Here is a 144,179-nt window from a genome sequence, read left to right as displayed (position 1 = left end):
CGGCTGAACGCAGAAGCTGTCGGCTTTGGAACGGTTGGAGGCCCTTTAAATTGGGGAGAACCGCGAGATTGGGCGCGTCCAGACAGCCATCTCTGCTGTCTGGGGGAAATCCGGTATCCCGGTGTGTTGGCGGCAGCCCTCTTCTCTGGCAGAGTACGAGAGCGGACAGCGTTCTCGGGAGCGGGCGGTCCGCACCGCTTGGGGGGTATTTGGTGCTGTTAGGCGCACTGTCTAATGCAAATGAGCGGAATAAAATGTGTTCTCTTTTTTTTGGCGGTGTGGTGTTATGTGTTTTCCTCTGATGCTCTGCTAAATTCAAAAAGGTCGTGGTGTTTTAGTTTTTTTTTTGCTATATTTTAATTATGTCGTAGAAGATTAAGAATTCGCTATGGAAGTGGGAAATAAGAGAACGCGGGTTCCCAAAAAGATATGCTCGAGCAGAACTGGCGGCAAGTTCGAATCTTACTACTCGTATTCTTTTTTATTTAAAGAGAGAAGGAAAATGACGACACACGTGCAATCTGCGTATTTCCCGCATCTTCGCGATTGCGAGCAGATAAAGAATCATGGTTGATACGGCACACCGTACGCAAGTTATTTGTATTGTTTCTTATTCTTACTTTACCAAATGTGAAAGGGACAGACATAGTAGCAGCAGTGATGTACAGACAATCCCCGAGCGCCCCCGCCCTTTCCCCCCAAATTCCCCCAAAATTCGCTACACAAAGAATTGAATTGAATTGGTTTTATTTAGACACTAGGTCAAGGGTAGCAGAACAAAAGGCAGATTATCTCTGCCTGACGTGGTCCTATCACCCGCTTACAATGCTCAGCAGGTGAAAACAAGAGCAATAAACATTAAAGAAGTACAAGAAGATACAATAGCACATCTAAATCAATCAACACAGCAGATTTTGTACAGAGTCCATACAGTCGTTAGTGCATTTAACACTTTGGAAGTAAATGAAACAGGTAATACAACTCATACGCAATGAAAATACAATCTAAAAGTATTTACTCAACGTGAAGGGACACAAATCTACGATATATATATCCCCCGATTTACACCCTGGATGTAAACCCCTTCATAGTGAATTTTGAACCTTCCGCTCCTTGTGCGCGCGTTATTCTTTCCCTCCCGTAGTTGTCAATCCTTCCGTTTCTGCCAGGCGGAAATGTAGTAAAGGATTTTACAGACATCGAAGTCCACAGCTACTAAACACTTCCCCAGATATACTGTCAATGGTTCATAGCTCCAAACCAGTACACAAATTTAAAGCCATTAAAAAATAGATATCATGACATTAGCTTAAAATGTTTAAAGAATCTTAACATGCAAGAAGTGACTGTGCGGGTTACTTTTTTATATTTTTCTAAAAAAAATACCGGTGAAAGCCATGTTCTTGGGACGAACATTCAGCTATGCCGGGTATGTGTTTTTGTTTAAACTTAATATATTCATTTAAAAAAAGACGTAAAAGTTACACTTATGCGGTTTGTGCAGGTGAGTTATACTGCCAGAGGACAGTGTAGGGGGCTAATCGTAACGATCTGTCGGCTAATTAATTAAAATACGTTAATTAACTTCTCAATTAATAAAAATAGACGTAGGGTACCAATTAGCAACTTGCTGAGTCATCGAAAACCACCAGATCAACTATTTTTAGAAGGACATAAAGCAGGGGCAGCATTTCACGGCGTTCTAAAAAAGCGCTCCCTTTGGGTGCGTTTCTAGCTTTAGCTTTCTTATCGGAGCGCATCTTTGCACCCGCGATCCGGCCCCCGTTGGTAGCGGCGCGAAGCCAGCAAGTTGGGCGCAGGTGTGTTGCGCGTCTCAGCCACTGGGGAGCAGGACCACGGGCGCAGAGATGCGCTCTGATAAGAAATCGAAACCTGGAAACCCGTCCAAATTGAGCATTTTTATGGAACGCCGTCATATACTTCACCTGCGTTACGTCCTTCTGAATTGAGTTGATTTAGTGGTTTTTGATGAGGCTTTGCAAGTTTCTAATTGGAACCATATGTCTATTTTTATTAATTAAAGCGTTAATAGACGAATTTTAATTAGTTAGCCGATTCAGCGTTACGATTAGCCCCCTATACTATGTCCCCCTGGCCGTATAACTCACCTGCACAAACCGCACCAGTGTAACTTTCACGGCGCTTCTTAAAAAATTGGTAAGATACAAAAAACAACGTATGTGAACACCGCGGCCAGATGTTTCTTAGAAGTACAAAATTGTTGAACTCGAGGCGTGGACATTGCCGAGATTTCACTTTTTAACATCACAAAAATCTTTTTGCCATCACAAGTTAGATCAAGTTACTGCAAGGTGTTAAGGAGAGTTTAAAAAAAAAAGATAATAAATGGAGTTTTTTTCTTAATATTGATGTGCAATCTTGCTACTTTTAGAGAAATGACTTACGTTTCTGAATTAATAACAAGACTACAATGATGGCTAAGGAAATGTTTTATATATTCGTAAGCTGCATATCCGTACGCACATTTTGATATAGTTTGCGACGTTTTGCACGAAGTTGTTTGTTGATAAATAATTTGTGAAAGTGCCCCTAAAACGTGTCTTTTTACGTGTTTCGTAACTCTTTTTAGAGCGCAGCTCTTAGGCACCCGTTTCCGGGTTGAGCGGAGTCGCCATCGGCGTCGGCGTTGGCGTCGGCGTCGGTGTAACCGCGCGCATTGCATTGTGGGACGTTTCCCTGCTACAGTTAGCGGGGATATTTTCCCGCTAAATTCAGTGGGTCAGGTTTCCCCGCTAAATGTCGCGGGCAAATTGACATCACATGACCTCGACACCAATTCAGTTTCCCCGCTAAATTTAGCGGGGAAAATGACGTCACAACCTCATGTCACGTCAGCCATGAACAAATAAGCGGAAGGAAAAGAGGAGAACGAAAGAAGAAAGGAAAGAGGAGGAGGAGGAGCAGGGGAGGAGAGGAGAAGGAAGAGAAGAGGAGAAGGGAGGGTACGGAGAAAGAGGAGCATACCCTCCTCCTCGAGAGAGCTGTGTTTCATTTTCGCATTACAGAGGTTTATTAACGTCTTTAATTTTTAGAGCGCAGCTCTTAGGAGCCCGTCTCCGGCTTGACCGGCTTTGGCGTTATTGTCGGCGTAAGCGTGTTTGCATTATCGGACGTTTCCCTTAATGGCGTCACACGTCATGTGTGACGTCACGAGGGTCACTCGTGACGTCACCGCGCGTTGCATTATAGCTAAATTTCTTCGCTAAATATAGCGGGAAAATTTCCCTCTAAATTTAGCGGGAAAATATTCCCGCAAAATGTCGCGGAAAAAAAATTCCCGCTCAATTTTTCGGAAAGATTTTCTATCTAAATTTAGCTAAAAAAATTCCCCACTAAAATTAGCGGAAAAATTCCCCGTTAAATTTAGCGGAAAAATTTCTCCGCCAAATTTAGTGGAAAAAATGTTCCGCTAAATTTAGCAGAAAAAATGTTCCCATTCAATTCAGCGGAAAATATTTCACGCTAAATTTAGCGGCAAAAACTCCCCACTAAATTTAACGGAAAAATTCCCCCGCTTAATTTTACGCAAAATTCTCCCCGCCATATTTAGCGGGAAAAATTCCCCGCTAAAATTAGCAGAAAAATTTCACTACCAAATTTAGCGAAACAATTCCCTGCTAAATTTAGTGGGAGAAATTCCCCGCAAAACCTTTCGGAAAAAAATCCCTCTATATACAGCGGAAAAAAAATCCCTTGTTTGGTGAAAAAAATGTTCCCCTAAATTTAGCGGAAAAATTAACCCGCTAAATTTAGCGGAAGAATTTCCCCGCTAAATGTAGCGGAAAAAGATCCACGGCCAGATTTAGCCGAAAAAATTACCGGTTATTTTAGCGGAAAAATTCCCCGCTACATTTAGCGGAAAAAGATTTGCCGCTAAATTAAAATTCCCCGCTATATATCTAGCGGAAACTTTTTCAGCTAAATATAGCGGAAAATTTTATCGCTAAGTGGAAGGGGAGCAGGAGAGGAGGAGGGGCATACCGTCCCCTCCGTCCCCTTCCCTCCTCCTCCTCAAGAGCTGCGCTCTAAGTCGGCGTTACAGAGGATTATAAACAACTTTCTTTTTTATTTTAATTTTAATAGAACTATATAATTTTAATTTTTAAGATTTTGCATGCATGATGTAAATTGTTTTTGAAATAAATGAAAAAAAAATTAACTATACGTGCCTGCTTTGGTGTGGTGTTTGCAGCTGTGTAAATTACCATAATGAAATCTCGGCGATGCCGACATTTCACTGTGGTAATTTTACCCCGCCTTGAGGTTCACAATTTTTCATCCCTGAGAAATATTTTGCTAAGGCGTTTACAAAGAGCTGAATGTTCCTCCCAATAATTAACATGGCTTTCACATTTATTTATTACAGAATTATAAAAAATATGACCCGGACTGTCATTGTCCGATCTGACGTGGAAACACCCTGTTGTGATTTATTTTATTAAATTTTAAGTAGCATTTTCGTGCACGTTAGTGCTTATATGTAGTGAAGCTTTTATTTTGATTATTTTGTTATGCTGCTGTTCTGGGTAACTGTACGAAGGAATGGGGCCTAGTCAGGGTGACATTAGTCGCAGTTTCCCACTTCCCATTTGTCCGAATAAAACAATTACTGTATTTGAATTTCAATTTTAACACATAACGTAGTCAATAAAATAAAAAACAAAAAAAGCACAAGAGGGCTCACATTTCAGTGCAATAGGCCCTGGTTATAACCACGTATTTGTTGATGATGGAGCCTTCACAGTACGATTTGAAGTAGGGATGGGCCACCTTCACCTGCACCTGAAATGCAACGACAAAATCTCCAAGACAACAACATAAAGCCGCATCACGGCTGAGCGTGGCGCGCGTTGGCTAGAGAAATTGTATACTCCACTTGCAAAGCAGAATAGCACAATCATCTCCACTTTTTGATCCAAGATCAATGCTGCCAGAGCGGTGCGTTGGTGATTTATTTTCTTAATTTTTTTCCTCGCAAGCGCGAGCGAGCGCTGCATAGAGCCGTTGGCAAACGAGAAGGAATAATAGTCTGGCTTTGCCAAGTAGTTACTCATACATAAGAGTTTCTCTGAGCGAAGCTTGCACAGTTACTCTAACATGCAGTATCTGTAGGCCTGGATTTTTAGGTGTCAGTTGAGCTGATTGGTACATGTTCGCAGAAAGTGGGAAAACAGCTATGTGTATATCCTGCCTCCGTGTAAGTTTTTTTTTTTTTTTTTTTTCAAGCTGTTCTTCCATTTGTGAATATGTAGACCGTCGACTTGTCGGTTTTTATTTACAAGGAAAATCGACGGATGTATTTTTAGTGTACATTACTTTTTAAGATATTGGTGTATTTCGGTTGCCTGCTTCGAACGGACGCCAAAATGGTGATTTTTGTGAGAAATAGTAACTCACGACAAACTAAAAATTTTAGTCTATGAGTGGAAAAAAGAAACTGTGTTTGCTGCAGCCAAAATTGCAAGAAATGAACGTTTTTCGGCTTAAACTGATTTTGGTTTACACCTACGTTGTAAATTAGTGTTCATTGGTGTTTCTCGGTTAAAACTGGAATGTCTGCGGCCCATTGATACTATATGCTAGTGTAGTGACTGTAAAAGCTTCGCTTGCGCCATATTTAGTTATTATGGCATATGCTAAAGCTCCTCGATGTGTCTGCGTTTGTCCATTGGTTTGTCTTGCAAGTAGCGTCAAATGCGCTAGTGCACGAAATCCGTGTCTCGAGCGGCCCTTGGAGGCAAACGGCGGCGGAGCACCCACTTGAGGCATGTGTCTTGCGCGTTTCCAGAACAATGGTTGGCGGTACTTGAAAGCGTGAATTTTATCAAGGCGTGCGATCAGTGTCACCTGGAGAACGCTCTACAAAGCTGGACGCGTGTTGAGAAAGAAATGTTAAGTAACGAAGGATTTTGTTAGAAATAAGTAAGATTTGTTTTAGAAAAGTCTATCTTTCTACAGTTGCGTCGGCATCGTTTTATTTTTTTAGCTTTCTTTGTGAATGTCGGCGTTTTGGAGGGAGCATTTGCGGGGGCAGAGCGGCCGGGAGTGGGGAGCGGCTTCCCCGCGGTCGTTAAGAAACGTCTCGGGTTTCGTTAGTCTGCTCGGACAGATCCCTTCTTGCAGCTGGTTGTGGCTTTTAGCCGAATGTGCCTGTATATAGAGGGTTTCGCCGCTTAGTGTAAAATTGTCGCTTTTTGCCCGATGCAATAACTTAGCGGTTGGCGCCAGTCAGACTGGAAAAATTGCAGAGAACAACTCTACAAGGAATTTAGGTTTGACGGTTACAGCGACAGGATGACAGCTCGCCGACCATTGGACGGCAGTGTACCACGTGGGAGTGGTGAAATTTGAAGTGATTGGTCCATCTCTGGAGGGAAAGGAGGCATCTACGAGGCTAGAAAAGGGCTGCCGAGAGGGTTCTCGGGGATTCGGCTCTTGAGACTGGGGACTAAAGTACGGGGTTTTAATTTTGGAAGTTTTGTATATTACCGTTGACTTGTCGTTTTGTTTTGCAAATAAACGTGGCCACACTGGCCATCGTAAACCTACTAACGTCGTAATGTGTCCAGCGGGATCGAACAACTTTTAGTTTTTTTTTCTTATTCGACTTCCCGGGGGACTACCATCGGGCGAACACCATCATCGGTCGTCACCATCCAGACCGGGCCCCTTCCCCCTCGGAAAGTTGACTGGCGCAGTCGACAGGATCCTGCTGATTTCCTGCGACGGGCGGTGAGTGAAAACGACGGCATCAACGGAGATCGGCGGAGCGTACCTGGGCTCTATGCGACAAGTGTTTCGTCTGCTGGATTGCGGGCAAGGGTCGCGTCTGCTGGACTGCAGACAAGGGTCCCGTCTGCTCGACTGCGGACAAGGGTCGCTCCTGCCGGAGTGAGGACCGTGGCAATATCTACGTGAGAAGCCCGGGGGGGGGGGGGGGGTACAGTTACCCAAAGAAGTCGTCTGCTGGACTGCGGACAAGGCTCGCTCCTGCCGGAGTGAGGACCGTGGCAATATCTACGCGAGAAGCCCGGGGGGGTACAGTTACCCAAAAGGAGTGGTGGCAGCTGACAGGTGGTCCTGGGCGTCATCTACGTCGGAGAACAGGACGACCTGTGGCTTCACCTGCGGACCGGCGAAGCATCTTCAGCGAGCGGCGACAGGATATCGGGGCAAGCCTCAAGAGGAGAGACGAGATCGACGCTGCAGTGCTGAACTTCGTTGTGGTGCCGGAAAATCGTGCGTTTTTTGTTTCTGTGTGATTTTTTTTTTTGGTGAACGAAGAAGGAGCTGAGACTTTCAGGCGACAGGCACGATCGCCAGGTCGAGTGGGGACACTGCGGCAAGTGGGTGGCGGCGACTGGAGGAGCAGCTAATTGGATTTTGCCAAGCAACAGTGGGTGAGTCCCATTCCCGTTTTCTCCGAGGCTCACCATGACCAGAGAGACTAGATCGAAGACCCCAGGGTCTTCCCTCAGTGGCGCCAACTGGGAACCAGACGGTGGCACCAGTGGGGGAGGGCAGCCAACAGATTCGAATGACCTTAGTGCTGAGATAACACTCATGAGACTAAAGATAGAACTCGAGAAAATAAAACTAGAGCAGCTCAAAATAACGGAGCAGCCTCATGAAGAGAACACTCGGGGTAAAGGGGGAGTCGGACGGTATGCAAAGGAGCTACGTGCGGTGCTGGCGCCAATGCCCGAGACGGACACATTGGTACCTGCATGGTTTAAGGGCGCGGAAACAATGTTGGCGAGTTGTGAGATTCCACAGGACCTACACGGGGCAATCATCCTACCTTTTCTAAACAAGAAAGCTAGCGCCGTGGTGGCGAACAGAGCAGAGGGACGGGTATTGAAGTACAAGGAGCTACGAGACATTATCCTCGACGAGCTCAGGATGACTCCGGATGAGTACAAGCGGAGGTTTAATGTCGCGCGCAAACAAGAGAACGAGTCGTGGGCACAGTTCTCTACAAATCTTAATACTATGTATGGATACTACATGGAGAGCCGCAAAGTGGAGACACTAGATGATTTACGGCAGCTGACCATCTCAGATCGCCTAAAGCATGCCATGCCGGATGATGTACGCGCCTACGTCCTTCAGAACGAAACCAAAGAATGGCTAAGGCCAAAGGAAGTGGCGGGACTTGCGGAGAAATTTGAGGAGAGTAGACACAATCGAAACTGGAGGCCCCAGAGACCGACTGAGAGGCCACAGGTGAACTTGCGGGGTGGGCCTGTGAAAGTTGGGGGCGACCAGCGTAGGATTGAGAAACCCCGACCACCAGGGTGCTTCGCGTGTGGGAAGCTGGGGCATTTTAGGCAGAACTGTCCTGGATTAGCGCATAGAGCCGTGGACTCCGGGAATAAATCGGCCTCCGCGGGTCTGAGTGCAAGGGCAGCGCTTTTGCCGCAATCACGCGAGACCCTTGAGACAGCGGGGACGCGCAGGCATGGGGAAACAGGTTCAGGTATAAGCTGGGTACAGCTTACGGCAGGGGGCACACCCTTCTCTGCCTGTTTGGACTCGGGCGCTGACATAACTGTCGTGAGGCGGGAGGTGGTGCCCGAGGAGTCACGCAGGCGGGGAGGGGAAGAAATCATGCTCAGAGGTGCATTCGGCCAGACGGTGACGGCAAAGCTGAGGTATGTGCCGTTGGGGCTGTGCACCGCAGACGGCGGGACTGGCCAACATGTCGCCGTGCTGTGTGCGGTAACGGGAAGACTCGCGCAGGGGGTGGACGCGCTGCTGACGCCGGACGCATTTGAGGAGCTTACGCGAGCAAACGCTGAGTCTGCTGAGCAGGCAGAACAGGTGCAAAGGCTGGAGGCAGAAATCAGAGCGGAACAGGACCAGGTCTCCGGCGATCCCCCTTTAGAGTTCGAGGAAGTGGTAGAGGGTATTGATTCGGCCGGGAGCACGTGTGATGTAGACTTGGTCGAGACAGTTGCGGAACGGAGCGCGATCGAAACGGGGTTCGTATGCGAACAGAGAGACGACGGCTTTTTGCAGGGCTCGTGGGAACAGGCCCGAAGCGGCACGCATGGCATGTTGATTGAAGGTAATTTGTTGTATCACACGGAACAAATTGACGGGAAAGAATGCAAACAGCTTGTGCTGCCGAAGCCCCGTAGGGAAGAGGTGTTACAATTGGCGCACGACATGCCATCGGGAGGGCACTTCTCACAAAAGAAAAATCGAAACTGGGAGCCCCAGAGGGCGGCCGAGGGGCCACAGGTGAACATGCGGGGTGGGCCTGCGGAAGTTTGGGGCGACCAGCGAAGGGTTGAACGACCTCGACCGCGACGGTGCTTTTCGTGTGGGAGGCTGGGGCACCTTAAGCAGAACTGCCCTGGAATAGTGCATACAGCCGTGGACTCCGGGAACAAACCGGCCTCCGCGTGTCTGAGTGCGGGGGTAAGACCTTTGCCTCGGTCACGCGAGACATTTGAGACGACGGGGACGCGCAGGCATGGAGAAACAGTTTCGGGTATAGGCTAGGTATAGTAAACCTTTTTTTTTTTTTTTTCTGTTCGCGTTTGGATTTTCTTGCCTGTAGCCAACGTTAATTTTTTTTTTTTCTGCTTTAGGTAAATACTGGTCATGGTGGAATCTGGAACGTACGGGTTTGGGTCTCACCGGACTGTGTTTGCTTGTGCTTTTTTTTGTGTGTGTTGTTGGTTTTCCCTGTCGCCCAACAGATTATTTTTTTTTTTTGGCAGGGGGTATAGCTCCTCTGTTGTTGTTTTGTTTTTGTATGCTACGCGTCTGTCTCGAAAAGGGGGACCGATGTTGCGCGAACAGCAAGTGTACTTGCAACATTCTTGGTGGGGAGGTGTTAAGTAACGAAGGATTTTGTTAGAAATAAGTAAGATTTGTTTTAGAAAAGTCTATCTTTCTACAGTTGCGTCGGCATCGTTTTATTTTTTTAGCTTTCTTTGTGAATGTCGGCGTTTTGGAGGGAGCATTTGCGGGGGCAGAGCGGCCGGGAGTGGGGAGCGGCTTCCCCGCGGTCGTTAAGAAACGTCTCGGGTTTCGTTAGTCTGCTCGGACAGATCCCTTCTTGCAGCTGGTTGTGGCTTTTAGCCGAATGTGCCTGTATATAGAGGGTTTCGCCGCTTAGTGTAAAATTGTCGCTTTTTGCCCGATGCAATAACTTAGCGGTTGGCGCCAGTCAGACTGGAAAAATGGCAGAGAACAACTCTACAAGGAATTTAGGTTTGACGGTTACAGCGACAGGATGACAGCTCGCCGACCATTGGACGGCAGTGTACCACGTGGGAGTGGTGAAATTTGAAGTGATTGGTCCATCTCTGGAGGGAAAGGAGGCATCTACGAGGCTAGAAAAGGGCTGCCGAGAGGGTTCTCGGGGATTCGGCTCTTGAGACTGGGGACTAAAGTACGGGGTTTTAATTTTGGAAGTTTTGTATATTACCGTTGACTTGTCGTTTTGTTTTGCAAATAAACGTGGCCACACTGGCCATCGTAAACCTACCAACGTCGTAATGTGTCCAGCGGGATCGAACAACTTTTAGTTTTTTTTTTCTAAATCGACTTCCCGGGGGACTACCATCGGGCGAACACCATCATCGGTCGTCACCATCCTGACCGGGTCCCTTCCCCCTCGGAAAGTTGACTGAAACCTTCGCGTGTTTCGTCAATTAAAGCACCGAGCAACTCGTGATATTGGTCATTACAATATGCGAGAGAGCTGAAAGTACCATGCACATTAGTTGCGTGACCCCAAATGTTAATCGAGTGAGAAACTGTCTCATTTAAAGTTCAAATTACGTTTAGGGTGTCCTCTCTCATTGAGCAGAACATCGACGAATATGCATGTGGACATGCATGTGCCGCATGTTCCTGAAGTAGCCTTGGCAGACCTGCAATTCACCTTTTCTGGGTGACGGGCGCCGTCTGGGGGCTGCGACAAACCACAAATGGAGGGCAGCCCAATATGAGTCCGCCCGTCAGAACACATTGGCATCGTGCCGTTGTGTCGGTCTTCATTGCTTTTGTACGCCTTTTTCTACCGATACTCAAAGAAGAATCGTCAAAAAATCGAAATATGAACCAATTTAATGGCTGGATATGTTGGTTGCGAAAAACGGTGCCTGTCGAAAATGGCGATAGCGTAAAGTATGGAGGTGGTGGGTCAATGCTCAGAATCTAACTAAAAAACAAAAAAAGTCAACTGTACATGCTTGCTCACACGAGCAGACGCATGGATACAGCTAGGTGCCCTCCTTGAAATCGTGTGATCACCACCGCAGTGGTAGGCATCTGATTCCCGCTCTTTTGTTCCATACTTTCGCCGCCAGGCCGCAAAACGTTTCTTTGAGCATTGCGACAGGCGGCAATTTCTCTTAAAATGGCGTCTCTGCTGCTAGGTTCCGCGATATGTTGTAAAGCTCCTGGAGCCCTCACCATCCATGGCAAGTCAGCGCCCTTGAGGAAGCTGTTATTCCCCAATGTTGAACCGGCCTTGACTTTGGCGCAATCTGCAAGTTCAATTTAATAAATTCAGTATAATGGAATACAGATTCCACTATAGAGTGAAGCAGAACTCTAGGTTGTCGAAATTTCACTCTAGACTAAGAGTGAAATTTCGAAACCTGGAAGCCTTTCGGCAAGGCCTAACAGTATTGTATTTATTTATCTTTATTTTTAACGCGCCAATTAGGACTCTGTAAGGAAGCTGTGGCGGCCCACTTTCTCCTTGGCGGCAGGCGCTTGCGGTCACGCCGCCGCCGTGGCCCCAGGGGGAGGGCGTCGGGGTCTTTCTTTGCCCTCAACCGTTTTGTTTGCGGTGTTTCGGTTAGGGCCGCAGGCCCACCCGTGCTAGCGTCCTGGCGGACAGTAGGTTGTTCCCCCTGCGGGGTGTTTGTTGCTTTCGGTGCCGGGGGGTATCTGCGTTTTTGTTTGGGAGGCGTCCGCCGCATGTCGGCCTCGCCGGGCCGGGTCGGGTTCCAGCCCGAGGGACCCGCTGTCGTGGCGGCAACCCAAAGCACTTGGGAAACTGCGAGGCGTTCGGAACCGGTGCCGGTCTGTCTACGGCCGCTTGCGAGGGCGACTCTACGGAGCTGTCAGCCGAGAGTCGTTGCGAACTTGACGAATGCCCGTGACGACTTCCGGCTGATCATTGGGCAATGGACCCACGTGCCTTTCACGGGTTTTAAAACTATCGGTTAACAGATGCCCGAGAGAGAGGAGGTGAGGGTCCTCAAAGGCTGATGCCCGAGCGAGAGGAGCGGATTTTGACGGAACTTTGGGAGTTAATTGAGGCATCCTGCCCCAAAATGGCAATGCCCTGCTTTGTACATAGCCAGTGTACATAGTTTGTAACTGTAAATAAACAGTTGGAAATCTAACTCGCTGAGCTTTCATCACCTGCGGAGTACCTCATCGACCCCCGGCCATGCTGAACCATCGCAGGCCCAACTCCAAACTATCTACGAACAGTTTCTCTCCAACACGAGGGAAATTTCCTAGATTTAAGTAATATTCAGGTCTATATGGTAATAAGGAAAAACTTGCTAGTCTGAGGAAAATTTTGGGCACCATATATATCTTTAATTTTTTGGCCGATTATAATCTTATTTCGAGATACCATCGGATTTTAGCGGCTTTGGCTACATTTAGGCTACTCCCTACAGACGTTTGGCGGCTTGTTGTGCAACCATCTGGAAACACTGAGCACTCGAACAACTCTTGTTAGCAAAATCTATTTTCGTCTGACTTGTCCCGTGAAAGCTATGGAGGAAGGGATCAACAAGTGGAAGCTTCTGAGGGCGCTGCTGTGCCTTCTCGAGAAAAAAAAAACTGGGTACAAGAAGAAATACTGCCATGTCCGGAGATACGGACTTACCATGACTAATAATATATCGTGAAGTGCTGTGCACGAAATAAAAGTTACTGTGCGTCCTGTTGCCTTCCCTGTGTTCGAGTTCGAGAACTCTTACTTGTGTTACACCTTTCGTTTTGGACTGACTATTACAAAAGGCGCTATTGAAGTCACAGCAGTACAATGTTCTAATGGCGTGCATAACATCAAACGTGAAGATAGGGTTTCATTCGTCAGTTTGAATCCCCTGGTAACACTTCCCGTCGCCATATTTGCTTTGGTTGCGGTTTTGGCCCGATGAACTTATTTTTGGGAAACGTACGCGAGGCGTAAGGGCTACATAGTTTATCTCTCATCGTAAAAATGGAAATGCTGCAAGAAAAACGACACCACCAACAACAAATATTTAGTATTATGTAAACATTTAGGCAAGCGAGAAACATTTCGCCAGGAATAAGGAAATTTCGGGCGTTTGCTAGGAAAATTCTGACTTTCCGCAGTGGCAGCCCTGGTGGCAATCGATATGCTGCGAGTACTTCAGTGTTCGACGACATAGTATATTTACCGTAAACCTGTGAGAGTAGGATGAAATCGTTTTATATATAGCTCGTTATGTGAGTTATTATACGATAGGTGACTTTTACGCTTAATCATATCTTACCGCCTGGATTTATAGTGAGGTCTTGTCCCATGGCCATCTGTCAAAAGAAATACCGAATTAGAATGATACAACTGACCATCTATTACTCCAGTGACCGTGTATGACTACAACACCTGTGATAAGGCAAACAGAAGCTGAAGGGATAGCTGTGTTTTCATATCTTCGGCTTTATCGTGATCTGAAATATACAAAAAATATATAAAAGAAATGTCAGTGTAGATATAAATTATGTGTAGTCTGACGAATGTGTTGGTTGAGTTGAGGAACTCGGACAGAATAAGACACACGTGGGGCGAGGAACGACGTGGTATTTCAATGTACTCTAGGAAGGGATTGTTGAAATAAAGTATACGTCGTCTCTCGTCCCACATGTGTCCTATTGTTTCGGTGTTTCTCAAATAAATTACATCTAATTATGCTCTCACGTTTTGATAAAATATAATGACACGAATGATAAAACAGCCATATTCATGCGCGGCATTTCGCAGGCTTGTAATAACCCTTAAAAGCGCATCATACGGTTCCTGGAGTCATTTTGAGACCGCGGAGCTAATAAAAAAGACAGTTGTTGCGATAGAACAAAACTCCGAGACGCAACGCGTGAGAATAAGTTTAAAATTAAAAAGTTTGCAAATAAAAGCTTGAAAAAAAAACAAAAAAACTCAAGAAGTTAAAATTTATGTATGCCTTGAATAACCGCCCAGATATAATCTAAACGTAAATCTTGCTTGCCCAAGCTGTGCCTCTCATTGTCCACCATCCTGTTTTAAGGGACTACATGTTAGCTGAGACAGTTCACATAGCTTTATGCTAAACTCGATATAGGGACATTAAATCGGCATGATTTTGATCATTAATTTATTATGCAAAAGAACGTATATTGTATATTTTTCCCGGTTATGTATTAATATTTATTTATTTATTTATATATTTATTATTTATTTATTTATTATTTATTTATTTATTTATTGACCTTGAAAGCCCGTTCCTGGGCATTACACAAGGGAGGGTTATGAATATAATTTGAAAATTTTTTAAATTATAATTACAGTAAAAACAAAGCATAGTACGCGCATACAATAGTGACAAGAGTAAATATACACATTTTAACACAATTCTAAGTCTAATTTATACGAAGGCGCTAAATTTTTCAGGAAATCTAGTTGTGTTAGTTTCTGTGACAAACTCATTTGGCAATAAATTTCATTCTGCAATTACAAGCGGTAGAGTGGAATTACCGAAAAACGAAGATGAAGCATGGATTAATTCAAGTTGGCTCACATTGTCGACTCTTACGGAACCTCTGTCCGGGGCAATTACGAAGTGACGCGACGCTGGTATATGAAGAATACTCTGAAAAAATTTACCTTAATGCTCTGTTTTTGAATGCTCTGTATATTGTTAATAAGATAATTTGAATTGGCGGGCCTAATAATGATGCCTATTCAAGTTAATATCTTTCCAGGATTGTGTAGGCTAACCTTTTATATCCCAGATGAATTGAATTTCAGGTTGCGTCTCAGATAGCCAAGTGTGCGATTAGTCTTCGATACAACTTCTTTAATGGAACTGTTCCATGTGAGATCGGTGGTGAGGTGGTCCTAAATACTTATACGATGTACAATGGTCAATGCTAGTGCTGCCAAAATTGCAAGAAAAACTAGAGGAGATGGTACTACGATTGAATGTTAGTAACTTGCATTTTTTTATGTTAAAGATGATCTGCCAGTCATGGCACCACTGTTCGATAATATACAAGTTACTTTGCAACGTTACATGGTCACCTGGGGTTTGGATGAATCTGTAGGTTCCCAAGTCGTCTGCAAAAAGGCGCACAAAAGATGATAGCAAGTTTGTTAATTTATTTATATATATATATATATATATATATATATATATATATTAAAAATAATATTGGACCCAGTACCGTTCCCTGCGGTTACATATATGCAAAAATAACAAAATTAGCTTTTTTGATACGAAAAAAACAATGTTTGATAAATTATATTTCTGTGCTCGCTACGGGTCGAAATTGACCATCACTTTCAAACATTTTCATATACTTGAGCGTTTTTACTTCACCGCTAGTGAAAACTTCATTCCTAGACAAAATTCAACGCGCGAAGAATGTAAAAAAAGTCATTCTCTCCCCTCTTGCAGCTAGGAGAGGGAAGTCGGGACTTCTTGCCGGCCGTGCCACGCGAAGAGAGCGAAGAGGGGAGCCCTGGCGTCCCGCAAATGTTTGCGCGACGAAGGGAGGATCACCGTGTCGTCTGCTTAAAATACTTGTTTTCAAACATTTATTACTCGCGTTATGCGAAATCGCATTTTTGTAGTATCCATGTTGCTACGCGTAATGTTGGATGGTCTCAGAAACTTTCGTCGCGATTACGCATCTACATTACGGATCACCGAGCACTGGTGACGATCGTCAGTGGCATCGACGCCGCCAACCACGACGGCTGTGAGAATTAACCACGTCGCACCTCCATCCTCAGGTACCTGACGGCGCCATTCCACCTGCATTGCGCGACCAGGCTGCTGCTATCGCTTTCGTTTCTTCGCACATTGTGGGCAAAAAATACGACTTTTATTGCTTTACGAATGGCTCTCATAAAAAAAAAATATTAACATTTTGCCGAAGACATTATAGGTCGAAAAGATGATTATTTTGAAGAGTAGAAATTGTATTTAAAAAAAAAGCTTATTGCAAAACACTTTGCATACCCGCACTCCGCAATCATTCTGCTAGATACTTGGTGGAAAAAATTGAGAAAAATTAGATTATTTTTGGAACATCAGATTAGCTTATAAGTGTTGTTGTACTGCTGATAGCAACTACTGTAATTTAATTCGCAACTATTCTACAGAGCTGACACTTTGTTTTCACCCTCTACTATAAATAGCAATCAGCAATTTACCCTGCAGATTTGTCATTCGATCCCAGGGGCTCAAAAGTTGATTCTCCCAGGTAGTGTCTCTTTTTTTAATTCAGCAAACACTCTCGTGTTAATGGGCACTCAGACGGTTGTCATCTAAGTGTTTTTGTTAATTACATGATTGTTTTCCGGCCTTATGGCGTCGAGTAAAAAAGACGCATCTTGCTGCATAGGTATTACTTTTATTTATTATTTATTTGGAAATATTGCCAGACACCTAGACGGTGTTTAAGGCAAGGTGAGCACGGTACAGCAAGTACACTGTAGAATGAAGGCACACAAAGAATAATATAACAACCATAAGCTAAATCGGCAATACAACGCAAAGTGACAAGAGCATACAAATAATGAAGAAAAACCCCAGCAAAACTCGAAGATATTCAAGACACAAAAAGCAAACTTATTCTATGACAATATATGATTAGTAACTGCCGCGACAAAACAGGATGTGAGCTGATTAGTAACGGTTAGAGTTAATTTATTCCATTCATGAACAGTCCGTGGTACGAAGGAGTATTTAAAAGAGTCCTTTTTAGATTGTTGCACTCTAGTGGTTTTCTCGTGTTTGTTGCGTGCCTGTCTGGATGTATTGTATTGCATGTATTTTTCGAATGGAAGTTTAATATTGCCATTAACTATGTTATAAAGAAACTTGAGGTGATTAATTTTCCTTTGTGTTGAGAGACGTAAGTCAGCCTGTCGTAACGGTTATGAACAAAACGCAATGCTTTGGTCTGAATTCGTTTTAGTTGTATGTTTTTTGCAGTGAATGGGTTTCATTCCAAGTCAGCGTATTCTAGTATTGGCCTAATTAAATTTGTGTATCCTGTTAACTTTGTTTTGGGCGTACAGTAGGTTAATTTTATTCTTAAAAACCTCAGTTTCTACGACGCTCTGACGTTCCTAGATCTGACGCAATGACAATACCAAGGTACCTGTATTCTCTAGCAGCTTCCAAGGGAACACCATTCACGGAGTACAAAAAGGGCCTAGGTTTTTTTTTTTGTTTTTTTTGGTAATAGTCATTTGCACAAATCTTTTACAGTTCAGTGTCATTTGCCAGTTGCAACACCAGTCATAAATAGAAGGAAGAGAGTTGTTAAGTATTTCTTGGTTTTCAACACTACCTATCGCTGAGTACAGGACACAACCGTCAGCGAAAAGTCGGCGCGCCCTGAATAGGCAGACATGTTGTCAGGTCATTTATGAATACAAAAAATAGCAACGGGCCGAGTACACAACCTTGTGGCACTCTTGATAAAACTAAAACTTTGGGGGATGAAACATCGTTTATGTGAGCAAATTGTTGACATTGAGATAAGTAAGAGTCCAACCATCGTAGAATCTTTTCATTCTTAAGCAACTGCCTTAATTTGTAAAGCAGCTTTGGGTGCGAGACACCATCAAAAGCTTTCGTATGAGCGGTGAAACAAGTCTCCTTGGTGTTTCCAGCTTAGCAAATCGTTGATTTCATATCAAGCCATTCTCGTAACCAATTGTTGGTTCCATTTGTCTGAATTAACAAACTGCAGAGATCGCGAAGACTGCCAACTGCCTTGTGTTGGAACTTTCGGGAGGACGGCATCGGATTTCCTTTGCGGAGAGGACGCACGCGAGGAGCGAGCTGAACCTTACACCACGGCTTGCCTCGGCGGAGACGATTTACGATCGCGCGCGGGGTTGAGATGTAAACTTCGTACCCGCTGTGGCCGGATGCAGCCGCGAAGATCAACAACTGGGAAAGTGGAGACGGACAGAACGAAAGCTAGAACGCTACGGATCGGAGAACGAGAAAGTGGCTCGTCTGTTTCGAACGTGTGTAGTGTGTGTGGTTTAAAATAAAAGTGTTGGGGTTTGTTGAGACTCATCGATATCTCGGAACGCCAAGAAGCAACAATTCCCTCAACACCTTGAGAATCGTGACAGGGAAATCATTGCTGGACCTCGCTGCAAGCTTCATCTGGCCAGCGAAGTAATTGTCAAGCTATAAGAGCTCGAGACTCTTTTATTCTACCATTTGGTTGTTTAGTCCTGAACATCTTGTATTCAGTTGTAAATAACCCGATGAAACGCTTATGAGTTTAGACGACGGTCTTTTGAATGCTCGAGAAACGTTAAAAAACTACAGCAGCTTAATGTGATGATAGAAAAAAAGCGGCTAAGCTCTAAGTGATAAAGTTTCCCGCTGCAACGGGAACACGTCACGGATCACTCCCGTCAAATAAAATATAGGTATGTCTGGATATTTAGACAGTGAGAGCGACAAATCTCAATATTAGATATCTGACTAGTGTGGATGACTGCTCACCGGGGCCTTTGACGTGAACCACGAGGTGATGGTTACACGAGTGCAGCCTGATTGCAATGAAAAATATGTCGTAAATGATTTATGAAGGCTATTCACAGCGCCACACACTTACCTGAAATAGCTGTCGACAAATCCAACGGCGCGCAATGCTTACGGTTATCGTACAGTGTACTCTGCAAGGCTCCAAAATGGCGGCACGGATATGGATCAATTTGAGCGTCGCGGCGCGGAGCTTGAGAGTTTCGGTCAGGGTGTAAAATAGAGAGGTGGGGAAACGGCCCATAGAAGCCCACCACGCCGCCGATTTGCGACAGATGGCACTGCGACAAGAAGAAAAAAATCGGAATCGGATTTGCATGGAACTCTGTGGGAGAGTACGGAAAATAAATGGAGAGCACGACAGTCCTTTATTGAAAACCCACGAGAAACCATCTCCGTCAGTTTAGCCGGTCGCCACCGGTCGCCCACCCGGAGTGAGAGTTCGCGGTGCTCCAGATGAGTGGCGCCACACAAAAAAAAAAGAAAAAGAAAAAGAAAACCGGGGGGGGGGGGGGGGGAGGGGGGGGACACAATCCGGTCGCTCATTTGGCTCTCGTTTCCCCACCTTTCTATCTTGCACCCTTGTTTCGGTACTTTGGAAACCTACTCAGTGACCCTAGTCCACACACAGAAAAGTGTGCACGTAATGCCTCGTACAAACAAACGAACAAACCGAAAAGATTATACACACACTTTTTGGCAAATGCCTGCTATGACTAGCTTACAAAGAATCCCTCTACAATACATAAATCACCATTAACCTGCTCGGCCATTCACAAAATTCCCCACTTCCCGTCAGAATTAGCCATCCAGAAGAAATCATTGTACACAGTCTGCGCCGCTAGTCTGCACAGCGCACAATTTTGTAACTTTTAAATTTGTAAAGTTCCTTGATTATTGACCAAAAATTTGATGTACTTTGGATTCGTGTAATCTGAACCACCCTACAGCTTCCGTCCAGCGGTGAAAGGCCAAAAAGTTGATGCGGATCACCGAGGACGGACAGAGATCTAGAAAATATATTCAGAGTCCGGATCCACTCGAAAACAACCAGCGGAAACCTCTATGCTGGACCGTTCTCGAGAAAGGCTTTTCGCACGCACAGCTGCCCCTCACGCAGCGGCGAAAGCCCGAGCTATACAGAGCTCAAGTTGGCCTGCTTCAAGAAGTTGTTTGGGTGAGTTGGTTTGACATCTTATGCACTCTTGTGTGCAGCAAGGATGAGGACAAAAGTAGAGAACAAGTTGAGTAATGCAGATTCTTGGGCGAGTTGGTACTGAAACTTGGAGAACATAATAGCGCTTCACGACAAGGACGAAGAGTAGGAACGAGACCACACAATGCGCTTACTTCAACTGGTTTCATCAGAAAATCAAGGGTATAAATACTCTGCATCATCGCGCCATTCAACCAATCCCATGCCACGCCAATGCTCGCAAGAACAGTGACTCTTTGTCATCCAAATCGATCGACGCCACGCTGACACATCCATCCCCGTAGGTTTTTATCAGGTCTGCCTCTATAATTTCCCTTACCGTCTTATCTCAATGTTTTCTATAACAGTGCACAAATTAAATTCAGGTTTGCACCCACAGTCAGTGCATCGACGAATGACCGTCACGCTGTCCGCTCACTTTTTGGTTGTGTTCGCGCAATCTATCATTTAGACATCTTCCCGTCTGTCCCACGTACTTTTTACCGCACGTCAGCGGGATCTCATAGACGAATCTTTCTGCGCGTTCTACAAACGGGCTGCGATGCTTCTTCACGCAGCCAACCGGTGGTCCGCGGTAAGGGTCCGTCATTTCGCACAACTTGGCAAGTTTTTCCGGTGCAGAAAAAACCCGCCGTGCATTTACGCGGTTTGCTATATTTTTGAGATTGTGTGCGGTTTTGTGCATGTAAGGCACAAACTCCACTCTTTGTTTCTTTTGGGCCACATCCTGGTCTGGACTCGCTACTACTCGTAGCTTCTTTAAAACCTTTTCTGCAACCGACACCAGGAGCGTCCCCGGAAAACCGGCAGCCACCAAGCGTTCTGACTGCTCCTTCAGGCCTGAAGGCATCGCATGATGACACGACCTTCTGATGGCATTCACAAAGCACACATTTACAATTCCTCTCTTAACAAGTTTTATACCCTTGATTTTCTGACGATTAAACCAGTTGAAGTTAGCGCATTGTGTTGTCTCGTTCCTACTCTTCGTCCCTGTCGTGAAGCACTATTATGTTCTCCAAGTTGGAGAACAAGGACACAGCAAGGCGCAATGGTGTGTCCCTGTTCTCCACTTTTGTCCTTGTCCTTGCTGCGCACAAGATTGCATAAAATTCGCCTGCTTGTTGTGCAGGGTTTGCAGTGACGTCAGAGCGCTGCGCTCTGATTGGCTACGATTGGACGAATAGTGGGTAGACGTCAATGTTGCTAGCATTGAGGTCCACACCCAGTATCCTTCCAATCGGAGCCAATGAGAGCTCGTCGTTCTGATGTCACCGCAACCTTTCCGCAAGAAGGAGGCCCATGTCGCATCGTGTAGTTCAGCTCTCTCTCTCTCTCTCTCTCTTTCTATATATATATATATACAGTATATAATCCATGGGGCGGAAAGCAGTGTTTTTCACATCCGTCGTGGGTCGAATGTTTCGCTTGATTTCCCGCCGTGGATTTTCAGTCCACATTATGTTAACGTTTTTCAAGCACTCTGTGAGCACAGGTAAAAGCCTCTAATACCATAAAATAATTTTAGGCGTTTTGCTTTTTTTTCTGTAAAAATGGCAAAAACGCCCCCTCGGTTAATTGTTGACGAACTTTGACAATTAAATACTGGCGATCTACTTGGGTTACATCATTATTTCTATGTCTACGGAGAGCCCAAAACACGCTCTTTATATATAATATAAAATGACTCAGCTGTATAAAATATCCTTTGCCGTATGTTTACGTTAATATTATGCTAAAACCAAAAAGTGCCAATTTTGAAACCAATTTTCTCAAAACAAAAAAAACATTTTTTTTTTTCATTTTTTGCTAAACTGTAGATATGATAGTTGTCTACTCGAAAAGCAAGTCGAGAAAGTGTGCATTTTTTGTATATTATATATTGAAGCCAGAGTCAGGCGAAAACCAACGAGGTTTCACAGGCTTTTTAACCTAGCTGCCACCAACTATTACTCTCCATGACAGGACAAAAAGTGCGGAGGTCGAATAAAATTGGAAACCATTGAGGAGATGCTGCTGCTGCTTTTGTTGTTATTGTCTTTGAATAGTTGGCGCATCCACACGACAGACATTGGTCGAACGTCCGTGTAATATTAAAAAGTGAGGTAACTCAGGATCCAGTCGAATCTCGAACCTGCGCTTTATCACCCTTGTTTTGTCTTTTATCGTTTTTCTTTAAATACACTGTCTCAGAGTAGGAAAGTTCCGGCTCGCCCATATCTACTGCAATTCTGATTCATTGCTACTTTAATCGTAATATTAATCACTATCAACGTCAATGGACCTGCTGAAAGAAATAATTGTTGGGATCATATTCAGGATAATTGTTGTCTGTACAATGACCATACGTTTTGTAGATGTCGTTTATGCCTTGGTCGCCGTCGCCAACAGGAGCAAGGCCAAGAAAGGAGGAGTGGTCGGAGATCATGCGATCGTCGTCATAATCACCAGAACGATGGTTTCCAACAGTATAATGACTCCAGCCTTTGAACGACTTCTGCCTGCGCTCACTCCCGGGTAGAAAAAAGGAAGAAGTCGAATTTGCCTTGACTGCTATTGAGGTTGTCCTGCTATATTGTGTCCTTATTCAAGATTTTCCCTGCTAATTCAAGGTAAAAACAATACGATCCTCGCTTTTAAAGCAACGGTCATCGACCATGGCTGAGGCGGGCCATTCTGCCGGCCAAGGCTCACCGTCGATCGAAATGGAACTGGATGGACAGACTGAGCAGCCATCTATGGGTATGTCAAGCGCTTCAAGCACAGTCTTTTACTATGATAGCATCTCTGACGAGCTGGACGCCAACACGGCACCCTTTCAGACTGTTCAGAACCGAAAGAGACGCAAAGCCTCAACTAGTTTGAAGTCAAGCGACAAGACGGCCAAGACTATGGATCGTACTGATCCTGACCTCACGGTGATAGTCAGACCAAAGGACCCAGACAAGTGATCGCAACCATTAACCCGAAGAAAATTCAAGAAAAGCTGGGCATGACTGCTCCAGACGGGGCAGCCTGGCTAGGCAAAACCGAAGACTCAACGTGCTGGCAATTGACACCAGAAATGGAGACGCCACGAAAGTGCTCCTTACACTCACCACACTAGACGGGATCGCTGTCCTGGCCTACGATCCGCTCCCGCGAGCATCGGCGGCCGGGGTGATCTACGAAGTACCAGCAGACCTCACTGAGGTCGAACTTCAACTGGCAGTTCGCACAACTGCACCTGTTATCTCCATCCGACGGCCATGGGTAAATCCGAGACCCTCAAGCTCGTCTTCAGCACGGACACTCTACCATAGTACGCTACAATCGGATACACAAGATACAAGACGCAACCGTACGTCGAGAAACCACATCAGTGCTCCAGATGTAACCGTTTTGGGCAGATCCAAACTGCCTGTACAAGGAAATCGCGATGCGCTCGCTGCGGGGGACCCCATGATCGCACCAAGTGCGAAGCGGAAGACCCACTCTGCATAAACTGCCACAAAGCACACGGCTCGACATCTTGTTTATGCCCGGCATACAAAAGAGAGTAGAAAATATACAGGTACAAGAGCGAAGCTAAGGTTGGTTACACCTCAGCAAAAGAGGCTTTACGGTCTACAAAAGATCAGATGTCCATTGGCCATGCTAGGACAGCAGTCAACCAAGCAAGATACGCGTCGCAGCTTACCATCTTTGTGCTCAACGAGATACCCTACCAACGCAGCAATCCAGCGTAAGAAGACGCAAGACCCATTCAAAATCCACAGAGGCTACAGATCCTACTTTGCAGCACAAGGATGACAACGAATTCCCAGCACTTCCTGGATCTGCGTCAACTTCGCGTGTAGAAGATAAAGAAAATAGGCAGCCCAGGTGGGACCAGTCTAGGACATCAACCAGGGAGCAACCATCTACGTCCTGGGTCAAGCTCCAAACCATCACCCGACGTTGTCCATAATATTCTTCGTTCATGGAATTCTCCTATAGCCCAAGCACTATTAACCATATTAGGTGCTATACTTTCGCTTGTTATTATCTGGAGTCATTAGATAAGCTTCATAGAGGTGCCACCGTCCTTCAATGGAAAGCGAGAGGCCTTCAAAATCGGCTTTCGGACTTTAGAAAATTCATATTCGAATATCCTGTTTTTATTATAGCAATATCAGAGTCGCTAGTGACGCACAAGATCAGGCTATCAGGGTACAAGCTTTTTCATTCCCACAGAACAACTGGTCTTAGCAGAGTTTTGGTCGGCGTTCGAAAGGACCTGGCCATTATTCAACACGATCTTCCGTCGCACCCTACAAATGAGTGCATTGCTGCGACTGTTAAGATAGAAGACATTTCGTTCACACTTATTGCTAGCTATATACTCCCTCGATCACCTTTGGCATACAGAGGCAGGATACAAGTTCACAGCAAACCCCATCACCCCGTTTTCTGACAGGAGATTTCAATAGCCCTCACTAATTATGGGGAAGCAGAAAAAAATAATGCTCGAGGGCAAGCCTTATTAGACCTTACACTAAAATATGACCTTGCAATTCTTAACGACGGCAGTCCGACGTATTTCAGAGGTGCTTCTCCGAGTAGCTCTCTAGATTTATATTTCGTATCTTCATGTCTCGCTGAGGGAGCCAGGTGGTTCGCTGTTATTTAAACTCATGTTAGCGATCACGTGCCGACTTACACTATGATTCAAGGATTGCATTGCTTGAAGCGGCGTACTAAAATGCCTTATACTGATTGGGATATCTTCAAAACAAAAATGGAATCCGCCTGTACTACACTAACTGAGACAGAAGGATTTGTTGAGGCCATCAACTCTTCAATCTCCGAAGCGACCAAAACCGCGAATATAACCAACCCTCCGACAGCTATTGATGGAGAATACGAACAATTACGTGGTTATCCGCCGGCGAGCTGAACGCAGGGTAAGAAAAATTAAAGGTACTGAGGATGTCAGGACTTCTAGGAGAGCTCAAAAGCGCGTTATAAGACACTTGGACAAGCTTTTTAAAAAACGCTGGAGGTTTCTTAGTGCCGGCCATAATCCCAGAAAGCCAGTTACTCGCATATTGCCCATGATACGAAGTTTGCGCCTGAGGCCGCAGCAAGTTTGTCTATCCCGGGCAATCGCTTTGAGCCGCCAAGTACGTCTCAGAAGCAACCATAGCCGAAGAATCCTGTATCAAGATCACCTCCTGCTCTACTATTATCGACTGCAGAGTGAATACGACAGATGACCACCCATCCGTAAGTGTACGCAATGCACTCGAAGCATATTTTACCTTTAAAGAACTTGATATGGCACTCTTTGCCTCTAACGTCAAGGCGTCCCCAGGCACGGATGGAATACGATACTCAGCCTTAGGTCACCTGGGGGAAGCGGCTAGAACCTTTTTGTTCAAGGCATTTAACTCCTTACATACTGTAAGAAATAGGGGGTGTACAGGGGTACTCCCCTTGTCCCATATGTAACTCCCCAAAACTACATCTCGTCGTTCTGTCCACTGACGTCGAGCTGGCGATACCAAATTTTACGAGCGGCTTGATAGTCGAGCGATACAACTTATTAAAATAGCTAATGTACTCATTAAAGGCTACATTAAAAGGGCACTGACACTCCACAGGTCGTATTCTTTTTTATTGTCTAAAACGATGCAAACAAGTTCTCACGCGCGCGCGCGCCTTTTTATTTTTGGCGCTTTCCTCTCTTGCTTTTCGCCTCCTCGCTTCGTTTGATTCGTGACGTCAAGAAACATGAAATTTAGAAGCTTTTTAGGCAACAATTCTATAACATTTAATAGCGGCAATCGTAAAACATGTTTTTTAACGCAATTGCGAACGCACTACGGCCCATCTTTTTGAAATACCAAAAATCAGAGTCCGTTGTGATGTCGCCTTCTGGATTTTTATCTTCCCTCGGAAAGCATGGCGGCGCTTGACGCATGTAGCAGAGGGTTATCGGTGAGTCGGGGAATCGGACGAAGTGGTGTTTTTAATGTCCGACGACGTCTCAGATTTCGACAAGGAAATCGTCAAACGATCAAAACAACTAGGTTTGGTGTCTGTGTATCGTAGTTTCGGTTGTGACACCGCCGGGGCACCGTCGTCTGCTCGAAGCGATAGGCAGCACGGCACTCACGCAGGAAACCGGTTTCCCGGTACGCCGGCGCCCTGCTCCCGCTCTCACCTCCTCACTTCGGGTCGCGAAGACACGTTTCGGAGCGGAGGCGCCAAAGAAACTTGACTCTCAGGAGCCCTCAAAATTTGACGCCACTCGACTGGCGCGGATCGCGCGGGAACTTCAAGTTCGGCCATTTGGAAATTGTTTTTTTACTTCACAAATACGAAATTCCCAAGTTTCGAATTTTTAGAATAATGTCCAGGCATCGTTTTCAATCCTTTCAAACAATAAAACAAAATATGATTTTGATGTGCCAGTGCCTCTTTAAGAAAATGAAGATTTTTTTGGCCCTGCTGCAAAACATCAGTAATTGTTTTTTGTAGTCTTTAACACGTACATTAGCTATTTAATACGTTATATTCAAGAGCTATCAAGCCGATTTTAAAAGTTAGTATCGCCAGCTTGACGTCAGTGGACACAACGACGAAATACAGTTTTGGGGAGTTATATATGAGACAAGTTATATATGGGACCTACACCCTATTTCTTAGGGTGTAGGAAACAGGAATTATACCGAGGGAATGGAAAATTGCTCGTGTGTTGCCAATCCTCAAACCTCGAAAGCTTCCCCTAGATATTAATTCGGATCGTCCAATTGCATTAACAAGTTGCATGAGCAAAGTAATGGAACGAATGTTGCCAGCCCGTATGGAATGGGGTATAGAAAATAGAGGATTATATCCGTCATTCATGAATGGATTTCGACGCGGAAGAAGCAGCATTGACAATGTTACTGATTTAATGACTAGCATTGAACAAACGAAGACTATCAACAAGATAACAACAGCTATATTTGTGGGCATAAAATCGGCATTCGATACTGTAGAAAGTGGAGCCATTCTTCACCACCTGGCGGCCATTGGCTATCGAGGACGCTTATATACGTGAATGGCAAGTTACCTTAAAGGAAGACAAGTGTACATATCGACGCCGGAGGGCAACACTGGTTTTCACAAAGTCAAGAGGAGAGTACCGCAAGGCTGTTCCTTAGCCCCATGCTTTTTAGCATTTCTCTAATAAACCTTCTTAAAATACTTTTTAAAACCGTTCACGCATCCATATACGCTGATGATATTTGTTTCTGGGCGTGCAGTAGGCAACTCTACATAAACAAAGCGAGACAACAGAGAGCAATAAACATCACAGAGCGCTAATTCCACGAGCGGGTTCTGCATATATCACCGGACAAATCAGCGGTGGTGGCATTCAGCAGAAAACACACGGACAAATACCCGATCGTGATTGATGGAAAAGCAATTCCATACGTCACTGAGCACAAATGTCTGGGTGTTACTATCGACAGGCAACTGACATGAAACCCCCCAGGGCCGTACCCAGAAAAAAATTTCGGGGGGGGGGGGGGGGGGGTTTCGGGGACAACGGCGGCCATTTTGAAAGTGTCTATTGTCTTATTTTCGCCTATGAATCATGTGCATCAGCGGCATACAATGGAGACTTGCAGCAAACCGGAGAACCGGTCCCGGTTTGGTACCCGGTAGCCGACCGGCGCCACTGCGCGTGCGCAGAGGTGGAGATTAAAATCGGCTGGCTGCAAGTATACCGACCAGGGCCGTACCCAGAAAAAAAATTTCGGGGGGGGGGGGGGGGGGGTCAGAACCCCCTAACAACTCCCCTGGTTACGGCCCTGAAACCCCCACATAAAGCGCCCAAAAAAAAAAGCTGTCATGATCTCGTTTATCCATAAAATCAGAATGATTAGTGGGACCAAATGGGGGTGTCCTTTTTTTGCACGAATGGCCCTATACAATGCTTTGTTTCTCGGCCTTATGTGCTACAGTCTTCCTGTTGTGCATTATGTATTATGGTCTCTTCTTAAAAAATTAGAAAGCTTAAGCACAAGCTCTTCGAGCTTTTACTGCCGAAATGCACATCGAATGTGGGAACTCTGGCTGAAGCACGAGCAGTTTTTCCCGCCATTTTAAGGACACAAGAAACGTTGCGATCTCATCTTCGTCGCAAAACTCGAATACATAAACATCATCTAGAAAATATCTCAACAGAGAGACCATCTTCAGGATTTGCCCAATTAATCACGCTTTTGGAGGATCATTTGAAGCGGCAACAATTCCAAGATATCCACCGTGGAAGCAGTGTTGTATACGTTCCTCAAAAAAAAAAAGGGTCGTTCCTCGTTCCTTCTGATTTTTGGAACGCGTTCCCGTTACAAGTTCCATCTGTGAGAAAGAAACTCGTTCCCGTTACAGTTAAAAAAATGGAACGTATCGTTACATATACGTTACATTTGTATTTTTCTGATTACCATAAGTAGTTAGATCCAGCAAGTTGTTTTTTTTTATCTATCTCATTAAATGCCAACATATGAATTTGAATGCAGTGATGGCAGTGCAACAGGAGAAGTTTGTTGATATATTCACCTTTCAAAATCTCAGCGTTTTACCATATTCCTGTTTGGGATGGGCGATTCAGACGAGCCAAATGCACTGTTACCCCACATTGCACGAGCTTTTTACAACAACTTCACACGTTTCAATCTAACAAAGTACCTTGTTCAAACTTAACAACGGTTGCTTCTCGATGTTGGCGTCCGCAAAACGAGCAAGTAAAGAAGAGGGTACGGCTTTTGAAGGTCAGTCTTGAAAAATACAAGTCCTTCTCTGTTCGTTGTTCTGTTCGAAGGTTCAGAACAAGGGGAGAAGTAAAAATTAATTTTTTGTATAATTTGAGTGACCAATATTCGGGACACAAGGGTGCGTCCGATGTCAGGTAACCTGTCCTTTTATTGTAACTGTAGGTCTGTTTGTGGAAGCTCAGTGATGGCTGTAGTCGGCCTTAGATTTCTGGGTGTACGAGTATTCGTGGAAGAAAAGAAAGTGGCTAAGTTTGAAACGTCCCTCTTTCTGTGTCTTTCCTTTCGACTAAACGTTTTGCGTTTCGTACCGCACTATTGGGCACTGCAAAAAAAATTAAATGTCCACTAGCTCTCCTGCACCCGACTGTTACCAAGCAAGGACTACACAAAATTTACCGAGACCCTGCTGTTTGTAAAGATATGGTTTTTATACTTTTAGAATTTCATTCTTAGAAATAAAATACAAATTACCCCGTTGGACGAAAAAAAGGAACCCCGTTCCTTTTTCCGTTCCAGTAAAAATGTAACGAGTTTCCGTTTCAGTTCCATCGATGAAAAATAAAGCGGCGGCATTCCTTCGTTCCTCCTAAAAGGAACGGGTTCCAGGATCGCCGTTCCTTGGAACGCCGTTCCGTACAACATTGCGTGGAAGTACCCCCACTTAGAAATCAGAAGAAGTATCCCAGGGATCACTTCGAAAACAAAGATGCCTGCGCCGGTGATCACGCAAATCGCTCTTGATTACATTAATCAATCATACAACCTATTCCGCCACATCTTCACTGACGGCTGTACAATGACGTCGTCATCGGCTCTGGGAGTCTACATTCCTTCTATGAGAACATCCATAAAAGCAAAGCTGAGCCACGTCACCTCATCAACGGTGACAAAGCTCACGGCAATTCGAGCAGCAGTGACACAAGTGGGAACTGAAAAACCTTAATTTTGAGCCATATTTGTTGACTCGAAGCCCGCTCTTTACACCCCCTCCTCGATGAAAAAAATGTAGCCCATATCTACAACTTGCACAAGATATTTTAGAATCAGCTCGCCGAGCTTCGTGCCAGGGACACCATTTTATTTTACACTGGGTTCCTGCCAACTCCGGTGTAGGCGGAAATGTTCTCGCCGACAGAGCTGCTAGAGATGCCCACGAAAGCAATATTATTGTCTAATTTATTCTCGAGGCCAGATGCAAATAGCATGATCAGAAACATTGGCCAAGAAATAACATCCTCTATTTGGGAAAACCCTCAATACCACTACAGATATCTTTACAATATTGATCCTAAGCTATAGTTTTGGGCTCCACGAGGTATGCCAAGACCAACGGAGATCGTGCTGCACCGTTTGTGGCTTAAAGCTGCGTACACCAGCAGCTACCCTCACAAAATCGGAAAATCTCAGTCTCCTGAATGTGCATCGTGCGGCGGCGATCATAACGTCCAACATGTAGTCTGCGAATGCGAGGAGTACAGCCATGAAAGAGAGTTAATGAAGAAACACCTCAACATCAAAGAGGAAGAACAAATAAGCATCGACATCGTGTTTTGTTCCTTGATGACATCTTCTGACGGTTATAAGGCCACAGAACCTCTTCTGAACTTTTTGAAGAATACTCGTTTACAGCATAGGCTGTAGTGTTCTAAAGCGAACTGAAGTGGTAAATGACGCTTGCCATTGAAACACTCATATCAACATTTATTTTTAATTTTCTCTTGTATCACTTTTTTTATATTCTCTTATACTTCCTTTATATAAATTTTTTATGTTACCTTTCTCTACTCCCTTCTATTCTTTGTTCTTCCGTTCATTACACAGTGTAGCAGACCAGCACAATGCGCTGGATGACATCACTGTTTTAACAGACGCCTACTTCCTTTGACACTCCCGAGTATCGGGTCCATTTCTTACTTTTCCTTCTGAGATTTTTCGTCTTCCTCTGATTGAACTTTCTCCGTTTGGTTAACCATCTCAACTTTGTACCGGCAGATGCTTGGGTCTTCCGGAGGGGAGCATTCTCTCTGTGAAAACTTCGCTGTCTCTGTTCCGTTAGTGGCGTTGGCGGTCGCTCTGAATTTTGCGTAACAATAGTGAACCACCTGCGATAATGAAACCAAACAAAACAAATCAGAGGGTGACTCTCGTACTCTCTTTTTAGCGAACGGTTAGTCTGTGGTAACGTATATGGAGCATTCACTGGCGGCCATAGCTGTGTGCGCGACTGCTGAGCGCGCGCTAACGTCGAGCGTCCACAGTTTTTTTTTAATAATAAAAATAATATTAATATTATAATAATAATGTTTATTTTTTCATCAAACAAATGATGGAGGGAGACCGAGAAAAAAAGCCGTATCGTGTAGCTTGACGAGTGCCCGGCCCCCCTCCTGCACAAACAGCAGTGGCAAAAGAAAAAATAAACAAGATAGGACACAATAGCGTTCAAAAAGTAGTCAGGCGGCAATATTCACGTTTTTCGAAGTAACACAAAATACATATACAAAAAACATCATATATATATATATATATATATATATTTATTTATTTATTTATTTATTTATTTATTTATTTATTTAGAAATATACACACGAAACACAAAGTATTACACGGGAAAAAAATCTTGAATATCTTTTCTCGATGACGTAATAGGATAAATATTAAGTTACGTAAGTTTGGAAACGTATTAGATAACATCTGCTCAGCATAGGTCGTTCTAAGATTAGGCAACTTCCAATTTTGTAAGCTTCGAGTTGGGTAAGTTGGCACTTTCGGAGCAAGAGAAGCCAGGTCAATCAGATTAAGATAATTTCTTTTGTACTTCAGATTTATAACGTGCACACACACACTATATTTATATATAATATTAACATTCATCAATTTTAAACTTTTAAATATGGGCTTATTCGGGTGGTCGTATTAGACATTGGAAATGTTTCTTAGCATTTTTTTGCAAGAAAGAAAATTGCATTTAAGTTTGCACTTGCATTATGACCCCAAACTAAGTGACAGTAGTTTGTATGAAAGAAAAATAAACAATTCTAGATTAGAAGTTTAACACGGGTTGGCAAAATATGGCGGTGTCGATACATCAAGCAAACGACACGCAATTTGAAGCGAAATATAATTAATATGATCGTCCCATCGGTTTTGATCCGTGAATACAACACCAAGGGCCTTAAAGCTAATGAGGAAATAAATTTTGCTCGGATTTAAAACGATATCACAAGTAAAGGTAACATTTTTGTTGTTTGGGTGAAATAAGACCGCTATTGTTTTATTTTTATTGATTTTTAGAACACTACACTTAACAGGGTCTTCAAGAGTTTTATTTCCGCTATTTATTATTTCATTACCGTTATTACCTTCAAATAGTAAACTAGTATTATCAGTAAATTACACATTTCATATTTTATTTAAATTCACGATATCAATGACGTATAAATTAAAGAAAAAAAAAGACCTACAATACTTGCTTAAAGAACTCCACACTCAATTCGTTTTATATTTATTTATTTACTCATTTATTTATTTATTGTACACTCAGATCCGGGGGAATTACAGAGGATAGTGGGTCACAAAAGGAAAATCATACTTTAAGAACAAAATGTCAACCTAAGAAAATATAAACATGAACATAGTAACCATTACCTTGGAGAATTGGATAAACAACACCTAAGCATAATGACGTCTGTTACACACACAACTGACGATGGAAAGTGTTTCCACGTAATTGTTGTTGTGGGGATGAACGAATTACAAATAGTAGCGGTTATACAAACAAGTAGACCAACTTTATGTTGGTGATCGACGCGTGGTGAGACGTATGAAGGAGGAGTTAGTAATTTATGATGCAAGGAAGGATGTGAGAATAAATTTTATGAAACAGACAAACAGACTAAGACGCAATAGCTCACGACGTGGGGAAAGAGATTTCATAGGTGTTACGTTTGCAGTACGGTGATCATTAGTAAGAATATAGTGAACAGATCTATTTTGAATACTTTCGACTGCTATTGTAAGTAAGTCAGCACCAGCATCCCATATAAAAGAGGCGTATTTCAAATTAGAGCGGATAAGGGTTTTATAGAGTAATAGCTTGTGAGACAGAGGGACAGATAGAAAATTACGTTTGAGGAAGCCAAGCATAGGGTTAGCATTGCTAGTTACGTAGCGAATATGAGGCTCCCAAGATAAGTTCGAGGAAATATAGATTACCAAATACTTATACGATGATGCACACTGCAACAACACCCTGTTAAGATAGTAGGAAGAAGAGTGCGAGTTAAGTCGAGAAACAGTCATTACTTTGCATTTATTACATTTAAGCCGCATATTCCATTTGTTACACCAATTAGAAACACAATCAAGGTCAGACTAAAGGATAGCAACACAGACAGAGGTGTTAGTCATTTCACGGTAAAGAACGCGATCATATGCAAATAAGCTAATAGAGGACGAAACGCATAAAGGGAAGTCGTTGGTAAAAATAAGGAAGAGCGGGGGACCTAAAACTAAGCCTTGAAGGACACCTGACGTCACGTGAACTAGACTTGAAGAATTATTATTCGCAGAGACAAATTATAACCGGTTATTAAGCAAAGTACATCCTGATCGATATTAAGTTCGCTGATTTTATGAAGTAGTAGATTATATGACACTCTGCCGAAAGCTTTAGCGAAATCAAGGAAAATACAATCCACCTGATAACCACGATAGAGAATAAGGTGAAGGTCATGATTGAAAGTAAGTAGCTGAGTTTCACGCGAAAATGATTTACGGAAGCCATGTGGAGCAGGAGCAAAGAATAGGTTAGTTCCTATAGGTGTTGCACTAGGCGAGAAAAAAAATTTTAAACTCAAGGATTTCGCACGGAATGCTTGTTATAAAAATGGGATGGTAATTGAAGGAAGAATGATGATCACCAGTTTCATGTACAGACACCACTTTACACGCCTTCCAATCGTCAACTAAATAGCTTAGAGTAAGTGATTGTTCAAATAATTTATATAGTATTATCAAAAAATACTCTTTTGTGCTTAGTAAAATTTAGAATTAATTTCGTCGACTCCTGCGGTGCAGGATATTTTTAACTGTTCAATTATATTTAAAATTCCACTTGTTTGCATTAAGATATGGCACATGGGCAGAAAAACACGTTGAAGTTGAAATAAAGTTGAAAGAAAAACTGTTTGAAAATGATTCAACGAAAGTAGAATTTAAAACATTTACACAATCATCGGAGGAAACAAGTTCACCCGATAAACTAAACAGAATCAGTGTGGGGTTTTCGTTGCCGTTAATCGCACTGCAGTACTGTTTGGCATTGTTGGTTAATAGTGATGGCAAAGTGATAGAAAAATGAATTGACTTGGCATCCGCGATTGAGCCTTTGTAAGCATTGACTGCTTCGTGATACTACGCGCAAGCGTTTTCGCCTGGATTATCTCTTGCCGAATTTACAAAGTGATCATTAAAGCAATCTGCTAGTAATATTTCTGTAAGTTCTACATTGAGCAGGCGGATTTTCTCAATTTGCTTTATTTCGTGTGAACAACTCATAACATTGTTAAGCTTTTTTTACGTGACGTCTGTTCATATTGATGTGCACACAAAGTATCTATTGAAGTACCTTGCTCTAGCACTTCTTAATTCCCTCGTAAGTATGTGACGGTATGATTTAAATGCTTTCAGATGCTCTGGGTTCTTAGTGTTTACGAATATATTGTTCAAAACGTTTTTCCTATTTATTTCAAACGAAAGTTCTGGGGTTGTTCATGGTTTACGATTCCTTTCCAACAATTCTATAGATCTATATGGAAAGCACGTTTTGTATATTTTCTTAAATTTGTTCAAAAACACGTTGTATACTTCGTTCTCGTCTACATCTTCATAGACCTGACTCCAGTCCATCTCCAAAAGTTTCTATCAAAATTCATAAAAGCTATTCGCTGCAATATTTTGAAAAGGTGCACCAAGCAGATTTATTGTAGGTTTAGCTATTAGCGGCGAGATGTTTTGGTGGCGCCCTCCTATGTTTCCCCCTTGTGACGTCATTACCTTGCGAACAACAAGTTCCATGGTGTTTGTAAATAGCATGGTGGAAGCCTGAAATCTTTGCACTCTCAAAGTAACACTGCCAACACCGTCGAAATTAAAGTTCTTTCATTCCTTTTATTTCCGTCGATGGTATACCCTTTCCGACGTCATAGTCAGGTTTTGGGCCAATCGTGGAAGGCCGACCACAGCGACGCTTTCGGTCGCGCACGTCGCCAATTTCTTTCCGCATAAACAGGCCCAGATGTCGCTGATATATGTACACAACGTGCATTCCATGCCATCAAGATTGCCCATCTTCGTAGCCTGTTAATGTGAGCTCGTTCTGAGCATGCGCTCTAAACGGTGCCCTCAGATATGGCGTCCAGACCACGGCCTCCAGCGTCCGCTCGTTGCCTTGCGGCGTGTTGGGCACGCGCGTGTGCGGCGGAGCGTTATCGAAGGGCCCACGCAGGAGGTGGAGGCTGATCGTACGTTGCATCGGAGGAAACCAGCGATCGCTCGGTCGCGCTGATAGTGTCGTGCAGTGTACCCTTTAGGCCACGATCGTCCTGCTAATGTATCGTGCAAAAGACGGCCTGAAGACACTAAGTTTCTTGCTTGTATACGACGGCCCCGCCATTGGTCGCACAAAAGCTGTTTGCAGACATTCTGACATCATGTGTGCTGCGAACACCGCGCCTTTTGCGCGATCTATGATCAGTGCATGTGATCGTGGCTTTGAAGAGAGTAGTTCAAATGCAGCGTGCCGGCGCTTGCCCTCTTTCGAAAACCCGCACGAGCAATATCTTCTCATAACTCGTACTCTTCTTCCGAAGCCCGCATGGCGGCCCGGTAGAGAGCTCAGGCACACGTTTGTATACGAACAAAGGATCGTCGCAAGCCTGTCGCAGTGGTTACCTCCGAGTCCGTCGTATACGGCAAATACATCCAGTAGTCTTAAAACATGCACGGGGCAAGAAAAAAATATTACGTTAGTACAGGTGTTCTGAAAACTATAGACGTACAGGGTCAAATGCCTACGGAACGTGCATTATGTTCGGGGAGAGAGTTCAAACGCTAGAATATGTCATTATTGAATGTAAAAGGATTGGCCGCCAGTGGACATCGCGCGAATAGGCCGACTTCATCAGGGCACTGGGTTTCGAGCAGAACAGTGAAACAAAACATGTTGATGAAGTAGAACCCAGTAACGTAAAATGACAGGAATGGCGGCTAAAAGCAATAGACGGATAGACGTTAAATAGAATTATTTTGGCTCATACATTATTTAATATAAACTTATAAAGAAAAAAAAAACATTGGGCTGGGTGGCGCAAGTCACCGCCTGATTCAAAAGAAACAGCCATTAACCATCCATTCATCCATCCAGTATATGTACATATAAAGGTGTCAATAGTCACACCGGAAATGTTATGGGTGTGGCCTGAATGGTTGCGCCCAACGTTACTAGAACACTCAGTTGGGAAACTCGCCGTCGAAACTTGGGCGGCTGGCGTCCACCGAGACCAAGCTAAATACGACAACAGCGCCACTCTTTATCATTTGTCTGTTCTGTGGTCACATTGAGCTTTTACATAGCATGTTTTTGCGTAAAAACAAACAGAAAAGACTCTTTGTATGAATTTTTGGAGATTATTACAAAATGAAGGGCGCGTGACGTTTTTAAAATCTTTAGTTTGCAAGGTTTTGCGGAACAATTAATATTGTTTTTATACAACCATGCCTCAGCGGTCCTTTCAGGTGGCGCGTACCGACCTAAGTGCATTTTAACTTCGGTAGAAATTTGCGGCGCGTCCGCAGGGGAGGCGGGGGTGGCAATCCTGTAACCTCTTCCGCTGTATCTGTTTCGGCGCTAAAAGGGCCGATTAAAACCCAAATAGAAGTAACGTGCAGCTCCTCGAGTGGCCGCTGCGGGAGAAATGGCGGCGTTGTGTTCGCCATTAGCTCGGTTCTGGTGGACAGATTGGGAATACTTTCTTTAGAGCAGTCTCTATGGCAGTTTTTCAACTGAGTGGTTTTAATAACGTTGGTTTCGCCCTACTCCGTAATGGGCCGTCCAAACAGGACACGGAAGATGGCGTAACCCGACATAGCATCGGTATATGCCGTGAAAGTTGCTGTGCGTTCATCTTTTTTTTTTTATTATTATTATTCTTTTTCAATTTGGACATTAACCACGCAAACAGCAAGGCTTTTCTCACCGCCTCCCCAATGTCGTTTCTTCCCCTTTTGTGAAGAAGACGGTGGAAAATGATGAGGACACACAATTTCCAAAAGCGGTGTATATGAAACAAGAGGAACATGACTCGCTCGCAAGAAGAACATTATACATATATTTACAGAGCCCTTTTGGGCGCAGCCGTCATGTCCATGATTTTAGTGGTGTCCCGGTGGTAGCGACGGCGATCTTGGCCTGCCTGGGTGTCGTCGCCACGGGCCTTTACACCTGTCCGGAATCGTGAATCAACAGGCCGATCCGCTGGTGTCGTTCCATTGACTCCTTGTCTCGGGCCTTTCCTTCCGCAACTTTTTTTTCGTTCATTTGCAGTTTACCGATTTCTCTCTACTTCGTGGTCGGTCCCCGAAATCCACATCTTCCCACCTTTCTAGTTTTCGGAAGATTGGGGACCAATAACAAGAATGGAGGCCTTGACGGCTGCCAGCAGCTAGCTCGTGTGAGTGGCTCTTTACACCCACGTGATGCGCACGTTCTCAGCCTCTTTCCAAAGAAGCAAACGGAGGGAAGTTTTTCCCCAGGCAAGAAAAGCGTACCAAAGTGGACCGAAGTACTGTGTATGGCATATGCAATGAACTTTGAAAAGGGTTATTTTGTTGTGAGGAAACACAACAAACACAGCATAACAGGGTGTGTTCAGATAAGATCGAACAAGCGAGTCCGGTTCGCATTTTTTTTTCTTCATATTTTTATATGTTACTCCCCAATATGTGGAAGGAACGAAATCACAAATGTTTTCTAAAAAAAAACAAATATATTTTAAGGAAAAAAAGATATGACTGCCCCAAGACGGAAACGCCGTTTTCGGGCTTTGTCTGTTCTGTCAAGTTTGACTTCGTGTAATAGGCAAACTAAATATACCAAAAAAACTTAATATTTTTCAGAAAGCAGGGGATTATTGTTGCTGCATTTTTGAACGTTTACAGTATTCTCAAAATTATATATCGCGCGTGCCAAATTCACAAATGTGGCTGCTTTAACGTTTTGACCCCATTTTTGTGACTCGTTATGTCGTTATATGTTAAGAATATTAAACTGAAACTTTTTTGATATGTCCTTTCTAAACTTGTCCTTTCCCAAAAAATGAATTGCTGCTCTAGTGTATAATGCAAAATATATACAGCGCTTCAAACATATTCGAAATTGAAAAGTTCCGCAACTTCAACGTGCAATTAAAAAAAAAAACCACCTTCGATCTTTTTAAAATTTGGAGGAATCACTCTCCTCTACATCCTCATTAAATTCCGTTAAAAACATGTTGCATCATTTTGTTTGCGTCAAAAGTACAGCGCTTTGAAATGTACCTCCACACGTGGACATCTTCGCCCAAGGTCACGGCCGCAGTGTGGCCGCCTTCCATTTTTTTGTTTAGAACTTCTCATAATGTCCCGTTTTTTTATTTGTGCACGAGTTCGAATCATACACGTGGACCGCTCTAAATGCATGTATAAAGTACACGTAGCTCAGGACAGCAGCTCGAAGCATCGAAGATGCGAACTAAGACGAGCCCACCCTTCGTGCTTAATTGTTGCATATGCCGCTGCACAGTCGCGCGAACTGAAACACAACCATCCGCACGAGACACTAGTGTCGATAGAAAGAAAGAACATATATAACCTGCCGCGTATTACGTCCGTGTTCGCCTTGTATAGTGAACACGACATATTGAGCCCAAACAACGTCGGATGCAACCGGAGACGCCGGGTCACGCGACCACCCGGTCGCGCGAACGTAAATGCCTAGAACGAAACGATATACAACACCTGGGTTCGCGAAGTAAACCTAAGAACTGAACATAACACCTCGGTGGGATAGAGGATCAGCGCTTTTACTACATCTTTATGTGACTGTTTTAATAAATCGCTGACACCTTGGCTTGTCCACTCGTTCCGGCTGTCTCTTGATGCGTCGTCTGTCATTGTTGTAAAATAAATAAAAATGCATAGACACTCAACATGTTCAAGCAGCGGTTTTGAAATAGTGATCGTCGTTGCGCTTTCTGCGGTCCGAAAAACAGTTCCGAGTTCTGCCCCGTTCTGCGACTTCGCCATACGTGCCACTTCTGAATTCCACGGACGGCTCGCACATTGCTCCACTCTTCCTTCTTCCGGTTCCGGAACTCTACAAGTTCAGTTTCATCCAAGTAGAGCAGCTTGACCCCTTTGAGATGCTGAGACAGTATTCTTGACATGTCTTGTCCATTTTGGATTGCCATGCTTGCCGGCTGTCGCAGGTTGTGTAGAGTAGCCTGATGCTTCACAAGCCCTCCAACGCCATCGCATGCATTTTTGCCGTGCCCAGTGGCGGAAAATAGCCATTTGGCTGCAGGGTACTCTAATTTTCTAAACTCGTGTAGCTGATACTTGTTCTTGAAGTGGCTCGCTGCTCCATCGCTTACAAAAGTCACTTGCGAGTGCACGGGAGCGTTGTCATCAAGCCAGTCTGTTATCTTTCCGATTGCGCAGCAGGCGTGGGCGGAGTCGTGGCACACATCGTCGCTGATGACAGCGAAGCTACGCGTGGATTTTCTTGTTGTAGCAACGCATGTAAAAACCGAAACTTGCTTCTTTTGCCAGTGGTAGGCTTGGACCTCATCGGGAAAAACAACGGTCCAATTCTCCGCAAAATCAAAATGCAGCACGAGGCTTCCTTTTTCTTCGCACAGTTTTTCTGTGTATATGGTCTTTCCTTGAATTGACCTGATCTGATTATGAGGAATCCATCTTCCTACCAGTGTCTGAAGTTCGTTCATGAATGTCATTGAATCCAAAGATTTTTTTATCAGGTTGCCGGACTCCCAGGCAGCTACCAGAATTTCTGCTTCTTCTGGGATTCCAAGCCGCTCGAGCGTAAAATGGCTGTCCTTGGGGCATCGTCCACAATCGCCAAGCCGGCATTCATTGGTCGGCGGGGAGCACATGCACAATAATTCCAAGTCCAATATGTTGACGTCCCTACCGCTTACGCTTTCAAGAGCCGCAACGCAAAGCTTAAAGGGGCACTGACACATCAAAATCATATTTTATTTTACTATCCGAAACGATTGAAAACGATGCCTGGACATTACCCTCAAAATTTGAAACTTGGGAATTCAGTACTTCTGAATTAAAAAAACAATTTCCAAATGCCGAATTTGAAGTTCCCGCGCGATCCGCGCCAGTGCAGCGAGTCAAATTTTGCGGTCTCCTGCGACTTGACTTTCTTTCGGACCTCCGCTCCATACTGTGAAGCTAAGCGCCGTTGCTACCGCGGTCCGAAGCGAGGAGGAGGTGAGCAGGCGGGATAGAAGGGTGCCGGCGCGGGAAAAAAACCGGTTTCGTCCCCGACTAGTCGCCGATAATCCTCTGCTCGAGCGCCGCCAAGTTTTCCGAGGGAGCATACAAATCCAGGAAGCGACATCACACCGAAATCTTATTTTCGGTATTTCAAAAAGAAAGGCCGTAGTGCGTTCGCAATTGCGTTAAAAAACATGTTTTACCGTTGCCGTTAGTAAATGTTATAGAAATGTCGCCTACAAAGCTTCTAAATTTCCTGATTTTTGACGTCACCGATCAAAAGAAGCAAGGAGGTGAGCGCGGGAAATATAAACGCCAAAAATAAAAAGGCGCGCGCGCGCGCGGGGAAATTTTTTTTCGCAATGCGTTTTTTTTTTTTTGCGTGTTTATGACTACAATTTGCATCGTTTTAGACAATAAAAAAGTGAAAGCCGTTTACAACTTCCTGCAACGCCGAATTGGAGCGCAGCTCTTGAGGAGGAGGAGTGGAGGGTATATTCCTCCTCCTCCCTCGTGATCATGCCTGCTAGTCCTCCTCCCCTCCTGCTCCCCCTCCCTCTCCTTTACCCCTCCCCCCGAGGTCACGTGACCCCCCCGGACCATACTGGACAATGAGGGGAGGAGGAGGGGGAGGAGGAGGAGGGCAGAGGTCCGGGGGGTCACGTGACCTCGAGGGGACGGGATTACATGACCTTGGGCGGGCCGTCACGTGACTTCGGCGGGGGGAGGGGAGTCACCCCCCGGAGTCACGTGACCTTGGCGGAGGAGGAGGGGGAGGAGGGGGGAGGAGGAGGAGCGGAGGGGCAGGAGGATGAGGGGGAGGGGCGACGCCGACGCCGACGCCGCACAGGCTGGAAACGGGTCATGTGACCCCCTCCCCCCCGAGGTCACGTGACCCGCCTGGACCATACTACACAATGAGGGGAGGAGGAGGAGAAGGAGGGGGAGGAGGAGGGGGAGGAGGAGGAGGGGAGGAGGAGGAGAGGGAGGGGCGCGGTTACGCCGACGGCGACGGCGACGCCAACGGCGACGCCAACGGTGACGCCGACGCCGCTCAGGCTGGAAACGGGCCCCTAAGAGCTGCGCTCTAAAAAGAATACGACCTTTGGGGTGTCAGCGCCCCTTTAAAATTTGCGCAATATATGCATACACAAACTTCTCTCTGGGGGGCACACTTGACCCACCGGGGTCGCAAGGAATGAAACTTTGTGAGGCCAATCTTGGTTTCGGGGTGTGCATTTTTAAACACACGAAATGACTCGCGGATTGACCTCGTCATAAAGCGCTTGGAGATGTACTGTTTTTTGTCATTTAGTAAGACACAAATTACATCTCTCTGGTTTGGGCTTTGTCTTGAGCAGCCCAGTTCGTCCTTAGTAAAGTACTTAAGCGCCACCGACAATTCCTCTTCGCTCACCTTGCATCACGAGTAGGGATCCGGCGTCGACCACACACCGTAGTCATCTCTCAGTTTGCGAGATTTGTTGATGAGGTACCTCGTTGCCTCCGGCACGGCACGTTCGATCTCTTTCCTCGTCAGGGATGGGGGAAGGAGCGTCAGTAGACGGCAGCGTTCTTGGTGGGAAGGACACGCAGCGTATGCCAGGCGAAAGTTGGTCATCCACTCGCTGCACGTGTTGCACTTATCTTGGGACGGTCCTGAAACGTCTGATGTCCCGTAGGCTGTTTGAATCCCCGTACGAACATCGGAAACCACGGCCTCTTCTATTTCCGCTTGTTTCCTCTTCCCATAGAACTCTCTGCAGCGGCTTGCTACTTGACCTGGTGGCTTGAGCGGTGAAACTTTTGTGGGCAGTACGTAGCGATTCAGCTTGTCAACGGCCTCACTTTCTGGGATAAATGCATCCCCACCACTGTCGGAGCTCTCTGGTGCACTTTGTATTTCAGCTTTGAAGTACAGGAAACAATGCTGGCACAGGTAATCTGCTTCTTTCAATTCACCGGATGTCTCCTGGGGCAAAATCTTCTTCAAAGAGTTAACACCGATATCTCGCACGCTGCGAAAATTTCTCTGCATTGTGACTTTCTTTTTGTGTTTGCTGAGATAGTCAGCACAAAAAACTCTGCTGGCGCTGTAAGTCCCTGCCATAGCTGAGGACTCCGCTCTGACAAGGCGTGTATTAGCAAAGCATATGCCACGCAGATACTGGACTCGCTCCCTTCTGCCCGACGCCGAAACAAAGAAAGAGAGAGACAATGGTTCATACTTTATTGGTATTGAAGTCACGAGGTGTGAAATGAGTGCGTGCGTGCGCAGTCCGACCAAGACACGCAAGCGTAAACATGTGAAGTGTAGAGCGGCGCACGTTTACTTTGACTTGCTATTTGATGCCGCGCGACAGATGGTGATAAAACCCGAGACTCAAGAACACACAAAGGGACGAACAGAACACAACGTCTCAAACACAGCTGAAGGTTTATTTGCCAGACACTCGTTTAAAAAAGGCGAGCCCCCACGGTGCCCCAACCGACATCCACAGTCCCGAAGGTCAAGCCGCTTCTTCCCGCCCAGTACACGTCAGCAGCACTCCTCGCACAAACATACATGCACACACGCTAGGCGCCACAGCGTCCATGAGAATGTCCACGCAGTTGACTTGTCACCCGCCACCGCCACCACTGCTAATCCCCCACTTCCTCGCAACGCTTCCTTGCCCCCCGCTGTCGAATCGTGCACAAGCACACCACTCAGATATGCCCCCTTCCCGTCCCCCCCCCCCCCCCCCCCCCCTCCTTTTACAGTTGCCGACGTAAACACAAACCTCGAAAACACATGTGGAAGCCCGCCCGCTGAGCCAAAAATGCGCCACCAAGTAATCTCAAAGCCTTAAAGTTTGTGCCGCTATCCGTCCGTCCCCCCTTCTATGTACATACTTCCTCAAGACGAGCGTGTTGGTACATACTGTTACCAACACGCTCGTCTTGTACTTACTTATCCCCGACCTTGCCAAAAACCTTCCTCCCCCCCCCCCCCCCCCTTCCCTTTATTTATTTATGTCTCCTTCCGTTCGAGTTCGTTTTTGGCTATAGTTTTGTTCTTTCGCAGTTAAGGTTCGTCAGTATAAAGTCTATATTATATTCCTACTCCTCCTTTTTGTGTGTTTAAGGTTGGGAGCTCCTTAGTTATGTGATGTGCCAGTTAATTTGGGATAGTGCGAGGATGTATCAATATAAATGTTTAGGTTACAATCGGTTGGTGTTACGAAAGCGTCTGTTATGGCCTGCGATCGCGCCCAGTCTGTTGCTTCCAGGCGTCCCGTGGCTCGCCGTCCGGCTGTTCCCTCCCGGCGTCTCCGGTTGCATCCGCCGTTGTTTGGGCTCAAAAGGTCGTGTTCGCTATACACGGCGAACGCGCACGTAATACACGGCAGGTTTTCTATGTGCTTTCTTTCTATCGACCCTAGAGTCTCGTGTGGGTGGTTGTGTTTCAGTTCGCGCGACCGTGCAGCGGCATATGCAACAATTAAGCACGAAGGGCGGGCTCGTCTTAGTTCGCATCTTCGATGCTTCGGGCTGCTGTCCTGAGCTACGTGTACTTTATACATGCATTTAGAGCGGTCCAGGTGTATGATTCGAACGTGCACAAGTAAAAAAACAGGACGTTATGAGAAGTTCTAAACAAAAAAATGGAAGGCGGCCACACTGCGGCCGTGACCTTGGGCGAAGATGTCCACGTGTGGAGGTACATTTCAAAGCGCTGTACTTTTGACGCAAACAAAATGATGCAACATGTTTTTAACGGAATTTAATGAGGATGTAGAGGAGAGTGATTCCTCCAAATTTTAAAAATATTGAAGATGGTTTTTTTTTTTTTTAATTGCACGTTGAAGTTGCGGAACTTTTCAATTTCGAATATGTTTGAAGCGCTGTATATATTTTGCATTATACACTAGAGCAGCAATTTATTTTTTGGTAAAGGACAAGTCTAGGAAAGACATATAAAAAAGTTTCAGTTTAATATCCTTAACATATAACGACATAACGAGTCACAAAAATGGGGTCAAAACGTTAAAGCAGCCAGATTTGTGAACTTGGCACGCGCGATATATAATTTTGAGAATACTGTAAACGTTAAAAAATGTAGCAACTATAATCTCCTGCTTTCTGAAAAATATTCAGTTTTTGGGTATATTTAGTTTGCCTATTACATGAAGTCAAACTTGACAGAACAGACAAAGCCCGAAAACGGCGTTTCCGTCTTGGGGCAGTCATGTCTTTTTTTCCTTAAGATATATTTGTTTTTTTTTAGAAAACATTTGTGATTTCGTTCCTTCCACATATTGGGGAGTAACATATAAAAATATGAAGAAAAACAAAAATGCGAACCGGACTCGCGCGTTCGATCTTATCTGAACTAGAGTGCCTTCATACACACGCGGACATGTAGGCACCCTATTATCTGAACACACCCAACAACAAAGCGCAACTGGGACAAGGACATACAGAGGAGAAAACACAGGACAAGCGCTGAACTAGCAACTGATTCTATTGCAAAGAAAAAACATATGATGCTGTTGCTGCTCTTGCAGGCATGCCCCTCCGTGGTCCTGGGAGATGTACCCCATAACACAAATCGGATCCTTGTGTGTGAGCCAGCCCACAGTGGCTTTGACGAAGAGTGAGATCGGCTTTTTGGATCTCAGATAACTTGGCCGGTTTCGTGTTGAGTGGAAGAGGAAGCACCAGGGCCACGGAGGGGCATGCCTGCACGAGCAGCACCAGCATTATATGTTTTTTTTAAAAATAAAATCAGTTGCTAGTTCAGCGCTTGTCCTGTGTTTTCTCCTCTGTCTGTCCTTGTCCCAGTTGCACTGTAAGCTAAAATGAGCTATAGAATTAAATCCCAGTAAAAAATACAGGCGAACGCGAGTGTCGTTGTCGCAGTGGAGTCTCAAGAAGTCTAAGCTGGCGGGTTGCCGAAGATTACGTGGACTGCCAAGCTGGAGAGCGACATGCAGCAGAAGGGGCGTCCGCCTAGAGTGCCTTCATACACACTCGCGCTTTTGCTTGAGTGGTAACATCACGGCCATTTTTCCTCCCAATCGTTCTTTTTTTTTTTTAGTCCTTTGAAGTGCGCGCAATTCGATGTGACTCAGCTGATGCCCCTTCGAGTCTTTGGCTGATGCTTAGACGCCATTATACCGCCTAAGTCACGCACTGAATGCGCGAGCGCGTCACGCGCTGGCCCATTCAGTACAACAAAGAATGTCCTCACCCTGAGACAAGCAGACATGTGGGCACCTATTAGCCGCGAGAGGTTTCTGTGGCGCCCTCGCTCGGCTACCTTTCGTGACGTCATTACCTTGTGAACAATAAGTTCGATAGTGTTTGTAATGGGCATGGTGGAAGCCTGAAATCATAGCGCTCTCAAAGCAACACTGCCAACACCGTCAAAATTGAAGTCCTTACATTCCTCTTATTTCTGTCGATGAGAAATCCTTTGCTGACGTCATTGTCAGCATTCGGCCAATCGTGGCAGGCCGACCACAGCGACGCTTTCGATCGCTCACGTCGCCAATTTACTGGACGCCATATTTGAGGGCCATGTTTAGAGCACATGCTCAGGGCGAGCTCATATTAATAGCCTGCTAAGGCCGGCAATTTTGATGGTGCTAAATGCACGCTCCAAAAGGAGTGCGGAAGCTAGTCGCCAGCACGCGCTCAGTAGCAGCGCACACGGATATGGCCGCCAGTGAATACTCCCCACTGATCTTTATGACAATTGCTGGATCGCGCTTCCCCGCACCGCAAATGAGGCCACCGTCGGCCATCTTACGAGATATTCTCTAGCGCAGTCAAGCCTAGACAGGTACCATGGTTACCGTGTGTAGGTCACGTGAAAAGAGAGGCAAAGGTCACGTGACCGCCGCCTTGACAACGCTTCAGCGGCCCTCGTAAGATGGCCGACCGGTGGCCTCAATCGCGCAGTGGGCTCGAAGCGGGGAAGCGCGATCCAGCAATTGTCATAGAGATCAGTGATACTCCCTATACGTCCATCACATCGCTTGCGATCCCGGCGTCTGTAGACTGCGTCTGTGGCAGAACGTGCGTCTGCCACACGCCCGCGATCCTGATACCGCCAGAATTTCGGGCGGCGACAACGTGATACTTTTACGACGTCTTGGTAAATCGAGGGATCACTTTTTAGGACGCGGTAAACACAGCAATCGGAGATTCATCATAGTGACGCCGTGATCTGGAGGAGCGGCGTTGGCCACGAGCGTCATTGGTAGTCGACGTCAATGGCGGTTGTATAGTTACGCCACTCGACGGAGCGAGGCGACGCATTTTTTGTTCACATCTGTTTCGCGCATCTATACTTAGTGTCCCCTCAAGTTCATTCGCTCAACGACATCTCTACCTCGACCCGAGCGAACGAAAGTCAGTTCGTTTGTCGCCACATTCTGACAGTGACCTCTGACGTTCATGACTTACCGTTTCGTCTTTAGGGGGGCACGGTGCATCTACATTTGTTGAATTTCGAGGACATTCCGTTGCCACCATTGAAAACTTCACTCCATATACCCAAGAGCCATTTTCGTTCTGGCGTGAGAAAGATAAAATAAGCTCCGCAGGATAAACCCTTTTCAATAGTGTGCACAATCCACACTCACTGTCACATCAAGAAGAAAAGAATTACAGGAAGAAGCTTAAGCTTTGCCTTAAAGAGTGTTGTATGGCTCGTGGCACCGATGTTCCGCTTAGTCCCCTGTCACAGCCTTCCTTATACTCACCAAGCCGGACAGTTCGACGACGGAGCCATAGAGTGCCCGGTCGCAGACTTGGAGCTCGAGGATCTGGTAGCACAGAGCATTTCTCGGGGAAGCTGAACGTCAGTGCAACGCTTTTGCAGTGGCGAGAACCCGAAACATGGTTTGCAACCCCGACGAGAAAAGAAGTAGTAGCGCGAGGAACGCGAGGAGCACCAGCGGACATTTCATCGCTCGGGAGAAGTGCGTTTCGGCGTCTCGCCGCAGCGGGGTGCCCTTCACGTGGCTCTCCTTTTATCCGCGTTGCCTGCCGCTCTACCTTTTCAATTTTGGCGGCCACTTCTCGTGGCGATCTGCCAAGCTTTGTCAGTACAAAGGAGGCTATGTCCCGTGCACGTTTCATGTTCACCGCGTGCTCTTGCCCGCGTCACGCGGTGCCAGCGCTGCACAGTTTGCTTGGCTGCTAAGCAAAACAAGCTAGCCCAGCCAGCTGATCTATTGGAGGATACCAAGCTGGCTGAATTTTATTCTCTGATATCAGCTTCTGATCCGCGGTGCAGTAATTTCTACATGCTTCTTTGCACGAGATCGCGAAGTGAGAAAACGTTCTTCCGGCTTGACTTCTTAATTTTTTGTAAATTAAAAAAAAAAAAAAAAAGTTTCGGCATAAACGCTCAGCAGGCCCCCTCTTTCAAGATAGGTTGACGAAGACGTCGCCTAGAAAAGTAGCGACGTTTGGCGATTGATCTGACTCATGAATAGGATAAAATTTTAAAAGGGACTCGAAGTTGCAAAATACTACTTTAACAATAAGTTAGGGTTCAAACTAGCTAATGGTGATTGAACATATTTTAAGACAACACTCCGAGACAGGAGCGAAAAAAAAAACTAATGAGTGTTGTGTCGTCCTTATGTCTTTTTTTTTTTCTTTTTTTTAACTGACTCAAAATTTTGGTTTGAAATACTGTTTCACAAGAAGGCACTGCATATTTGTTAAATTGAAGTGCCTAGATAAAAGCTGCGCATACAGAGAACGGTGTTTCTTGTGGTGCCAACTAAGTTAGGTTTAGTAGATTGTTTCGATAACTACTCGATACTTTGGCGTGCCTTCGTGCATGCATACCATATCGCTATCAAAATATATAAAGTATTTGAGTGTTTTCATTTCATTCAGGAACGGTTTTGGGGTCGATATTTTGATTTTTACCAAAATCTATTTTTGTAAAAATATGTCGTAGAATAGTGATTAGCCCTCAAGGCAAGCTGCCTTGAGGTCTACCCACTATCCTTTCAATCAGAGCCAACCAGCGCCCGGCGTTCTGACGTCACCACAACCCCTGCAAAAGAAGCAGACGAACTTGTCCTCCGCACATAGCTAGCAGTGGTGCTGCACTGGCTACATTTTTCCTCTGCAACGGAACATGAACAAGACGCTCACTGTTGTTGACTAAGTGTCCACTGTCTAAATATCGACGCAACGCAATTGTTTATCCCCTATAAATAATTTAAAAGTCCACTGAGGACAGTTCCCACAAGTCATCAAGTAACATTTCTCTTCGCCATATTTTTTTCTCACTCAGCTATTCAAATGCTCTCGTATTCCCTTTACGCAAAATAAACATGAGTCAATTTCGAATTTCTATGTTCCTGCGATATACGGCATGTTATAGAAAAAAAAAGAAAAGAACCCTGATTTTGTTAAATAAACTACGCGTCGCAGTACACTGATTTTTGTGCCCAGCCCTAGAGCTAGCGGTTGGGACCATATTTAGAAGAGCTACATTTTCGTTATATGATTCAAGCGTTAATTGCAATCGTTTTACGAAAATTTTTAACAAAAAAATTAAGCCCGTTTTTTTGGTAGCAGACGTCATTCTTCTCCACGCATTCATGGCTTTCGTTGGCCACCATTTCCTCTTTCGAATTAAAAAGGTTCCGAAACTTTGACATTTGGTCCCGATAACTGGGCGCTAGGCGGGCGCTGCGTGGGGTGGATAGATGAATGAATGCTAATGGCGGCTCTTTTTATAACGGGCGGTATCTTGCACCGCCTAGCACTTGGTGGCCAGGCTGACCCCTCCTAAGAGCCGCAAACGAACGCACGAAACTTCCAAGAGCCGCGGGGGAAAGAGGGGGGGGGGGGGGCGAGGGCAAACTTTTGTCGAGAGCAATAAACGCAACTCGAACTACATTCAATCTATTCGAGCCAAAAGCAGTCAGTCTGTACGTAAGGTAGTAGTAGCACAAGACTACCAACCCGCAACCTGTCTTTCGGTTTAAAACACGTTCCATTTCTCTTTTTGGTAAGGGCTCGTGTGACCGGAAGGGAGGCGGGGTAGGAGGGGGGGGGGGGGTAGGGGAGGGAGCCGCGAGCCGCACTTTCATACGCGAAGAGCCGCAGCTTGGCCACCCCTGCCCTAGCCTATAGATACCAAAAGTATGATTCATCCCCTCGCCTCTCTAAGCCAATTTGCCACCCCTCTGCAATTTTCTATCACCAGGCCCGCAACAACGTATAGTTGACTGGTGTAGTTAAAACACATTTTTTGTTGTTGTTTTTTTATCTAAAAAAAAATCGTAATTCGACTTACTGCAGCGAACAAAAAAACAAAGGTCGAAGACGAGGGAGCTTTACCCATTTGGTCGCATGCGTGATGTCTTTTCTCAAGACAAGGTAATCACACTCCTTAGTCTCAATGGCGGCTGGAAACGCCATGGATGCCAAGTTCTTGTAGAACTCGGACTCGAAGTCCTTCTTGTCAACAACCTTGCACAGCGCATCGGTCGGCATGTCATCGCAATTAGTGTGAAAGATGAGGCTGTCGTTCTTCTGGGCGGCTGCGGCCGTCAGCAAGAACACGGTGACGCGCCACATGTCCTCGAGCGACCTGCAATGAACAGAAACGAGCATTCCTTCATACACCTTTTCCATAAGGGCGCAGCCATCTTGAATCGCATCACTTCTGGTATGCGTTAAAACATCGTTTTGATCTCTCCGCGCCGCTGGAAGGTGTTCACGAAAAATGCGCGATTGCCACACATTCTTGTTTTGCCTCACCTATGTTTCCTAGCATATTCCAGGTTGAAATGCTTTATTATCCTTCGTCCGGTACACCATATACGAAACCCACGTAACTGAGAACGAAAGGAAGCAAAGAACCTCAATGACCAACTACACTCTCTAACGTCACGCACCTGCGGAGGTGGCGCTGCCGTCTTCACTTCTTCGCCTCAGGCAAATCTGTTTTTTGCGCAGGCGCAGATGCCCACACTTCGTGAGGGCAAAAGCGGCCTGGCTTGTAAACAGTGCGTTGGTCGACAATCCGCCTCACAGGAACATGGCAAACACTCCGTGCGGGAACTGTAGGGGGCGCTTTGAAAGACGCGCGCAGCGCCGCTATCGGAGGAGCTGGCGTTCGACATTGAGGCGCGCTCAGCAGCCTGCGGCGCCTTTTCGCATGCCAAGCTGTGGCGGCGGAAGCGCGCACGGACGAAACTTTCGCTTTTTGTGCCGATACGTTGATGGTGGCGTTGCATGAGTGCTGGGGCAGATCTAAGAAGAGATCTATCTGTTCTCCACTTCTTATATATTGAGTTTGGGTCGTTCTTAGGGGTAATTTCTCTAGTTGCGGCCGAAAAAAGGAGCTGGAGCAATTTCCCGAAAAGCAAGACTGCCGCCACCATAATTGCTCTGAGTAGGAAATTTCTTTCGCTCGTCGCTGTAAACGTAGGACTGCTGGGACAATAATATTTGGAGGCGAGTGAGATGTTCACTAAGTTTCTGCACGAAGTGTGCCAAGTTTCATTAAGACAGCTGGTGTGAAAGTTAGGTTTCTAATGAATAAAGAAATAAAGCTGTACGGGATATCCAATATTGGACCCAAATTGTTGTGTTATAGCGGACTGTGCAAAGTGCAGATTTGGGCACGCAGGTGCTTTGACTTGACAGTAACGTGACACAGCACTTATTGTACAAAAAAAGGGGGCATAGGGAAACCAGGTGAACATTCGGTTTGGTCGGCGTAACTCAATGGGAACCGGTTTTGACCATGAAAAGGCTGTCAAGAGAATACCACTGGTCGTGGGAGGTGGAGACTTTAGAGGTAGGAAGGGACTAGTAGACTGTATTTCCAATTGAAACCACTTGACGAAAGGTGGTTACGAAGCCGAGAAAACAAAGTTGTCGGCCAACACACGGTTTGGTTGTCAAGGGCTTTTGCGGTCAGCTGTTGTGTATAACCTGCTGTGCGAGGTGCTAATTTTCGGCGCACAGGTATTTTGACATGACCGTAACTTGACACAACACTTATTATACCAAAAAGAGTTGGCATAGCGAAACCAGGTGGAAATTTAGTTTGGGCGGCGTAACTAAATGGGAACAGGCTTTAATCGTGAAAGGCTTTCAAGATAATACCACTCATCGTGGGAGGTGCACGCTGTACAGTTAGCAAGGGACCAGCGGACGGTACTTCAAGTTCGAACCAGTTTGCAATAGGTGGCTCTAAAGCCGAGAAAAAAAATGTTGTCGACAGAACTCGGGGTGTCAGCGTTTCCACATCCAAAAGGAGGCTGATCAAGAAAGAAAGCTCACCACATGAACTTCCATACTCAAACATCGATTCTTTAGTGATTTCGAGTTTCATTGTTGTTTTCTTTAGATTTATATTTGTCACTTTTTTACCGTTCGAATCTTTCTCCATGAAGTAGAGATTGCGTGCCATACTTGTCCGAAAATATCGACACGTACGAGGGGGACGAAACTTCTTTGGAGGGCATTCCTCCAACGAAATTGGCACTGCATAACCGCGAGTGTGCGATGGCATTTCAGTTCTTCCCATCGGTGCTGACACATGTAGGCGTTACTCGTACGAAAACAAACGCAAAGCTCAAAGCGGCAGTGTAGAATATGTCAGCCGTGCCGACACAGAGGCAGACATGATCGGGTGACCAAATTTCTCGCGTCGTACGGCACGGCTCCATCGTTGTCGCTGTCCCACAAAACATCGCCGAGGTGAAAAACTGTGAAACTTTGTCCGCACGAGTTACGACGCATAACTATTGAAGCACTTAATGGCGCAGCACAGGCAGCACTTCATGATGTGAACCCAGCACAACCGCACCGCTCCGACTTCAATGCGTGCCAAACTACGCGGCGTGGTTTCGGTTTCGTTTTCTCTGGGGTTCTCACTGCCTACTTTCAGTACCGGCCGCGCGGCGGCGCGCCAGTCCCGTTGCACGGAGTGTTCAGCACGTCGCAGGGAGACACGTGACTGTACAGAATGTTTGCTTCTAATTCGAACATGTTTATTACAGAAGATATAGAGTAGAAGATAGGCTAAGGCGGTTCTTGCAGGTGAGTTATACAGTGAAAGCGACATTGCGGCCAAAAGCGGCCAAAGCGGCCAAAACGGCCAAGGTGGCTAATCTTCGCGATATGTCCAATATTTAACTAATTCTTTTTTCATTAACTTTTTGAAGACTGAAAAGTGACACGGGCTTTCAATTAGAAACGTGCCGAGCACCTATGAAAACCACTAAATTAGTCAATTTTAGTACGACTGGAAGCGCGTGTGAAATGCCTGGGTGCACCAAAGTTACCTGTCGTGAAGCAGGCGAAAGGCTAGCTGCGTCAGGAAACGCGGACGAGAATCTAATCATCCGCTTTCCCCCACCGCCATGCTTTGCGCCCGCCGCGCGAGTTGCAGCTCTGGTGCACCCCGTTTCCCGCGCGCTTCCAGTCGCTCAATAAAAAAAATTGACCGACTAAAAGTGGTTTTCGACGATAATCAGCACGTCTCTCATTCAAAACCAAAAGCTTATTTTCTATACTCTAAAGCGTTAATTAAAAAAGTATTATCGGAATTGTCGAAAAAAAAAAAAAAAAAAAACTAGCCGCCTATTACTTGTTTTCCTAACCGTATACCTGCACGAACTGCGTTGGTCCATATTTTACGGAACTTTTGTAATAAATTTCTTCGATTTAAAAATCAAACAACCCGTATATGCATTCGCACAGTGTTTCGAAAGAAGCCCACTTTGCGCACACCATGTGTGGGCACTGCGCTTGCGCGGAAAACAAATTCGGGAGGAGTGAAGCGTTTACGCATGCGCAGTACCGACAGCAGCGCCACCCCAGTGGCGTGACGTCAGTGAGTAGAGTTGGTCTATACTCCGTCTATTTTACTTCAAGTCCGAAAGATGGCGCCAATTCGGTGGAGAAAATCAAACAGAGCCAAAAATGCATCGTCATACGGTGCTCTTCGTCGTTATGAGCTTGCCACCGGACCAATCACGCGGAGAAAGAGACGCAGGATCAGGCCGCGTTCGCTGTGCGTGGCTGGTCATGCCGTTGGTAGCAAACGCGCAGAGTCGACGACCTCCATGACTCGATCGGATCGCAGCGTCGTTGCTCGCAGTGCTATCGAAGCCACGGGGGAGCGAGAGAGGAAACTGGCTCTTGTGGTACGAATCTATAGATTGAGAGGCTATACTTCGTTTCACCTTATGCTGTACCGCAGCGAAGGCTAGAAGCGCGAGCTCACAGCGTTGGCAGCCGCTCTTAGGTCACGAGAGCTTTGTGCCGCCGAGATGTGCCCCAGAGCAAGGAGCTCGCGCTTGTAGCCTTTGCTGCGGTACATCATAAGGTGAAACAGAGTATAGTCATACTTGGGTCCTGGTAAGAGTTCCTCCTTCCCTTCTTTTTTTTTTTTTTTAACTGCTCGGTTTACGCTTTTGCCCCCATACCTTTGGCTACGCCTGCCTCGCCTCCGCTGGTTTGATTGGCACGAGGGGGCCGTAGCATTCGCTCTTTGCCACGTTAAGGACTGGTTCACAGGACCCCGTTCTCTTACGTTACGTCACTCGCAACTTTTGTTTCTTTTGAAAGTACGTACCTAAGGTAGGCATGCACTTTCCGAATGTGTGCTTTGGGTCGTATATCTCCGACTTAGTCCTCGTCCTTTTTCGGCGCTTTTACATTTCAAAACTGTGATCCTACTGGCCCAACTACCCACTTTGCCGTAGTACATTTTTATTACAACGGGCTCTATTATCTGTTCCCCTACCCATCGTCAGTAACTGTACGTTCTAATTAACCTCATTGTTGTCTCGTGCTGCCAGTCCAAGATACATGCGTATGCCACTCGACGAGGATGCTACCCAGAGGACGTTTTTGCACTATTCCATGGAATACAGTCATCCACCGGTTACGGCAAAAAAAAAAAAAAGAAGTGTTTCCCAAATTCTACGATCTGTATCTTGGAAGCAAATGGAAACAAGGGCTGCTTGGGGAAGCGTTGCTACCATGGTTGTGTTGCGACCCAAGCAGAGGAGAGGACCTAGAGGGATCACCTGCGGACTGATGCATAGTACACTGAAGCGTAGTGGCAAGAGCCCAAAAACAAGGGGACACAGGACATCAACAGGTGTCTGTTAACTGGGGAGGGGGGGAAGAGTGCTGTCCTACCGCCGAACATGAAAAAATGACCTAAATTCTGCTATGAACCCAAACAGCGTCCGCCGTTCACACACTTGCAACCGAGAGGGACGGAGAGAGACAAGACCGGTTTTTAAGCCTCTTGAGACGTCGTAGGACCAGCTCTACAGCAGCGCATTCGGTCCTAAGACGTTGCAAGAGGCTTAAAAACAGGTCTTGTCTCTCTCTGTCGTACTCGGTTGCAAGTGTGTGAACGGGGCAGTTCCCGGAAGAGGGTTGGTTGAAAAAGCATTTCCTGAGGACAAGGAGAGGTGTGCGGCGGATGGCGTCCACGTCCTGCTGCGCTGGCCGGGCGAATCTACGAAGGGATGCAAGACCACGCCCATCGTCGACTACTTGAAGGACAACGATCTGAAGCTGCTAATTCTTGACAAGGAGGGTGACTTCGTTGTGCTGCTGATGCGGGACATGTTTGGTGAGATGTCACAACAAGCAATCATCAAGAACTTCAAAAGAGTAAGTCCGGGACCCTTGTTCAAGATTAATACTCGGGCAAAGGTGCTATGTGGTGAATTGAATTTGGCGGGGTTGCATAAAAAGCGTGCAATCTGCTATTGGACTACATCTGAACATTTCCTTTTCTGTCAAGACGCTCAAAATTGGGAATCCCTTTAGAGTGATATTAACGGATAAGGGCTCCTGGCAGGTACATGTGTCCAGCTTCCTTAGCAAGCACTTGTCAACAGTGAAGGTGTATGATACATTTTTAGGTCGAAATTTGTAGTGCGTTATAGAATTCCTGGAGGAAGGCGCGCACAGATTTCACAGTGCTTTTTCGCTAGATGCTGAAATTGTTTATTCAGTACCGCATGAATCCACTTTTTTGTGCGGTTAGGAAATGCATCGATAAATACGAAGAGGTGGCGTTTCGGTCCTTTAGTGGTGTGGTGTATATATAGTTTTCTGGAACTTTTAAATTTTTATCTTCGCACACGCATGTTGCGTTTGAAGGCAACTTGTTCGTTCAGAAGAAAGGCGTTTGTATTGGATCTTGCTTTGACGCCAGTTGTGTGCGATACTTTCTAAGTAGCTGTGACAACGCCATCTTAGAGAAGCTGGGAGAGGACGACGAGACCATAAGTTTTGGATACGTAGATGATTTTTTTTTTATTTTTAGTGGGGCAGCTGAGGTATCTCTGGAAGATACTTCAGTGAGTCGGCTAATTACAAATTTTTCAATATCACTCTTCAATCGTTCATCCAAACTTCACCCGTCAAATTCTGGAACTATGTGAACCCAAAAAACAAATAAAATCTTGAAACGCTCTCTGGTGACGAAGCAAATCTTGCAAAAGCCTTCAATGATTATTTTCTTTCGGTCTTTACAACAGATAATGATAATGCCCCCTCATTCACGTTCAACTCTTCAGTCTTGGCTGTGAATGACGTCGTAGTTACCAAACAGGTTGTTTTACTACTTCTACTCAACTTGAACGCAAAACAGAAATGCTGGGCCGGACGATATACCAAATGAATTTCTAAAAAGATACGCCGAATGGGTGATAAAATATCTTGTTATAATATTTACACAATCACTTAACAAAGGACAACTTCCAAAAGACTAGAAGTTAGCGAAAGCCATCCCCATCTATAAAACTGGAAACAAAAACGAATTCACAAACTACAGGCCATATCCCTTACCTCAACTTGCTGTAAATTGCTCCAACACATTGTTCTGAAGTATGTCTCCACCCATATTAAGATTAACCACATACTTACTCCATATCAGCATGGTTTCAGACATCACCTTTCAAGAGTGACGCAACTTGTTGAAAGCATTCACGATTTTTCCACTGTCATAAACAATATAGGACAGGTTAACACCATATTCAACGATCTGTCAAAAGCATTTGACAAGGTATCTCACCCGAAGCTATTGTTTAAGCTAGAATCTGTACTAGGAACAGGAAAAATTCTCAAATTGATTGAAAACTACCTTTCAGATCGTTACCAGTACGTAGCACTTAATCTGAACTCATCATTCAAAGGCCAAGTTTCATCGGGAGTCCCACAGGGATGAATACTGGCACCTTTTTTGTTCCTAATATACATAAATGACTTGGTCAAAGATGCGAACGTAAAAATTCGCCTTTTTGCTGATGATTGCATACTTCATTCACAAATAAATAACCCAAACGACCAGATTAACCTAAATAATGCGCTTCAACACATCATAAATTGGTGCCATGATTGGCAGATGGAAATAAATTTGAATAAAACTGTATTTATGACCATAACCAATAAAAGGCAACACTACTCCTTTCCTTACCAGATAGGCAACAACCTCTTAGAACAAGTCGGTGAATGCAAATACCTCGGCCTCCTCATAAGTCAAAATTTGCGTTGGGACTCATACATTCACTTCACAACTAATAAAGCTTTAAACAAACTGAGTTTCCTTAAACTAGTTTTAAAATGTGCATCTGCTGACACTAAATTACTCGCCAACAAAATTTTCGTACGTCCTACGCTCGAGTACGCCAACGTCGTCTAGTTCCCCACACAGTCTCCGGCATTATTAAGATAGAAAGAGTTCAAAGAATGGCAGCGAGGTTTATTTGCAATAAATATAGTAGGCACGTGTCTCCCTCTGAACTTTGCAGGCAACTGGGTCTCTTCTCTATATAAAAAAGAGCGAAAATGGCTAGACTTACATTTCTATACGAATTAGCGAACAATCACTTTAACCTACCAAAAGAAAATTATCTTATTCATACAAGCGAACGACTAACACGGTACAACCACGGCAAGCTTTACGAGGAAGACGTCGCTCAAAATAACTGCTTTAAATTCTCTTTTTTTTTTCCCCCGAACCATTAACGAATGGAACCACCTGCCTAAAAATGTTGTTCATTCCTCTTCTTTTGAAATTTTCTTCGATTGCGTAGATGCCCACATTTCATCATAAACTAATAATTTATGCTGTTTTTAAAAGTGCAATGTTTCTATTGTATTGAAGTTGTTTACTATTTTTTTTTTCATTCTTGACTTGTATATTTCCGTTGAATATAGACCTACAAATTGTGTGTTGAATATTTTTTTCCGCTTGTAATATTTCAAACTTTACCACCCTATAGCAACCCCGAATGGGGTTAGTTGTATTGAAAAAAAAAAAAGATGCTTTACCTGGGATGTTGCTTGTCTTCGGTGCGTGCGCGAACGGTGTGACTTTTACTTATGAGGTTCCCACTGAGGAGAAGGTACGATTTATAGGCATTACATTTAATTTTTTGGAAGGCCACACCTGTTGCGCTCATGAGCCGAGACCCAAAAAGGCTATCCTGCCATACAGGTCGTCTCACTGTAAAGGAGCAACGCCAAAACGTTCTTATGGGCTGCTCTCAAAAGATCTTGCGAGCATTCAATTCAAGAACATTTTGCGCGATAGGTTGTAAAACTCGAAGAGGCAGTCTTTCCGCAATGGTGTTTAACCAAGGGGGCAGAAAGTTTGTTAAGAGGGCTGAGAGGAACAGGCAAACCCGCTCGCGATTGACCCAATGTGAGGCCCGTGGTTATTCCTTACAGTTGGTTTTACACAATTGAAAGATAGCGACCCAGCATTTCAACGTTCCTGTGATTTTCTCAACGCCCAATCGGATGGTTGGACTTCGCCAAAATATCAACAGCCCTCGACGGCAGTCTGATCCTTACAGAAAAAAAACGGAACTAAATTTGGTGAGTGTGCCTCAGGAGTTGTTTACAAAATACCCCTTTCTTGCGGCGCTGTGTACATCGGCCAAACGGGCAGATCCGTTAAAGGGACACAGACAGGGTATATATGCTTGCCAAGTTTTTATGCGTACATGACGTATGAGAGCCCAAGTACCGAGAACACAATTTTCGGATCGAAAATCGTTTTTTTTTTTTTCGTCCGAGAACAGTCGATCGTGAACTGGCCGGTGGGAGTCGCGCTCACTCCCTTCTACGTAGTCGCGTGCCGTTTTCTATGGTTTAGGCACAACCACAAAGGTAATCAAAGCGTCATCAAAGGCACACAATCAATACTAAAAATGGACAAAAAATATGATACCCATGTTTTGTGACTTCTAAGAAACTGCAAATACGTTGACTGAAGAAAAAAAAAAAAAAAAAACGTTGCACCGTTACGTGATTTCCAGTAAATTTCTCCTCTATATTTCTCCTTCCTCCCAAGTCCAGTTTCGGTTTCGATTTCGAGCAGTTGCGTTTTTTGTATTTTACTTTAAAAAAATATAAGCGGCACTGTAGCAACATATTGACTGGGTAGTTTTCTGACACCGTAATAAATTACCTGGCAAAACATGCACATATTTTTTTAGGGTGTCAGTGTTCCTTTAATGATCGTCCCCGCGAGCATGCGGCACCTAAGCGAGATAGCTCGTCTGGTAATCTCTCCCTCCATCGTAAAAGATGCGCTTGCACGCCTTGTGTGGCATGACATTAAGATTTTAGCTCGATACCAAGATAAAAGAGCGGAGTGGTGCGCAAGACATATGAAATTCGGTATGAGGCTGTTTATCGCATTAGCGTGGGCGAAATTCATTGAACGCACCTTAAACTGATCGCATAAATCGGTTTCTTTACTTGTCGTGCTGTGATTTACTACAGAGGTGCCTGAAATAAGTGGAAGCTTTCGCTAAAATTGTGGAATGATTGGCTCGACTAAGTAAATCAATAAAAATAAAAATATTTGTTTTCTTTATATGTTGTCTGTACAGAAAAAAAAAGTGTTACTGTAGCGCTTATCTGGGTCAAATGAAGTAAAGAAGAGGAATGCCAAATCTATGTTCTTTTCATTTCACAATTTTCTAATTCTAGTAGACGCCAGAATAGCCCACAACGATTTTCTGACGATGTCTAGATAAAAGGCGTAGCGATGATGTTTTCAGAGACGAAAAACAGTTTTTATTTTCTGTCATTCGACTCCAAAGGTTTCATATATTCATACTCGCAATTAATGAATGCACGAGCTTCGAACACCTCTGTAGTAAATCCTAGCGCGATAAGTTAAAAAAACCAATTTATGCGGTCAGTTTAAAGTGCCTTCAATCCATTTCGCCCACGCGGTATAGTTAGGTGTCATTCTCCCTATCAAAGGAAGAATTGGAATATATTCGACAGGTATCGCACGGACACGTTGATGACTGACAGGTTGTTGGGGGCCTATATTAGGTACGTGCTTTTCAAATAAACAGCAGTTTTGAGCACGCCTTCTGTTGTATCTCTTCGTTTTAGTCATAGTCCTTTTTCGGTGCTTTGACATTTCAAAACTATGAACCAACTGGCCAGACCATCCACGTTGCTGCATTACGTTCCGAAAAAACAAGCTCACGCAGTCCTTTTTTTTTTATTACGTTACGTTAAAGAGAATCTCTATAGAGGTTATATGCTTATTGTTAATTTCCAATATATTGTTAACCCTCCCTGCCTGACAACCTATAAAAAGTTTTGCATACTAGATACCTTTTCTACGCATTCCTCTTTTTACTAAGGCTCACTAGACAGGGAACTGGAGAAGAATCAAGCACATTGAGACGTCACCTGATGGCAGGCCTGACCGTGAATTGACTCCGAATTGAAGGCGTCCCTCGTCACTCAAGAACTGCGCGTCATATTATTTTCCTCAATTTAAATATCACCTCGAGTATCGCTCCATACTACGCTCCACCGTCTCTACCGTCTCCCTTTCATCACCTTACCTAACTCTCGGCACGTGGGAATGGGCGAGAGCGCGATCACGTGGTCAGAGATCCACGCGTACGAGGTCCAACGAGCTCGTAAAGCTTCCATCACCCCGTCAGCTAAGGGACGAACGAAGTCTAATGACACTAAAACCACCTGGCGGTGTTCGTTCTTATTATTGTTTTATTTTATTTCTTTATTTTGTTCGTACGGTCACATCGTTTGTTCCCTACCCTGGCCCCTATGTTAGAATGGGAATCGCTCCGATGGCCCAGCCGGAAAAGTTGTAAACTCTATTGTCCCTTTTTGAATCACTCGAGGAGAGAATGGGCAGCAGATGTATATGGCTCTATACTCCGCTTCAGTTTACGAGGGAGGGCTACTGACGCTACGCTATTCCAGCCGATCCGGTGCTGCGAGCATGTCACGTGACTACGTGTCCGGAGCGTCGCAGCGTCTCTCTCTAAGGTCATGTGACTCTCGCGCGACACTGGGTTGGCTCCGTTGGCTCGTCTCCGTCCCGTGCAGTCCATTGCAAGGTGAAACGGAGATCAGTCAAATTCGAGCTGAATTAAATGGCAACAGCCGATCTCGTGGAATAAAACATAAAGGTTCAATTTTAAATAGTGCTGCTTTCACGTAAAAAAAGCCTTTATGGGGTTGTTTGAATCAAAAGTTAGTATACCCTGTTCCATACGTAGCGTTCACCGATGTGAAAGCTACTGACGCAAGCTTGGGGCGTGATCTCTTCGACCATTTGCACGGGTTCTCGCGCAAACGAAATCATAGACGGAGCCACGCGCTGGCGCCAATAGCTTTGACAGCGCTGTATATAATAAAGGGATTGTCAGGGGATATCCGGAAGTTACTAAGCTCTTGCGTTGGTCACGTAGAGAGGGCCTGTCGGGGTTTTTTAGGCAAAAAGAAAACGACGAAGGCAAGGAAAGGGGAAAATATTTTATTATGAAAGTTGAATGAAAGTGAAAAGAAAGCGAAACAAACTAAAAGCATCGTACGCAGATCTCACAACTCGATAGTGAAAGAAACTCCGTAAAACAATAAGTACAGTGTTATCGATCACGACGGTCTCCTAGGGCCCGTAGGGTTGACTCACTCACGTGGGGGTGTTGTCGGAGCCTGGGACTTGAGCTGAGGTGGCCATGCTTCCCTGGTGCGGGGCCAAGGCTGGAATTTAGCTGAGGTGGTCATGCTTTCCTGATTCAAGGCTACTACCGGTTCGTAAATTTCACCGGAACCCTACAGAATCCATGTTTGAGGCATTCGTCACTGTTATGCTATATAGTGTGTGTTTTGTGACCGCTTTCACACTGTAGTCTGTCAGCTCACTCGAGGTTTAAAATTATCAGTTGCGCCGTAAAAAAATTGTTCCAGTAGTAAAAACGAGCAACAACGGAGCTACGGCCAGCAGTATTGTTTTTCTAGAATTCCTGAAATCATTAGGTACATGGACAAAGCGACGCTCAAGCAGTCGGTTCGTCGGCGTTATGATTCGCTCCGACGGATACGCCAGCACAACCTCGACCAGGCGAGTAAAGAAGGGAGCAGAACACGGCAACCCCTGGCGCTTACATATCTGGTCCCGAGAGAAACAACGAGAAAGAAATGGGCAAAAGAGCAGGAAAAAAAAGCAGACGAAGGGTTAGGCGTGTTCCTTTTGCCTAGACAAGTTGAAGTTGCCCGGGCGCTTTTCAATATTATTTAATTTTGTTAACGCGCAATTCCTGTGTTTTTCTGCAAAGTAAGGCAGAATATAATAAGTAGGGATGCCGCGAACTTTTTTCGAATCGAAGTTTCAATGATCGAATCAAGCGGTTCGAAAGGTTCGAAAGATTTCGAATTTTCTAACTTTCCATATTGAGAAATTCGACGGAAGTCGAATTTCCGTACTTATTAAACTAAGAAGTTCGACGCTTTTGAATTTTCGAACTTATTACGCTGCAAAATTCGATACTTGCCGAAATTTCGAACTTGATAGACTAAAAATTCGATTATGCTCGAACTTTCGAACTTCTTGCACTAAAACGTTCGAAGCTTTGCGAACTTTCGACCTTCCTGAGCTAAGAAATCGATCATTTTCGAAATTTCGAACTTATACTTCTAAAGAATTCGAAAATTGTCCAACTCTCGATTCCTGGAAAGTCAAAACTTCGACGAACTTCGACCTTTTAGGGTAAAAGTTCGAAGTTCGTCGAACTTCGAAAGACCGGCGGGCGGTTTCATTTGGATTCAAGCAATGAATTAATTTTTTTTTTCAATTTTACATGCGGTGCCGCATTCCTTGCGAAAGACGATGCCGTTTATTTCAATCCTCTGGCATGCTTGGTTTTAGAAAAATAGATTCCCGAAGGAGCGAGGGAGGACGACGGGTTTTTGACAATTGTCGTTTGTGCCATATTTGAAGCGCGCAATAGCCGAAGCTATTTATGGCAGAGATGTTAAACTTTTTAAGAATGATCTATATATAGCCTAGGTGAGTGTGGTCTTAATATATGATTACTGTTGTTCAAGACGAGAATCGAATAAATATCCAAACATGTACCTACGGACAATTATGCCCTAAACTTGGTAATTTTTTTCGCCTACATTGTTTGGGGTATCGCATTTCAATTAACACCAGAGACAGTACATATCATTACCAACTGCAGAATACAAAATAATGTATTTATTGTTTTTTTCACGCTGAGGAATAAATTAACTCATGGGGGAAGATTTCTAAAATTGTTCAAGTTCAGCGCGCCATAAATTTCTTTTTCTCATTTTACGTACGTTTTTGGGACGTGTTTCTTTTGGCCTGTGCACATTTTGGTAGGAGAAACTTGTTTCATAATCCTGGGCCTCTGAACATGCAAGAATACAACACTTCCGGCGAGTTCTTGGTATTTTTTTTTCTCTCCAGCTTTTTTTTTTCATTTATTGTTATGTTTATTTATTGATTATTTTTTACCAATGGCACAGTTATTTAGGTCGAAAAGACATAGCTTTGAACTTTCGAGCCACCGAGCATGTGACGAGTAGTGCCTCTTGACAACGAGTTTCTAAAGGCCTGTTCACACATGCAGCGGAGCGCTACAAGCATAGCGCTGACCTCGTGCTAAGCACGTGCCGACATGAGCGTTCGCCAGCTTTGTATCGCACCGTCAAAACTGTTGCACATGGCATACGATAAGTACCTGACGGCACGTGAGCAGCGTTACATCAGCGCTTCGCTGCATCTTTTATGCAGTGAAGAGCGACAGTAGCTATACATATGCATAAATAATTTCAGATTAAAATAAGCTCGACCATGCCCTCTTTCCCCGTATTGTTTTCTTGAACAGTCCGAAATATCTGGGGGGGAAGAATGAGACTGGAGCTCTCTCTCCCCCCCCCCCCCCCCCCCCCCCCCCCGTTTTTCCTCTTCCGACGCCAGTGGTATGGTAGAACGCTCCTCGACCTCAAGTTGCGTCAGCCTCTGTGCTTTTTGCTTGGCGTTTCTTCCGCCCCAGAAAATAAACCTCCAAAGTAATTACAAACAAAAAAAATGTCAAGGTGCAGGCGAGCTGGTGTATGTTGCTCATGATGCAAAATCCCGAGACTGGGAATGAACTTCGCAAGAAATAGTGTAAGAAGAAAGAAAAAAGGGGACAGAACAACGTCTCAAACTCAGCTGAGTTGAGTTTGAGACGTTGTCCTGAGCTGAGTTTTCAGCTGAGTTGAGTTTGAGACGTTGTCCTGTAACCTTTTTTCTGTCTTCTTACACTTTTTCTTTCAAAGTTCATTCCCAGTCTCAGGATTTTGGATTATGTAAAAACTAAACTTACTATATGCCAGCGTCACTCGGGCGGCGTTCGATCGGATTACTACCAGCGTGCAAGGGGGTAGGGGGGCAGTTTGCCAGATCACTTCGAGGTTTTTTTGAACCTCAACCACCTGCCTGCCCCTGGCCGTTTCGAACTGGATGAGTATCGTTAAACAGTGCGTTCGTAGGATCACTACTTCGTAATGCACGTTAATGACCACCCCGGGCTGGCAGTCACAATTACTGATCTATTGTTACACGTCACTGCACTGGCAAATATTCCAGCACATCCGGGGCACTCGTCGTCTCATTTAATTGCCTGACCAACTTCGCGTAGTCTAAATATCGCACCCGAACTTTTCTAAACCTGATTTCGTGAAAACCAGTGTGGCGTGAAAACATTATTTGAAACTGAAACTGTGGCTGAACATGAAAACCGGACTTCGAACTTTGCACACTTGAACTTCAAAGAAATCAGAAACCTTTGAAGTTTTTTTTTTCGAATTTAGCTTTAAAAGAGAATCGAAATTTTCGAACTTTTCAAGCTTTATGTAGAAAGAAATTCGAAATCTTCAAATTGATCGAACTTCATGTCGTTAAAAATTCGAAACGTTCGATTTTTCAAATTTAGATCCAAAGAAATTCGAAACATTCAAATCTCTTGAGTTTCAAATTAGGGAAGTTCAAAATCTTTGAATTTATCGAACCTCAAGTAAACACATATTCGAAATAACCAAACCCGAACTTTTAGAAACCGTGTAAGCTTCGAACGTTTCCAATTTGAAACCTCACGATTTTGGAAATTTGGAATACATTTTAGCGCTCAAAAAACAGGGAGAAAGAGGCGAGAAACAGACAGCACAGTGCGCTGTTTCTCGCCTCTTTGTCCCTGTTTTTTGAGCGCTAAAATGTATTCCAAATTCCAAAACCAACTAGCCCAACAATCTACTCTACTGAGATTTTGGAAAGTTGTGAATTTTTCGATTTCGAACCTCCCTACGGTCGAAAATATCGAAACTTTTTGAAATCGAACATGGGTTCGGTTTGAAAATATAGAAACCTTTCGAATTCGAACCTAGGGTGGTTCGCGGCATCCCTAATAATAAGGTACAGACCTTACAAAGTGATTTTTCGCTGCTATACTCTGTATTTAGTCTTCCGAGAGCTGCTAAGAAGCAGTTTCTGCAATTTCGAAGGTTACTTCTGGTGTATCAGTTGTGTGTCTTTGAAATCACAATAGTCATGCTTGAGGTCTTACAAGTATTTATTAGAAATATGTTTCTCACACATTGACACAAGGTCAAAATTATATCAGTCTCTAGACTTATGACGTGTCTAAGCGTTAAAGTCATAAAAACATTTGGTAGGCGCCATGGAACAGAGGTTCGCATTACACTTCATGCAAACAACCCCCCCCCCCCCCCCCCCCTCCCCTTGGTTGTTCTCTAAGTGGGCCAATGGAATGCTTGGTCAGCCCAAACATATTGTCTAGGAAACTGGACCGCTGGGGTCCAGATTCTTCGACAGATTGTACCTCTCTTTGCGCAAATCCTCGATGCTTCTTTTCGGTGCCGATTGCAGTTCTCTGTAATTTCGGTGCCGATTGCAGTTCTACGTACTGGCTCTGTCATCCTAAAACAAACGGATAAGTTACATTAGTAAGAGTGAGTAATTGCAGAAATCGAAAATCAACTTACAACTCCAGAGTGTACGTCACATTGGTTTTGAAGTCGGAGAGTTTCATTGCGTTATTTGTTGCACAGATGACTTTAGCGAGTACCGTTTGTAGAGAAACCACGCAATGCCAACAATGAGGTGAATAAGGTGAGAAAATATTTGCAAGTATCACTTCATTGACTTTAACCGAGTCCTTTTACAGGCTGCTATTTGGTCGACCAGATCCACTCCGCCTACGAATTTGTTATAATCTGCAACACAGGCAGGGGTTGGTACATCAGTGTGCTGCCTCAGTCACTGGCACATCCAGGCAAACGATTCTGGCGGACGGTCCCCAGAGACCAGATCTGTCGCTTGGCAGGTTCAACAAATAGAGGGATGCCCGTGAACCAGTTGTCGCGGTGCAGTTTGTAGTTTTTACCAGAGGGAATGACGGCTGCCAATCTGAGAACAATATTACCACTTCCTTCAATATCGGAGTATTCATTTGCTGGCCCAATTTTCCCGGTGTAAATTTCGAGGCTGTGGGCAATTCCTATGAAATCACGAAACAGGAAATGTTTAAACCCCTGTTTTGGGGTTTATTTGGAAAGTAGTTCTTGTGGCGACTGTTCCCTTTGCAAAGTATGACCTGCTCATTTGCACAGACCATTCCTTCAGACATCGGGATTGATATGAACTTTTGACGTATGTGCTCAACAAAAGGACGAATCTTGAACATTCACTCTGCGTCACCGTTACCAGTTAGAGCTTGCTTGGTATTGTCAGTGAAGTGCAGGTTCTGCTTGATTGTTCGAAAAGCATCGATTTTTTAGTCAAGTTCTAAAGTTCGACAAGCATCAAATTTTGCAGCGTAATAAGTTCGATAATTCGAAAAGCGTCGAACTTCTTAGTTCAAAGGGCGACTCCGCTTCATTTTTTGGTTTTGAAAAACAATGTAGTCCTCTTCAGTATCGCCTAGGAAGACCACACGTAAAATCTTACGACGCAGTTCTGTCTAAGTGTTTCTTAAACGGTCCGGCAAACTTTGCAACTCACCAAGTTGCCGAAATGGGCTGACTCGAGCGGACGAATTCAGGCGCAACCAACAGCGCAGTCAAGGCTACGGCATGGGCGGAGCCAACATTGAGCTAAACGCCATCTACATGGCCCCATTTTGCTTGTTTTCTCTTCTCCGGGCGAGCGTAGCGCATGACGTCAGCAGCGTTGCCTCTCGGCGCTCAGCAGTGTGCACGTGATTGGCGTAACGCGCCTGCGCAGCGCGTTTCTTGGGGGCCGTCCGGCCGCCCGCCGTGGTCCCGCCGTTACCGCCGTCTTCCGCGTCACAACCGCCGTCGTCGTCTCACCGATTGTGATTATTGTCTGTCGGAGTTTCGTCCACACTACGGACACCACGTGCGCGCACACTTATGCCGCAGTTGTGCAGACGTCGTCGAATGCCGTAGACACCAAAACGTGGCGAAGAGTGCGGTGCAGACGACACTCGCGCCTGCCACACGCAAGGAGGTTAGAAGTACTAGGAGGGGGCACGTTGCAATATTGGTGAAGCCTAGTCATAAAAAATTTAAACGATTTTGTGCCCAGCGTGACCGCAGATCTGTCTGGCGATTGGTGCGCGTGACATGTCACGTGCGAGATGGATGGCTGATTGTAGGAGGATCCTTGCAGGCTTGCGCGCGCTCCGTCCGGTAGGTTTTATCAGATCGAAGGCTAGGGTGTGTTGTGTTCTAGTACACCATAGCTAGACGAAGGCTAGCTATGGTCACGTGGTGTGGTGAGAGTAAGGAGGAAAATGCGAAAGAGGAGAGGCGTCAAGGGAGCATGGCTTGCGGAGGCTACGCGGCTGACGTCATGCCCTCTCCTACCCTTCTATTCTCCATGGCCACACGCCTGCCCCAATCCCGCCCGTCGTTGGGCCGAGGATCACGTGACATCTCGTACCACGTGATGGCCATGTGCTTGGCGACCCGAGGCCAATGTGGCCGGTCGGAGCCGAAGTTTCGGTTTCGATTTCCGCTCGTGTTTAATATCAGATTTAAAAATATATATCCTATTTTTTGCGAAGCAAACGACGTGGTGCGTTTTACTGGGGCTTTTTAATTCGAAATCAATCTTCGGAACTTAGCGGAGTTGCCCTTTAATAAGTTCGAAAATTCGACTTCGGTCGAATTTCTCGATATGAAAAGTTCGAAAATCGAAATCTTTCGAGCCTTTCGAACCGCTTGATTCGATCATCGAAACTTCGAATCGAAAAAAGTTCGCGGCCTCCCTTACTTTTATGTTGACTAATGTTACAGCGCACCACAAGAGAAACACTCACAAACACAGACACACTAAAAAGATATACACTCACTCGGCGCTGACTCACAACTCATTGTGTGTATGTGTATTGTCTCGTCAGAACCCATGCACAAAAAACAACCTCATCTTTTTCTATGACCAATGAACGAGATGACGACATCAAATGCAATTACAAAAAAAAGCACAGAAATCTCTTTAGATCCTTATGATTGGTAAGCTTTCTTTACACTCACTTCCTCTCCAGTGTTCGTTCTGCTAAAGTGGAAGGACTTGTATGACTATGTTACAAGAGCGTATGCTCCTATTCTTATCCTGCCCAACATAATATAAACCTTTTCAACGCTTATTACTCATGTAAACAATACTTTGTCATTGGGCCGTGTACGGATGCGTGACAACTAATATTTCGGGTAAAAGATTGGAACGCGTTCCAGAGCTTAGAAATCAAACTTGACTGTGCACAGTAGGCAATTATTGGATGAGTCTGTCAGCGTCCGTTTCACCTTAAGATCGACCGCAGTGGACGCTACGAGTCGTACCAGCCAATCCAGAGCCGTGAATGTGTCACGTGACGACGCCTCCCATTGCGCCGCAGAATTTCTCATGACGATCACGCGACATTCACACGGCGTGGGGCTGGCTTCGGTGGCCCGCAGCATGCTCTGTGGTCCAGCGTTAGGTGAAACAGGGTAGAGTGCAGTCCAGCTTCGCAACCCTTTCCCAGCTTGTGGCTTTGCGCTTTTCTCTTTGCATTTGACCCGGACTCGGGGGACAATGTATGTCACGGAGTCATTAGCGCGTTGACTCTCGATAACCGAAAGCGGGTAGAAGCGTAACTGGAGCGCGAATTCGCAGCTGTTACTTCAAAATTTTCTGGCGCTGCAAACACCTTTCGTCGTGTTTTTTTTTTTTTTTTTTTTTTTTTTTTGGGGGGGGGGGGAAGAGTTTGTTATGTAACACTTTGTCCTAAACGACAAATTGCAACTTTGCACTTTTTAACAAGAGGAGGGGAGTAGATCTTGCTCCAAACCATTTCACTAACTCCCACGTAGTACATCACTATGAACGGAAAGATGCCGACTATTTTTGTGGTCATTCTGGCAGTTGGTAAGCGATTTTGTTTTTAATCATCAAAGCACCGAATGTTTGCCACAAGCTTAAATATCCTTTTAATAGGTAAATTTATATATATATATATATATATCGTGCTTTTTTTTTTTTTTGGGGGGGGGGGGGGGGTAATCACCTGTGCTCTGATATCCACAGTTATTCTTAACGTCACCTCGAAGGGATCGGTTCATTAATTCAAATTCTCTTTTCTAAAAACTGTTTGCCTTAAAGTGGACACCGCGCTTGTTGACACGGATGCGTGTGAACACGTTAAAGTAGTCACTCGGAAAATGCGGTTCTTTGTTTCGGTGCCTAGATGTAGACTAGGGCTCCTTAGACGCCGGGTCCCCACTTCCCGCCAGGCAGTCCGGCGGGGTTATTCAAGTGAAGGTGACTTGAAACTGATCCTTCAGCTCGGATCAGAATACCAAAAATGAGCTAAATGAATAACCATCCACTTCGTTGGCTGTTTCCAATACCATTCGTTTGGTTGGCGCTAGAACTTTTTTTCCCCGGTCCAGTAGCTCCCGCTGCATTCGCAGCAAAGATTCCCCCCCCCCCCCCCCCCTTTCCCTTACCGCTGGGAGCGAAGAACATCGTTCAACCTGGTTGCGGTCTACCACCGTGCTTCCTGGGGCTACTGACGCTATAAAAGTTGAGCCATGATTTAAGGGCTCCATAGCCCTCAGGCCATTACTCAAGCCAGAGGTATATTTGCACTTGGGAATCGACTCCATGGTGAATTATAGTATGTTATGAATAATGCGAGAAAAAACAAAATCTGTCAACAGGAAGAAATGAAGGAATATAGAATGGTGAGAAAAACCTTTATAAACGGGGTTCATGACGTCCGTTGAAACATGGGATGAAACTAGAGTAAGGAAAAAACGCGACCTTTGTCAATAAAATCTGAGTCATTCACTCTTTTTAGATAATTATAGTGGAAGCAAAAATATATAAAGAGTGCTGTGTGACGAGTTATCTGAAAATAAATGGTGTGGGTTACCAGTCTTGATCATGTAAAGCGCGGTGGTGCAGCGAATTCCCATTAGGCGAATTGGAATCTCAAGATATTGCATACTCATTCTTTTCATGACAACTAGCGGAAATAAAGGTAACGCTTGACACCTTTTTTTATTGAGTCTCTAATTAGAATAAAACACAATAACTATACATTTAGTTTCAGGAAAAAAGTGAGATTACTAATGTGATGCGAATAATTAAAGATGAAGTGCATGGCTATTGTGTCACACTATCCTTGAGCTTAGATACCAGCTTCGCGTTGACGTGTGGAAGATTTTACGTAAACAATACGGTTAACACAGTGCCAAGTACGTATCTCTTAGCTAAAGAAAAAGAAAGCGTGAACAAATGGTAATGGGTATAACTATATACCCATTGCCTCCTATATAGGGACAAAGCCTGGCAGATCGTCACGAGGATCGGCCGCCGAAATGCAAAAGGTGGAGCGGCAGGCAACGGATGAGAGAAGAGTCACGTGACTGGCGCCCCGCTGCGGCGGGACGTCCAAACACACTTCTCCCAAGCGAACCAGTATGTTTCGGGTCCTCGCCGCTGCGAAAGCTGTTCGCTGACGTTCAGATTCCCCGAGAAATGGCTCTTTGATGTTCTGTGCTACCAGATCCTCGCACTCCAAATCTGCGACCGGGCATTCTATGGCTCCGTCGTCGAACTGCCAGGCTTTGTGAATATAGAGGAGGCTATGGTAAAATCTATTAAACTAACACTGGTCGTAATTTAATCTCCCGCCCATTTGAATAACCTTGCACGTTTCCAGGCATTGTGCTCTGTCAAAGAGATGCGACCCACGACAACCCTGGCTCTGCAGACGATCAGACCGAGTGCCGGTCTCTGGGCCTCGAGGGTCGCCTGGCTATCGTCACGGGGGGTGCGAGTGGGATCGGCAGGAGCGTCTGCATGGTACTCGCTCGAGAGGGCGCCACCGTCATTGTGGCAGACAGGAACAGGACAGGCTCCAACGAAACAGTACAGATGCTGCAATGTGGGTCAAATGACTCATTACCATGCTAACCAATCGTTTTGACCGAACCAATTTTATACACCTCATTACAGCGATTCACGAAATTTTCGCTATCGTAATGCTTGTCATTTGCTTCGTAAAATTTTAATTCCTAATTTTCTTTTTTTTTTTGTTATAATTCAATCTGAGAAAATATAAATTCAACTGCATACTTCCTAAATTTTGTTAAATTCAGTTACGAAAGTATATGCTCAACCGTAGAGAAGCGCAGCCAACAACTGAAAACAGGATTAAGTCATGACGATAATGCAAAAAAAATGCTAAGGTGAAAGCGAGCTGGGCAAGAATAACGATAATAATCCCTGGAGAAGGAAAACAAGGGGGACAAAGGGCAAGCAGAAATCTCCAAGCACATCAAAGCGACTGGAGCGCGACTGAAAAAATCCGCTTGGTCCTGGTATCGAACCACGGACCTCTCCATTTCCAGTGGAGCGCTGTGCCGACTGTGCTAGCAAGGAGTTGGACGTCAGTAGAGCCAACGGGTTTTAACAGCTGCCACCAATCGAACACCAACGAGCGTGAATGGCCTGCATTTGAAGGTTAGGATGATAATGCAATTAATGCAAAGGTGCAAGCAAGCTAGACAAGAATAACGATAATAATCCCTGGAAAAAGGGGAATAAAGGGGACAAAGACCATCATCATCATGGGAAATAATGGGGACAAAGACATTATCATCATAACCTTAAAATGCAGGCCGTTCACCCCTGTTGGTGTCTGACTGGCGGCAGCTGTTGAAACCTTATTCAAATCATCCGGTGGGCTAGTTAGCTATACATCGTGGTAAAATTAGCGCAAAGACAAGGGAGGAACCCAGAAATTTTCTTCCTCTTTTGTCTGTTAAAACGTGTTTGCTCTAGTGACGTCTAATGGCGAATTCGCGTGGTCATTTCCCGGCAAAATATTTTGCCATATCTCCGCCAAGGGCGTTCGCGTGGTCAAAGGCTGGCGAGTGCGCGCCGTTCGGGTGGCACTTCTCAGGCGTGTGCTGGCAATTTACCGGCACAATTTTTGCCCGAGCTCCAAGAGGTCGGGCAGCTTGTCTGCCAGACTGTATCCGGTATCGTCATATCCGAATCGGGAAAGGGAACCAAACGAAACAATGGTCGCCGATAGCGGATTCGAGTAGAAAACGAAGCCATTGAGACAGACACCCCTCTGTGGTCCGAGAAAGACAGCAAAAACAACGGAGATAAAGATAAAATATTTTAAAGGAAGCTTCCGTAAGATCAGTTTCCTATGGGACACAGCGTGTTATTACACCGCTGTAAAAAATGTATTGATAGCGCTGCAGCTCGACACTTGAACGCGCATTACTATTTTAGAGGGCTTGGTGAAATCAAAATGCTGAGGATTCCAGCAAAAAGGTAATAACAAGAAAATGGAATATAAAATGGCGACGCTGGTGAGCCTTCTAGGATCCTTGTAAGATGGCAACAGTTCCTCGAGAATCTAAACAAAATATATTACAATTAGTTTACCCACATCTCAGAGTCAGAATATATGTTGCTGATGCCTAGAGCGTGCCTATTGTATCATAAAATAATCGTGGAAGAAGTTAACGAAGTTCACGCGCGACCCAGGCCGACGAAAACGCCAGTTGCAGGCGCTTTGTGTTCGGGTGGAGAGGATCACGTGGTGCGCCGCTGGCGCGGTTTTCGTTGCCTGTGCCGCCGGCGTGAGCTCGCCGGCGATTGACCACCCGAATTCGCCATAACTCCTGGTTAGCCTAGTTGGTCGACCGCTCCACTAGAAATGGAGAGGTCCCTATAAGGTGAAAGTGTTTTCCAGCCTTAATCTCTATTTTTTAAAAATGCAACGCATGGAATAAAAAACACGCAAAAAACATGAGAAATATAACATGATTGTAAACCTGAGACTGGGGCAGGAAGAGAACATAACAGAAGGTAGTAAAAGAGGAGGCAACGTCTCAAAAGAGGAGGCAACGTCTTGAGACGTTGCCTCCTCTTTCACTACCTTCTGTTGTGTTCTCTTCCTGCCCCAGTCTCTGGTTTACAATCATGTTCAACTTATATATATTAAAAATAGCGCAAAAGAGACGGGACAAAAAGACGAAGAAGCACGCAGGACAAACGCTAGCGTTTGTCCTGTGTGCTTCTTCGTCTTTTTGTCCCGTCTCTTTTGCGCTATTTTTAATATGAATGTCCACTACCAACTTGCCCAGCAGACCAAGCTTTTACAATACATGTTCAACTTACACCAGCTCGCCTGCACTCTGACTATTTTTTTGGTATGAGAAATATATATTTTTGTTCCTTGCATTCTATGTTTTGCCTTCGCGTTAATTTTGTTCCCTTAGTACGGAGTGTTTGCCAGTCTTCCATGATAGACAGATCAGTACAGACAGGGTAGTTTCATTTGAAAACAAACACGCGTGTCGGGGTGGGTATTTTAAAATGCCTAAGAAATATGTACTTAATAGTCCCACTTCCGTAATGAAGAAGGCCGCTGCTCAACTATCTTTAAATCTTATTTCTCTAGACAAAACTTTACAAGTGGAGCAAAGTTAAATGCTACATTTCGGCTGCTTGATTTTTGTATCCAGATCTGTCGGTTGTTATAAATCACTTTCAATGCTTTCACTTACAAATATATAATGTACGGTGTACGTTTTTGTTTAAACTAAACGTTTCTGACTTTTTAATGCCAGAAAAAAAAAAAAGTACAAACATCGAGTCTTGGACCTTCTGGTTACCTATTTGGAGCCCTGTACCTTATAGTTCACAACAAAGGTTACTTACTAAATACAGTACACCTACCATCATATAAATATGCTATCGACAGGTACCATTTTAGTTTAATTTATTTTTAACTACATCATATATACATATTTCTAAATTTTATAAAAAAACGTTTATTGGAGCTGGCTTTATTAAAAGAAGTCATATATGTTGATTATGCTATTTTAAATGATGTTAACTTTTCATTGACTTAACCGAAGTTCCTCCTTTTTTTTTTTTTTTTTTTCTGCAGAAGTGGTCAATCCGACATCAACGGCCTCGAATCGGCAAAACGGTAGTTTCGCAATTCTGTTTTAGTGCAAGGCTTAATCATTTCCCACTGTGTAATCCACCACACAGATGGAACGCGTGATATCCCGAAGACATATTTCTCTAAATACCCATTTGTGCGTCGGTCCGCTCCGGTTTTATAATTCAAAGGTCTTATTTTGGTCATTTCTTATTTGGATTTTTGACATCGCTGAGCGCATTCGTTTTACCTGCTCCACCATGCACCGCTGCAGAAACGTGTGGCGCGGTGCAGAAAAGTGCAGGAAAATATACTTCCGGCTGTTTTCAGATAGGCTCCGCGCGTAAATCGAATACGGCCGTCTGCACCGAGTGCAGCTGCAGGTCCAGGAGGTGTAGGGAATTCCAGTAGGCCAACTGATCGTTGTGCTTGTAGCTTGTGTGGACACTTTTAAGCATGAAGTGAGCACGCGTGGTTGAGTCTAAATGGCTCAGTATTCTTTCTTTCTCTCAGGGGAAAATTCGTAGTTTATTGGAAAGCACGAGTGAAGAACAAGCAACATGAGCAAACACAGCCGGAACACCGCTATAGAGAACTTGTTCACACAGCGTCGACTTCGCTCGAAATTAGTACGATACAAAATATATGGTCCCGGCAGACATTTCTTTTTGTTTTTCTTTTGAGCATTGCGTATGGCTTCAATGTTCTCGTAATTTCTTATTTTCGGTGCATTTTAAACGCACGGTGTTTGCCTGCTTCTTGCTGGAGTAGTTTGTACTAACAGGCTTCAGGCACTGACGTTTTCCACCTTAGCTCGTAGGCAGCAATTCGGAATGAAAGTGCGCTGCTCTGTGCACAATTGTTTTGGTGCTCTCGGTTCTCTGAAAGAATTGATGATTAATCTGTGATATGAATTAAAAATACAGTTGACAAAATTTATGTAAAAAATGTAATCAAAGAGGATTTATGTCGAATAGGCTTAAATAAAAGGAACAAATATATTTCAATTGTTTTATGTACTATTCGTTCTGTGATGCAAATGACTGCCACATAAGGCCCCAAGCGCCTTCTTTTTTATATAAAAAAATACGTTTCCGGCTCGTAAAATAGGAAGCTCTCTTTAAGGCTGAGATCAGCATTATATCTCAAAGCTAGAGATGGTCATTTGACCGTTTGCGAATCAGAGCGCCTCCACTGCGTTGCGATGGAAATCTTGACTTCCGCGTTGTTTAGGTTGTTTGAACCGACGGCTGTGATTATAGGCGTCGCCACACAGGGGTAACCTATAGAGCCCCTAATTCAGCCCCTCTTTAGAACAAAAACTCTTCAAAGTGTTCGTGTAATCACTATGCTGCGTTGGATCAATGTTGCCTCTTGCCATCAGCTCTTGTCGACGTGCTTGACAGAAAATGCAAGAAGTGGTTTCTGTCGTCCTGCTTGTTATAACAGCTCAAAACAGAGCAATGCGATACAACGATCATCTACTTAGTACTAGCACCGTAATTTCAACTCAAAGGGTCGTATTGCAAAACCATAAAGCGGCGGTCACACAGCTTATACATCATACAAAAAAAAAGGACAGTCAGCGTACGAATTAGAACGCGAGTCGCCGCGATAACCGTGCTTCCGAGTGCCGCATGGCAATGAGTTCTAGGAGAAACTTGGCGCGCGGCATTCGAACCACGGATGTACGGGGACTGTTTGCAGACTGTCTTTTGTATGATCCGTGAGCAGCGTGACCCCTAAAGTGGAGAGGGGTGAGAGGAGCCTGGCCTGTTCTTCAGAAAGATTGCGGGGCCTGCGAATTCAAATAATGTCCCATGATCCAGACGGACGAAGGTCCGTCGTGTGGGGAGAAACAAAGTTCCGATAGCGGGGAGCATAGCTTTCTAGGGAGTCGTAAGTCCTAAATACGGGAAACTTTTGGGAAGAATTTCGCATTTCTGGTTTCTTAGTAAGGTGCATATTTACTTGACAATTCACAAGTTACCACGAGCGTGCTTTGAATTATACAACGTAGAAATATATTTCCCCGTTAAAAAAAGTGAAAGCCGTTTACAACTCCCTGTAACGCCGAATTAGAGCGCAGCTCTTGAGGAGGAGGGAAGGGTACTGGGGGGGGGGTCAAATGACCTTGGGTGGGGGTCACGTGACCTAGGGGGGTCACGTGACGATGACGATGCCGATGACGTCATCAGTAACGATGACGATGCGGATGCCGGTGACGTCATCAGTGACGTCACCGATGACGTCATCAGCGATGATGACGATGACGATGCGGATGCCGGTGACGTCATCAGTGATGATGACGATGACGATGCGGATGCCGGTGACGTTATCAGTGACGTCACTGATGACGTCATCGGGGGTCACGTGACTTGGGGGCCACGTGACTTTGGGTGTCACGTGACCCTGGGGAAGGGGTCACGTGACCTTGGGGTGACCTTGGGGAGTCACGTGACCCCCGATGACCCTTGGGGAGGGGTCACGTGACCTTGGGATGACCTTGGGGTCACGTGACCTTGGGGGTCAAGTGACCTTGGGATGACCTTGGTTACGGCGACGGCGACGCCGACGCCGCTCAAGCCGGGAACGGGCCCCTAAGAGCTGCGCTCTAAAAGGAACCTCATTTGGCAGATTCCTCGTTCGTTTCAATTTTGAAAACAAAAAGCAGGACGTCATGTTTCGGGGCGACTGTTCGCGAAATAAGCCGACAGGCGGTCCATTTTCGGAATACGAAGCGCCGTTGCATAAGTAATCGCTCATTCTGCCTATGTCCTTCTCGCAGCGTCGCACAATGGTGATCACCGGGCCATATTCGTGGACGTTTCCAACTCGACCGCCGTTAGCAATCTCTTCGATGAGATCGAGGCCTCCTTTCCGGACAGAAAGATCAGCGTCGTGGTCAACAGCGCCGGTATCACGGGAACGCGAGCTCTGTTTGCGGAAACAAGCGACGCCATGTTTGACGATGTGGTCGGCACTAATCTCAAGGTGAGTAAAATCCCACACACCCAACACCCCCCTCCCCTCCCCCCCCCCCCCCCAAAAAAAAAAAACGAAAAAAAAAAACGCTGGAGAGCTTATTTTTTCGCCAAGCCTTTGGAATCAACGGTGGGATGGAGAGGGCTGATAGTATATGTTTAGATGCGAAAATATTCCCGTTAAATTTAGCGGAAAAGTTACCAACATTTTCCGGCTAAATTTATCAGAAACTTTAGCGAGAATTTTCCGGCTAAATTTAGCGGGGCAACTGAATTGGTGTTGGTCACATGACGTCAATTTCCCCGCTAAGTTCTGCGGAAACGCTTTTCCGCTAAATTCCACCTTACGTCACATTCATTCACGTGACCGCACACGTGACGTCACGTGTGTCGTCATTATGAGAAATGTCCCATAATAACGTCACGCGCGGTTACGGTGACGGCGAGTGTGAACCCGGAAACGGGCGTCTAAGAGCTGCGCTCTAAAATAAAGTATGTACCACATGATGCGAGGGTAATCCATACCTTGTTTATTTGAAGTGTAGTTAAAAAATTTAAAGATGCTTACGATTCTCTGTGATGCCGAATTAGAGCACAGCTCTTGAGGAGGAGGAGGGGAGGGTATGCCCCTCTTCTCTCCAGCTCCCCTCCCATTTAGCGGGAAAGTTTCGCTAAATTAGCAGCTAAATTTAACGACGCCAAACTCCCCGCTAAAGTTGGCGTCACCGTCGGCGTAACCGCGCGTTGCATTATGGGAAGTTTACCATAGTGACGTCACAGGTGACATCACGAGGGTGACTAGGGTCACAAGTGACGTTCACAATTGACGTCACGAAGGTCACTTGTGAAGGTCACGACCTTCACAGTCACCTTCACGAGGGTCGCAGGTGACGTCACGAGGGTCACTAGGGTCACGAGTGACGTCACGAGGGAGGAGCGAGGGAGGGTAGGAGGAGGAGGAGGACGAAGAGAGGAGAAGGAGAGGAGGATGGGGAGGGTACAAAGGAGGAGGAAGGGCATACCCTCCTCACCATACCCTCTCCTCCTCCTCCTCATGAGCTGCGCTCTAATTCGGCGTTACAGGGAATTGTAAATGCCTCATTTTTTCCCGCTAAATTTAAATATAGGGTGGTCCAAGTCACCAGGCTCTATCTAAAATGGACTGTAAAAATCGACGCCTACACGTAGCCATCTAAACTTTTCGTCAATGGTGTATTTCACAGGTCGGTTTTTTCTTGTAAAATTACAAAGCGTAGTCTCTTTCTGTAAAAAATAAGACCAAGAAACTTGCCAGGGTCTACGGCGGGCAGCGACGCAGACGACAGGGGTCCAGTAGCGGGGTGTGTTTGGCGTTCGGATTGATAGATGGCGCTACCTTCTCATCGTGACGGCTCGCGACCGCCGCGGTTTATTAAAATGAACATAATCTTTTTGAAATGTGCCTTCGGTTAAAAATTAATCCGGACAATAAAAGCAAAACTTAAAGTAAAGAACGCGTCTGCATAACGGCGGCGTTTTTGCTGCCAACGGATTTCGTCTGCGTGTCGTTTGCTTTCTTTTGCTGGTCGGCTGCACCTTCAGACGCTGCTCCCGACGCTATCTATCAATACGAACGCCAAACACACTTCGTTACTGGACTTGGTCGCCTGGGTTGCCACCCGCCATAGACCTTGCCAAGTTTCTTGGCCCTATTTTTACTAAAAGAAAACTATATACGCTTTGTAATTTTACAAGAAAAAACCGACCTGTGAAATACACCTTCGACGAAAAGTTTAGATGGCTATGTGCAGGCGTCGATTTTTACGGTCCATTTTAGATCGAGCCTGGTGACTTGGACCACCCTATATAACGAGAAAATTGTTCTGCTATATTTAGCGGAAAATTTTTCCCGCTAAGTTTAGCGGGAAATTTAGCGAAAATTTTCATTCTAAATTTAGCGGGGAAATTTTCCCATAATGAAACGCGCGGTTACGCCGGGTGGCACTATTCCCATAATGCAACGCGCGCGGTTACGCCGACGCCGACGCTGCTCAAGTCGGAAACAAGTGCCTAAGAACTGTGCTCTAACAAAAAGACGCAAATCAAATCGACGAGTGTGTCATTGCGACGAGAGCGTCCGCCACAACCGCATACTTCGAAATGGACGAGGGGGCAACAGTGAGATGAGGCTCACCTTCTAATCGAGGTTCAAGCTATGCATACAAGTAAGGTCCACTTAAACAAAAACAAAAAATAATAAAGTCGCGCGAATATATATATATATATATATATATATATATATATATATATATATATATATATATATTTTTTTTTTTTTTTACTTAACGAGGCCGATGGTCGTAGGCAGCGAGTGTCGAAGGCCTTGCTATAGGCCTTTACGTGGGTACGATTTCGGCCGCTACGGTCGGTGGGGTTGTCGTTGCTTCCAGAGTCCGTGACTCAAGCAGCCTTCACCGAGAATTGAAGTTTTGGGTACTTATTTCTTTTCTTTTGCCGCTCGATTTCGGCAAGCGCGCGAAAGGCACGTAGAAGTATAGGGAGTATTCACTGGCGGCCATATCCGTGTGCGCTGCTGCTGAGCGCGTGTTGACGGCGAGCTTCCGCAGTCCTTTTGGAGCGTGCATTTAGCACCATCAAGGTTGCCGGTCTTAGCAGGCTATTAATGTGAGCTCGCTCTGAGCATGCGCTATAAACATCGCCCTCAAATACGGCGTCCAGTGAATACCTCCTGTTCTCTTTGGTCCCCACGGCGAAGTATGCGAACGGTGTTGGTGGCCATCAAGCTATCTTAGAATGTCATCGTAACCTACACACAACGCTCGATCGTTTCGCTTGGCGTATTCGGATTTGTTCTTAAGTTTCGCCGTACGTAGTTTTTCCGTCATAACAGAAACAAAATATACTCAGCAAATCAGTTTCTACTGCGACGTGTTAAATCACACAACCAAAGCGAAGCAGAGCGCAGAAAATATCTGGAACCATCACGTGAATCTGGTCACTACGTCATTATCAAGCGATCGTAGCGCTCCAATCGGTCCCTCTCGGGGCTAACAGCCGTTCTTGGTAACGTCCTTCGGTGGATCCCTAGGTGCATTTGTGTGTAGGTCGGAACCCGCTAGATGTAGCTGCAAGCACATGTCACGTGACACTCTTATGTCAGAGTGTCTCTTGACGTCATTGGATGCCGCACTTTTTTGTCCCGCTGAATTTAGAGGATAAACGTTGAGGTCACCTGACACTGTAACGTCGCAGTCTCTCCCAACGTCGCAATACCCCAGCTAATGTAATCGTAAAAAGAATTTTTCGGCGATATTTATCGCAATTCTCACTGACGTCGCAATACCCCAGCTAATGTAATTGTAAAAAGAATTTTTTCCGCCATATTTATCGCAATTCTTGGCGCCACGGGACGTCATGGTTTTACGCTTGGTCAGTCTTATGTAACGTCATCGGACGTCGCTGTTTCCCATCAATACCGTCCGGTAAATTTCGTGGGAGGTGAGTTACATTTGAACACGGCGGTGGAACTGTGTGCAGCAGGCTGCTGCGCCGAAGGGCGAATCAGGAAGCAATAAGCATGAAGCTGATAAGCCACGCCTTGCCTTTCTTAAGCTGGCAATTAGTACAGGGGCCGTAATCTACGCAGCGGGATCAAGCAGGGCGAGGGGACCGGTACATTACCGCTTGCTGTAATCGGTTAGCTCCGTGCCGCCGACCAATCGCAGCAGGCGGCGATATTCCGGTTCCTTGGTACCGCCGTCTATAGATTAGGGGCCTTGGCGGAACTATGCGCTTTGTTCGTGGGTCTCTGGCATACCTGCTAGTTTTTGAACGAGTTGCGTTCCTAACTAGGAATGAAATGCCTAGTTGAAGTCCCATATTTCGAACTATACTAGGCATATTAAAAGATGACACAGCCTTTTCGGACTGCAAACGCAGAAAATATCATGAGCCATTTCTCTCTATGAAGGTGGATGACCACCGAAGCTGTTTAGCAGACGACACAGACCCGCCCCGAGCAGCCGGAGGAACCTAGACACGCGCGACGGGACCGCCACCCCGGGAGGGCGGAAGGAAAGGAAACTAGGCACGCAAGCGCTTGGAACGACGACAAAGAGAGGGCGGAGCGAGCGTAGACATGGCCGACGCAGGTCGCACAGTTCCAAATCTTTGAGAAACCTTTATTGTCTACTGATCTTAAAAATGGTACCTATCGATAACTAATCTATCTGAATAGGCCTATTGCTAAATTACCCAAGCATCAAGGAGAATGCAGAGAATGGTGTTTCACGCGCCGCTCGTGCCGGCGTCTGCAGCGGTAACTGTTCTAAAGCAATAGCTTAAAACAAATGGCATCTTGCACGCGTCTTCGTCAACGCTTTATTTTGGTTATTTACTTCGAATATTTTATATAAGCAAGGCGTGCGCATGCGGCGCGTGCGGCGGTGCGAGCGTAGAAGTTTTAGTCACTGCACACGAAAAATTCATGGAACCCTAGCCATAAACAGCTTCGCTGTAAAAGGCCAGATCGGAGGTTTCAGCTCGTAATATTCAAGGAGGTACCCATGGGAAGTGGCCTCTCACTTGAGTTCGTTCACATGCAGGGAACATTTCTGATAGATCGAGCGACGGTTAGGCACATGCTGTCCAACAATGTCACGGACGGCGCCATCGTCAACGTTGCGAGCATCGCTGCAAGGACTGTCCTCCCGCGGGGAACGCCCTACTCCACGTCCAAGGGCGGCGTCGTGACCCTCACCAAGGCACTGGCCCTCGAAGTCGCCAGCAGGGGCATCCGAGTCAATGCCATCCTGCCCGGTCCCGTCGACACTCCAATGCTCGCAACGACACCTGCGGACATCGTGTCAGTTTTAATCGCACAAACTTCCATAAAGCGAAAGGCACGTCCCGAAGAAATATCGGAGACGATCGCGTTCATGTGCAGCCCTAAGAGCAGCTTCATGACTGGAGCGGCCGTCGAAGTCACTGGATAATTGAAAAGAATATTAATTTACACAATCCGTGGTATGTGTTTTAATCTATAGAGTAAAAACAAATAAACGAGAGAGCTTATTATTACGCGAATGCGGTCTTCGCTGTCTGTTTCTCTCGACCAGCGGATATCAGACGGAAGGATTCGTCACGATCAGTAGGGTACTTAACAAACGAATGTTAATTTCTTGAACGCCGCCACTCGGTCTCCCAAACATCGAGTTGTTACAGACTGCTCATAAATAGATCTGAGACCCGACCGGCTGGGACGTTTTCCAGGGGCGATGGTGACCGAAATTCAAGGTGTCAGCCTTGTATACTTCGACCATAAGCCGCATGAAAAGCAGCAGAAATGCGTAAAACTAGACATTTGAGGGCACTGCACATTTGCGATTCCGCAGCGAGCACGAGAACAGTCAAATAAAATGTCACGCATAAAAGTAGTCGTTTCGTTCAATGTATAACGCTGTGCTATTTCGGCTAAGCGGCAATAAATTTAGAATGAAGTGTAATTGTGTTTTTTTTTTTGTTGTTGTTGTTGTTGTTTTTTTTTGCTTTTTTTTTTGGACAAAGGGAAATCTGTCAGCCCTAAAAGACGCCTGGTATTTCCCCAGCAGGGGAGGCAATTTAGCCAAGGTAATTCCACGGCTTGCCCGGGCTTTTTAACGTCCATCACGCAGTAGCGATACACGACCACACGCTAGTGCGATATGCTCATCCAGAACCAAAACGGAAAGGGTGGGATTTTGCATGCAGAGTTGTGCAATCATAAGCATCGAATGATTGGTACCGAGCCCTCGCTGAAAGCACTCCGAACGCTGATGCAGCCCTCGTGTCCAACACACGTCCAGAGTGCGTGCCCACACAATGACGGACTCGCATAATTGGAGCAAGAACCACCAGATGACGCGCACTTTTCAAAAGGGTCTTTTTTTAATGATTTGCAACGGTCATTTCTTCGTTGGTTTCGGTAAAACACTGCAGTTGTGGTAGCCGCGCCTGCCTATGTGCCAGCAGGCGCTGCAAGTGCGATCTGTTTTCGGAACCCTCTTTATTTTCGTGGTTTTGCACATCTCTGTTTCCAGTTCACCGCCTCGATGCCATTGTAGAGAGCAACGTACGCCGCACATGGTATAGGTGCATTGCCTCCCGATGATCCGAAATTAAGCAAGAAGTAACCGGAGCGTCAAATCACAGCTGTAGTACTTTCCACTTATCAGCAACTACGTACAACGCTGTTGCGTGGACGGGGGAGCTTTTTGTTCCAGCTTGTACCGAAAGACCAGTGGCAGCTGGCACTTTATTGACCGGTGAACAGAACTGATTTCGTGTCAGATTGTTTCAGCAACACTGAGGTAATAGACGCCAACTAACATGAACGGCAAGAACCTCATTGTTTTCGCAGTTATTCTGGCACTTGGTAAGCGCGATCTGGCATTTTTTATATACAAAGCCGTTTCTCCAAAAAAAAAAACCAAAAATGGTAGGGGCCTTTAAGATGGAGATTTAGTATGGACAGTTCTATCGTCCACACTCGAAGAATGAGTGTAGCGTTGGATTATAAAAGTTTATCTTCTACAGCCCAATTAACTCGCTCGAAACTTTATTTTAGCTGCCGCATTGTGTCGGAAGTAAGTTGCCCTTCGTTAAATTGATCCAGGGCAGTCTTTATTCATTTATTTAAAATACCCTCTAAGCCATCGGAATTGCAGAGGGGAGTGCGGGTCACTGGCAGTAGTACACCTTGGAGCTCAATCTGAGCAGTATAGATGATTTAGGGCAGTTCTAAATAAGTTGTCAGGAACAATTGTTGCGATAGATGCAAGAAGGTGGTTCCAATCCACTGAAGTTTTCGGAATGAATGGCTTTCGGCAGGCACGTAGCGAGGTGGGGGGGGGGGGGGGGGGGGGGGGGGGCAACATGGGGCCTTACCCCCCCCCCCCCCCAACCCGAAAATCTTCAATTTTGCTCGGACCTCCTCTCGCCCCTCCCCCTCATTCAGCATTTGGTCATGACCGGCCCCCCCCCCCCCCCCCCCTCCCCCGAAACAAAATCCTGGCTATGTGCCTGACTCTCGGCGTGCATTAGTGTTACATTTCATAATGTTTACTTTACACATATGATCAATGCGTGACGAAATATAAGACGGGTGATTCAGCAGTTGGTTTTGAAGTAATGAGTTGGTATGGTATATCTTATGAAAGAGACATAAGCGAGCTGTTTTGCGACGTAAAGTGAGGTTAGGCAACGATAGTCTAGTTTTCATGGAGCTCACGCTTGCGGTGCGATGAAAGTTAGAATAAAACGAGCAGAGCGATTCTGAACTGATTCCAGGGCGTTAGTTAGCTTGGAATGACCGGGGTCCCAGATAGAAGAAGCATGTTGTAATTTAGAGCGTACAAGCGTTCTGTACAGGGTTAGTTTCAGAGATGAAGGGGCAAGTAAAAAAATTTGTTTTAGATAAGACAGCATTCGATAAGCGTTATTAATGACATATTTAACATGCATTTGCCAGGAAATATCTGAGGTTATATACACACCTAAATATTTATAAAAAGAGACAGAAGGTAAGGGGACATTTTCGAGAAAATAAGAAGGAGAAACATTACTTTGACACGATACTCTCACGGCTTGCATTTAGTCGTGTTAAGTTTCATCCCCCATAATCCACACCATTTTGAAACATGGTTAATGTCAGCTTGTAAATTCAAAACATCCGAGGCGTTAGTAGCTTCTCTGTAAACAACACAATCATCAGCGAATAAACTAATTGAAGAAGATATCGAATTTGGCAAATCGTTAATGTAGATACGGAACAATAGCGTATCTAATGCAGAACCTTGTGGTACTCCAGAATTGACGGAAGCGAGCGGTGATGTTTCATCGTTAGCGGTTGCAAACTGGGAACGATTAGTGAGAAAACAAGTTATCCAGGACAGGACATTTGCGTCAATGTCAAGACTGTTAAGTTTTAATAGCAGCAGCTTGTGTAAAACTTTGTCGAATGCTTTGGGAAAGTAAAAAAAAAAATGCAGTCTATCTGGGACCCTCGGTCAAGCGCTAGGTGCAAATCATCGGTGAACGGCAAAAAGTTGCGTTTCGTAAAGAAGGATTTACGAAAGCCGTGCTGAGCGGGCTGAAGAAAAGATTAGCTTCTAAAAATTGAACTGGTTGTGAGTAGATGATATGTTCTAGTATCTTGCATGGAATGCTAGTAAGCGAAATTGGTCGATAGTCATCTGAACAATATTTATCACCTCCTTTGTAGAGTGGCACCACCTTCCCTACCTTCCAATCAGCAGGCAACTCTCCATGTGAAAGTGACTGGGGAAAAACTTTGAGATAATATCAAAGAGCAATACATTTTTGTGTTTTTGAGGAACTTTGAGTTAATGATCTCGGTGCCAACAGAGGAAGGAATTTTTAAGTTATCGATTATTTTAACAATACCAATAGGATCGACAAGAACGGGCCCCATAGGCAAAAAAATCACTCGCGTCAAATCTACAAGTAGGCGTGTTAATAACAGTTTGAAAAAACTCAATAAAAACGTCATTGAAAACGCGAGCATATTCATCACTAGAAATGATATCTTCGTTCGCGGCCTTGAGTGGAAGTATGAATTCTTCTTTACCAACAACATTCCAAAACTGCTTTGGGTTAGTGCCTAACATAGACGGTAGCTTAACGTTAAAATACTCGTATGTCGCATCTTGAATAGCATTTTTGTAAACTGCATTGGCATTGTTATAAGACTCCCACCGGTTATAGGTACTGGAAGATTTAGCGGCACGAAACAGTCCCTTTTTCTTGTTCGATAGCCTTCACAGTGAAGGGTTATACCACGGTGATTGAGGGCGAGACGTTATAGATCGCAGTGGAATGTACTTATTGATGAGGACGGCGACTTTATTCTTAAAATTATTCCAGTTCTGCTCAACAATCAAACTTGAGTAGGAGTTGAGACCTTGTCTACATGTTCGCCACCTAAAGCTACCCACTTTTTCCAGCAATGCAATACATGCCGGAGGCCAGTGTTATAGAACTCCTCGTTTTGAGTGTTCAGGAATCGGTCCGCTTCATCAATCACTTGGTCGCCGTCCTTGAAATGCTTTCCTCTTATTTGGCCACACGGGAAGCGTCTGCGCAATTTAACCAAAGTGTCATAAACTAGGGCGTTGTCCCCGAACAATGCTCCTAGATTGGAATGAATATCCTTGGCATTGCTTCCCTTCAAATTAGAATGTGCTTGGCACCGACGGGTGGTGCCATTTTTGTTTCGACTCCCTAGCGGCGTTCCAAACTACTATAGCATGCGATGTTTATACTCTGCGACAACTAGAGGGACGCGCGCTGAAGCTGAGGCTTGTTTTGTTCCGTTTTTTGTTCAATTTTTTGTGCCGATAATACGAAAGTTATGAACGCCCCTCGTATTTTAGAAAAGCATAGCCTATACTCTGTGCTGTTCGGTGACAAATTTAGGCTGCCTAAAGGCCGCCATGTCCAAACTAAGATAAGAAGTGAAAACAGAAATGCACAGAATGCTTCAGGTTTGAAGCAACGTCAAAGCGTAACAAGCCGTTGCTATGACCAGGTGACGACAAAATTTCGCACCATTCTCAGATCGGTACCTGCTCTCGCCGATGACACCGGCGTCACTTCAGTGCGCAACTCCTGCCCGTACTTTTGTTTTTGATTTTCCATCCTAGTTAACTCACAGCCTAAATGACTCACTGAATAGAGAGAAACACGTATGATACAATTTTCCTCCCACATTTTAGCACCGTTAGGCTTGCGCTTGCAGCCAGACTGGTAAGTTAAGCGCACAACCGCGCTTCGCTCTTCAAGTCTTTATGATATATAGTGATCTGGTGGTTTTCGATGACGCCCAGCAATTTCAGTTTTCAACAACGTGTTTATTTTCTCAAATCAAAACCTTAATGAACAAGTTTAAGTTAATCATTTGAATCAACGTGAGGATTAGTCCCATATACAGGGTGTCACAAAAGAAAATTTACACGGTCTTTTTTTATACCGCTAAAATAAACAAGGCATCGCCGAACGCTCATTCTCCGCCCAAATAGAGAGCTAGAGGTCACAACCAGATGCCAAATTTTCAGCCCGATCCGATACCTTGTTCAAAAGTTATAAGTGATTTTCTGAAAATTTCAATAGGAAAATGGAGCCCATTTTTGCCCGTGTTCGGTTTCTGGTGCCATAGAGCCCCATGTGTTTGAAAACTCCGTCGGCCGCCATTTTCCGATTGAAATTTTCAGAAAATTACTTATAACTTTTGATTAAGTTATCAGATCGGGCTGAAACTTTGGCATCTGGTTGTGACCTCTAGTTCTACCTTTGGGCCGAGAATGAGCGTTCGGCGATGCCTAGTTTATTTTTGCGGTGAAAAACACCGTGTAAATTTTCTTTTGTGACACCCTGTAGTATGTTCCCCCTGATGATGTATAACGATCATTTCTACGGGTTGGATAAATATAGCTTTCACGGCTTTCTTTCTTATGAAAAATCTGTAATGCCTAAAAACAAACACACTGTACATGAGTAACGTCGTAATATTCGTGTAGCCTTTCCCACACGTTTTACTAATGTAGCCCGCTTACAGGGACTGAGCTTAGCTATACAGATGCCCATCAGAACAACTCAGGCTCCACAAGCAACCAGACTGAGTGCCGTTCGCTGCAACTCAATGGCCGTCTCGCCATCGTCACCGGGGGTGCGAGTGGGATCGGCAGGAGTGTCTGCATGGTACTCGCCCGAGAGGGAGCCACCGTCGTCGTGACAGATAAGAACAGAACAGGCTCCGACGAAACGATACAGATGCTGCAAGGTACGTCGTGTCACCATTTCTCGAGATTCAGCATTTACCGTGCTGATTCTTGAAAGGCCGGCGCCACTCCAAACTGAAAGAATAAACACTTTCGCTCGCCATTTTGAAAATCGTTAGTTTTGTTTCGGGCAACGTAATGCAGCGATTTACAAACGTTTAGCTCGACATCTTGAGCACATTGCCGATCAATCGAATTCAGATAAGCACATCCCTAAACATTTGACCACTCCGAATTAAAAAAAATGAGCTCAACCGTAAACAAAAAAACGAAGGAATAGATTGATTACCAAGGGGGTTCTGCACACGTTTCAAAGCATCGAATTGCAGCACCTTCGATGAACCGGAGGACGTTGAGTGTATACTTCGGGTACTGCAACCGTACGCTCATTACGAAAGAATCATTATCTGGAAACATCAGGAAACTCGTCGTCAACGACCCCAGCACAACGTGAAGGCTCAACGTGAAGGCTTCGCGAAAGGCGCACGGAGGATGTGGTCCGCTTCGCTCCGGGAGGTGCTTGACTTCTTGAACGCAGGGGAGCCGCCCTCTAGACTGTGAACTCTAAAACCGGCCGCGGTCCCACATTCCGATACATCTTACAAAAGACGGTCTTCAGACACTAGAGACCTTTCCGGGACCGTTTTTTCCCATCCGATACGGTATACGATGGGACCTCCGGTACGCAGGGCGAATATGGGAATCTTATGAGATAGCGCATGCGCAGTTGGTACGGGACGGCCTACCGTACCGTGTCGGATGTGCTAAAACGGTTTCCTAAAACTCTCTACTGTCTGCAGGCGTGTCCCCAGCGAACGCGTGTATAAAGGCAAACACGCTTGAGATATGCTTGGTGCGTGTCCGCACAGAGTTATGTCAGTGGAGAGTTTTAGGGAACCGTTTTTGCACACACGATGCGGTTCGATGGGCCCTCCGGTACAAACTGCGCATGCGCAACCACAGAAGACTCGCATATGAGCAGTTCGTACCAAAGGGCCCATCGCACCATATCGGATGTGAAAAAATGCTTCCCTAAAACTCCCTATTATGTCTGCAGCCAACACCGTGTATTTATATATTGTGATTCATGAACGGTATCACTGCGACTTCATGGTACGTGCGCTACTCAGTGCACATCGCGACTTGACATTTTTCGCATCGTGAATTACACTATTCGCCTTTGCCGGAAAGGAACGTCCAGGCTGTCCTTGGACAGAACAATAAACTGCCGGCATCACCGAACGTTCATTCTCCACCCGAGTGTAGCACCATCAAGGAGGATAGAAGGGTAAGAGAGGGCATGGACCTCAGCCGCGTAGCCTCCACAAACCATGCTCCCTCGACGCCTCGCCTCTTTCTCATTTGCCTCCTTACTCTCCTCACTTATCAACCCAACCAACATTTTCTGGAAATAAGGCCGTAGCACTCTTCTCGTGACGTCGCAAAGGAAGGCCATCGGCGGCGCGTGTCGAAGCGAAGGCAACGCGCGTGGATCGACCGTCGTAACGCGCTTTTCGTCACATACGCGTGTCTTATTGGCTAAAATGAAAACTGCACTATAGCAACGGGTCTAAGAAACACTTTATTACACAAGCAAGCCATTACACCGCTAAATAATCGGTACGAAATGGCACGAGGTATGCGTATAAGACGTCTATAGAAAAATGTAATTGTTTTAAGTCAAAAACATTGAGTCACGCAATTATTGATGTAGGAATGCATATTTTATACAGACATACATCGACAAAAGGGCGAGACACGCAGTGCTTGGAAGCAGCAACAGATCACAGCTAAAAATCAGGTAGACGTAGCTAACGCGGACATGGCTCGACCAGTGCCACTAACGATCATGTAACCGATGTTATCGCGTGCAGTCACTGAATTAAAATAATGTAATTTCCATCGAATGACAATATGATGTCGACAAATCAGTTTTCGACGCTCGTACAATCACTCAGACAGCGAGCTGATTAAATCCCATATCATTTAATGAAAATATAGTAACTTTTCCGTGTGACAGGGGTCCTAAACTTACTATTTACAGTCAACTATAATTTACTTCTCTCTATGGGCTCGAGCTGCCTAAGAACAAAATATAACCTATTTTGTATACAATAATACTACTACCTTAATACAGTTAAGATTCTAGTATAAACGCGGTAAAGGCAATGAAATAACATTAGTCTAAATAAACAAATAAGCAAAAACAACGCAGTTTCAATAATCACTCAAACTTGTTATTTACTTTCCGGTAAAAACTAGAATATTACCACGCCTATTTACAAATTTCTACGCAATAGCACACGGATAACGAAGATAATGACGAAGAATACGATTCCATTCTATCACAAGATTAAGAAAAAATCAACTGCAGCATTTTACTTTCGTCTTACATGACCAGGAAAGCCGGCAAAGAAGTTGTTTCTCAGATTATTCACGGTCTCTCTCTAATTAAGAGGCTTCTTGTTTTCTTCCTTCCCATTTTGTGTAATAAAAAAACAGTTGTTAGTTCAGCGCCGTCCTGTCGTGTTTGTTCCTTTACTCTTGTCCAAGGTTCTTTGCCGCTGTTTATTCCCAAGATGTTCAAAACTAACCGTTACTTTATTCGAAAGTTATACGCGATTTTCGAAACATTTCAACGGGAAAATGACGGCCGAGTGGTCGTCGGATACACGAAAGCTGAATGGCGCCAGGTACCGAGAATGAGCCCCCTTTTCGGATTGAAAGCATTAGAAAATCACTTTTAAATTTCGAATAAAAGAACGGTTAGTTCTAAACCTTGGGCATCTGGATTAGACCGTTTGTGCTACATGTGGACGGAAAATGAACGTTTGGCTAAACGTTGTGTATTTTGCCGTTAAATAAAAACGAAAAAACTTATTTAACTTTTTGGAGAACACGCTGCATAATATCGAAGGTCAATTCGACCATCTCTCTGAGGCTCAGAGCAACCCGCCGGCCGTATTGTCGTAAAGGAAGCAAATTAGACGTTAGATGATTAGACAACGCGAGTTTAGTATGATTTTGTGGTATGCCGACATTCTTAAACGCTGTAAAAGAGAAGTTTATCCAGCTCAGTGCGACTGATGGCGCCTGCGCCAAGAAAAAAAAAAACTGTTTTGATGATGAGAAAGACAAAGCCAGAACTAATATTCCTGTGTCTCGACCCGGCCGCACTGCCATCTGTACTTTCGCCCTCGTTAATATTATTAGTAGCCTTTTGCTCCATCTACGAGGTCTCAGTTTGTATGCCGGCAAGCATATGTGTCTGGCGCCAGCCGACCCTAAATAAACACAAGTATTTTGACCCCCCCCCTCCCCCTCTCCACGCCACAAATCATAAACATCCCAGCCACCTCGACCCCCCCCCCCCCCCCAAAAAAAAAAAAAAAGAAAATCCAGGCTACGCTTGTTATAAGCTTTCCCGAGTAAATCTGGGGATAGGAAGAAATGAACACCATTGTTCTCAGCGTGCGTGTGCAGTCAGCTCGAGATGCCAGACACTTCTTGTCTTTATTCTCGCGCCACGGATGCATGGCGCCGCTAGCATCATCATCACACTCCTACCCTTTTTATACGAAGGAACAACAATACTGTCTCAAAACCTAGACGTCAAAGTTCGGGTCACTATGGCCTAAGGCTTGTAACGATCTACGGGCTTTTTTACTCTCGTAGAGCGTAGCTTTTCGTGACTACTCGGAGTCTGGACGGTTGGCAACGTCTGGCATGAAACTTCCTGAGTTCGAGGAGGTCCTATGTCATGGTGTGCTGTGTTGGTCCATGATGATCTTCGTTCCCGGAAGATTCGGTTGACCTGTCTCGTTCAGCTGAGGAGTCGGTTGCCCCGTGCTCTCTGAAGGGTGTCACAGGTGGACGATGATGTTCTCGAAGATGGTCACCATGACGGTTCCAACGAGTCCCATCTTTCAGTTCCACTTGCACAGATGATGAACTCGATTGTTGTATAACAACCCCAGGAAGCCATGAAGGCCCTGATCTGAAATTTCGGGCAAGCACTTTTTGACCATGCTGAGGTAGAGGGCCTTTGCGTGCTCCTTGGTCACAGCGTAACTTTTGCTTCAGCTGCTTCCAGAGTACTTCACTCCGCATGTCCGGATGTAGAAGGTCTAGGGCTGTCTTTAGCTTTCTGCCCATTAGCAGCTCAGCTGGACTATGACCTGTTAGTGAATGCTTTGTAGTTCTGTATGTCAGAAGCATCCTGTCAATCTTGGTCTGAAAATCTCCAGATGACGCTTTCTTCAGCATTCCTTTCACGGTCTGCACGACGCGTTCCGCAGCTCCATTTGATGCTGGGTGGTAAGGGGGAATCAGCATACGTCGGATCCCATTGCGGCTTAGGAATTCGCTGTACTTGTCGCTTACGAAGGCCAGACCGTGTGTCAGACCGTGTGTCGAAAAGATGTTCCGAAGGCATTTGATCGTAGCATCAGCAGAGGGTGACGATACCGGTATGACCTCAACCCACTTCGAGTATGCGTCGACCAATACCAGGAAATAACGTCCTTGGAATGGACCACCAAAGTCAGCATGTAAGCGAGACCATGGCCGTTCTGGAAAAGGCCACGGGGTTGACTGTACTTTCCAATCCGAACGGTGATGTTCTTGGCATTCACGACAATCTTGAAGCTTTGCCGTGATACTGTGGTCTAGCCCATCCCACCAGACGTGACTTCGTGCAATGGACTTCATCTTCTCCACTCCTGGATGGCTTTCGTGCAGTAATTGAAGTACTTGCTCTTGTAACCTGAGTGGGATGATCACTCTTGATCCCCACAGTAAACAGTCTTCTTGGACGCTGAGTTCTGTCAGCTTTGTTCGAAAAGGCGACCACTGTGGTCCTCCTGGGAGATCGCTACCGGACCACAGTGCTTGTCTCAATCGTGACAACACTGGGTAGTCGCGGTATGCTGTGCAACGACTGCGGCGGAAAGAACAGCAGGGTACGCCGCTTCCAACATGAGTACATCACCTGGCCGTGGAAGTTGGAAGTTGTCCACTGGTAACGGTAAGCGACTCAACGCATCGGCGTTACCTATACTCGGGCCGGGTCGGTAGACCAGCTTGTACTTGTACGCTGCTAGTGTAATTGCCCAACGTATGACTCGAGGTGATCCTCTCTCTGGAATGGCCTTGTCAAGGCCCAGAAGTCCAAGGAGAGGTTTATGGTCAGTGACGGCTTCAAACTGGTTACCCCAAAGGTACTGATGAAACTTCGTCACTCCGAAAACGAGTGCCAAGGCTTCCTTATCAAGCTGACTGTAATTTTGCTCAGCTGGTAAGAGGCTTCTCGAGGCGAAGGCTATGGGACGTTCCTGTCCCCTTGAATCTCGATGGGCAAGAACAGCGCCGAGTCCGTAAGGAGATGCGTCGCAGCTGAGGATGATCTCTTTGTTAGGATCAAAGTGTTGAATTACTGCTACAGATGTCAAGAGCTCTTTGCTCTTGTGAAAAGACTTCTCCTCTTGTTGCCCCCATCGACATGATGTATTCGCAGCGAGCAGGTGGTACAACGGTTGAAGTACTGAGGACGAGTTGGGAAGGAAACGCCGGTAATAGTTGACGAGTCCAAGGTAGCTTTGAAGCTGCTTGAGGTCAACTGGTCGAGGCGCATTTAGGACAGCTTCTACCTTGCGTGGCGTTGGCTTCAGTCCTCCAGCTTCAATCACATGCCCAAGGTATTCCACTTCGAGGGCCATAAATGTGCATTTTTCTAGCTTGAGCTTGAGACCTGCGCCCTCTAGACGCTGCAGCACTTGTTCAAGATTTTTTAGGTGGTCTTTGTCATTGAGTCCAGTCACGAGAATATCGTCAAAGTATACGACGACGTGTTGCATATCCTGCAGTAGGTTTTCCATTTCTCTCTGAAAGATTGCAGGAGCCGAGGATACTCCAAATGGTAGTCTGGTATATTAAAAAAGTCCTTTTGGAGTGTTGATGGTGACAATCTTCTGACTCTCAGGCTCGAGCTCCACCTGTTGGTATGCGTCCTTCAGGTCCAGTTTGGTAAACTTGACGCCTCCTGAAAGTTTGGCCCACAGATCTTCCAATCTGGGTACCGGGTACTTCTCGAGAATGGTTGCAGGATTTATATTAACCTTGAAATCACCGCAGATCCGCACTCGGCCGTCATGCTTTAGAACAGGCACGATTGGTGCTGCCCATTCGGATGTTCTCACAGGACAGATAATTCCATCGCGCTGAAGTCGTTGCAGTTCTTGAGCAACCTTGTCCTGTAACGCAAACGGAATCGTGCGAGGCTTGAAGAACTTGGGCCGCGCTCCCTCTTGGATGGTGATCTTAGCTTTCACGCCTTTCAGCGTACCTAGTCCGTCGGAAAAAAACTTCTTTGTGATTTTTCAGAATTGCTTCCATGCTGGATGCAGCGGTAACTTCTTTCACATCGGCCAAACGTATTCCAAGGGCGTTGATCCAATCTCTTCCAAGGAGTGTAGGAGTCTGGTCACGTGCGACATACAAAGGAAGCGTTGCTTCTTTGTTTAGAAATCCAACAGGTACGACAAACTTTCCCTGGACCTTAGAAAGGTCACCGCGATAGCTTCTTAGGATGGCATCCGAAGGTTCACATTGAAGCTCTGGAAATTCTTCTACGAAAGTTCTTTGCCCGATGATGGAGACGCTGGCTCCGGTGTCCAGTTCTAGCCGAAGTGGTTTCCCCGCCACTTCCAAAGTAGTAACATATGGAGGTGATAATATGGAGGATTTCAGCTTCTTTGATTTGCACACACTGGCATGCGTTGCACTTTGTTTTCGAGTGCTTGCACACAGACGCATAATGAGGCCCTCCACAACGATAGCAAGTGATGATTTTCGATGACGCTTCTTTGGCCACGTTGATAGCTTCGGACGCCACTTGACATTTTCCTTGTTTCATTAGCAAGTTTGAATCGTTCTTCGCAGTTTCCATCACTAGTAGAAGCTGTATCGCAGACTCGAACGTGAGATTGGGCTCTTCAAGCAACCGTGTCTGCATTGTGGAGTCATTGATGCCGCAGACAAGTCTGTCGCGAAGCATGTCATTCAGGAATGTTCCGTACTCGCAGTGCTCGGTTAGTTTCTTGAGTGCGGCAACATAGTCGCTCACCGATTCTCCCGTGTGTCGACATCGGCTGTTGAACTTGAAACGGGTGACTACCACAGAGGGTTTTGGGGTGAAGTGGTTGCTGAGAGCGCCAAAAATCTCCTCTATGCTCACTTCGTTAGGAGCCTTGGGGTCAGAATGCTCCGCAGAATGGAGTACGTTTTAGCCCCACAGGACGTCAGAAAAACTGACCTTCTTTTTGCAGTAGGAATGCAGTTGGCCTCGAAGAACAGCGCGGTGCGTTCCATGTGCTCTAACCAGTCCACTGGTTCCCCGTCAAAGACTTCCAGGGTCCCGTACTTCGGCATGGTGGAGCTGAACACGGCTAATGATTGCCGTAAGGAGATATTACAGGTTTTACCCTCGTCGCCAATTTGTTATAAGCTTTCCCGAGTAAATCGGGGGACAGGAAGAAATGAACACCATCGTTCTCAGCGTGCGTGTGCAGGCAGCTCGAGATACCAGACACTTCTTGTCTTTATTCTCGCGCCACTGATGCATGGCGCCGCTAGCATCATCATCACAACGCTATTGCTCAAAACCTTCCATTTTTGATGTGAAGATTGTGGCTTAAAAACTTCCCGTTATTCAGATAAGTTATGTTTTCGTCTCCCTCCCCCCCCCCCCCCCCCAAAAAAAAAAAGAAGAAAAAAAGTAAATAAATATTGTATTTTACAATTAGGTTTGATCAGCGCACAGGGTCAATGGTCCCGGTAAAATGCTACCACAGTTATTTTTGAAATCTCGGATCATTGACAAAAGGGATCTTACCGCTCATCTCGTCAACGTACAGAACGACATGCAATTGTACTTTCGGGTCCCGAAAAAAGCCTCTGTATTGGATTAGACAGTGAAAGCTATGGACAATAGAGGTTGCATAAAATTGGGAAAAGGGGCAGTTTAAACTTCCCTATTGCATCCTGTATTACACCACCTCGCGCTGCCGCGGGGTAGCATGGAATTGGATGGGATGAATACGTGCTTCCCAGCGACTACCTCCAGGAGTTTATTTTTAAGGTATCGACTTTAATCGAAGCCACACACGTGTGCAACTTTTGCCGTGGGACAAATTAGGATTGCCAATGGCAATGGCACTAAAACCAAATCCACCTGAAGAATTATTAAATGATATAAGCCCACTTTATTTTTTTTTGTTTATCTAGCAAAAGTTTACACACGGATATTATTTATTTATTTTTCATAGGAAACACTGCGAAATTAAGCTCCGAATTTCGAAGATTTTGGGATCAAACAAAAATATACTCCTATAAGCTACAAACTTACAGAAAAAAATTAACTGCAAAAAACACCCTCCGAATTTGACGAAAAATAAACTCCAAAAACACGGAATTCTAGCTAAAACCGATTAAGGAAATCAATGGCCGAGTGCGCTGACGGCACCGCAGCGCGGAAAACGTTTAGCGAAAGCTCGTGTTGAAGAACGTATGGACCCTGGGTTTAGAGGAGCGATATAACAATTTTTGTACTTTGCGCAAATACTGCTTAGAATGGATCCCTGGCGTTTATGACCAATGAAACACGCGTTCGTTATTCTCGCCAAGCAAACAACGACGCAGAAACAAGTTCAACAAAATCCAGCAGCGTTCAGTACTCCTCAACTCGCAGCCAGAACATGCGGCCACGTGGTCTGGAGCCGATTATATGCCGCCAATGTTGATCATAGCCACGCGCTGGGGTTGGCAAAGCACAGGACACGCGCCAAGTCCCAGACATTGTTATGGTTAAGCTATCAGCGTGTGACTCGTCGCAACTTTAATGGATGACCAATTACACGCTGTATAAATATCCCCATAACCCAATTTTCTTGCAACTACCCGAATGCTTCTCGAGCTATCGATTATCACGAGCTCGAACCGAGAGCCCACGTAATGCTCGGGCCCAACCTGTACGTCGCATTCAAACATCGTCACTAGGCGGTACCACGACCACCCAGCTACGTCATCAAACTTTGCGAAGGAGAGACTGAATGAAAACTTTCGCTTTTGTCCTTGAAATTACACCGCAACAAAGGAGTTTCTTGGCCAGTGGCTGGCTAAATTGTTCATCTACAGCTGACCCGTACGAAAATGACAGATACAGGCCGGAATGATAAATGCCGGTTCTGCCTGGACCCAAAATTGGGGCACCAGTTTGTATATAATAATACTTTATTTTCCATTTGAAAAAATGGCGGAGGCCGAGAAAAAAAGCCGTGTTTAAACGGCTTGACGAGCCCTCGGCCCCCGTTACATTCGACAGCGGCGACTCTTTAAAATAACTACAAAAACATAAAAACTAACACTCGCGCACTTAATGCACAATATGAACAAAATCAAAGGGAAAAGAAGCACACATTCACATCACATACACAAATCAATCAAGCACAAATCACAGAAGAAAAAAAGAACAATTTCATTACTACGTAACCAATGACAACGAGTGTTGAAAATAAAATCAGCCATAACAAAAATCGTAGATTAGTCAACGTATTTCATTCATTGATAGATTCTCTGGAAAAATGATATTGGAACAAAAAATGTTTATCAGTTTAGGTAGCCTGAATGATAACATTTCCTTGCCGATGTTCAATCGGCAGGTAGGTACGCTCCAGCGCTCAGGGTTTCGAAGGCGATAATGGAGTGTATGTTCTCTTAAATGTGAAAATTGGGTTAAGTAAGTATTAGCAGTAAGCAATTCATTTCTAAACTTTACTGCGAGTCTATAATTATACATTTTGTGAATTAATACTATATTATACATTCTGAACAGGTTTTCAGTGTGCGAATTAAAAGGTACACTCTCCGGCAACATGAAAGACCCACTGGGAGCGCGTGGCCGAGGCGGTGGCTGGCGGGGGCGCTGCGAGCGCTCCGGGCAATTCCATTCTGCTTCGAGGGGAGGACGCTCACTCGGGCTCAGCTAAAGCGAAACGCGCTTATCAGTTTGTGCCGAGTCCCGAGTGAGCGTCCTCCCCTCGAAGCGGAATGGAACTGCCAGGAGCGCTCGCAACGCCCCCGCCAGCCACCACCTCGGCCACGCGCTCCCAGTGGGTCTTTCATATCGCCGGAGACTGTACATTAGCAATTATGCGTACTATTCTTTTCTGAAGCATATCTATTTTATAAAGATTGGTTGCTGTAGTTGTACCTATGCTAGGTGACAATAATTTAGTTGAGAAAAAAACAATGATTTATACAATAGTATTTTTACTGATGTCGGAAGTATATACCGATTCCGATGTAATGAGCTAACCACCTGCGATAACTTTTTACTTATATATTCAATATGCTATCCCATGACATATTATTTGAAAACACAACTCCAAGGGTCTTGAAAGACTCGACCCAATCAATCCGCTCAGAATTTAGAAATAGAGAGCCTATGGAAGGGACAGTTTTATTTTTGGGACGGAACAACATTGCCTTCGTTTTATTGGTATTATTTCGTAAAGCATTTCTCTTGGTCCATGTAGTAATTTTATCTAACAGGATGTTAGCTCTCGACACAAGCTCATCTGCTCTATCATCAGCTAAAAGTATGGTCGTGTCGTCTGCATAAATAATAAATTCTGATGATGGGTCACTGTTCACAATATCATTTACGTAAATGTTCAAGAGAAGTGGTCCTAGTATGCTACATTGAGGTACACCTGACAAAATTTTGTTTATTGTCGGATTAAAATTATTGCAGCACACATACTGGTTCTGATAACCAAGATATGACTAAAAAAGGCGTAATGGTTGACCGCGAATTCCATAATACTGAAGTTTTTTTAGTAGTAATTCATGGTTTAAATAGTCAAACGCTTTAGTAAAATCGGTAAAAATTCCCAGTACTAACTTTCTGTTTTCAAGACTGCGCAGAATAAATTCCTTTTCCTCGAGTAGTGGCAGTTTTGTTGATTAATTTTTCTGAAAGCTAAATTGGGATTGTGTAATCATATTGTATTTTTCAAAGTATTTAGCCAGACGGCTATGGATAAGTTTTTCAAGCCCCTTGGAAAACACAGGAAGAATTGAAACTGGTCTATATTTATTTAGATAATTCTTGTCACCTTTCTTGTGCAATACAGATATCTTGGCAATCTGCATGCGTGCAGGAAATATACCGATAGATATACATAAGTTAAATATATGTGTAATGCAAGGTGCTATTAGGTCTAGAATGTATTTAACTGGTTTTACTTGAATATCGTCTGCGTCTCTGCACGAAGTATTGTTTAAATTCATAAACACCGAAAATAACTCAGTCTCAGTAACGGGTTCTAAAAAAATAGTGTTCTCGGTACATTTTTTAATATAAACACAGGCTATACGTACTACGGGTACTATACGGGTGGGTATTTAAGTTTACAAAATGGTGGTTAAACGCATTTGCCAATGCAGTTCCTACAAGCTCCTTGCGTTCAATAATAAAATTTTCTATAGTATCATGCTGTTGATTTCGTTGCAAAACTGAACTAACTTTTTTCCAGATAATGTCTGTGCGTTGGCTTGACGAGTTTGAGCTGTTTTGATAATAGGTAGCCTTGGCTTTTTGGAGTTCCTTAGTCAGTTGGTTGCGATAAATTTTAAATTCTTTTAGATCCTCTTGATCTCTTGTTTTATTAAACTTTTGAAAGAGGCGATTTTTTGTGCTAATTTTAGACAAATGATTTTTGTTAATCCAAGGTTTTCGAATTCTCTTTGATGTTTTAAAGGCCCTATAGGGAAGACTGCTTGCATATGCAACTTTAAACCTGTCCAAAAATGTATAATACGCATTGTCGGGATCTGTATCACTGAGAACATCAGACCAGTTTTCGCCTTCAATACTCTGACGAAAACTTTCTAGGCGGGCAGGGGTAATGTCTTTGAAATAATTGACACTTTTTCTCTGGCTAACATGCTCGTTTTTTATACGAATTACCATGGGTAAGTGGTCACTTATACGATAATTCAATATCGCAGATATCACACTACTGCTGTCAACGTTTGTAACAGAAAGATCAAGTAAGGTTTCGGTATGCACTGTAATTCTCGTAGATCTAGTTATCACATTGAAAGAGCCATAAGCAGTGAGCAGACTGTCAAAATCGTTCTTAGATGGCGTATCTACATGCATATTAATATTAAAGTCACCTCCAATCAGTAAACGAAAGCCCCTATCTGTACTGAATCCTAAGAGCATTTAAAAAAACTCAAAGAAACGTTGAATATTGCCGTCGGGCGGTCGATAAATTACCGAAATAAGTGTATCTTTTGTTACTACAGATAACACTTCGTAATCTTTGGTGACAACGCAAAAGTTAGATAACAGCTCACATTTCATATTTTTTTTTCAATTAGGGCACACACGCCTCCCCCTCGACTGGAAGTACGATTCAGGCAATAACTCTCATAGGATGGCAATTTAAAGGCGTCATTTTCACTAACTAGTATACCATGTTTCTGTTAAGAGAATGGCATTGAAAGGAATTTCGAACTGGCTAAAGAGGCATTCAAGATCAATTATCTTGTTTTTGAATGACCTTACATTTAAGTGGACAGCCCTTATCGAAGTCTTGGTTTCATGCCCGAGGCGCTCGATAAAATCAGTGACATGCATATAGGGTGAATCTAACATTTCAAGCGTAAGACGCCAGCTTTTCGCTGGCGTCTCACGCTTGTATCCAGCCTGGAACCGCGCAGTTCCAGACGGGTTACAAACTGGTGCCCCAATTTTAGACGCAGGTTGTGCGCCGCCGGAATTCCCGCTGCACTCACCACTGGACCCTACAAAAGTATTTCGTGCGATGCCCTTAGCAGTTACAAGCAAGATCGTCGCAATTTCAGACCCAGGCGGAAGAGCCTGGGTCTGAAATCGCGACAATCTCTCGCTTGTCACGGCTAAGGGCATCGCGCGGAATACTTTTGTAGAGTCCAGTGATGAGCGCAGCGGGAATTCCGGAGGCGCACACGGTCGTCCAGGCGTCGTCACCAGACACGGTGCACAGATCACACACACGGCACGCACAAGCAAAGTATCCAGCTGTTGTGCGCATCGAGAAGTTCCGGCGGGCAAGCGGTATCCGAGTTGTCGAAGTATTATCACCAAGCACGCCAGCGCCAAGCGCATCCAGATGCCGAGCCAAAGTGCAATGGGTCATCAGCTTCATATTATATGAAGATCCAAAGTCGAGGTCAGTGGGTATCCATTCAGGGAAAAACGATGGGCGCGTCAGTATACCTGCTCCCGCAACGCGAACGTCGCCGCCGGGCGAGCGCCGGCCAACAGTCCGACGAGAGCGAAGAACCTAAACTCTCGGGGGGGGGGAGCGTTGCCGCCGACTGCAAAAGACAAAGCGAGGAGCGTGCGGAGAACGCCCGCTTGCAGCGCATGTGTAGCAGATGATCCTGTCCCTAACTCGTAACTTGCAAGAGACCGACCGCGGAAATATCCCCCCACCCCCACCTCCTCCAGTCAGGGATTTGAGCGCCCACTAGGTGGGAGTGGAACCAAGGGGAATGGATCGGATCCATCCATCACCGTGCGGTTCCAGAGTGCTGCGTCTCGCTGGATCCGACTGGTTACATTCAGCAGCGGAAGTTCAGCGGTAATCTGACCCCTTTCACACCGATTCCAATAGTTTAGAAAATACTTCGTTCTCTACCTTTCCGCGCGCTAGCCCTTCTGGGGGGCATATAGGAAGTGACAATCGGAGATGAATTTTGCGCTCTTTTATCACAACAAAGCGATGTGGTAACAACTTCTTAATACCAAACTTTCAAGACGCAAGCTACTCGTACCTTCGAGAACGAGAGGCATCTAGTGCATGCAAAGCTAGATCATGAAATCAACATACGTGAAATTTATTGTGCGCTTCACAACACCCGCAAGTCTACACCTCTTGGTCTCGATAAGAACACTTACGATGCACTACCAAATCTCGGCCCCGATGCCACCAGCACTCTTCTCGAAATTGATGGGTCCGCCTCACATCCTCCAACCTTCCAGGACACCTTCGAGACCTCAAGTGGCAGCGAGGCTGGGGAGTGCTTCCCACACGAGACCGGCTACTTCGGTGGGGCGTGTGTCGCACCGATCAGTGCCCGAACTGCGACGACCGAGAGACGAACGTGCACGTTGTGTCGGAGTGTGTGGTGACGCGCCCGTTCTGGCGGGTCGTTCGCTCTAGCTTTCGGGGACTGGGCGTGGCACTTTACCTCCTGCGCGGACGATGTCCTTCGGGGCTCTTCGCGTGCCTTCTGCTCGCCGCGAGCGAGTACGTCCTGTGGCGAAACCGGTGCTGCGCCGTGGGACAGGGACGGAGGCTGCTCGCGCTCTGGCCGCTTCTTCTGTTCAGGCTACGGCGGGAGCTCGTGTCCCACCTCGAGGCGCAACTGTTCCTCCTCGGAGAACAGGAGTTCCTGCGGCGCTGGTCCTGCCGATACCTACACGTGCACAACTCTCGCATTGAACTCCGTTTTCAATATGTTGATCATATCTAGACCGCTTTAGGCGGAGAAAGGGGGAACGGGACGACGATGCGGCCCTCTCTTTGAGGCGTCGCAGGGTCGGGACGTGCGAGCGCGGTACCGGTTGGGGGGCCTCTTTGCGCGAGTGATCGCGCGGACGGGCGCTTTGCCGAGCGGTGGGTGCGTGCCCGCGCCTTAGGCACGGGGTTGGCTATAGTCGGATGCAACCTGAGAACAATCTTCTAGCTCCACCCACAAGCGCATTGCGCCCATCTGAAGTGCTTCCGCCGTCGAGAAAGTATTTCGCTAGCAACGTTGCTTTTTCTTCCTCCAGGAAACGTGTCTTGAACTACTACAATATTTATTTAATTCATTCAGGACATTTAAATGAGTTGGAATATGTTTTTGTCAACGAAATAGCTGTTTAGTAAAGAAAGAAAGTCATGTCCAATGTACTGTCTTCCCAATTCATTTTCTGTCCAAGATACTGTCTAACTTACCGTCTTCCAGCGCCTTCGGTTGAGGGAAAGCGAAGCACTTATAGTTCCTGCAAATAATAAATATTTAGGGATTTACTTATTTTAGTGGGCTTTGCGCACGAAATGTGTGCCTTTATTTTGTTGGATGAATAGAAAACAAAAATAATTATACTTTTTGGGTTTTGACAAATCGGCACCCTCCCAAGTCATCGACACCACCACCGCGCCCCGCTCTCTTTGTCTTCCGTCATGGATCCCACTGAGGTGACATCGGAAAGCGATTCCCCTGATTCTTCTTGGACGAAACAGCCTGGTGCAGCCTTACCGGCGGCACCAAAGCGAAGCAGACGACGTCCGGCGTAGCTTCTCACCTCTCAGCAGTGCTAAGCCTCGCGCCTGCTTTGAAATTTTCGTTGGCGATAGCGTCGCCGGATTCTCACGTTGTCGCGCAAAAACTGCTGCAAACGCAAGCTGATATCATTAAGATTTCGTGGCGTAACCTCGGGCACGTAAAACATGGCGCAAAAAAGCAGAATAATTGTCACGAGAAACTAGCGTCGCGTTGCTAAGGCCAGCAGCCATGTTGAGCTTTTTTTTTTTTTTCAAAAGTATCGCGATTGGTGCACGGAATCGTGACGTCATGAAAACGATTGGCTGGCGTTTCTCAGCGTAGGATTACATTTTCCTCTGAGAGGCATTTCCGGTTTTTTCTTAGCTTGCAACCGACTATAGCTTGAAAGACTATATACTGTACATATCGCGTTCTCGGGTTTTGGTTTTGTTATGGGCATGACACCACTGTTGTAAATAAAATTTTCTAAACACAATGAAGTTTGGAAAACAGAGACAATACCGGAATCGTGAAAGCTAGCTAAAATAGTTCCGCTCTTAAAACCTGGGAAATCACCCAACGAGCCTGGATATATTCCGCCCTGTAAGTTTAACCAGTTGCGTCGGAAAGCCGCTCGAGAAGATCTTACATAACAGCTTACAGTGGTGGTTGGAAACTAGTAAAGCGTTTCCCAAAGAAATTGCAGTATTTCGTGCACGTAAATGCACAATGGATGACATCTTAGACCTCACCACCTGTGTAATATATGAACGGGGTAACGGAAGCATTAGTCTGGCAGTGTTCCTAGATATTCGCCGAGCATTTTATACGGTCAGTCACGCTCATGGTCTTGAAGGACTTGTGGTTCTTGCTGTACATGGACGCATGCTTCGTTGGATACAACAGTTTCTTCGATGCAGGAACATCGTAGTGTGTGCAAATGATGCAGACAGCAAGCATCATAAACTGCACCATGGAGTACCTCAAGGTAGCGTGTTGAGCCCTACTCTTTTGAATGTCGTAATGGCGCAGTTACCGCAGAAAATACAGCCGCCTTTACGAATATCTATATATGCTGCCGATATTTGCATCTGGATCTCTGGCTCGTCCCCAGATATTTTAAAGAATCAGTTACAGATAGCCTTATACACGACAAACAATTTTTTAAGAGAACGAGGAATGGAGCTATCTGCCACGAAATCGGCATTTATACCATTTGCCAGAAAAAAGCTTCCCGGTTTTGAACTTAATGTAAATGGAGACCCAATTCACCGAGTTCACTTATACAAATTTCTTGGAGTCCTACTCGACCAATCCCTGACATGGTCCAAACATATAAATATGCTGGAGGGGAGAAATAATCGACATCTTGTAAACCCTGAGATGGGGAACGATAAAAAATAAAAACGGACGAACACAACAAAATCTCTTGAGATTTTGTTGTGTTCGTCCGTTTTTATTTTTTTTTTATCGTTCCCCATCTCAGGGTTTACAATATGTCGATTAATTACCAACTTGCCTGCACTCTATCACAACTTACGAGAAATAATAGTGTAATTAATGTCTTTCGATGCATCGCGGGTGCAAAATGGGGAGCCTCAATCGATTCAATGCTCTCATTCCACACGGCGGTAGTGCGACAAGCGATTGCCTATTCTATACCTGTGTTACAGCGGCTTTCCAACACATCAGAAGCTCGCCTTACTTTTATACTTGCAAGAAGTCTAAGAGTATGCTTAGGTCTTCCGCGAGCAACATGCAGTGCGCTTGTACTCGCTACTGCCAAAGAACCACTAGTAACTATCCTAAGAATCCAGGAAGTATGTCGTAATCTTTTTAGACTTTCTGCGCGGCCCCTTTTATGAAATTCTTTCTCGCAAAGGGACGAACTTTCTTCGAACATTGAATTATATGCACCTGTTAATCGCTGAACAAACACACTGGCTTCAGGACATTCATAAGCCACCATGGACGCTTCCATTACTAGACGTCAACATGAACATTCCAGAAACAAAAGCATCGGTCAGTTCACACGTTGCAAGGACATTGACTTTTGCACATCTACAGCAAAAATACGGCGACAACATCTAAGTGTACACCAACGGGTCAACCAAGGATGAAGGATCAACATCAGCATTTCTAGTACCCCATTTCAACCATTGGTCATCCTTTTGGTTGTCACATCATACTTCTTTAACTAACGCAGAATTGCACGCTTTACTCGCGGCTGCAATGTACATCAAAGCTAGCTCGACAGCGAATTCCTACGTTATATGTACCGACTCCAAGCCAGCACTCCGATTCATTAAGACCCTGAATACTCGCAACGAAACTATGTCTCTGGTGTACCGAACTTGTGAAGAACTTGGGAAAGCAATAGGATTTGGACATACGGTACACCTTCAATGGGTTCCTGGACATAGCGGTCTTTCATGAAACACCCAAGCTGACCAACTGGCCACGGATGTATATACGAGCAACAACGTCCAGCTTACACATATTTACAAAAAGCGATGCTAAGCGGTACATTCGTTGTCTAAGAAACAAGATATCTCCTGACACGTGGCTCAAGAGCTTCTCGGAACAGAACCTACTCCTTTTATTTGACCCAGACCCTCGGTGTCCAGTCCATAATTACTTGAGCGGACATATTGAAACATTAATTCATCGCTTACGACTAAATGTCGCATACAGCGGCAGATTTCTTTGCCGAATTCAACAGGTGGAAACACCGAGCTGCACGTGTGGCCATCCCGTGGAAGACGTCGAGCACATAATAATGGACTGTACAAGATACGACCAGTGGCTAACTCGATTACGAGTGGGACTAAGTATACTCGACCATCGCTCTTTTTCTTCGGCCAAAGTTTTAGGTCCTTGGCCGAACTTAAAAAACAGAAGAGGGCATCAACTTTACTACGTAATTTTTTCACTGACACAAAGATAGTTCAGAAATATTAGGTATTATTCGAAGGGTCAGAATACGTACGACGCGCCCTTAAAGATAACTGCGTTTTTATTGTAATTTTATTACTGGGGTGTTACAGTAATTTATTGTACGTATGTACATGTGTATTTACTGCGTAATAGCTTCTCTCACCGTGTAATTTTTTTGTGCGTGTATGGTAACTGAGAGTATTATTCATGGTGTTCTGATTTTATAACTGGATGTTATAGATCATTCATACAGCACATTACTTGATTTGAAGTTGCCGGTCTCACCGATATGAGACCAAACTCTTTTACTCATCAAATAAACATTGAATTAAGATACAGTATACTAGACTTGGAATGCTCGGTTTCGGCACGCCTTTGACAGCTCATGGCAGCACATATGGGGTGAATTTCATCGAGAGGTTTAAGGCCGGTTCTCACATGCAGCGAAGCGCTGATGTAGCGCTCCTCACGTGTCGTCAGCTACTTATCGTCTGCCATGAGCAACAGTTTGGACGGTGCGACACAAAGCTGATGAACGCTCGCATCAGCACGCGCTTAGCGCGAGGTCAGCGCTATGCTTGTAGCGCTCCGTTGCTTGTGTGAACAGGCCTTTACTCAACTAAGCGCCTCATTGAGAGTAGTAGTTTCTGGATACCATCGAAACTAAAATAAATCAAGCAATAACTGTGAAGGGAAAACACCGCAATGTTCGTTCTTCTGACCTGGACGAAGAGGCACTATACGAATTAAGCCGTCTTTAGCATGCAATTCAAATCTTGCAAGTGTCGCCGTTGCTGGGTACTGACGGTTATTTCTACTTACTGGTTCCTTCAAACTACATCTGCGGTGTGAAACTATCGTGGCAAACCAAACGCTTGCGGCGCATAAGATACTGTGTATGGCCACGAATGGCGTCCCATACAAGCTGCGTATAATTCAGACCTATTTTAACCATGCACTATCCTCTGTTTCACCTTATGATGTACTGCAGGAAAGTCTACAAGCGCGAGCTCCTTGCTCTAGGGCACATCTCGGAGGCAAAAGATCACGTGCATTAAGGGCAGTTGCCAACGCTATGAGCTCATGCTTCTAGCCTTCGTTGCGCTACAACATAAGGTGAAACCGTGTGCAGATGGCGCTCAATTTGTGAAGTGATCTATAGTTGACGTCTTTCACACGTAGGGAACGTTCCTCGTGAATCGAGCTTCGGTGACGTCGATGCTGACCAAGAGCGTCAAGGACGGCGCCATCGTAAACATCGCGAGTATCGCTGCGAGAACGGGGGGTTTTCCAGGGCTCTCGGCCTACTCGGCTTCCAAGGGCGGTGTCATCTCTCTGACCAAGGCAGTGGCACTCGAGGTGGCGACCAAGGGAATCCGTGTCAATGCCATCCTACCGGGCCCCGTCGATACGCCTTTACTCGAAAAAGTGCCTGCGAACATGTTGGCTGTTTTAATAGATCAAACCGCCTTGAAGCGCAAGGCCCGTCCCGAAGAAATATCCGAGACGATTGCGTTCATGTGCAGCCCGAAGAGTAGCTTCATGACTGGAGCGGCCGTAGAAGTTACTGAATAATTTATTATTTAAATGAGTGCTTTCATCTGAATTCGACCAAACTTTTTCGCGGGAATCTTTTAAAAACACATAATAATGTCAGTGGGATTGTTTAAAAGGCAAAATTTATTTTAACAATAAATAGAACCGAACACTTTTCATAAATAACAGGAAAGTAGCCTGTCTCTATGGTATTCGCCCATTTTTCTTAGGCAACAAACTTAGTGGCGCTATATATCGGTTAGACCCGGCACCCTTACAGGGCTCACGTATATTTCCTATTTTTTTTACTCATCATTCTTTTATCACGAGGGTAAATTAAATCTGACAATGCTATAAGTGACCTTTCCGGAAGATAGCGTGTATATTTGATTTCACAAATACTGCAAAACCTACTGTCTCTACTCTCTTTACCCTTACGCTGAGACCACTCCTGAGAAGTAATCCGTTACTTTTTTAAAGAAATGTTGTAACTGTCACGGTACTTATTTGCGGCAATATTCTGTAATGTAATTTCGTTACAAAATACGGTAACGCATTAGTTTATCTACTCGTAACTTTCTTTTTAATATGAACATAATGCAAAAAAAAAAAACTGGAGCAATATGAGGAGGCAAATCAGCAGAATAAATATGTCAAGTTCAACAAAATAAAAATGATCGTGAAGAGGAAAATAATCGAAAACGAAACACGACATTTTGGTATGGCCGGTCACTAGAACCACTAGAAAAACGTGCAAGCAGGCTTGTACACGTTACTAAAAAGAGTAAGGGATTACATTGGAAATTAATCGAGGCTAAATTATAAGTAATTACAATTAAAATTAGCCTTCTGTAAAAGTAAGTGACCGTTACTTTGGTGGCGTTATTTCCACCATAATTGTTCTTGAGTGTAGAACAAAAGAGAAGAGGGTTAATCAAGGGTTCATTGGCAAGAGCAAATCTCATGTATGGTAATCTCCTGGCATGCCTTCGCTGTGCTGCAGCTTATTTTTGGAAGGGACAGAGCACCGTTTTTGAGGCTGTCGGTCTGACGACCATGTAGCTTGAATACCTTCTCATACTGAGGAGGTCTATAAACATATATACATATTTTTGTCAAATTTATATGATGCTCATAATTTCAATCAATGGTCTGTGGTAGTCGGCGCTGGTCCTTGAGCTGTTAAAATATACACTTTGAATGTTTTATTTTAATAAAGATTTATTCTCTCTTGTTGTTGCCACCAGTGTACCACCAGTCCCAAATATTGCCACGCGCCTCGCCGAGCGAGCGCGTGCATGACCGTATGGTTACCGCGCTTGGCTATCGCGCGGAGGCTCCAGGTTCGATTCCAAGGAGCGGAATGTACATTTATTTATTCTTTCAACTTGGCGTTCTCGTAAGTTCGAGAACGTCGTCGTCTGATTGAGCTACGCACCGAAAGTCCTACGGCGAATGTTCCAGACACAAACGCGGGTGCAAAAGGTGCTCCACGTGGCGAGCTCAACCCAGCGCTCGATCCTGCTTGTTCGCCGCCATCGAAGCCTGCGACGCTAGTCTTTTTTTTTTTTTTATTTTTTGTTTTGGACAAAGGTTCGCCCCATTAAACGTTTAGTTTGCTTCAGCTTTCGTCGCCTCATCAATTGTCATTCGTGACCTTTTGGTGGAGGTGCTAGGTAGTCTGCTCCGGTGTCCACGAGAGCCGATGCGTCGTGGCCGTCGATAACAACGTTTAGGTTGTAAGGCACCGTTGAAGGAACGTCTTTGCGATGTGTGACGTCGAGAGAGGGGGAACGTTCCGGCGTTCTTGGAGGCTCTTTACTTCGGTCGTCTTCGGCAACGCCATCTCCAGACGTTACCGCATTTAGTTTTCCCGAAAAGGTAGGGGGGACAGGCTGTCCCGACGAGAGCGGCGGAAGGGCAAGAGCGCATGTCGATGCAAAAGCGAACGGGAGCTTCGCGGTGGAGTTGGCGGTTCGGGGACCTGAACTACGAGGTGATGCCTGACGGAACACGGACTTCATCACGCCGCCCTCCACGACCGGAAGTCGTCCGCGTCGTGAGACTCAAGCGGTACTACGCTCAATGACTGTGAACTGTGCTTCCGTACTGCGCTCGACAGGATTGTGTTTTACACGCATCCGTAGTTTGCCATTATTTTTGTTTCTTTTGCTATTTTGTTTCCAATACTTCGTTTCAGACTAGGTACTAGCACGGCCAATGTTATGAGCCGAAGGACCAATCAAACAGCGAAAGGGGCTCAACATCATGGCGTGCTCTCTGCAGTTGATAGGACCAGCCGGTATTCGCCGTGAGGTGAGGTAGACTTTATTGGGTCCAAGACTGTTAGATCCCCGCGTCAACCGAGTCTCTCTTAGGGAGAGACCCTTGACGAAGCGATCCCCTCGGTCGACAGACGAGACGCGATGTTCCCGGCGGCGTCCGAGGCCAGCTGGACTAGAATTTTCTGAGTCGTGCACGGTCAGGATCCCGCAGGAAGGATTCCCAGGCGCCTGGTTGCCTGGCTTGCTTGATGAACTCCTTATTCTTCGAATGAAGAAGCAGCTCCGGACACCCCCAGAGTATATGGTGGAGTGTGGCGATCTCGCCACAGTTCCTGCAAGACGGGTCGTAGGTATCTGGGTACCACGAGTGCAACTGCGCCGGGTTGAGGAAGGTCTCCGTCTGGACTTGACGGAGAATGGTGGATTCTGCCTTGTTGAGAGTGCTGTGAGCCTCTGGGTAGGCTCGGCGTTCTACTCGGTAGTGGTCCAGCACCCCCTTAAAGGTGTAGAGGTTGTCGTGGTTCCACGTGGCGAAGATCGAGTGCTCACTTGGTGTGCTAGCCCGGTTGGTAAGAGCGCAGGCTGCACTGTGAGCACTCTCGTTGCCTGGGAGTGACGCATGGGCTGGAGACCACAGTATGCGGACTGGGTGGTCAATCAGACGATGACCAGTGGCGATCTTGAGGGCTTTGTCAGAGATGTGACCACGCATGTACTGGCGGATGGCCATCTGGGAGTCACTGACGATGACTTTCGTGGTGCTGAGGGTGAGGGCCAAGGCGATGGCCGCCTCCTCTGCCTCTGCACTGTTGCGGGTGTACATGCTGCCTGCCGTGAGGATTTGGCCGGAGCGATTCGTAACTGCAAGGGTCATTCGACCCCTGTCAGCTGAGGCTGCGTCGACATAGGTCACCTCGGAGTCGTCGTAGCCTTGCTGTAGAGTGTTCTCCAGAGCCTTCACTCTGGCCATGCGTCTGCCTGCGTCGTGCACTGGATGCATGTGACGAGGCAGAGGCGAAATCTTTAGTTGCTCGCGTAGCTCGTTTGGAAGCCAGCCTCGCGTACTGTGCCCTGTTGGGTGGTAGTTGATGCCCAAAGATGTGAGGATGGTTCTTCCCGCTGTGGTCAGAGATAGCCTTTCGTAGTGGGCTATCCTCTGTGCCTCAATGATTTCCGAGAGGGTGTTGTGAAGCCCAAGCTTCTCGAGTCGCTTGGTCTGTGTTGAAGGTGTTAGGTGAAGCGCTTTCTTGTATACGCAGCGGATGATGCGATCGATGGCATCCCTCTCCGTGAGTGTCAAGTCCAGGAAGGGTGCAATGTAGGCAATCCGGCTAATCACGAAGGCTTTGATAAGGTGAATGACATTCCGCTCTTTCGTCCCGTACCGTTTTTCGGCGATTCTTGCTATGAGTCTTCCTACTTGCTGTGCGTGGTTACGGAGGACTCCGATGCTGTATGTGTTCTTGCCATCCTCCTGCAACCACAGACCGAGTATCCGAAGTCGCCGGACCCGAGGGACGTCTTTGCCTCCGACCTGCAGTATGATGCCTGAGGCAGTTTTTACCGTGGTGCCGGCCATGAGTAGCAACTCCGACTTTTCCTGAGAGCAGGCTAGTCCGCGCTCCTTAGCGTAGGCTTCCACGATGCGTATAGCTTCTTGCAGCGAGTCTTGGATGGCGCCATCGCTTCCTCCTACCATCCACAGAGTGACATCGTCTGCGTATATGCTGTGGTGAAGGTTGGGGATATCTTGTAGTTTCGTCGGTAAATCTTTCATGGCGATATTGAAGAGAAACGGAGAGAGCACTGCTCCTTGCGGTGTTCCGACTCCGCCCAGAGTTTGCAGGTCAGATTGGAAACCGCCGATCGAGACCTGCACCTGCCTACTTGATAGGAAGTTCTGTATGTATTTGAAGATGCGCTCTCCCACATCAATGGAGTTTAGCCCACGGAGGATGGCTGCGTGGCTGACATTGTCGAATGCTTTGGAGATGTCCAGCCCGAGTATGGCTCTGGTGTCCCTTTTGGGTGCGTATTCCCTTGCCATAATCTGATGATACAGTCGGAGCATCACGTCCTGCGTCGAGAGCTTGGGTCTGAACCCGACCATCGTGTCCGCGAAGACTTTGTTGGCCTCTGCGTACCTGTTAAGGCGATTGAGTACGACATGCTGCAAGACCGTCCCGAGACAGGACGTGAGCGAAATGGGGCGCAGGGCTTCCAGTTGAAGTTTTTTCCCAGGCTTGGGTATAAACACCATCTTCGCAGTCCTCCAGGATTCTGGGATTTCTCCTTTTTGCCAGCAGACGTTGAAGTATGATGTTAGCCGGTCAATCTCTCTGTCATCCAAGTGCCGCAGTAGCTTGTTGGAGACTCCATCAGGTCCTGGAGCGGAGCGGGCCTTGAGCTCTCGGATCGCAGCCATGACTTCGAAGGGTCGGAATTCTTCGTCTAGCGTAAGGTTTGGCTGGCCCGTGTATTCCATCGCAGGTGTTGGCGGAGCTCGTTCGATATACTTGTTTTGTACTTCTTGGACAAGCTCGTTTCCATCTCCCTTGAATGAGTTCAGGATACACTCCATCTGATTTCGGACTGTGGTTCGGCTTTGTCCGGGGTCGAGGAGATGTCGAAGGATGTTCCACGTCTTTGGAGTGTTGGGAGCTCCTTCGAACTCGTTGCAGGTGTCTTCCCATTGCTTAGTTGTGAGATAGGTGGCGTGACTCTCGATGGTCTTGTACAATGTTGCGATTCGCTTGCGTAGCCGACGATTTCCTTTCTTTCGCCTTAAGCGTGCCTCAAGGTTTGTCTTCATTTCCCATAGGTGCAGGAGCCGACTGTCCGCCGCGGTCAGATTTGCTTCCTCGGGAATGTTTCTTGTGGCTGAGGCTTCAACTTCTCCGATGCTTGCGGTCCACTGATCCAGGTCCTTGATCTCTCCGTCTCGGTCCCCTTCGTCAAGCTCCTGCCTGAAAGTGTCCCACTCGACCACTCGCAGAGGCCTTCCCATGGGCTTCGTAGGGCCGCGTCTCAGGAGGATGTTGAGGATATAGTGGTCACTGCCCAGAGTTTCCAGGGTGTTGTGCCATTCTGCGTCCAAGCAGTGACCGAGTGTGAGGTCTGGTGATGTGTCTTTGTATCCGCCCGTGGCTTTCCGAGTTGGCTGCGTCGGGTCTGTAAGTAGGTCCAGTCCCAGGGTGGCAATGTCCTGCCAAAGCTGCCGACCCTTAGCGCTGTCCCGCGGATAGCCCCATGACATGTGTGGTGCGTTAAAGTCTCCAACGATGAGCAGAGCTTTTCCCTTGGCCATGTCTATGGCGGCGCGCAGGAGCTGGTGAAACGAGTGTCGTGCCTTCGGAGGACTGTATACATTGAGGATGAACGTGCTGCGATGGCTCTTCTTCTTGCCCGCCAAGATTTCGATGAAGGTGTGCTCGATGTTTTCGATGCCGGTTGAATGAAGTTGTGCTGGTAGGTTCCGTCGCACTAGCGTGGTGACTCGTACGACCCCTGATGAGTTGGTGTGATAAAAGGCTTGGTATCCCGGAATGGTGATGGCCTTCCACGTTTCATGTATGGCCAAAACGTCTGGTCTGCGTTCTGGTGGTAGGGATTGTAGGTACTGGTGAAGGTGTCCCCTGTTCGGAGCCAAGCTTCGACAATTCCACTGCCACACAATGCAACCTTTACTTGTCTTGGCCATCTTTGGGTTGTGGGAGTCTGTCAAGGATGGTCTTCAAGTAGCGCTTTACTTCGCGCATCTCGCCTTCCAGCTGGTCTATGCGTGTGTCTATGTCTTGGTGCAGAGGTCGATCGCGGTTGATATTTCTCCGCACGGGCGACACCAAGTCTTCGGTATCGGCGGTTGTAGACGTCTCCCGCCGAGAAGGCAGGAGCGGGAACTCCTCTGTCCCTCGGAAATGTGGCTGTGATGATTGAGTGTCTGATAGTTGTCGGGCAGTACTAGTATTTTCCTGTGGGGTTCGGTTTTCGTCGGATGTTCCCTTCATTTGTGGATTAGCCTCGAGCAGACTTGAGAGCAGTTCTTTAACCAGTGGAGTGAAGGTGTGATGAAGGATCATTTCCGTCGCTACACACTTTTGGTGGAAGTCATTCAGCACCTCCGCGGAATTCCCCGAGTGTCCGCACATGCACCGCGCTGGTGTCGCATGCCCTCTCGAAAGAGTAGAGAAGAGAGGAGGAGGAGCAGCAGCGTGCGCCTCAGGCGAACTGGGAGGGGGACGGTCGCGATAATTTGGGGAGACCGGGAGCCGAGGCCGGTTGGGGTCGGCTGCCAGAGAAGTATGCGGGAGGGTTGGGTGAGTCCCACTAGCTATTTTGCAGGGGAGGCTGGTTGGTTCCGTGGGATGCCTACTGCTGTTGTCATTCCCACTCCGGCTTCTCTCAGACGCGTTGGAGGCGGACCCGTCTGTGTAAGGACGTTTTTCTTCCCTCTGGTGTTCTTCTTGGAGCAGCGAAACAAGCGGTGGCCACCTTACTGCCCCCGTCCGTCGCATATCAATGTCACCAAAAGGAGGCTCGCTCCGTGCAGGCCAAAATGCACCGAGGGAGGATGATTCCGGCAAACCAAAGGGCTCGATATGCCGACCTCCAGTCATCGCTCTCCGCAATTGGGACCGCTCACTGGGTGACGGCACGGATCGGCAGCGCATATCTCGTCTGGGCATCCCGCCATCTCCTCGGCTGCACCGCATGAGTGGACGATTGCGGCCGCAGTTTGACGATGATAGGGGCCCCCGAGTATCCATGTCTCCACGGATCCAGGTGCCCCCGTGTCTCGAGGAGGATCTCTCTCCCTTGCGTTGCGACACAGCTGCACCGTGGCACCGAGTGGGGGGTGGTGGGTTTTTGGCCCACAGAGAGCTCTGCGTTCCGGCTCGGTGTTTCCCGACCTGCATGAAGTACACGCGCAAAGGTAGGTCTGCCTCTCCATGGGTTGTTTTCTGCTTGTGGCGGTTCCGATATTGATGTTGATGTGAGTGGGGGCACCTCCATGGAGGTCTGCCGGTCGTGATGGCGTGTCTCTCTGTGCACTGCTCCTCCGCCGGCTAGTCAAGCGCAGAGAGCACGCCATGACGTTGCGCTTCTTACGCTGTTTGATTGGCCGCTCCGCTCATAACACCGGCCGCGCTCGTACCTAAGGTGAAACGAAGTATAGCACGCTGCATCGAGACGATACGCGTCTTAAGGGGGGGGGGGGGGGGGGAGGGGGGGGGGGGTTGGGTTGGTAATGCCACGCGCGTCGCCGAGCGAGCGCGTGCGTAGCCTAATATAAACATAAGTTTATATTCGGCTACGCATGTTTTTTAACAACATATGCAACCCTTTTATGGAAGCGAACACCTTGATTCAAAAACGTTTCAGTGAAATATGTTAACCGCATACTGTAGCACCACCTGCACCACCTTCTAATATAGTGTAGGAAGGACGGCAGTGGATTCTTTATGGGCTAAGACCTGTGAACTGTCATCCAGGAGACCTATGTTGCGCTTTTTGGACTCCCACTGCGACTATGGAGAAGGAAGTGACGTCAACACAGCAAACGCAGATTGGACTGAAAAGCCACGGATGTCTTTTCTTCGCGCTCCGCACTCATAACAATTCGCGACGAGGAAGAAGAAAAAAAAAATAATGTCAACGATCGGCCGGACTGAAGCCTTCGAGGGGGGTGGTGACGAGTGGCCTGCTTACGTGGAACGACTTCATACATTTTTCAACGCCAATGACGTCACTGCTGCTAAGATGAAGTCGATTTTCTTGATCTGCTTCTTAAGGACGTACAGATCGCGACACTGTTAGCGCGAACACGACATCGGCGCATTTTCAAAATTTACTTCTAAATAGTATTAGCGAGCACGAAATTTTATCGCTTACATTATAGAACCAAATGAGCTCTTCCCGTAGCAATAATAACTTCGATGAGATCCCTTGGTTTCAAAGAGAAAAAGTGGAAAAACCGGCGATCGCTTGTTCGCGCTAACAGTGTCGCGCTCACAGATTTCTACTATTAGCCCCGAGAGCGAACACAAGCGTCGCTGCGGTCGCCGCGCCCTGATGGTGTGAGGTGTACCGTGACGTCAGGGGGAGGACTCCGCTGCGCGAGCTCGGATCGGCTCGCTTCCCAGCACCGGTTTCCTGGTTTGGCGTTGTGTGCCGCAAGCTCTTCGAGGAGCTGGACTTCGCTTACCCGGTATACAAGACATTGAGTCAGGCCGAAATTGACGTGGTTCCGTATATTTTATAAGCCCGCTTGTCCCTTTTACCTTTAAAATTGGGTTAGAAATTCCGAAAGCTATCGACGGAGGCAATTCCGCCGATGAACCTCCCCGTCCGTCCACACGACACAAGGCAATTTTGCGAGGGATCGGTGAAGCTTTGGCGCAAGTGTTTCAGACGCTGGAATTCTGTTCCTTGCATGTTCATGATTTAGGACGATATTACATCCCGCTTTCAAGGCATTTGAAGTGGCATTTATATCATGGGCCTTTGGGTGGTCGGCAAATTAACTCGCGACCCTGACTCTGCGCTGCCACTCTGCATGCGCTGGTTCGCAGATGTTTTAAAGGCCGTGCGTCTGATGATCTTGAAAGTGCTCGTGGAACAGGGTTGTTTTACATAAATGCAGCTTCTTCGCGAATTAATTATATAGTTTATACACGTATGCAGGCATATTTCTTAGAAGCTGCACAATTACTGGAAATTAGTTTAAATTGTAGCAGAGAAAACGGCCGAATTGCCCCCAGTTGTCTGTATGATATGTATTGAACTGCCAAACTATGCACGGCAATAGTGCCGTAATATGGAATGTTTATACTTTTTCCTGACATTCTTTATTCCAGCCTTGGGTATTCGGAAAATACACCGTTTAGTCTGAATTGTCATTTCCAACTAAAAGAGACACTGCTGCAGGTCTCCAAAAGCTTCATCAGCCTTCAAACTCCCTGCAGCTGGACTCTCTGACAACAGAGGAAAACAGGAGTAAAAGCAAGCATTCGAACGTCTATTCAGTGGTAGATGCAGCACTAGTAGCAGAAAATGTGGAACCTGTGAAGGGCGACAGTCTGCTGGAGAAAAGCATCTGGTATTTTAGCTCCAGGACCATTCGATTTAAGTAAAATCTCAATTTTAGTTCCACTGAATGTGGCAGTTTAGGTGCTTTTTGGCAGGTAATTACTCATCTCCTTTTAAATACTGTTTTGTGGGATTTATGTCATTCGAAAGGCAATGCAATCCTCTTTCATTTAATATTATGTATCTGTTGGTTTTTACTGTTCATGCGCATATGTAGCGTTGCGAATATGATGGCGCGGACCCTGACTTGCTCCGCTAGTTCATGTCTTATGAACAATCCATTAAAGATAACACGGTTCCAATATAGCAGTTTTGTTAAGATGATGTCGGAGCAGAATGTAACGATCCATTTTTTTGGTATTTGCAATACTTTGTTTTTTTCATCCCTCCAAAATTGACATTTTTCAGCATAAAATTGACATTTTTCAGCACAAATATGTTTTTAATGACACGCGCTAGGGCAATGAAACTAGCTACAGATGTAGTGCTTATAATTGGTAATACGCAGAAAAAAATGTAATGTGTAAAATTTTTTTGTGTAGATATTTTATATCAAACGTGGCACTTTTTTGGGCTTCGAGTCATGGTACTTCAAATGCCGCTGAGGAAATAATTAAACTATGATAAAAACTTTTATAACATTTAGAGCTGCAATGGTTGCCCAAGAGGTGGACGATGGCCTTTTTTCATTTTCAAAGTCATAACGCTCCAGGAGCGTTTCAAACTTACCTGTTTTGACGCATAGCTTTTTTGGACATCAAACAGATTTATTGGCAATCTAATAATATTTATTGTTTGGAATAGATATACATTGCGATGTATCAAATTTTCACAATGATCTTGCTTTGGTTACTTAATAGGTGTAAGGCTAAGCTAATTTTAAAAACAATTAAAAACTGTTTGGGTGTTTCGTTGCGCTACCTGGCGGATGACAGACAAACTGCTGATTTCTAATGTTCAAAAAATTTCCGAGGGCGGCGTTGGCGTCTGTATCATCATCAATCTCCGTGTCTTTTTACCTTCACATTTAAAAAAAAAATATATTAGAAGATTTACTATCGATAAATGAATGGTTTAAGTACTGGGTCAGGTTAATAAATCTAAGACAAATAATTACACACGCGTAGCGTGATATAATATGTTCATTATTCGATATGATTGAAATCAATAAACAATAAAGACGAAGAGGAAAATAATACACCCAAGTTCACTTCATGCCTAGAGTCACTAAATGAGCTTTAAAGTATCGGCACTCCGTTCCCAAAAATTGTTTTGGGCGCCGCCATTTTGGGTCTTGTTCAGAGCAAACGCAACTGCCGATCGTCATGACCCAAAAGTGCGACTTCCTCAGCATTCGATGCGGTGCTAGGAAGCTGATGCAATATTGCAATGCTCTGTCGCGGGTTGTTTAAAAATTTGTGGGGGACGGAAACGCGTTTCCTGTGATTTTAGATAAACCTTCAGGTAACTGGCAACCATGATTTTAAGCCACAATATGGCCAAGTGTCGTTACTCTGAACCGTAGCTAATTTACTGGCACAAGCGCGAACATTGAGGAAGAGGCAGGTGTCAAAAGGGAGTGGCTTGCGGAATCCACGGGGCTTACGTCATGGCCCCTCCAGGTATTACAAGCCTCTTGAACAAGAGCATGAATAGTGTCATTAAATAAGATACGCGTCAGAGTCGCGACACTTGGCCATATTGTGGCTTAAAATCATGGTTGCCAGTTATTTGAAGCTTTATCTGAAATCACAAGAAACGCTTTTACGTCCTCCACTTTAAACATTGTGCGAACAAGCAAAGCAACATTACATGAGCTACCTAACACCGAATCTAATGCTGAGGATGTCGCACTTTTGTATTATGACGATCGGCAGTTGCGCCTGCTCTGCACAAGCCCCAGAATGGCGGCGTTCACAACACTGTCGGGGAACAGGGTGCCGATACTCTAAGCGCAGCTAATTTATTTGCTCTAGTTCCCGCGAAACTCCTTTTCTCTGACTGAAACTGAAAGTAAATATGAATAATACATCATTATTATAGCTTATTTAGTTACAACCAAATACATATACTGAGAGGAGGAAGCGGGCGCGTGGGAGAAACGCGGGGTTTATGTGCGACCGTTCTAACCGTCTCAAAAGGGAGAACGCACGAGCTTGCGCTGGTTTAAAAAAAAAAAAAAAAAGGCATCCAAAGAAAATAGGCGGCACGCTGTGTGCTTAATTAGGTTGTTTGGTATGTTTATACAGCCTAGAACTTGGTCTGCCTCACAGGGGCGTCGAGTCTCTCAGCTGTAGATAAACAATTTAGCCAGTCCAGTACAACCACTAGCCTGGGGTCTTTGACGTGCACCACGCAGTAGTGATACACGACCGCACGTCGGTATACGATGCTCATCCAGATCGAAACGGGCAGGGGCGGGGATTGAACCCAGGATCCCTGGGTTATGCAGCGCGAGCTTTCGCTCCACGTGCTCCGGGCTGGTGTGCGCTAGACCATGCACTCGGCCACCGACCCCCCCCCCCCCCCCCCCCCCCTTAGTGCGTCTAATTTATATACAGGTATAAGTATGCCTGTATATCGGCGATGGACGTCGATCGTCTCGATAATCGAGTGGCCGTGGTCTCGAGGTAATAGGGAGTCTCAGTAGATCGTTTTCAAAGGCCCACTACCGCTGCGAACGCTCGCTTCAGAGCATGCATCGAAGTGGCAGCGCGAGCTTCCGCTACGATTACCGTGGCCTGAAAAGACGATATATTAAAACTCTCTAATATAACATAATAACATTATATAAATAATAAACTTGTTGAAGGACTGAACGACTCAATTTTTCAATTCTTGGATTGTAATATGGCGGTAGCCTATTGTACTTACTGTTGATGAAGAGCAATATGAGGTGACGAGGTAATGATTAAATGATGAGGCTCTATAAGGACGACGACATTAGTGGGGGTCGAACCACATTGTACAGTGCCAGACATGTTTCAAGTATCGTGTACCCAAAGACTTTTTTCACCCGCAGCAGTATATGGTAGAATCAATGAGGATGCTGCTTTACAACTGTAGGTGGCACAGGAAAACTGCACTGTGCAGAAGTGCCGCTTATTCGTTAATATGAGGGACGGATTTCTAGCAGCATTCCCTGATTGACTACTTGGAACAAATGGCCTCGTTGACGTAAAGTGTCCCCGTTCCAAAAAATTCTTGAAGCATACTTAAACCGCAAAGGAGTATGAGGCGAAAAATAAGAAAAAGAAGCCTGGTGTGAAAGGTCCAAATCACCACCATAGCTTGTACTATCAAATACAAGGGCAGTTACACAATACACAAAGAGTGTTTTGTGATTTAGTTATATTTACACTTAAGGCCATTGATATCCAACGTATTCAAAGAGGTGACACCTCCTGGTCAACCAACATAGAGCCTTTTCTACTCAAGTTTTACATGGAAGGCCCGACTTCCGCTGAAATTACTCACGTAGACGAGTTGTCCGACAGAATAAACTGCCATTACTCCCGATCTGGGCATCTCTCGATCTTTGTTCGTAGGCCATAGTATCATGAGATCGAGGGGTGTGGCTCTTCGTCCGCCGAATATTGCTTCGGCGGGTTTTTTTTTCCGTGTAAGATGAGATCGTCGCGTGCTGCCGGAACAAGACCCTGGCGATTCTTCACTTAACTGCTTCTTCCGTAAACTTCAAAAGGTTTTTTTTTGTTTTTTTTTTCGTGTCGCACACCATCTGGTCTGCTTGCCCGTTAGTTGCAGGATGGTATGGTGCACTAATGTGATGCATGATGCCGGTTTTTTTTTTTTTTTCTTCAAAAACTTGTTTATTTTATTTTAAGCAATGATTTGGCGCGTTATCAGAGAAAGGTATTTTCGGTAGGGCAAAAGTAGGTAAGAGAGACCGTAGAACGTCAATGACGTGTTTGGACGTCGTGGCAGGCATCGTGTAAACTTCCAGCCACTTAGAGTACGCATCGCCCATGACTCCGCAGATGTGGATACGTTTCGCCACCCACCAACTGAATAGTGGATCGTTTTCAGTTACTGTTCATGATGGCGTTGGGCTCAAGGAAGGCTTCGAGTCTTGCCACAAAGCTAGCCCAGGTGCCAGGACTTTTGTCGAAAGCGGTAATTATTCGAAACGTCAACAACGACGGTAGCCACGTGTTGTGCTTAACACTGGACACTCCCTATTCGCTGAGAAGAAACGTGCTTGTTTGTCTGCCATGAGTCGTCCGATATCAGGTCATCACCGCAACATCATCTCCCGACAAAACTGGTCTTCATTGTCCGCATGTCCATAGTTAGCAATCATGTCAACTTATAAATTCCCGAACGCTCATAACTTGTCGTCGCTAAACGCCGTTCATTCATAGCGTCTTCATTGAAAATAAACGTCTTCCTATTTCTTCTGATGGTTTTCATCATATTCCTCCTAAGCTGTACTTACAACATTATGTATGTCGGTACTTCCGAAAATATTGCAACGGCGTTTGTTTTCTAGGAACCCTATAATGTAACAACCTTTACAACATCTTCCGGACCCCGTGAAACACAATAGACAGTTTTAGTGGACCGTACGCTATGCGGAGGGCAAGTTCGTCTGCTCCTTGCGCAGGGGGTAGCGGTGACGTCAGAACGCCGAGCCCTGATTGGCTGATCGAGCCCCCCTATCTGAGCGTCGTCTGCTTCTTTGCAACGTCGTCTGCTCGCAACGTGATCTGCGTCTGTCTTACGTTTTCTGCGACTTTCGGAAGTGCAGAGGCCAGATTCACGAAACGATCTTACGCCAAAAATGTGAGTAAGACAAAACTTAAGAACAAATTCGTATTCACGAAACGAAATTTTCGTAAGTTTTGCGCAGGTTACGGCGAAATCCTACGACAGCTCCGAAGCTGTCTTACGCACTTCTTACGGTCAAGTCAGCATGGCCGACAGCGTCGCGGTCGCGACGACCCACGGACGTTTATTTTTCTACGTGAGCTTCTCACGCGTCCTGACTTCAAGCAGCAAAAAAAAAGTAAAAATTACTTGAAACAGAGCACGACAAACAAGAACGCTGGATCCACAGACACCGGGGAAAAGCTCCAACGGCGACGATTCCACCGAACGCGACCAAACGAGCTGGGCAGTTAGGCCTAGCAGGCAATCCGCGACTCGGCGACCGTCTGCCCACGCCCGGCTGACGTGCTGAATGGAATATGCCCGCGCGACCCTTGTGAACCCTTCCCGTGTTATACTTTGATCGCTGACCTCAATTTTAGATTAAGAGTTCAATTCTTCCTCTTGTTATCTCCTTGTTTCCCGAGGCAACGGTGACTCTCGCAGCCTCGCTCCTAGGCTCACCTCCAGGCGGCGCAGCCTGTACCGCGAGTCACGCGCTCCTCTGTTCGCATTTCATTTTTCCCCGATAGTACCTACCGCGGACGAATCATATCGCCCTGCAGCTGAAGAAGTGCACAGTGGAAATGTTCGCCGCTCGCAGTGTGCGACGACGCTGCGATCTGGGGTGCTATGTTGCGCTTTTTGGACTCCCAGCAGACTAGGGAGAAGGAAGTGACGTCAACGACACAGCAAACGCAGATTGGATGTTGACAGAAGAAAACAAAATCAACACCCAATCTGCGTTTGCTGTGTCGTTGACTTCACTTCCTTCTCCCTGGTCTCCTGGGAGTCAAAAAAGCGCAACATAGCACCCCAGGATAGCTAGGTTCGACATTGTACATGTACCTTTTTTTAGTACACGGAAGTGACGTCATCACGTCTGATTGGTTGGATACAAAAGTGACGTAATTTCCCTAGAAAAGTGTGGGCAGAGTCGGCAAAACTGGGCGGAGTCGGCTACCGGGCGTGACAACAAAATAACGTTTCGTTTTGTACCGAGTACGTTTCAAAAGGTACTTGCTCGGAACTAGGTGTCATTGGCAGCATGTTTTCGGCGGCGAGGCGTCGTCGTCTCGTCAATTCGACTTTTTCTTTAATAGAGCTTTTTTTTTCGCCCGAAAGGCTGTATCGGGAACACCGCGATGCATTCGAGCTCCCGGAGGAGATCTTTCGGAAGCAATACCGCCTGCCCAAGATCGTGGTGCGGTGGTTGTGCGACGAACTTCGCGAGGAACCGGAGGTGAGGAGAGTGCGTACCTCGTGGACGGTCATGACAGTGGAGCTTCAAGTGTTGTGTGCACTGCGCTTCTACGGCACGGGGAGCTTCCAAGGCATGGTGGCGAGCGACTTACAGATAGCGCGGGACCAAAAGACAGTCAGTGTTGCGGTCCGCGCCATGTCCGTCGCTATCGTGCGTCGTCTCGGGGTCCAGCGTGGCTGGATCCACTTCCCCGAGACGCCGAGCGAGAGGTTCAACGCGGAGAGGGGCTTCAGGCTGCTCGGCAGGATACCCGGCGTCATCGGTTGCGTGGACGGGACCATGGTCTCCATCGTCGGCCCGTCCAAGAACGACCCCACCGTCACGAAGGCGGCGTACTGGTGCCGCAAGTACTTCTACGCCCTCAACGTGATGGTGGTAAGTACACTCATGTTACGCTGTCAAAACGCGCCCCAAATCTGCAGAAAAAAAAAACGTATTGCCGATACGGCTTAAGTATGCCGTTTTATGACTGCGGGCTTTGGGGTCTCACGACTGCGCGAGCGTGTGCTCTACGTAGCATGTGAGCCGTGAGACTCTTCTCCCAAAAATAATACTTGTCTGTTAAAACGTGCAAGCTTCCGTAAAAAAAAACACATTATTTTTGTTTCAAGGTAGTTAGTTGTACCTTACATCCAGGAAGGTGTGTTGACATGCATGTGTCAGACAAAATAACTTAAAAGGTTCTGAAATTGCGACTGCTTTGTGAACCATAAGTACAATCTACTACTTGTGGATTCAGGTAATTACATGTCAATATCTCTCTCACTTTCAGGTGTGTGACGCCGACTGCCGGATAATGTGCATCGACCCACGGTATCTCGGGTCGGTGCACGACTCCTTCGTGTGGCAATTTTCCTGGCTCCGAAACCAACTCGAGCAAGGGCAGGTGCCACGCGACGGCCGGTTCCTGCTTGGTGAGCATACTAAATTCATTCCTTACGCACACGGTGGCTCCCACTGCTTGAAAGCCACAGTACCACACGTACTGTGCTTGTTGTGAGGCACACAGACACAGTTTCTGGAACTCCTTGAAGTGAGACAACACCCAAAGTTTGGCCATTAATCTCTGTTTATGTCCACATAACTCTCACACTCTGCAGGCTACGAAAGCCACACTACACCAATCTCACGATAGTGATAGACTATGCAAGGCATGCGACCGCAGTGCGAGTCGCTGTCCGGTTCGGCCCACTCACTGTTACTGTCTGCCTGTACCCTCTTGCTGGTTGGTTTTTGCATGAAGTTGGCGCTCTTTCACTGATACCTGGGGGCTCGCCTAGTCGCTTTGACGGTCGTCAGTTTGTACGGAATGGGATCCATTCCTCCTTGGCCACTTGGGGCTCGCCAAATCTGTCCTCGGGTCGTCTCTGTCCCACACACTGGATTCTTTTCCGTGACCCTTCTTCTTCGGTCTGCCTATATAGCTCCTCCTATTAGACCCTCCGTGTCCCAACAGGACCTGACTCCTTTCCAATCTAACCACCCCCCCTCTTTTCCCCATCTCCAACTCCACCGAGGATTAGGAAAGAGGTTCGTCGAACTGGCGCCTTATCCCCTTGCTTGCCAAAGACAAGGCCAGCGTGTTCTGCTCTGCCCGTGCCTAAGGTCACGGCCACACTCCCAAAAGCAACAGAGCTTTTATCTGTCGGATGCAAGGGCCTAATAATGCACTGGCATACAACACAGCACCCCTAAGGAATCGTGCACACATCCCATACAACCCACCAGGAAAACACATAGTTACATGAAATAACAGGGAGTTTGCAGGCAAGCTGGTGCTAATTAATCATAATGTAAACTGATACTGTAGTGCAGAAATATTAACACACTTTTAAGTCACACTTAAGTTACATTATAATTGACATAGTTGCACACAGCTGTTTTCTTGCCTTTTATTTTAAAAAGTAAAGAATGTAATATGTTCCATCCTCTACATGTGCAGGTGACAGCGGCTACCCCTTGGAGCCTTGGCTCATCACCCCTGTCCCCGGGAACCACGCGACCTCCACCGCTTGCGGCCGGTTTAATAAGGCGCATTCCTCGATCAGGTCTGTTGTGGAGCGCTGCATCGGGCTGTTGAAAAACAGATTCCGGTGTCTGCAAAGGCACCGGGCGCTGTATTACCACCCTTCAACAGCCACCGCCATTATTTAGGCATGTGCAGTGCTCCAAAACATCTGCCTTGCATCGAGCGAGCCAGAACCGGAGTCAGACTCCGACCCTGAAGAGTCAGAGTTGGAGTCTGAGCCGAGCTCGGACGGTTCCCATACAAAAATGGTCTATGGTCGGCTATAGAAAATCCTTTGTATGGCCGGCTATAGAAAATTGGCCCAATTAGCTATAGCCGCTTCTATGGCTGTCTATAGCTTTTCCTATGGTCTACCCTATGGTTGTCTATAGCTTTTTCAATAGAAATTTGGCTATCGAATTTCGTATGGTTTAATCTATGGGTCTCTTTAGAAAAGATGCTATAGCCGCCTATGGCTTTTCTTTTGGTTCCTTTGGCCGTCTATAGCTTCTTGTAAGGTCTTCTATAGAGATCTCTATGGCTTACTTTATGGTTCGCTTTAGACACCGTGCTATAGCTGCCTATGGCTTTTCTTTTGGTTCCTTTGGCCGTCTATAGCTTCTTGTAAGGTCTTCTATAGAGATCTCTATGGCTTACTTTATGGTTCGCTTTAGACACCGTGCTATAGCTGCCTATGGCTTTTCTTTTGGTTCCTTTGGCCGTCTATAGCTTCTTGTAAGGTCTTCTATAGAGATCTCTATGGCTTACTTTATGGTTCGCTTTAGACACCGTGCTATAGCTGCCTATGGCTTTTCTTTTGGTTCCTTTGGCCGTCTATAGCTTCTTGTAAGGTCTTCTATAGAGATCTCTATGGCTTACTTTATGGTTCGCTTTAGACACCGTGCTATAGCTGCCTATGGCTTTTCTTTTGGTTCCTTTGGCCGTCTATAGCTTCTTGTAAGGTCTTCTATAGAGATCTCTATGGCTTACTTTATGGTTCGCTTTAGACACCGTGCTATAGCTGCCTATGGCTTTTCTTTTGGTTCCTTTGGCCGTCTATAGCTTCTTGTAAGGTCTTCTATAGAGATCTCTATGGCTTACTTTATGGTTCGCTTTAGACACCGTGCTATAGCTGCCTATAGCTTTTCTTTTGGTTCCTTTGGCCGTCTATAGCTTCTTGTAAGGTCTTCTATAGAGATCTCTATGGCTTACTTTATGGTTCGCTTTAGACACCGTGCTATAGCTGCCTATGGCTTTTCTTTTGGTTCCTTTGGCCGTCTATAGCTTCTTGTAAGGTCTTCTATAGAGATCTCTATGGCTTACTTTATGGTTCGCTTTAGACACCGTGCTATAGCTGCCGATGGCTTTTCCTGTGCTTTCTTTAGCCGCCTATTGCTCTTTGTATGGTTTGCTATAGCTCATTCTATAGTTCGTCCTATGGTTCCTTCTACCCATCGTGCTACGGCCGCCTATAGCTTCTTGCATGGTCTGCTATAGAGATCTCTATGGCTTACCTTATGGATCTTTTTAGACACCGTGCTATAGCTGCTTATGGCTTTTCCTATAGTTTTTTTAGCCGCCTATGGCTCTTTGCATGGTCCGCTATAGCTCATTCTATAGCTCGTCTTATGAGTCTCTTTGCCATCGTGCCAAAGCTGCCTGTAGTTTTTTTTTTACCGCAATCGTATGAAATGTGAAACAAATCATTTGTTGTCACTGGACATCTTTAAAAAAAAACCTTGTGAGACGTGCCGAACTTCATAGCCCCATTTAAAACAAATAGCTAACATTTCAACAAAACAACAACAAAAAACAAATGCACTCACTCAGGTGTTTGCAAAAGCACAGGTAAACAGACACAAGGTATTGTTTTCAAATCTCCTAGAAGTTTATTACACACAGCCCATTCTGTAGACAAGCACACATTAAGCAATCTCTACTATGTGAAGAGGTACTACTGAGCTGTTATACAACTGAGAATATTGCAAAGCAAACAAGAACCAAAGGCAATTCCTGGGTAGTTTCTAGTCCCCCGGCAGCCGGCCGAATTCTCCCCCCCCCCCCCCCCCCCTTCCCCCCGAAATTCTAATGCCAGTCGCCACTCATTGGCGCTGCAATCAGTTTATCAAAAAACGTTTCATCGAGATCGTTTCATCAACACGTGACGTTTATAAACAACTCAAAATATGTCTTTTTTTTTAATAATTTGCCAAGAAGTGGCGTGAACAGGTGGGCTGAGTCGGTGAGCACGCGCTTCAGGAATACAGGCGCGACGAAATGTCCCTGCAGCGTGCAATTCGCGTAACGAGTGCCGACTAAACGTGTGTCCATGAAACGTCTTTCCACGCAAAGGTGTCCATGAAACGTCTTTTTACAAAACGCTGGGAGAATAAGAATGTCAGTATTCTAACTATAATTTTCACATGATTTCAGAGAGCTAATGGCAGGCGACTGCGTTAGAATTACGGGGAAATTATTCTCCCAGCTGTCAGAAGATAGGCACTGCCAGGAGATAGACACTACAGAACGGTCAATTGTCGCCAAGTAGGTTGCAGCGCACTTACGTTCAAAATACCGGACTTGAAAGATGTAATCCGAAATATACGTCGACACGGGCACTGCAGACCAACCACTCAAACACAAAACCGAGAAGGAAGGGATCCATGAAGATTCACCACGATGTAGCACAAGCTGTCATTTGCCGAACCGAACACTGAAAGCATCACAAGAATGTCTTGGGCTTCCTTGAAGAAATCGCTTGTTGCCGACATACGGGTAGGACTTTTCGATCGGGATACCTTTTACCATAGAAGCGAAATCCACAGCAGCCCCGCGGGCCGCACGACACGCGAAACTAGGTCCGCAAGCAGCCTCATTCCGGGATTGGCAGTGGCTAATGCGTCATCCGTCAAACCACGTGTTCACGCTCCTTCCGTTACATGCGCACAGAGAGCGGAGTGAAGCGATAAAAAGTCTACGGTTGATTGGTCCGCCGAGTCCGCACCTTCTACAATGCTTTTAGCTTAGGGAAAAAGAGAAAACAGAAAAATTGAAAAGCGGGGCTTCTTCAAGGCCAAAACGGGGGTGCGATCACAAAGACTAATCTTCAGGGGCATACCAACAATGAACACAGCGAGAGAATGTGTCACTTATATCCTGTTGACAGTTCGAGCCAAGGTTGATAGTGCAGTGGATGCTATGTGTGGCCTTGGGCTTAAGGCAGGTGCCGTGTCCAGCGTTATCACCAGCTTCGAGACAGTTGTCACGGGACCCTAACCCGAGACGTGATTGGCCTCAAACACGCATAGCGCCTACTCTGCTGTCACTACCGAGTGAACAGGACAGCTCCATGAAGGCCCCCCAGCTTTTGGACTTTTTTCTAAAGCTGCACTTCCCAGAAGTGACCCAAAACGAGGGAGGTTTGAAGATATCATATTTTACGCCTTGTAGCCCACATTATAATTTAAAATGAATAATTAATGGCGAATACTTTTCTTTTGCGCAGGATGTCCACAAGCAAACAAATAAATAAATAAATAAAAAAAAAATATATATATATATATATATGTCTTTTTTTTTTTTTTACCAAGCACTTTTGAATTATGTGTACACTGTTAGGTTCGCATTTTTAAACTTAAATTTTGGGAATCTTTGCATCGTTGTGGCATCTATGATTGCGTGGTTTAAGAAATTTGTGTAATACGTTTTTCATCCGTGAGTTCAGTCTATATCACTGCCATTAATTACAATCTCTGAGCACCATGATGACACGTGGTGGGGATGTGTGCTCCAAGAAGCTCTAACGACTTTAATGTCTCATAATTTAAAGAAAAAGAAAAGAAATTAGCCACAGCGCTTGCTGATTTGTTGAATTCGCAGAACAGAGAGATAATAGGACGCACCTAGGGTAGCGCGTGCCTAATGATATTAATTTTTTTTCGGCTGTTATTTGTGTATATTTCGCCGTTCTCGACATGGGCGTTGACGGAGATTGCACCGCTGCTCACGCCCCTGCCGGGGTAAGCTTTTTTGTTGTCACGACACTCTATCCCGCTATAGACGCGTCGATTTAACGCTCATGAAGTCTCGAGAGAACTGTCAATTGTTTAGTCAGAGCAACGACGCAGCAATCGCGAAGTGAGAGACGACTGCGCCTCACTCTGATAAAATGTGAGCGTGGGACTCTCGAGCAGCGTTAACTTGCTGATGATGCAGGGCGCTGCTTTGTCGTTGAGAATCTTTGTCCTGCGAACGCCGGCGAAAACGTTCCAGTGCTCGGCGTACCCTAGGCAGCAGCGCCTGTCAGCGACCGCCCGGAGCCTACTGGCAGTCTGCGAGCGCCGACGATTTATCGTCGCGACTTCAATGGGAGCATTTTATGAACTCCTGCGGCGAACATGAAACACCGCGAACATAACCCCCGCGACGGCGAACCGCCGGGGCTCGCAGACGGAGGGTTCCGATGCTGTGCGAACGGTTGTTGGAGGACACTGCGTAGGGTATACGCCGGGCGCTGGAACGGCTTCGAAGCCATTCGATGGGCAAAGGATTCGCGACGACCAAGTAGTGTCTTGCATCTTCAGTAAGCTAACAGGGCTCGAGAGTCCCAAGCTTACATTTCCACAGAGCGAGCGCGGCCGGCCAGATCGAGGCGCAGTCAGCACTCGCGTCGCGATTGCTACGTCGTTGCTCTAACTACACCGATGACATGTCCACCGGCATTCGAAACCGCCCTCTCGAGACTTTATACGAGTCCAATGGACGGCTTTATAGCGCGATAAACCGTCGTGGCAAGAGTAAAGCTCACCTCTGTAGTGGCGTAAGCAGCGTTCTTGACCCCGCGTCGAGAACGACGAAATATACACAAAAAACATTAAATATATTTAACACAGCAGGCAGAAAGAAATAAAAACATGGCAGGGATATGGACAAAGTAGAAGGCGCGCTATGAAATACATATACTTACAAAATACACTGGAAACGACAGATAATTAGAGCTAAAAAACGGAAGATTGAGATGACGTCAACGCCGAAATAAGGCAATGTGCAGGGAAAGCAGCCGGCAAAACTGCAATAGTCCTATAGGCAGCTAAGGAAGCTTTTCTGATCGCGGGCGTATAGCCGCGGCGACGTACGCCCCGTTAATTTGGCTGAAAAAAATTCTCGCCCCGATCGAGCGCATGAATGACTCTCTTCCACTTTCGTACATCTGCAGTAAAAATAAAAAAAAAAAGGGTCGCGGACCTATAGTTTAAGCAAACCATTGAGCCGACTAAAAAAATTGGATGGTCGCGAGTCTATAGCTCGGGAAACATACATCCCTCTATAGCCGGCTAAAGCACATTGTAAGGTCGGAGGCTATAGTTTTGGTGACATAGAACACTATTGAGACGGCTAAAGAAAATTCAATGGTCGCGATTCTATAGATTTAGGGACATACACCACTCTATAGTGGGCTAAAGCACGTTGAATGGTCGGAGGCCTATAGCTTAGGTGACATAAAACACTATAGAGACGGCTAAAGAAAGTTCGATGGTCGCGAGTCTATAGGTTTAGGGACATACACCACTCTATAGCCGGCTAAAGAACATTGAAAGGTCAGAGGCCTATAGCTTCGGTGACATAAAATGCTATAGAGTCGGCTAAAGAAAATTCAATGGTTGCGATTCTATAGATTTAGGGACATACACCACTCTACAGCCGGCTAAAGCATATTCAATAGTCGCGAATCTATAGCATCAAGGACATACATATGTCTATAGCTTGCTAAAGAATATTGAATAGTCGCGAGTCTATAGCTGCGTAGTCATAAATTATTCTATAGCCAGGTATAGAAATCGGAATGGTCGAGATTCTAAAGCTTTGAAGACATACATTTTTCTATAGGTGGCTATAGCGTGTTTTATGGTTTCTTATGGCTGACCATAGAGGGCCATAGAAGGTGATAGCTCACCATAGGATTTTCCATAGACGTCCATAGACCATTTTTGTATGGGTTCTGAGCCGAGCTCGGAGAGGTCAGCGTCGGCTCCCGAGAGGCTTGCTTCTGCCGGCCCTCCGGTCGGCCTTCCGGTCGGCCTCTCGGACAGGGGGAAGGCTCTGAGGCAGCGCCTTGTCGCCCGGTTCGGAACCCGCCGCAGACGTGCCCGTGCGGAGCGCCACACGCAAGGAGTCCGCCGCCACGACGGTAGTCCCGACCACCAGGGACACCGTCGGGAAGCCCCTCAGCGCCCTCGCCGCGGTGGTGCCCAGCACGGACGCCGCCAGCGACAGGGAGCCTCTCGCCACCACGACTGAGGTCCTGACCACCAAGGACCCCGTCACATCCTTGCCCTCAGTGAAGCCCTCCCCGTGGAAGCCGTAAAGTGCACACTTCGGTTCCTGCTCCACAGTCATGGCCGTTCACAAGCTAGATACTCTCTTCAGCTCCTACACCTTGTGAAGTTCGTCGCACAGCCAGCGTGCTGCCTCCGGATACGTGTCGTGTGCATCGCGGTGAAATCGATACAGCCTTTTTTTTTATTTTTATGAGCAGAAGGCACGAGACGCAGTCGACAGTGACAGAAAAGGTTCGGAGGTTTAGTTGCCAGACCAACAGGTCATCCGGATTGCCCCTGCAAAGAACTCGGAAGTAATTTAGACTACCTCTAGAAAGAAATGCTTGCTTTTGCAGAGATTGCTTTCTTAGTTGCTGATTGAACCAGGCATATTGTTGTCATGGACATTGTTTCATTTTACAAATGCTTCGAAGCGTCTTGCCTTCTGCTCCATTTTATTTTCTCTTTTATGGTACTTCATCAAAGTTAGGTGATTGTGTTATCTCAAGACAGTGCACATGTAGTTTGTTTTGAAAATTGCTTTATTTCTTAAAGAAAAACCTGTGACTTCATGAATAAAAGTGTGATAACATGGAATGTAATATTTCATTCTTGGAAGTAAAACTGAGCGTCGACTGGAACCATGTAAGCAATTGGGCAATCTTAAGTATATATCACAGATATCTTGTTGAACACTCTGGTCTTATTTGAGCACAATAGTTAAATTTCGAAAGGAAAAAAAAAATATATATATTCTCTGACTAGCATACCACCATATAAACACTGGACCACTTTGAAAGAATTATCACAGATGTTGCGCCAAACATTCTTATTTGAGCACAGCAATAGCAAGTTCTCGAAAGATAAAAAAATTGTTTCTGACTAAAGCAGCCGTCACTCGCGCGCTCCCCGTTGGTTTCGCCGACCCCTCCGCTGCCCCCGGCACACCCTGCTCCTCGTGGTTCGACATTTTGGTTTGAAGAAGGCGCGTAGCGCACATCCCGCGTAATATTGGAACAACTTTCTCTCCAATTAATTCTTAAATGTATTGCAAAAGGGTACAAAAAAGCGGTTTGTTTTAACAACGCCCAAAAGGTTTTGATTGTTTTTCAATACTTTTACCTGAACTAGAACAGATGCGACGGCCAGCGACGCACAGGATTGGTTGCCGTTCCCTCGCTAAACGCAGGAACTGCTCCCCGCGTCGTCGTAAATCCTACCCCGTATCCCGCGCGTAGGGACGCCTCAGGGAATGCGTAGCTACTTCCGCTCGTCGTTGGTTGGCTCCGGACGTCGCTGAAACGGGTGACGGGTGTCAAGTTTGCGATGACGTAGCGGCGTCAAAGTGGGCAGAGCCGCCACGTGAGTGTTGCTAGGATACGCTCCTCCTTTGCATTACGTCACTTCCATGTACCTTTTCTCAAATGTCCAACCTAGCGATCCTGATCTGAATTAATCTAAGTACTCTGCAGTTTGTTCTATTAGCCTGTTTTATAACACTGATACGGACAGAAAAGGCCGGCAGTCCTCTAGGGTGGATTTTGGATGGCCTAGCCATCTGCCTTCAACCCAGTGAGGCATGTCCATGCCTGTTCCGCTGGGCGACCTTCTGCCTGTTCTATCTCCTGGATCGCTAGGTTGGACATTTGAGAAAAGGTACATGGAAGTGACGTAATGCAAAGGAGGAGCGTATCCTAGCAACACTCACGTGGCGGCTCTGCCCACTTTGACGCCGCTACGTCATCGCAAACTTGACACCCGTCACCCGTTTCAGCGACATCCGGAGCCAACCACCGACGAGCGGAAGTAGCTACGCATTCCCTGAGGCGTCCCTACACGCGGGATACGGGGTAGGATTTACTACGACGCGGGGAGCAGTTCCTGCGTTTAGCGAAGGAACGGCAACCAATCCTGTGCGTCGCTGGCCGTCGCATCTGTTCTAGTACAGGTAAAAGTATTGAAAAACAATCAAAACCTCTTGGGCGTTGTTAAAACAAACCGCTTTTTTGTACCCTTTTGCAATACATTTAAGAATTAATTGGCGAGAAAGTTGTTCCAATATTACGCGGGATGTGCGCTACGCGCCTTCTTCAAACCAAAATGTCGAACCACGAGGAGCCGGGTGTGCCGGGGGCAGCGGAGGGGTCGGCGGAACCAACGGGGAGCGTGCGAGTGACGGCTGCTTTAGTCAGAAACAATTTTTTTATCTTTCGAGAACTTGCTATTGCTGTGCTCAAATAAGAATGTTTGGCGCAACATCTGTGATAATTCTTTCAAAGTGGTGCAGTGTTTATATGGTGGTATGCTAGTCAGAGAATATATATATATATATTTTTTTCCCTTTCGAAATTTAACTATTGTGCTCAAATAAGACCAGAGTGTTCAACAAGATATCTGTGATATATACTTAAGATTGCCCAATTGCTTACATGGTTCCAGTCGATGCTCAGTTTTACTTCCAAGAATGAAATATTACATTCCATGTTATCACACTTTTATTCATGAAGTCACAGGTTCTTCTTTAAGAAATAAAGCAATTTTCAAAACAAACTACATGTGCACTGTCTTGAGATAACACAATCACCTAACTTTGATGAAGTACCATAAGAGAGATAATAAAATGGAGCAGAAGGCAAGACGCTTTGAAGCGTTTGTAAAATGAAACAATGTCCATGACAACAATATCCCTGGTTCAATCAGCAACTAAGAAAGCAATCTCTGCAAAAGCAAGCATTTCTTTCTAGAGGTAGTCTAAATTACTTCTGAGTTCTTTGCAGGGGCAATCCAGATGACCTGTTGGTCTGGCAAGTAAACCTCCGAACCTTTTCTGTCACTGTCGACTGCGTCTCGTGCCTTCTGCTCATAAAAATAAAAAAAAAGGCTGTATCGATTTCACCGCGATGCACTCGACACGTATCCGGAGGCAGCACGCTGGCTGTGCGACGAACTTCACAAGGTGTAGGAGCTGAAGAGAGTATGTAGCTTGTGGACGGCCATGACTGTGGAGCAGGAAGCGAAGTGTGCACTTTACGGCTTCCACGGGGAGGGCTTCACTGAGGGCAAGAATGTGACGGGGTCCTTGGTGTTCAGGACCTCAGTCGTGGTGGCGAGAGGTTCCCTGTCGCTGGCGGCGTCCGTGCTGGGCACCACCGCAGCGAGGGCGCTGAGGGGCTTCCCGACGGAGTCCCTGGTGGTCGGGACTACCGTCGTGGCGGCGGACCCCTTGCGTGTGGCGCTCCGCACGGGCACGTCTGCGGCGGGTTCCGAACCGGGCGACAAGGCGCTGCCTCAGAGCCTTTCCCCTGTCCGAGAGGCCGACCGGAAGGCCGACCGGAGGGCCGGCAGGAGCCAGCCTCTCGGGAGCCGACGCTGACCTTTCCGAGCTCGGCTCAGAACCGTCCGAGCTCGGCTCAGACTCCAACTCTGACTCTTCAGGGTCGGAGTCTGACTCCGGTTCTGGCTCGCTCGATGCAAGGCAGATGTAGTGGAGCACTGCACATGCCGAAATAATGGCGGTGGCTGTTGAAGGGTGGTAATACAGAGCCCGGTGCCTTTGCAGACACCGGAATCTGTTTTTCAACAGCCCGATGCAGCGCTCCACAACAGACCTGATCGAGGAATGCGCCTTATTAAACCGGCCGCAAGCGGTGGAGGTCGCGTGGTTCCCGGGGACAGGGGTGATGAGCCAAGGCTCCAAGGGGTAGCCGCTGTCACCTGCACATGTAGAGGATGGAACATATTACATTCTTTACTTTTTAAAATAAAAGGCAAGAAAACATCTGTGTGCAACTATGTCAATTAGAATGTAACTTAAGTGTGTTAATATTTCTGCACTACAGTATCAGTTTACATTATGATTAGTTAGCACCAGCTTGCCTGCAAACTCCCTGTTATTTCATGTAACTATGTGTTTTCCTGGTGGGTTGTATGGGATGTGTGCACGATTCCTTAGGGGTGCTGTGTTGTATGCAAGTGCATTATTAGGCCCTTGTATCCGACAGATAAAAGCTCTGTTGCTTTTGGGAGTGTGGCCATGATCTTAGGCACGGGCAGAGCAGAACACGCTGGCCTTGTCTTTGGCAAGCAAGGGGATAAGGCGCCAGTTCGACGAACCTCTTTCCTAATCCTCAGTGGAGTTGGAGATGGGGAAAAAAAAGGGGGTGGTTAGATTGGAAAGGAGTCAGGTCCTGTTGGGACACGGAGGGTCTAATAGGAGGAGCTATATAGGCAGACCGAAGAAGAAGGGTCACGGAAAAGAATCCAGTGTGTGGGACAGAGACGACCCGACGACAGATTTGGCGACCCCCAAGTGGCCAAGGAGAAATTGATCCCATTCCGTACAAACTGACGACCGCCAAAGCGACCAGGCGAGCCCCCAGGGATCAGCGAAAGAGCTCCAACTTCATGCAAAAACCAACCAGCAAGAGGGTACAGGCAGACAGTAACAGTGAGTGGGCCGAACCGGACAGCGACTCGCAGTGCGGTCGCATTCTTTGCATAGTCTATCACTGTCGTGAGATTGATGTAGTGTGGCTTTCGTAGCCTGCAGAGTGTGAGAGTTATGTGGACATAAACAGAGATTAATGGCCAAACTTTGGGTGTTGTCTCACTTCAAGGAGTTCCAGCAACTGTGTCTGTGTGCCTCACAGCAAGCACAGTAGGTGTGGTACTGTGGCTTTCAAGCAGTGGGAGCCACCGTGTGCGTAAGGAATGAATTAATATGCTCACCAAGCAGGAACCGGCCGTCGCGTGGCACCTGCCCTTGCTCGAGTTGGTTTCGGAGCCAAGAAAATTGCCACACGAAGGAGTCGTGCACCGACCCGGGATACCGTGGGTCGATGCACATTATCCGGCAGTCGGCGTCACACACCTGAAAGTGAGAGAGATATTGACATGTAATTACCTGAATCCACAAGTAGTAGATTGTACTTATGGTTCACAAAGCAGTCGCAATTTCAGAAGCTTTTAAGTTATTTTGTCTGACACATGCATGTTAACACACCTTCCTGGATGCAAGGTACAACTAACTACCTTGAAACAAAAATAATGTTTTTTTTTTTTTTTTTTTTACGGAAGCTTGCACGTTTTAACAGACAAATATTATTTTTGGGAGAAGAGTCTCACGGCTCACATGCTACGTAGAGCACACGCTCGCGCAGTCGTGAGACCCCACAGCCCGCAGTCATAAAACGGCATACTTAAACGGTATCGGCAATACGTTTTTTTTTTTTGTTTTTTTTCTACAGATTTGGGGCGCGTTTTGACAACGTAACATGAGTGTACTTACCACCATCACGTTGAGGGCGTAGAAGTACTTGCGGCACCAGTACGCCGCCTTCGTGACGGTGGGGTCGTTCTTGGACGGGCCGACGATGGAGACCATGGTCCCGTCCACGCAACCGATGACGCCGGGTATCCTGCCGAGCAGCCTGAAGCCCTTTTCCGCGTCGAACCTCTCGCTCGGCGTCTCGGGGAAGTGGATCCAGCCACGCTGGACCCCGAGACGACGCACGATAGCGACGGACACGGCGCGGACCGCAACGCTGACTGTCTTTTGGTCTCGCGCTACGTGTTCGTCGCTCGCCACCATGCCTTGGAAGCTCCCCGTGCCGTAGAAGTGCAGTGCACACAACACGTGAAGCTCCACAGTCATGACCGTCCACGAGGTATGCACTCTCCTCACCTCCGGTTCCTCGCGAAGTTCGTCGCACAACCACCGCACCACGATCTTGGGCAGGCGGTATTGCTTCCAAAAGATCTCCTCCGCGAGCTCGAATGCATCGCGGTGTTCCCGATACAGCCTTTCTGGCGAAAAAAAAAAAAAAAAGCTCTATTAAAGAAAAAGACGAATTGACGAGACATCGACGCCTCGCCGCCGAACACATGCTGCCAATGACACCTAGTTCCGAGCAAGTACCTTTTGAAACGTACTCGGTACAAAACGAAACGTCATTTTGTTGTCACGTCCGGTAGCCGACTCCGCCCAGTTTTGCCGACTCCGCCCACATTTTTCTAGGGAAATTACGTCACTTTTGTTTCCAACCCATCAGACGTGATGACGTCACTTCCGTGTACTAAAAAAGGTACATGTACAATGTCGAACCTAGCTATCCTGGATCGCTAGGTTGGACATTTGAGAAAAGGTACATGGAAGTGACGTAATGCAAAGGAGGAGCGTATCCTAGCAACACTCACGTGGCGGCTCTGCCCACTTTGACGCCGCTACGTCATCGCAAACTTGACGCCTGTCACCCGTTTGAGCGACGTCCGGAGCCAACCACCGACGAGCGGAAGTAGCTACGCATTCCCTGAGGCGTCCCTACGCGTGGGATACGGGGTAGGATTTACTACGACGCGGGGAGCAGTTCCTGCGTTTAGCGAAGGAACGGCAACCAATCCTGTGCGTCGCTGGCCGTCGCATCTGTTCTAGTACAGGTAAAAGTATTGAAAAACAATCAAAACCTTTTGGGCGCTGTTAAAACAAACCGCTTTTTTGTATCCTTTTGCAATACATTTAACAATTAATTGGAGAGAAAATTGTTCCAATATTATGCGGGATGTGCGCCACGCGCCTTCTTCAAACCAAAATGTCGGACGGGTCGGAGGGCCACGAGGAGCCGGGGGTGCCGGGGGCAGCGGAGAGGTCGGCGGGACCAACGAGGAGCGCGCGAGTGACGGCTGCTCAGAAGGAGGAGCAACTCTCCTTCATGTGTGAGCACCCGTCGCTCGCGCGCAACGCCACTGAACTCTCCGCCGCCCTTACGCGGGACGACAAGCGGCGTCTCTGGGAGCAGCTCGCTCTGCGTCTGAACGCGCTGGGGCCTCCAACCAAGAGCTACAAGCAATGGAAGGATCATTGGTCCCGGCGCGTGATGAAGGCGCGGAAGCGAGCTGCACAGCTCAACGAGACCGCAAGGTAATCTTTGTAGTCTGCTGATAGTGCAATGAAATTTATTCAGTCGTTTTCGTTATCAACAGAAGGACCGGGGGCGGGAGCTCCACCGTGCGCCCACTAGCGCAGTCCCTGGCCAGGATCCTGACGCTAGTGGGCACAGATTCGGCACTCGGGGCCCCTGGGGTGCGGGTCCCCGGTGAACCGGGCGACCAGCAGGTACGTACTTCAACAATTACCATCATGTTAACAAAGAGTGCAGGGCAGCGGTCACCAATGCGCTGCACCGCGGAATATCAATGAGGGTGCATTTAAGAAACACGTTGACCTTTTGCAAATATTAGGAGCACTAGCGGAAGACATTGAATCTGTCCATGTAGTGCGAAATCTAATGTTTGACACCCAAACAGGGACATGCGTCATATTTGCCACCTCACCCCTGGCTGTTGCAATAAATCCCTATGGTGTCTTGCTTGTAATTTTTGGGAAGATGATGTGCTAGCACTAGACATATATCCCGGTACTCAATGGAAACGTTGTCAAAAAAAGAAAGTGAGAGTGCCTCTGAGGTGGCATTCTCTAAATGTTCTCCTCCGAGTAGAATGCATGCTCGTCAAAATGTTTGGTCAACAAATGGGAAGCACAGACAAGGCTGCGTGTTCTCACGAGTTGTTATAAATTCCCCTTCCAGGAGAGGCCAAGCAGCAGCAGGCGCCAGATGGCAGCTGAGCCGGTGCCCTCCACCTCACGAGGTAAGCTCTCTTGCTAGGGCATCTGGGACCTATCATCAGTGGTGCAGGTATGAGCACCATCATCACCCATACTCGGTTTCTTGGCAGACACAACGACAAGCTGGGGGCCGTGGGTGCGGCCCACCGTGCCTCGCGCCCCCCCCCCGGCAGTCGAGGCAGGAGCGGCACGACGTGGCTGCCATCCAGGCCGTGGAGCAACAGGCCCTGCTGCTGCAGCAGAACGTGGACCTGGCGGCTGAGGAGAGGGAGTTCCGAGGCCGGGTACAGGCTCAAACTTAACCTTACACGCACTTACAACTAACAAGGTTAGGACCAAGGTGCTGCCACGAGGCCACAGAAAGCAATGCATGTCCACAATGGTGCAGAATGACACAGTTGTGGCATGAGCAAGGTCTTGGCAGACTGTGGGTGTAGGGAAATATGCTGCCCAATGTTAATGAAACTCCTTTGCCATTTCAGCTCCTGGAGATCCTGGAGCGGATCTCCGCAAACCTTGACAGGGCGGCCTCGGGACAAGAAAACACCCACAGCACCCTGGTCCAAGTGCTCCTCCTGCTGGCCAGCAGGGCGCTGGAGCAGCCCGCAGCCCCGGCCCCCCCTGCAGCCCCGGCCCCCCCTGCAGCCCCGGCCCCCCCTGCAGCCCCGGCCCCCCCCGCAGCCCCGGCCCCTCCCGCAGCCCCGGCCCCTCCCGCAGCCCCGGCCCCTCCCGCAGCCCCGGCCCCTCCCGCAGCCCCGGCTCACCCCGCTGCTCCGGCCGCTGCTCCGGCCGCAGCCCTGGCCGCAGCCCTGGCCGAAGCCCTGGCCGCAGCCCTGGCCACATTTTCACAACCCCCGCCACCCCCTGAAAGTGAACATTAGATTTATTTATTTATTTATTTATTTCATTTAATCCAAATGGCCAAGCCGGCCATTTAATTTTGCAGCCCGAGATTGGCGCAATAGTCAGATTACAGCAATTGCCAAGAGCTCGGTTAGTCCTTTTTCCTTGGCTATGACCCGTGAAGGAAGTAGAAAATATTGGCTGGGCAACAACGGATTTATGCCCAAGCAAGCCATGTCTTGTGTTTGACGAACAGCGGCAGCTATACTCGGCAACAGGTTAACAGTGAAGTGGAAGCTCCTCCCACCTCTTTGCACTTTAGCAGAGCGAACAGTAGAGAGGAAGCAAGCTCCTCTCCAGCCTTTGCTCTGCTGAAGTAGGAAGAGGTGGGAGGAGCCTCCGTTTAATTCTTAACCCGTCGCTAACTGTAGGAAGTGTTCTTCCATTGTCGAGAAATTTTTCATTGAAAACTTAAGAGGCCTGCAGTCTAGTCATGGGTTGCAATAGCAGCTACATTCATTTTGTCTTACCTAAGCATTGAACTTGGTCTTTATGCTTTTTATATGTAGCATTGTCATATGTCTGACAATATGCAATCTAGAGACAATGTGCTTCATAGTGTCCTTAAAACATCTGATATATTTCTTCAGAATGACCCACTGTTTATATGGTGCATCTCTAGTCAGAAATAAGTTTTGTATTTTTCGAGAACTTGCTATTGCAAAAGCTCAAATAAGAATGTTTGGAGCAACATCTGTGATAATTCTTTCAGAGTGGTCCAGTGTTTATATGGTGGTATGCTAGTCAGAGAATATATATATTGTTTTTCCTTTCGAGATTTAACTATTGTGCTCAAATAAGACAAGAGTGTTCAACAAGATATCTGTGATATATACTTCAGATTGCCCAATTGTTTACAAAGTTCCAGTCAATGTTCAGTTTTACTTCCATGATTGAAATATTACATTCCATGTTGTCACACTTTCAATCATGAAGTCACAGGGGGTGGTGGTGGTGGTATAACTTTATTTTTAAAAAGGTTACGAGACTGACGAGTCCCGGTCGGGGCCCTTAGTCCAGGGCTCCGTTGGTTTTTCTTTAAGAAATAAAGCAATTTTCAAAACAAACTACCTGTGCACTGTTAAGATAACACAATCACCTAACTTTGATGAAGTGCCATAAAAGAGATAATGAAATGGAGCAGAAGGCAGGACGCTTTGAAGCATTTGTAATATGAAACAATGTCCACGACAACAATATCCCTGGTTCAATCAGCAACTAAGAAAGCAACCTCTGCTAAAGCAAGCATTTCTTTCTAGAGGTAATCTAAATTAATTCTCAGTTCTTTGCAGGGGCAATCAGATGACCTGTTGGTTTGGCAACTAGACCTGCGAACCTTTTCTGTCACTGTCGACTGCGTCTCGTGCCTTCTGCTCATAAAAAGTAAAAAAAAAGGCTGTATCGATATCACCGCGATGCACTCGACACATATCCGGAGGCAGCACGCTGGCTGTGCGACGAACTTCACAAGGTGAAGGAGCTGAAGAGAGTATGTAGCTTGTGGACGGCCATGACTGTGGAGCAGGAAGCGAAGTGTGCACTTTACGGCTTCCACGGGGAGGGCTTCACTGAGGGCAAGGATGTGACGGGGTCCTTGGTGGTCAGGACCTCAGTCGTGGTGGCGAGAGGTTCCCTGTCGCTGGCGGCGTCCATGCTGGGCACCACCGCGGCGAGGGCGCTGAGGGGCTTCCCGACGGTGTCCCTGGTGGTCGGGACTACCGTCGTGGCGGCGGACTCCTTGCGTGTGGCGCTCCGCACGGGCACGTCTGCGGCGGGTTCCGAACCGGGCGACCAGGCGCTGCCTCAGAGCCTTCCCCCTGTCCGAGAGGCCGACCGGAAGGCCGACCGGAGGGCCGGCAGGAGCCAGCCTCTCGGGAGCCGACGCTGACCTCTCCGAGCTCGGCTCAGAACCGTCCGAGCTCGGCTCAGACTCCAACTCTGACTCTTCAGGGTCGGAGTCTGACTCCGGTTCTGGCTCGCTCGATGCAAGGCAGATGTTGTGGAGCACTGCACATGCCGAAATAATGGCGGTGGCTGTTGAAGGGTGGTAATACAGAGCCCGGTGCCTTTGCAGACACCGGAATCTGTTTTTCAACAGCCCGATGCAGCGCTCCACAACAGACCTGATCGAGGAATGCGCCTTATTAAACCGGCCGCAAGCGGTGGAGGTCGCGTGGTTCCCGGGGACAGGGGTGATGAGCCAAGGCTCCAAGGGGTAGCCGCTGTCACCTGCACATGTAGAGGATGGAACATATTGCATTCTTTACTTTTTAAAATAAAAGGCAAGAAAACAGCTGTGTGCAACTATGTCAATTATAATGTAACCTAAGTGTGACTTAAAAGGGTGTTAATATTTCTGCACTACAGTATCAGTTTACATTATAATTAATTAGCACCAGCTTGCCTGCAAACTCCCTGTTATTACATGTAACTATGTGTTTTCCTGGTGGGTTGTATGGGATGTGTGCACGATTCCTTAGGGGTGCTGTGTTGTATGCAAGTGCATTATTAGGCCCTTGCATCCGACAGATAAAAGCTCTGTTGCTTTTGGGAGTGTGGCCGTGACCTTAGGCACGGGCAGAGCAGAACACGCTGGCCTTGTCTTTGCCAAGCAAGGGGATAAGGCGCCAGTTCGACGAACCTCTTTCCTGATCCTCGGTGGAGTTGGAGATGGGGAAAAGAGAGGGGGTGGTTAGATTGGAAAGGAGTCGGGTCCTGTTGGGACACGGAGGGTCTAATAGGAGGAGCTATATAGGCAGACCGAAGAAGAAGGGTCTGGGAAAAGAATCCAGTGTGTGGGACAGAGACGACCCGAGGACAGATTTGGCGAGCCTCAAGTGGCCAAGGAGGAATTGATCCCATTCCGTACAAACTGACTCAAAGCGACCAGGCGAGCCCCCAGGGATCGGCGAAAGAGCTCCAACTTCATGCAAAAACCAACCAGCAAGAGGGTACAGGCAGACAGTAACAGTGAGTGGGCCGAACTGGACAGCGACTCGCACTGCGGTTGCATGCCTTGCGCGGTCTATCACTGTCGTGAGATTGGTGTAGTGTGGCTTTCGTAGCCTGCAGAGTGTGAGAGTTATGTGGACATAAACAGAGGTTAATGGCCAAACTTGGGGTGTTGTCTCACTTCAAGGAGTTGCAGCAACTGTGTCTGTGTGCCTCACAACAAGCACAGTACGTGTGGTACTGTGGCTTTCAAGCAGTGGGAGCCACCGTGTGCGTAAGGAATGAATTTAGTATGCTCACCAAGCAGGAACCGGCCGTCGTGTGGCAGCTGCCCTTGCTCGAGTTGGTTTCGGAGCCAGGAGAATTGCCACACGAAGGAGTCGTGCACCGACCCGGGATACCGTGGGTCGATGCACATTATCCGGCAGTCGGCGTCACACACCTGAAAGTGAGAGAGATATTGACATGTAATTACCTGAATCCACAAGTCGTAGATTGTACTTATGGTTCACAAAGCAGTCGCAATTTCAGAACCTTTTAAGTTATTTTGTCTGACACATGCATGTCAACACACCTTCCTGGATGCAAGGTACCTTGAAACAAAAATAATGTTTTTTTTTTGTTTTGTTTTTTACGGAAGCTTTAACAGACAAGTATTATTTTTGGGAGAAGAGTCTCACGGCTCACATGCTACGTAGAGCACACGCTCGCGCAGTCGTGAGACCCCACAGCCAGCAGTCATAAAACGGCATACTTAAACCGTATCGGGAATACGTTTTTTTTTTCTACAGATTTGGGGCGCGTTTTGACAACGTAACATGAGTGTACTTACCACCATCACGTTGAGGGCGTAGAAGTACTTGCGGCACCAGTACGCCGCCTTCGTGACGGTGGGGTCGTTCTTGGACGGGCCGACGATGGAGACCATGGTCCCGTCCACGCAACCGATG

The 144,179-nt window shown here is 46.3% G+C and overlaps 3 protein-coding genes and 1 pseudogene across 3 annotated transcripts in view; 2 read left to right on the top strand and 2 right to left on the bottom strand.

Annotated features, from left to right (window-relative positions):
- LOC115324140 (clotting factor G beta subunit-like) overlaps positions 1-11,541 on the bottom strand; it is a 20,699-nt gene extending 9,158 nt beyond the window's left edge. Inside the window, exons 1-2 of the mRNA XM_029984651.2 lie at positions 11,479-11,541; positions 4,727-4,824 (exon numbers count right to left, since the gene is read on the bottom strand). Coding sequence (XP_029840511.2) covers positions 4,727-4,824; positions 11,479-11,481 — 101 coding nt within the window. The 5' untranslated portion in view covers positions 11,482-11,541. The remainder of the gene's footprint in view (positions 1-4,726; positions 4,825-11,478) is intronic.
- A 27,341-nt stretch (positions 11,542-38,882) lies between these two features.
- Positions 38,883-65,848, bottom strand: LOC115328464 (annotated as a pseudogene).
- Positions 65,849-69,947: 4,099 nt separating this feature from the next.
- LOC120844505 ((3R)-3-hydroxyacyl-CoA dehydrogenase-like) lies at positions 69,948-82,223 on the top strand. Its single transcript, XM_040216310.1, has 6 exons — positions 69,948-70,007; positions 70,124-70,189; positions 70,379-70,523; positions 70,991-71,215; positions 77,034-77,239; positions 81,834-82,223. The coding sequence occupies exons 1-6, from the start codon at positions 69,948-69,950 to the stop codon at positions 82,221-82,223; spliced, it is 1,092 nt and encodes a 363-aa protein (XP_040072244.1).
- A 1,372-nt stretch (positions 82,224-83,595) lies between these two features.
- Positions 83,596-107,942, top strand: LOC120844506 ((3R)-3-hydroxyacyl-CoA dehydrogenase-like). Its single transcript, XM_040216311.2, has 4 exons — positions 83,596-83,641; positions 87,842-88,066; positions 89,122-89,177; positions 107,550-107,942. The coding sequence occupies exons 1-4, from the start codon at positions 83,596-83,598 to the stop codon at positions 107,940-107,942; spliced, it is 720 nt and encodes a 239-aa protein (XP_040072245.2).
- The last annotated feature ends 36,237 nt before the right edge of the window (positions 107,943-144,179 follow it).

This window comes from Ixodes scapularis, unplaced genomic scaffold (genome assembly GCF_016920785.2).
Source record: "Ixodes scapularis isolate PalLabHiFi unplaced genomic scaffold, ASM1692078v2 PGA_scaffold4__175_contigs__length_147842914, whole genome shotgun sequence".
NCBI classification, from domain to species: Eukaryota; Metazoa; Arthropoda; class Arachnida; order Ixodida; family Ixodidae; genus Ixodes; species Ixodes scapularis.
Note: the sequence above shows the minus strand (reverse complement) of the source record. Positions and strands in the feature narration are given on the sequence as shown.

Bases quoted from the DNA above. Each gene is read 5' to 3' on its own strand.
- LOC120844506 (XM_040216311.2), top strand. From the start codon at position 83,596: ATGAACGGCAAGAACCTCATTGTTTTCGCAGTTATTCTGGCACTTG. The intron at 83,642-87,841 runs GTAAGCGCGATC...GCCCGCTTACAG, and splicing joins CGCAGTTATTCTGGCACTTG to GGACTGAGCTTAGCTATACA. The intron at 89,178-107,549 runs GTACGTGCGCTA...TTTCACACGTAG, and splicing joins GGTATCACTGCGACTTCATG to GGAACGTTCCTCGTGAATCG.
- LOC120844505 (XM_040216310.1), top strand. From the start codon at position 69,948: ATGAATAATGCGAGAAAAAACAAAATCTGTCAACAGGAAGAAATGAAG. The intron at 70,524-70,990 runs GTACGTATCTCT...GCACGTTTCCAG, and splicing joins TACGGTTAACACAGTGCCAA to GCATTGTGCTCTGTCAAAGA. The intron at 77,240-81,833 runs GTGAGTAAAATC...GTTCACATGCAG, and splicing joins TGGTCGGCACTAATCTCAAG to GGAACATTTCTGATAGATCG.